This window comes from Primulina eburnea, chromosome 9 (genome assembly GCF_022965805.1).
Source record: "Primulina eburnea isolate SZY01 chromosome 9, ASM2296580v1, whole genome shotgun sequence".
Taxonomy (NCBI): domain Eukaryota; kingdom Viridiplantae; phylum Streptophyta; class Magnoliopsida; order Lamiales; family Gesneriaceae; genus Primulina; species Primulina eburnea.
The window spans coordinates 29929897-30071492 of record NC_133109.1 but is presented as its reverse complement, the minus strand read 5'-3'; the positions used below and the strand labels follow the sequence as shown (position 1 = coordinate 30071492).

Here is a 141596-nt window from a genome sequence, read left to right as displayed (position 1 = left end):
GAGCATATGCGCTCTAAAAAACAGTCTGTAACTTGTTTTACAACTTATAAGCTCTCGTAATTTGTTTGGTAAAAAAATTGCAAACAACTTATGAATTTTAAAAATAAGTTTTTCGACGAATTATAAACTGTTTTAAAATAATAACCATCTTTTTTCAAAAAAAAATCTTATTTTAATATTTCAGTTATCCAAATATCCTTATATATCATATTAAAAGTCCACTTTATCCTCAACAATTAAATCCACACTTTATCACTTTGCCTTTTATTGAATTTAAAATAAAGTTATGTTCTATTTTTCATTAGAATATAAAAAATAAAAATTTTAAGGTTTATTGAATCCAATTTTTTAATCAATATTTTATTTATACATATTAAAAATAATTTTAAATATTTTTTCCAAAGAACATCAATTTTTATAAATATAAATATAAAATAGATTTATTTTTTAAAATATTAATTATATATATATATCTTATAAAATATAGGGGAAGTTATTTAAAAATCCCCAATCATAATATTTCTTTGCATTCACTCCCTACCCACAAAATTGTGGTACTATTTCATACAAAATGTGGTACACTTCATGTGGAAATGTGGTACACTTCATGTGGAAATGTGGTACTAAAAAAGTACCTAGGGACTGAAAACAAAGAAAAAAGGCGGCTGGGGACTGAAGCCAAATTTCCCGTAAAATATAAGAGATTATAATCTTTGCCCGTGCATATAATTTTCATAATATTATCGACTGAATCTGAATGATGCAAGTTAGAATTAATTAGGTAAGATAATTTCGTTTTCCAAATAATCGTCAAACCCTAAGTCTGCCCAAGCTCGATTGAATCTCTGAAAATCCTTTATTCCTCATCTTCTCCCGCAAATTGGATACAACCAACGAGCTGAAATTACGTTGATGGAGAATATGGCGAATTCCCCCAAGTTTCCGATGCAAGAACCGCCCGCCGCTGAAAACATCCCTCTCCAGGCGGAAAGCGATCCGTCCAACCCCGGTGTTCATGGATTCCCGATGGATGTCAACAACACTACAGTGCCTGTTTCCGCTGGAGATGGGCCAACCGATCGTCAGCCACCCATTTCTTGTTTAGAAGATTTGAAGGGCAATGTGTTTTCGGAAGCAATGGATCAATACAGTTGCCAGTTCTTGCATCAGAAACTCCAAAAAAGGAAACCGGAAGACGTTCAAATGATCTTTTCCGAGGTGAAAGATTGCATATGTAAGTTGATGGTCCATCGGTTGGGTAGCTCTCTGATTCAAAAGCTTTTCGAAGTCTGCCACGAACAACAGATGAACCAGTTGGTTTCTTCGGTCACTGCTAATGTCAGTTTACTCATGTCAGTCTGTCTCAATCCTCAAGGGTGTGTTTAATACTCGAGTTCTGGATTTTTCGTATTTCTGCGACAAAACCCTTCAAGTTGATAAATCGATTTCGCGTTTCTTTGCAGATCTGAGTCCATGAAGAAATTTCTCGACTGTCTCGTGACACGGAAGCAAATATCGCATATGATGGCCGTCTTCAGTTACTTCACGGTTCCGCTCGTAAACAACCAGTTTGGTTGTATCGTTATTGGTCATTGCTTCCGTATCTTCCCTGCAGAAGAAACTGAAGTATTTATTATTGAATTTCATCCTAGATTTTTTGAATTTTAACATGTCTATGACAATACTTGTGTATTTCGCAGCCAATACTCAGGTGATAGCTGATGGTAGTTCGGAAATCATTGTCAACGAAAGTGGGTCTTGCCTTATTCAAGACCTCGTATCAATAGGCCCTATGCGAGAGAGCGCACGGCGAAATCTGGCAAAAATAATGTCAGATGTATATAGTATGTCTAAGAAACACTTCGGGTACGTAGACATAGATGCACACACGTTTCCTTTTCATATCCCAGTTACAAATTTGCATATAAAATCCAACATTTTACTGGTTTCAGGCATCGGCTAGTGGAGCATGTAATAGGATTTGAGAGGCCAGGTCTGGTACAAGATATACTATTTCCACTGACAGGGGCTTTGCGTATCCTGTCAAAGGACAAATATGCCAGCAATGTAGTAAAGAAATTGATGGAGGCATGCGAACGGAAATTCGCCCCTCAAATAATCGATGAAATAATCAGTAGTCCTGACTTATTGAGTATCGTAGCAGATCCTTCTGGCAACTCTGTTCTCCAAACCGCTAAGAAATGCTCTAAGGTGCCAATAATGATGCTCATCTTTATTTCTTTATTTACAGTCTAGCTAGCTCCAAAAAAACAAACTTTAAAGTTAATACAACTTTATCCAATCTTGCAGGGAACCGTTCGCAAGACTTTGAATGATCTGATTTGCCAACACTCGGAACTGCTAAATAAGGAATGAAATAGAAATCACGTCATCGAGAAATTTGGTTCCCTTTCTACTCGGAAACTCCATCCCCGCTTTGCACATGACCTCTTTGTTTGTTTATTTTTGTGTTTTTAGGGCGTGGTTTGAAGATTGAATGAATAACTTACTGGTTACTTAGGTTTGTCTTCTGTCTTTGTTCCATCCCATCTCAAGATAGATTATCTCTCTCAATTATTTGATTATTTTTCCAGAGTTTAGATGTAATCTAATGAAAATTTTCAGAGTTTAGAAATAATCTAATGGAACTTTTGCTCCAAGATACATGAAATCAAGTGTGTACCAAATTTCTCCATAAATGAAGTGTGTGTTGAGTTGGCTATAGGCTTGTTAACGAAGTATATTCTCAATTATATGTCGGCTGTTGATTAGCACAGAGGTTTTGGCAGTCTTTGAGTTTTTAATAGTTAGTGTGATATTCTCAATTATACGTCGGCTGTTGGTGCAAATGGTATTTTGGTTGATTTTCCAAATGGATTTTCTTAGTTATGTTGGCCTCTTACCGTATCAAGAAAGCAGCCAATTTTATCAACAAGACACTTCTATTATCATGAAACTTGCAATCAATTCAAGTATTCTTTTGACACCGCTCGTGTGGTCTGCGCGGTGTGTCACTGACATAGGAAAAAAAGAAAATTTTAAAGCCTTGCTGCTTAATGTTACCAGAAATAGAAGGGAAAAAACCATTGTAGCTACACCCCATATTTATAGTTGTTGTCAACATGGCAAAACCGCCATCTGTATTTTTGGACCATCGGATGTGGGAAATGGGATGTAGTGAACTGAGACATGCTGGTAGTGTTGCCTAGAACTATAGTGGAGCAGTATCACTGGAGATTTTCTTCTTCATCAGGTGCAGAGTTATGTTTGAGGCAAAATTCCACTTCTCACAAGAAGATAAAGAACTTAGTGAGTGGAGGAGTTAATATGTGTTGACTGTTTTGTGTCATTCCACTCCTTCAAAAACTTCTGTTTGTTCACTTCTGACCACCATTCTGCTTCATGTCCTCATAGAAAGGGGTGTAAAAGTGACGCGGAAGTACACCTTTTCTTTTTGCCATTTCAGGGTTCGCTAACTGTGATAGTTCTGCACTTAGCTGATATGTTCCTGCACTCACAAAATTTTCAAAAGCTAAGAATGGAGTCGATTTTCTGTATTTGATTCTTCACAATTTCCATTTGGTTTCTCTCTTTGCAGCTACAAGCTACAAAACTTGAATTTGGACCAACATATGCATCTTAACAATTCATATCAGTATCACAATCATATCACTCTGAGTTTTTGTTCTATTGTCATGAAACTGCTAGTAGACGAGAAGGAAGAGGAGTCGATGGAGATGGCTATGGATATTGCCACAGGAACTTCATTTGTTGCTCACATTAATGTAACTATCTGCCATTGTTGAATTCGGGAGACTCAATACCTCCAAAAATAGATCCATTATTATGAAATAATGCAATATAATATAATTTTTTACAGGTTTTAACTACCTAATGATGAAAATGGATCCATTATATGATCCAAAAAAAAAGGATCCAGTACTGTCCATGCTAGTTCTTATGATGGCACTTGGTTTGATCTATACACGCTTGCAACTTCAAGAAATTTTAGTTAAAACAGTAGTAGGAAGTTCTTGTTATTGGACTTTTTATTATTATCGACAAGTCAAAACAAAATGCAAGTGAGACCGGAGCTTAGCTCCACTGGTCTCATCCGAGAACTTCCGTGTCATCGGCTCGAGTTCAAGCCCTCCCACCTCCTAGATCAGGAATATCAAAAAAAAAAAAAAAAAAAAATTGAATGCAACATGTGGTCCGAGGGTTCAATTTTTTAAATTCGATTCAGACCTATAAATTCTCGTTACGTGTTGGTTTTCAATTCCCTTATTTTGAAAAAAAAAAGGTTACTGATATATAAAACTTCATGTATATAAGATCAACGTAGCAACCATATCAGCTTTGACAAAAACTTGTATGAGACGGTCTCACATGTCGTATTTTGTGAGACAGATATCTTATTTGGGTCATCCATGAAAAAATATTATTTTTTATGCTAAGAGTATTATTTTTATTGTGAATATCGGTAGGGTTGACCCGTCTCACAGATAAAGATTCCTGAGACCGTCTCACAAAAGACCTACTCATCAGTTTTTACATCCACGTGTTGTGTGTATACGTTGTGTGCTTGTTCAAAGTTTTTTAAAATTTAAGTTATTTTAGAATTTAATCAAAACTTTTGTAATTAGTTTGATTCTTATTATAAAATAGGGAAATATTATAGCTACGAAAAGTTACATTAGTTTATTTTGTTCGAGAAAATAGAAAAATCCTCCAACAAAAAATAAAAGATGCCATTGCCTATTGCAGTCTTGTCACAAGGAGAGGGCCAGGCCCAGGCCAAGGCCCAGATTTTTTTCTCAAGCCCATTTTTAGAACTTAAAGGATCCATGTGATATTTTAGCATTCAAAAAACTTTTACCGCCTAAAAATAGAATATAATATAAAAAAGATCTCCCGCGCCTCCACAATCCCCAATTCAGTTCTATCAACTAGGGCTCCGAAATTCCTTTCCTTATGGACTCTTCTACTGATCAGGTTCTAGCACCAGTGGAAATCCAACGCTCAGAAGAGGAAGAGGACCCGTTCCTCAAATTCATCGATTATACCAAATCGACTCTGTTGCCTTGCAATCAAAACTCAGCTGAATTGGAAGAAGAGCCGACGGATGTGCCAGGGTGGAGCTGGATTGTGAAGCGAATCCTCAAAACTTGTGTCGCATATCCCACCGGTGTCACCCCTGCGATTCTCCTGACGGAGGTTTATCAGGTATTGGTCATCTACAATTTCGTCGTTTCCGAGCAACAAATACCAACCAACTGCTGATGCTTGTGTTTCTCGAAGATAACTTGTTTTACAATTTCAAACGCATAGAGACTTACACTCTCTATAGTCTATACATTGGGCATGAATGCATGTACACAGGCTTGGAATGAGAAGAGTAGAGGTGGAGCTCCTAGAAAACAGTCTGGACGTATGATCAAGTTGAGGAGGAAGCATAAGAGGGCGAAGCTCCCGAACACCGTGACAATTGATTCAGTATACGAGAAAAAGTTCTTATCCTTGAACAGCATAATTGAAGCTGTTATACTTGAAGCCTTTATTCTTCCCGGTAGGAAAAGTCTTTCTCTGCAGTTTCGGTTTGTGTTTAGTATAAGCCAGAAAAATGTATCATCTCCACCTTTATTTCTGTTTAGATGGCATTGAAAGATCTAGACTTATTGAATATTGATGTTTTAACTCGCTGGGTAATTTAATCCCATTTTGGGAGATCTTGGTTGCTTCAGTTTGATTAACTCAAAATTGAATATTACATTTTTACAGGGACAAGTATCATCATGCTTACCTTGGGGGATATTTGGAGCTCCAACACCATAGATCTATATCTTCACAGCAGGTTTCATCACAATTCCTATTTATGAAATCATAGTTTTTGTTGAATCAGCTGTTATTTATCCCATCTCAGTGCCTTTAACTCATTTACAGGAACTTCCGTTATAAACTGATATGTAGACTGGTTTACATATGATATTGGATGATTTTCTAGCACACCAGTTTTACATATGGCAAATCATATTTACTTTTATCAATATTCATCCATCCAACTCTAAAACACACAGGTTTAAAAACATTGCTGATTCCAAAAATGGGATTCTGAAGGAAGGCCGTGAAATTATCTTAACTGGATGTCGTCTTCGGGCTGCTTTGGGGTTTACACGCCTTTTGCCAACTGAATATCTTGTTGTGTTGTTAGATGAGGTATCTCTGGCTCTCAATGTTTTGCACATCATGAGACAAAAGTTCTGACATTTCATGTTTTAGTCATAGAGCAATGATGAAACCAGTACCTACTTGGCTACTTTTAATTGCAATTCAATGATGATTTTCCTAATTCAATTACATGATTCCTGTTATGGGACTATCTTTTATCTTCTGATGCAGGATGAAGATGATGATGCAATGCTTATTGGAGCACAGTTTTGTTCTGACTCTTTTTCTTCAATTTCTCTCGACGCAGTGAAGGAGGGAGTAAATTATTCATTATATACAAGGTATTATACCATTTCTCTCACGTGTTTCTGTTGAACCAAATCGAATCTGTTCTGGTTGGCTCTTCCAGTTTCGATAATAATTGGTTCTGTCAGGTCTTTCCCCGGGTTATAAAGAGAGCCTTTGGAACTATTTCGCTGCACCATTTTGTCTTCCTTCAAGAAGTTTTATAGAATATATGAGCTCCGAATCTTTTTTTATAAAGTACTATTTAACATGATCAATATTGGTTCTTAACATTAAGTAAGAGGAGATTGAACAAGCTCGATTTTGCAACTTTTGCAGTTCTGTGGTATATTTTCCATGGTATGTCACCGTCTTCTTGGTTTTGAACAGAATTGAACATATAGGATCACTGGAAACTCAGGGGAGATCTGATAATTTGCAAAGGAAACAAATAACTCTTGTAGACAATGATGGCATGAGATTAAAATTCTTACTCTGGGGAGAGCAGACTGCAGTTGCCGATTTACTCAGGTATAATTGGTCCTTCATTTTTTATTTTCTTTATATTTTTAATACGCTTATTTTTGTTGAACATACATCTAATTGCATTACTGCTATGCAGTGTGGGAAGTATGCTTGCCATTGACAAACCATTTATTGCAAACCCTATCGATGGTTCTCTTGATCCATGCAATGAAATTTGTCTGGAATATGGCAGTGCAACCCAGCTGTATTTGGTGCCTGTTATTCAGCATAAAGGACAGGTAATTAATGCTTAATTAATCAATGATTTTAGTTATGGCTCTTTTGGAGTGTTATGACAAATCCACTCCATTTTTTCAGGTATGTCTTCCATTGACACAGAGCCATTATCAAGGATCAGGATTGTTAAGCGCATCAAATCTGACTCAGGGACCTATTGTTTCTCAAGTGACATTACCTTGTGATTCTCAAGGGTCAATCGACTTTAGAAATTATCCCTTTCGAGTAAGTTCGACTCTCTCCGAACAATCAAGTACATGATACACAGCCTTTTGCTCTATAAAATAAAAATTCAAATCAATTATTCTTCTCTTTCTAGAACTTGATAATCTGATGTAAAGATCTGTCGCTTGGTTAATTGGCTTGATCAATTCATTTATAGCATGATGAAAGGTTTGACTGTTGACTTCCCATATATCCGAATGACTCTATGGCTTATAAATTTGTCAATGTTACCATACATGCAATCCCATAAATTCATTGTTCTTTTCTGGGTATAATGGATCAAGATTTCTTGTAATCTAAACTTTCAATTATTAGGATGTCTAAACTTCTTATCTGTGTCCTATATGTTCAAAGTTTTTCAGTCATATGTTGTAGATCTAGGTGACAAGATGACTGGCATAAGCCTCTATGGCATTGTGAGAGACATAAATAAAAATTCAGAGTCCAGGTTTTCTTTGAAGATTGAAGATGCAACTGGAGCAATATGGATAAAGCTACATTTCATTAGATATTGGTATGTAAAATTGTTTGCAATTTGCATGTGCATTATATGTGTGATGTTACCACTTACCCTTATAATCTATTATAGCAGATCAATAATATTGAATGATTACTACATATGTTTAACGTTCTGCTATATGGTATATAGTCTTATCTGAAACATGAAGTCCATGCATATGAATACATCCATAAAGTATTTTGCAGAATTGCAAGATTTTTCTCTTAAAGTGACACAAATGCTGCTCCGGTTTTAAAAACAAGATTAATATCCTTTAGGAGCAATATAATTCTTGTGCTTCTGAACATTAGGAGGAACAAGGAACACTAAAATTAGCCATTAACATAGTTACAGATTTTGTTCAGCGTTTAGTGGTAGCATGGTGTTTGGAAAGAAATGCAATTCGAGACGGATGATGAGATTTGTGGTGTAGTTGATATAAGGAAGGAATTAGTACTTTAAACTTTAAACTGCGTGCATCTACCATAAGATGTTTGATTGTACCCTCGCTGGAGTTGCCAACAGAGATTAATGACCTTTCGCCATAATTGTCCTTAGGTCATTGGGGAGATTAGGGGTTGGTCATGCAGTCTACATATCTGGTTTAAGCTCTTCAATGACTCGTCGGAAAAGGTAACTGTGTGGTTACTACATTTTGAGTCATGAAAGTACTGGTAATATTTAAATATTTTTTCATTTTCTATATTTCGTTGTTTTTTCTTTTGGTTTATTCCATGTCAAAAGTTTCTATTCATCAAAATTTGTGCCATGACTATTTTTTTATCAGGCTTGAGTTGGTATGGCATGAGAATGACACTGAAGCCTCAGCCATCAATACAAGTTGCTTGCTAGCTTTTCTTAATTCATCTTGTCTCCACAAATTATCGCGTCTTTCTGATTTATCTCTCCACATGAGTGGTGCACAGGTTTGTGACCTTCATTTGTATTTAACAGTAATCAGTCTCAGTGTACATTGAAAGCTTGCTGTTTTATTCTTCACTAGGAAAATTTTGTTTCAACCACAGCAGTTACTTTTGGTTACAGATGGTTTCTTATGACAACATTTTTCTCAGGAAGCATAAGGCTGATAAACAAGTTTGCTCAATAAAGTTTGGTTTTGGTGGCGCTAGATTAGGTTTCTTGGTTATTTTTGGAAGACTTAAACTATGCCGGTGATACTTTGTTTAGGTCTTATCCACTTGTTTTAAAGCATAACATTGATTTGGTCCCTGGTCTTGGCGTGTAAGTTGATCTCAGATCATTTTTTTTCCCAATTACCATTCAGGTATGTCGAGTATGGATAGATCAAATTGAACATTGTCACATAAACACAAGATTTATGCACGTCCCTTGCGGTCATCTTGTTGATTTAGCATCGAGTGGAGATCTTGAATGCAAATTCTGCTGCAATATTCGCAATGCTGAAGTACAACGAACCTTCCATTTAAAAATTACTCTTGCAGATGATACCACAAGGTTATTTGCTTGGTGTATTGGTAGGACTGCTGCTGAGTTGCTGCAGATAACTCCAGATGAGTTCTATGAACTTCCTGATGTAAGATCAAATAAATGTCACACATTTTCACCCTTCTTATAAATTAAATAACAGATACAATTGTATACTATTAGGTATATTGGAGGACAAGAAAAACATCTTATCATGTTTTTTAATGCAATTATATGAATTTCAAGTACTTTATTTTAGTATCATGGAAAACCAAAGAGTATTGTTGACATTCGATTTAAACTAGCTTTCTTTTCAATTTCTTTTGAGGCTATATAATCGAAGAAGGGTTTTTTCAGTGTTTATTTTGTTATTTTGCTTTGATGCTGAATCAAGGAACGTGCATAGCATGTTATGGGTATGCCATTTGGCAAAACATCCCAGATGAGTGCTCTTACTAAGAAATCTTTTGTTTTCCCCGGTGTTGCTATCCTTCAGGAAGAACAAATTATGTATCCGTCTGCACTCGGGAAGGAAAAGTTTATTGTAACAATCTTGAATTGTGGAAGGCAGCAGGGCCACGGTGGATTGGCTGAGCTAGACTCTGACATGGTGGATTGGGAAGTCACTTCTGCAATGAAATGTGAATGAAAGATGCTTGTCTTACGAGGTAGTCCTGTTGTTAAGTTTTAAATCCAGGTATGTAATGGACAGAGAAAGCGTAGTCGGTCTAAAAAAATGCTTAAATTATTCGAAATTTAATGTTCTCATTTCCATTGGTCATGAATAATGCAATGGCATCCTGTTATCTTATAACTCAGAGTTGAAGGGCATTTCTTGATTCCACGAGGGGGTTGTGGTTTCACCGAAATTTTGATGCTAATGATTATAATTAAGCGATAGCAAATGCTTTCTAATAGAAAATAATACTGTCCTTTTATGCTTGGATTTCATGGAAACAAACTTGTAAGTCAATCTGTGTCAAGGATTGAATAGATCGTCTCAACATTTGAAATGTTTTAAATTATTTTGGTCAATTTTTTTGGTTATATTGAATTAGTGGAATAGTTGTCATTGCTCTCTTTTATAACATCAAGCAATTAGACGAGTTCATTTTGAGCGAAAATGTCTGAACTATTTCTCAAACAAAAACTGATTCTGTATATAATTGTGATTTGTGCAAGCAAAGTGTGTTCAATCATGAAGACATGAAACTTTAATACGTAATACAAACTCACCTTTGTACATTTGCCAGTCCTATTTTATTTGGTTGAAACAAACATTCATGTCAAGAAAATATGTACGAGACATGCTACTATTTAGTAATTATACTTGGTGCAAAGAACAAAGGTTTGTTTGTTCACTCGTGTAAACGACACTAGGAAGTAACAAAGACAAGAAACTTCAACTTATATTACAAACTCGATTTGGTGTACTTGTTAGTCTTATTGTATTTTGTCAATCAACCAAAAAAATAAAGATAGTTACAAATTACACAGTATGGACAACAAGTGGGTTTGTTCAGCTGAGTAAATAGTAGAGATTGTAGAGCAGAAAAAGACATCAAACTTTAACATATATTACAAATTATTGCATTTTCTAGTTAAATTGTATTTCATCGAACGAGCTTTCATCATTTAAAAAAAAAGAAAAAGAAATCTTCAATATGTTGTGCATATAGCCCATGTTAAAGGGTGTGTAATTGTAGATAAATCAATATCTTAAATAGAGTTGATTAGTGATTTCCATTCATTTAGTCAACGTGATGCAAGACCCCCAAAACAAGGCAAAAATTTGTATGAGACGGTCTCACGGGTTGTATTCTGTGAGACGGATATCTTATTTAGGTCATCCATGAAAAAATATTGCTTTTTATGCTAAGAATATTACTTTTTATTGTGAATATCTGCAGTATTGACCCGTCTCACAGATAAAAATTCGTGTGATCGTCTCACAAGAGATCTACTCTCAAAACAAAGAGAACAAATTCCTTTCACTCTCCACCAATCAATCTTCCATTTTTTTTATTTATTTTCGAATGTTAAACAAACTCTAAGAAATAAATTCCACTATAAAGTATTTTATATTGATTATTATTTTTTTGTCATTACATGTTATAATACCTTAAGATTGATTTTTGGCCTGTCACTTTTCCGATTTCGGTTTACCATTTAAAAAAGGCATGGGGAGGTCTAATCTTTTAATGCATGCAAGTCTTTCTTTACTCGATGGTTAGGTATCAACAGGATTCCACCGAGTAGTTATTCTATCAACGACTCCCATTCACTTCAATTTTGCTACAGAAGAGAAAAGAGTTTGGGAAAACTCTCTTTTCAACGCATTTGCAATTTCAAGATCTTGTTTTTGCTAAGAACCCGCGATGGGTTCTTCGTCAATCGCTTCAGCATTTGCTTCTTGCTGTTCAGAGGACACCTTCTCGAGGAGGCTCGACGTTTTTTGATTGGATTCTGGAGTAATACCTTGTTTTTTTTGATCGATTGGTGGGGTTCTCTTTCAATTGAGCGTAATCAAGCGGGCAGTGGATGATGGAAGTTTGTTGATCGAATTTTTAGTCTGGGTTTTTCTTCCTTTTCGTTTTCTTTTTGTTTTTTGGTTCTTGGACCCGAGAAATTTCGGTAGCGATGGAGGAGTCGCAAGAACAGAGGTACGTATGCAAGATATGCGGCAAAAGTTGCGTCAGTGGGAAGTCACTTGGAGGTCACATGAGGGTTCATTTAGCCCAGATTTCAGCATCAAAGAAAGCAGCAGAATCAAAAGTAGCAATTGGAATGGATTCTGAATCCGCGTTTGATCAAAATGGTGGTTTTCAACTAGAAAAACCCTCCAATGATCATTCAAACAGTTCCTTTCTGAGCGTAGAAGACGTCAAGAATTGCCGCAGTAACACAGATCATGGAGAGAGTTATCTAAGTAATAGCTATGAATTAAGAGATAATCCTAAGAAATCTTCGGAAATTTCCAATCCGAAATGCGGCATTTCAAGAAAGGCAGCCTGTAAAGTGTGTCACAAACGGTTTCCATCACTGAGAGCTCTGTCAGGTCACATGAGATTCCATTCAACGAAGCGTAAAGGCCTGCATCAGTGCAAGACATGTGGGAAAGCATTTGATTCGATCAGAGCCATGTTTGGTCACATGAAGAGCCACTCCAAGAAATCATCAAGGGCTCGCGGCGAATCATCTGATAATTCATTAGACTTGAGGAGTTTATGCACTGTTCGTAAAAAACGGTCAAGGGTCAGGTATAAGATTGAAGCAAATCCAGAGGTGTCCAGTTTAAATGCATCGTCTTCTGCAGTTTCCGAGTTTGAGGAGGAGCAGGATGCAGCTGTCTGCTTATTGATGCTGTCCATAGGTGTCACTGAGTCTTCTTATCATGATTCTGTATATTTTGGAGCAGGATCATTCAAGAAAAGTAGGGAAATTAATGGAACTGATGAAAGTTTAGTTTGTGATGGTGGTAAGATTTCAAATAGTCTTACAACTGAGAAACTCGATTGTTGCTCTTCCGGTTGTGAAGCTACATTTTCTAAAAATGAGTCAGAATTTGATGGTCTTGGATCTATCAAAACACCTAAAATGCTAGAGGGTTCTTCTGTGCCCATCAAATTTGCAGAATCGGAAAAGGATCTGATAATGGAAGCCCGGGTTCAAGAAACTGATTCAGCATCCTTGAAATCCATGTCTTGCAAGAAAGCAAAACTTTCTGTACATGAAATGGAAAATAATTCATCTCAGAATGGCGCTAGTAATCTCGAAATCTCAAAGGATTCTGAGAAGAAGCATGAGAACAGGCAAAAAATGCTTGACAAGAACTTTAAATCTCACCAAGCCGTTGGAAGCCACAGAGCAAGGCATAGACTGTGCAGTAACATCTCCTCAGTGGAGGCAAATGCTAGCCAATTATCTACAAATGAAGATTGTATCAAGCTAGATGATCAGGTTGAATATAATGGCATTCGATCAGATGAAGGAACTAAGGATTACCAGTGTTCGACTTGCTTCAAGTTCTTTGGTTCGGGTCAAGCTTTGGGTGGCCATAAAAGGGCTCATTATGCTGCATTTGCTGAAAGCAAAACAAAAGAGAGTACCGCAGGAAATCAACAATTTGGAATTGTTGACAATTTCATTGATCTTAACGTTCCTTTAACTTCTGATGAAGGCACAAATGGCCATGTTGGGCTCAATCTATGGCGGGTCGAGAGGGGTCATGAGCACGAAGCGCTAGTGCTCACTAACTGAGAAGATAGCTCAATCGTTTCTCTGTGAAGGACTTCGTACAAGTTGGTTGGCTAAATTTCGATACAGATTTTATACCTGGAGATATTTTCTACAGATTTGTTGCTTTGTGCATTGATGTCCTTGTTTTCTTAGTTTCTTTTAGTCTGGTCTAGACCTTGTATAGAACTGATGTAGCGAACAATGTTGCATTTTGAATCACCAGCTCTGACTAAATTTTTGAAAACAATTTACTTGCAAAAATTTACTGAAAGTGAGTAAGCTTAAGATTCAAGAATCATCACCATGCAGCTTCAAGGACTGTTGAAACTTAAAAAGTGGCAATATTTTCTACTTGGACGAATTTTATGGAGCTATAATATCTTTATACTCACCTATTTTTCTTAGAAATGTTAATTTTATAAAACGTGTATTTCCAATCCTATCTGAGATGGAGGATGCATTGGTGAATTTCTTACAATCTATTAATCCCGAAAGATCAAAAAAAGATTGTACACGTACGCACGCATGAATGCTAATACAAAATTACAATTCCGAGTGGTGCGGTTTAGTCATTCCCTTGCTTAATAGTCGTTGGATCATGTGCATATTTTATGAGTAATCTTTGTTTGACAATATTATTCGGGAGATTCATCCTGGTTAGTACGTAAAAAGCAAGCTTTACATGGCAGCCAATTTCACTTCCATTTATCTCTATACTTTTTCAACTATATATGGTGGACCCTGTCATTGGTGACAAGAAGTAAAGCACTTGGTACAATTTTACACCACAAAAGAACTAAACAGATGTCTGTATGTCTGTAAACTCTCCATATGAGTATGAGACTTTCTGACGCAAACTCGAAAATAAATTGAGAGACGTGTACGAATACATAGAGATCTGATGGAGAGGACAAGAACGTCGAACCCCAGAGTATACAATCACAATATTTCAATGAAGAATATGCTCTACACGATAATCAATTATGGAACACCGAAAAAGAATATTAACTTTCGTCATCTCAAACCTTATCAACTCGTCTATGTCTCTGGCTATATATTTCTTGATATGTTACTTTATCAAATTTCAAAGGGGTCAAACAAATCCCTATATATTTCTTGATATGTTACTTTATCAAATTTCAAAGGGTATTTAGTAATTTTTTTTTATGACGTGATAATCTACGGTAGCTATCATTCGATGCATAATAGGTAAACTATCAGACAAACGTAATAGTTGACAAACTATATTAATAAGGTAAACCACATTGACAAACCATGTGACAAATTCGTTCGAGAATGTGCTGGTTAAAAAAACGACCTCTTTACAATTAACCAAATGCTCACCAATTCGGACACCCATATTCTGCAATTTTAGTACAACTTTATGTTGTTTTAGCATTTTGTGTGCTTAGAATTTCTAGCGTTTTCCATTAGTTTGATCAAAATCCTTTTTTTTTAAATTTTATTTTAAATGTATTCGAAATTTATCTCCAATTATTATAGTCAATCAATTAAAAAAAAAACAAGACGTTTCAATGCAAACAAAATCCTCACAGTTTAAGCCTATGCTACACTCTATATTTTATCTGCCACCGTGTATGTTTTCTTAGGCAAAAGTTTGTGTGAGACAGTAATCGTATTTGTGAGATAGATCTTTTATTTGGATCACCCATGAAAAAATATTACTTTTTATGCTAAGATTATTATTTTTTATTGTGAATATGAGTAGGATTGACCCGTCTCACGGATTATGACCCGTGAGACGGTCTCACATGAGACTCACTCGTTTTCTTAAGAGAAACTATTATGTATTCTATGCATGATTTCAGTATTAATTTAGAATAAAGATTTTACATCAATTTTATTATGTCCTTGAATAATAAATAATTTATTCACTGTCTAAATTTTGTGCATTTTATTTGGAAATCTAGAAATTTTGTAAATTTGAAATTGCACCTCTTCTATTTTTAGAATTTCTGTAATGAGTTTTAATATTTTAATAAAATCATTTTCTTGATTCCATCAATTATATCCTTTCGCACGTATACATTTTGTTGTAAACTTTGGACCTTTTGTGATAATGAATGATAAAATATTTACATTAAAAAAAACTTCATTTTAGAAAATAAATTTAAAATAGAAGAGAAATTATTTTTAATTCTTGAAATTTTAAATATTCTAACAAATATGATAGAATTAGGTCATATATTTGATAAAAAAAGAAAAAGAAAAAGATATAGTTGATTATTAAATTAATTTTTTTAAATTTGTAATAAATAATAAATAAATAAATCTAGTTAGATAACGAAAAATATACAAATTAAAATTTCCCCGAATTCCTTCATTCAGCTCTAACGGGGGTTTCTGTAACTACCGCTACTCCACCGTCCCTCCGCTTCTCCGCCGCCTCCCTCTCTACGAATGGGCTCCGCTATCCCTAATTCAGACCCATCATCTTCCCATTTATACAACACCGCCACCATTTACGCCGCTTATTACACTCAAAACCCTAATTTCAATCAACACCAAACCAGCTTTTATCCCCAGCTGCAGCCTCCTGGCGTTGAAACGACCCCGTATGTTTCGCAGCCGCATGTGACTGCGGCTGCCGCGTACGCACCGGCGCAGCAAACACTCTCCCATGATCCCAATGTTGCTGCTGATACTGCCGCCGCGTCTTATTATGAAGACCAAAATGTTATTTTGCAGAATTGGATTGCTTCTCTTAAGCAGATTTCGGTTCCTTATGCTTCTGTACGTAGATTTTTGCGTTGATTGATTTATTTAGTTATGTTATCTTGGAAAAAATTAACTTTGGGACTTCTTGATTTACTGAATTGAGTAATATATTTGTTTCTGAGTACCAGTGTATCACTGAGTTGAGGCATCAGGCAAGAGTAGGTTTAAGTATATATCTGCTTTAAATTTAGTTAGATGTTCTTTGATGAGCGTAACTTAGTTGAGCTAAGATGAGAATTTAGAGCCCAATGTACTTTTAGTTTACCTGAATTCAACTTAAGACGCTCATTGACAATTGACGAAATTACCGTAATTATGAAATGCTAAGTCATTGGTCCCTGATGTCTCTGCCATACTGGTGAAATATTCCAGTTGCATGGTTGAATGAATCTTGATATGTTTGGTTTGTTTGCAACTCTAGAAGAATTGCAACTCTAATGTTCACGCACTCAGAGTTTTTCATGCTGAGTAAAATTTGTGTTCCGAGGTTGATGTAAGAAATCATTTTTTTTATATTCTATTAAATATGGAATAACTAATGCCTTTTGTGTTTTTAGGGTGTAACTGCACCTAATCTGGTTACTCAATCTAAAAAAAGCAGTGCTTGGATAAAATACCCCAAGAAGACAAAGATTGTGCAATCTGCATGGTGTGAAGTTTGCAAGATCGATTGTAACAGTAGGGGTGTTCTTGATCAACATAAATTGGGGAAAAAACACCAGAAAAATCTTGAAACGTTGAAGGCAGCTACTAAAACTGTCCATGTTAAGAATGCTGCTTCAGCGTCTTTGCTTTCTCCTACAGTCGCCCCACCGAAAAAACTAGTATTTGGACCAGAAGAGAACCCAAACAATCCAAATGATGCCAAGGGGGAAAATCCCCAGAAGAAAGCATCTGAGAAAACAGAGGATTTGGAGACAAAGAAAAGAAAAGTTTTGGAAGGAGGCGCAGCAGCTAATGCTGTGCGCACTTGCATCATTTGTGACGTGGTGTGCAATAGCGAGACGGTTTTCAACTATCATCTTGCTGGTAAAAAACATGTGTCCATGATTAAGAAGTATGCATCCATGACAGGAGTTATTTTGGCAGGCTGAAAATAGAGAAAGTTAATGTTGATATGGAGTGGATTGTACTTTTTTTTTTCGTTTCCTTACTTTTAGTAACTGTTAAAAGTTTATCTTGCCAAACCAAAAAAAAAAAAGAAGGAATTGTTTATGTTTATTTAGCAATCTGCATTCCGGGGATATGAATGCTATTCGGTTTTCATAACCAGTACTAATGGAACGTAGTAAAATCCTTGAAATGACATGATATCTTTGGCAGACTGGTGATGCAAAGTTAACCGAGAACAAGGGTAACTTAGAACCTATTCCAGTCCTAGTATTAGTATGTAAGATGCCACCAATTCTTGAACAATAGAACATGTATTGCTGTGATGGTATGCGGTTCATCCCTTCATTCTATGGTGCTCGCCACCAGTAATATTATTTTACCCCATGACGAGTTCTTACCAATGTCTCGGTGCCTGAAACAGCACAGCTAGGATGGAAGTACTTCTACCCTGTTGGTCATTCGTTCGTTGCTCTTTATTTGGTTAATGTTCTACTAGAACTTTGTTTCAGTTCCACCCACATTTTTCTTTCCTTATGCTCTAATCTAGTTGATAGGTGTTGACATAGTTATCGAGCGGATAAAGTTAGGAAAAACATAGGTGTACGACTCTTGTAGATGGTTTCTTTTGCTTGTTTTTGGAGGCTTGTAACCTCATTTTAACTGTGGGCGGATCCTGTGATTCTGGTAAGTGGGCGACCGACTTAGTATACTGAGGAGCACAACTTATAAATGCTGTATTATATTTTACTCGTGAAATATTTAGGTTTTTATTTGTGAAAGACCGATTGTCTTACTTGCCTTTTACTTGATTGGTGGTCAATAACTCTTGTATTGATTTTGGAAAGGTTTTTGGGAAAGAATTTTTCTTGTTCAACTTGGCTTCAAGAAACCCCCATTAAAATGTAAAGATTTGATCGGATACGTCATGCTTAAAGTTGAAATCCCTATTAATAAATAATTCGCCTGCGTAGCCCAAATAAGCTTGGCATTTACTTTTCCTTGGATTATTCTTTTCTTGATAACATAATCAAATAACAGCCTCCTACCTAATCGGCTAATCTTAAATTTTAATCAGTTTGCACATATTCCTTCTTATTTCTGTTTCTAATTAATACTCTGTGCTCTATACAATTCATTGATCTGGTGAGATGATATTACTCAGTTAAGTTATAATTATTTGATTATGTAGGATAGTGGACCTACGATTTCGGTTAGAAATAACTCTAGCAAGCGAACTAGATCAAGTTATAAAAATTGAAGGTTGAGTTTAAATATTGATCTCACATAGATTAATATTTAGTTAAAAGATTTTTTATCTCTTAATTTAAGCTAGACAAAATAAATAAAGTGATAGATATATGACTTACTAATCTAAATTATTAAATAAAACGATTGCAATATAAACGACGAACTTAAAGATCAAGGAGGGATTCAGCTTCAAATAAAGAATTAAGACACACAATGATACTAAATTCTACTATGTTGACATATGTTAAAATTCGATTAATTATTTAATTCTTGACAATTACGGTGAAATCTCCAATTTATTTATAAATGATTATTCGAGTTAATAAAGCTATTTAAATCTAACTGTCTAATTATTCTTAATTGAATTTAATTAGATTAATAACCCATACCTGATTGGTCATTAATTGATCGGCAAAAATCACTTCATTCTCTTGGCGGATCTAAGAAACTAGTTGCACTAGAAGCTAAATAAATTCATCTATAAAACACATATAGTTGGTATGAATTTCCAAAAACTTATTACTTATCTCTGTTGAATTCTTGACAATGTTCTCTAACTAGCCCATGATTCATCTAAATGTGCGCGTTCTTCTTATTATTCAAATGATTGATTCAAAAAATTGTGGTAGAATTATGGAGGATGTTGGTTACTCCAACCGTGCTGTGAATGATTACAATACTAGTGATAGTCAAATTTGTCATATCATTTAACAATTGCATGTCACTGTTATAATCTCTATTAAATAAGTGACTACAAGTTGTCAAAGCTCCATAATTTATCCAACTCCTTGTTGCATCATCCTAACCAATATAAAAAATTCGAATAAGAGTGCAAGTTGACAAATCATGGTACATATTTGCTTGCCAAATCATTGAATCTCTCCGAGCAACGTAGAATGGTTCCGAGTTTTGCTCGGCAAAATTTGTGAATACTCGTCGATGACACATCTCGAAATATCTCACAAGAAAATAAAAATAAAACAAATAAACTAGACAAATATATACATTTTTTAAATATCTCACAAAAAAATAAAAATAAAATAAATAAACTAGACAAATATATACATTTTTTTTAAAAAAAATGTATCATCTCAATCAAACAATTTATTCTAATATTAAATAAACTAAATGAGTCCCTCACAACGACGTCAAAAACTTGAGTGATAATTTCGATTAGAAATAAATATAGAAAAACAGACTAGGTCAAGTTATAAAAAATGGATGATGAGTCTAATTTTCGATCTCACAATGATTAATATTTAATCACTAGATTTTTTATCATTTAACTTAAGTTAGAAAAAATATATAAAAGGAAGATATTTGACTTATTAATATAAACTATTGAATAACGCAATAAAAAACAATGGATTCAAAGATCATGGACATATTCAACTTCAAATAAAGAACTAAAACATACAACGATATCAAATTCTATTATGTTGACACACATTAAAATTTAATTAATTATTTAAATCTTGACATTCACGGTGAAATCCTCAATTTATTTATTAAACAATTCATTGAGTTAGAAAACCAATTTAAATCTAACCGTCCAATTATTCTTAATTAGATTTAAATGCATTACATCTTTATGAAATTTCAGTTTTCACCTAAACCGAACACTGAAATCGAATATGATTTATAGTGAGTTTAACAATATGTTGATGATGATTTTGTTTCTATATTTAACCAATAATATTCCGATTTGTGATTAATCAACAAATATGTAAATAGTTGATTATGTTATTAACAATAAGAGTAGGTCTTATGTGAGACCGTTTAACGGATCTCAATCTGTGAGACGGGTCAACCCTACCCATATTCACCATAAAAAGTAATACTATTAGCATTAAAAACAATACTTTTTCATGGATTACCCAAATAAAGATCCGGTCTCACAAAATATGACCCGTGAGACCGTCTCACATAGGTTTTTGCTTAACAATAAATATTAAACCAACATCAATAAATAATTAAAATCAAGAAAAATGATATATTGAAAATAAAATCAAATATCAAATAAATCATTGTTTGGTTCTATCGTGATTTTAGTTTTAAGAAATTTATTCTATAAAGTCAAAACAAAGCAAGAAAACAATGTTTGAATTTATAAGAATAAAATCTAAGACTGAATAAAAAAATCTCAACGTGATTGGAGCGATTCCTCATTTGAAGTTGTCTTTGTCCTCCATCTCAAACTCTAAATTTCTTTTTCTTCCATCACAAAAGTTATGCCAAAAATAAAATAAAATGAGATTAAAAAGGGAAATTGATTATTATAAGCCATTTCAAAGTCATTATAAATTGCGTAAACCCATCGTAAATTTAGCAATTCCACGCCTTTAAACCGTAACCCCAACCCCTCTTGCTACTGATCTTTTCTTGGCCTTGCAACGATCCGGAAAAGATCACAAAGAAAACACCAAATGGGTAAGTTTTTGTTCTGGGAAATGTCTACGTTTCTTGAATGCGAATGAAATAAGTTTCCTCATTGTACTGCTTCTTGATGTGTCGGCCAATTTATGGTGCTGTACTGCTGCTTGACTCTTTGTCGTTACAGATGAAAACGGAGAAAATGTCATGGAAGGCGTGGCTTCAATGGCCCTTTTGCCTAATGGGTCTATTTCAGGCCATTTTATCCAGCTTCCCCAGTCCATCTGCTATGGATTACACGGCACTGGTACTCTCTTATTCTTAAGCAGTTATTCAAAGGTGAACCATTTAGTCATGGCTCTATGTTTGCTCTGTTTTAGATATTGAATGCGTTGCCTTGATTATCTTGATTTTTTCCGCCCGGTTGTAGAAAGTTAACAAGGTTCCAGTTGATGAATTTATGGAGAGTAGCTTACTTTACTCTGAAATTCAGTTTTTTCCATTCGAGTGCTATGTTAATCCATTTTTCATTGTCAACTTTCTGCCAACTTGCTTCTCGAGCATCATCAACATTTAGACGTGGCGCTTTATTTGGAAAAGCTGTCATATACATGGAAATTTCCCTGTCATGTAAACAGTGCATTTTCACTAGCGTATACTAATGGTTTCTCATTCTCTGTTCTGTATCATATTCTTCATATATACTTGTTTGCTTTTACAATGAGTTTATGTCTTTGTATTTCTCCATCCATGTTTCATGGTAAAAAGATATTGAATGTGAAAGGGAGTGCAGCCGGGGTGAGGATTACCGTTTGGTCAAGCTCACTATTACAGATTACAGTGTAATTATCATTCTTCTCATGTGAAATTGTTTTTTTCTTCAAACTTTGTTGGCTATAGTAGACTCATATATGCTGTTTATTCAATAATTTACAACAATAAAGAACAGGAATGAAAGGGATATACTGGTGGAATGCAGAGGACACGATGCAGCCAAGATTTGTAATGTTGACCATGCTCATGGGTAAGCCATCAAATAATTTGGCTGTCTTTCCGCCGTGCAAAACTCCTTCGTTTTTTCAGGATAAGATGTACTTCCGTTGTAATTAAAATCATATTCAGCATATTGTAAAAAAAAAATCGCATTCAGCACAATGCTACCACCAGATGTGGTTTAGTACCATCCTCCAGTTTATCCTTTTACAATAAGTGAAGTCGTGAGTCATGGTTCCAGTATATGCGTAGAGATTGGACTCATCCATGAATTTGGTAAGGTTCCTTTGCCATGTGTTGATTCTCAGGCATTTCAATTTATAACAGGTGGCAGGAGGATGTTATGGGAATGCTTGAAGAGAAGCATGGGAAATGTAAGGTTTCCATTTTTTTTGAATGTGAAACATTGAAAGCTGATGAAGCAGCCGAGGACCACATCAAGAAGTTCATGCCTAAGTTATCTAAAATGGATGCTGTAGGTAATTTCAAGCTCTTCTATTTGAGCTCATTTTATTCATAATTGTTTATTTTTGTTCTTTATTTCTGGGCAACAAATATTAATTTGGAAAGAAGGGTAAGGTAGCAACTGCTTGTTTTCTCTTCTTTTGACTGTTTAATGGTAATTCCTGGAAAATTCCATGATATCAAATATCAAATCTCTGAGCTTCCTCCGTGGGCCGAGTTTTGAATGATATGGTCCCCATATACTTCCATCATCCAAATCCAAAGTTCTGCATCGTGTTGGCATCTTGTGAATACTTTTTTTTTTGTCTTCATAACCATGGATCGTTGGGTCTATGTACGGCATATTTTAACATCATTTAGAATGTGCAGTAAACATTGGCAAAATGAAAATTGTGGGATTGGACTTTGAAGCAGAAGCGCAGCACGAGCACGCTGAGCAGAATGTATGAATTGTTATGTTTACAACGATCCCATGTCGAGAAGTGTCTTTGTAGTTAGATCAAATCTTAGAGAGTGCGTGTAGTTCCATTGCAATTTTACTTCTCCTTGGTTTTTTTTGTTCATTTGTGAAGGAAATTTCAACAAATGGTGGCAAATCATAAAATTGTTCGTAGTGGTCTCGTGTAGTGCTTTGATGTAGTGATACTATGAAACATAAAAACAAACTATGAGCCAACAGATATCAAAATAGAAATAATTAATCGAGTTTTTCTATAATTTTCTGTTTTGAGAGGTCTTGTTCTAATCCTCTTGTCATGTATTGCCTTGCCAAACCTCTCGTCCCGGTATCGACAGTTTTTTTTCAGTGTTTTTTGAGAAAAGAAGAGAAGACATTGAAACTAAATAAGGTTTCAGTGAAAGAATGTAAAAGGTTTCAAATAGTAAAAGATCCTTCTAACAAAATGCAGTATCATAAAGAAATAGAAACCAACAACTAATTGTAACTATAATGTTTATAACAAATTTCAAACCAAAAACGTTCAGAAACTTTGAAACATGCGGTTGTATCAGAACAAGCAATTGAATACTTCGAGCATGTAATTTGCAACTCAAGGTTGACAACTAAACATGTCCAAACCTTATCTTCCTCCCCTATCAGTCTAATAATTTGGGAAAGAAAAATCAAGCATACCCTGTAAACTTGTAGGCACAAGCACACAATGAAACAAGTACTCCACGCTTTCCAAAACTAAGCTCCATTTAACAAATCTCCTTCATATACTTGAATAGGCCACTCTGATGTTCACAAGTTTATATGATTCTCCTAAATTTACTTGAAACTGTACATGAGATTAATCGCCACTCAAGTTGACAGTGTGCGAAGATGGTTTACCATCTTGGAGAGAGATCACCGTTTCGAAAGCTCCCACCAAGGCTTTAACCTTACTTTTCCTGCTCTCAACAAGTTTGCTGATTGTTTCTTCAATAACGTTGTTGAATAAACCTTGAGCGTCTTTCCTCCCCTGCACATCTCGGTGCTTTAAAACAACCTTTACAGAGGAAATTCCCACATTTGTTGTGTTAATTCTTGCCCGCCTAAATTTGAGTCTTCGAGGAGTGTTATTATCAGACTGAATGTCCGCTACCTTTCCACTCTTGAACTTTAATTTCACAGGAGAGCGATACTTATCATCAGACACAATCATCCTACTCTTTCTTGGAATCTTGTTGGCATTCTGTGTCAGAGAAGGAGCCTTGCCGGTCTTATCAAGTTTATTCTTCTCAAGGACAGATTTATGAGTCCCCCTATCAACATCTTTTATATGAGTGGACAAAGGTGGTGCCTTTGCATTTGATCTCGTCTTGATGACATGCAAGGTTTTCCCAGTAACCTGCTCGTTTATCGATGTCTTGGCATTTGTCCCAAGTATCTTATTTTGATTATTCGGAAAAGGATCCAAGTTTCTAGCTTTTCTTGATGGAGTGGATATTGTCTTGCAAAGAGAATTCTTGGGGAACGAGTTAGTAATGAGAGGTGCTGGTGCTTTCTGCGCAGATGTTTTCATTTCTGTTGCCCTTTTTACTGGTGTGAAATCACTGTTTCTTCTCAGTGTTCCACAAATACGATCCGAAGAATCAGAAGGAGATATCATTTTATCCTTGACTGATTTCAAATGCACGGCAGAATGTTTCTTTGTTAAACAACCTGTTTTTTTCTCAGTTGTTAACATTTCACTATCACTCAAAGAACCATGTTCTATTGTAACTTCTAAATTTCTACTTGGCAACAACGTTTTCCTCTTGATAACTTCAGGGGGATCTGGTGAAGGGGGGGTTTTCTTTCCCGGTGAAATCTTGTGCTTTGTCAAAGGAATCTTGTTGCCAGATGATGCATTTTTCCTCGAGGGAACAGGAATACGATCCAAGGATGGCTTAAGTTTCGGTGAAACAAATTTAATATCAGGAGAAGGCTGCAATCCAGGTGAATTCTTTTTGCCAACACCATTTTGCCCAGTAGGTGACATTTTTGCAATTCGAATTCGTAGGGGGATCCTAGCCTTTTCTTCAAATTCATGTTTTCTTCCATGTTTACACAAGTCATGGCAAGAACCAGTGGAAGCTCTGAGATAATGGGGAACCTTTTTCCTATTCGCAGATTCCAACTTTTCAGTAGAGTTACTTCTAGAATCATCCCTCTTATGGCATATCCCTGTGGAAGCTGTGTCATTGGGGGAATCAGTAGAGTCACCTTCATTCAGCGAATCCGAGTACTCTGCAGAGTTTTTACCTATATTCAGGGAATCCATTTCATTTTTCTCAGGAATTAGTAGCAGAGAATCAGTTCTTTCCTCAGCCATGGCAGAAAATTGGATACCTCAAAACTCCTGCAAACAAAAGATGCTTACTATGATCAATCTTGATGTCATTGGATACACTCAGCATGCAATACTAGTTCGAAGCATTCAGATATATCGTAAATGTTGTGCAGATTTCAGCTTCCCTCTAAAAATCCTTGAGATTAAGGGCAACCCATGTGACTTGCTGGATTTTTTATTATGGAAACTTAGTGAAATTCGATTCATTTTCATTCGAGGGTAACCATTTCTGCTCGACCCAGAGGAATCGATCGCCAGTCATCTACAAGTTAGGCTCCTCTGGGGCTGGAAAAAACGATGTTCTTTAATCCAAAAAACCAACAAAATCATGCCCTGAATGAAATGGTTATGATATACTTTCCTACCCAAAATAACACAAAAACGTCAGACCTTTCTTAAAATATAATCAACAGATTGATCAAATGCATTGAAAAGGAAAAAGGAAAACCCAAATTCACGGAAAACCAACCTAAAAATCCATGTAAAAGCTTGCATAAAGTGATGACCATCAGTCACCCACAAGATCATAATCTTAGGGAAACTAGAAAAAAAACCCAATTCAGAAAAAGGAAAAGCGCATGATCCACAATTTATACACAATAAAAGAACACAATTTTTTTTAAAAAAAATAGTTGTTCCTGAAACCAGAAAATATTCACTTTTATGCCCTTTTTCCTGTAAGAACAAACAGATAAAGAATATATCGAGGAATTTCAGGAAACACGATGAATTCAACTGAGAAAGAATCCCACCTCTTTACCTGTCTATTTTGCGCTCACAAAGATCGTATTTGCACAAATAACGCAGAAGATATATCACAGAGCCCCACTTTCGTTTCACGCAAATTTCTTCAACAATTTTTTGCCATCTGTTTTATGTGTATATTGAGGGGAAAAAAAGAGAGAGAATGCAAGATTGCAAATTGGTTAAATCGTTGATTCGAGTGCAATGACTATTTTATTCTTCCGCAACTATCCAACGATCTCACACATGTATGTATATCCGTAAGGCAAAAACCTTGTGAATATGAGTAGTGTTAACTCGTCTCACAGATTAGGATCCGTGAGATGATCTCACATGAGACCTACTCATCCGTAAAACATATCGATTCAGTTCGTATTTAAAATAAAAAATAATATTTTTTATAAGTCATATAAATAGGATTTTTGTATCGTAAAATTGACATGTGAGACAATTTGATAGGAGGTTTTTGTGTTTATTTTTTTATTTTGTTTCTATTTATATTATATATAATGCAATTAATATATATAAACTGGAACGCATATATATATACATATATATATATATATACATATATATTTATTTATTTTTTGTGATAACATATTGTTTACTTTCTCTCTTTTGCTGATCAATATTAACTAATTTAATTGCATTGATTGATTTTTTAAAAATTAGATTAATTGACGTATCATAGCATTTACCAATATAATTTTGACATAGTTAATGTTTTAGTTGAATTCATGATTAAAATTTATTTACTTGCATTTTAAAAATGAACTAGAAGTTTGAGTCGTAAATATATCCCCAATTATTCTGAAAAAAAAATCCAAATTTATGTAAATTATGATTTTTTTAAATTTATATAAATGTATAAAATAGTAAATTAAATATTTATCTGGCTCCTTAAATTACTAGATTATATCGAGAGCAGGTTTCTTGTGAGATAGTCTCACGAATCTTTATATGTGAGACGAGTCAACCCTATCGATATTCACCATAAAAAATAATGCTCTTAGCATAAAAAATAATATTTTTTCATGGTTGATCCAAATAAGATATCTGTGCTCACAAAATACGACTCATGAGACCGTCTCACACAAGTTTTTGTCTTATTTCAGAATGAGAAATTATCCAATTAAAAGTTATTTTTAATTTTAAAAAAGTGATATTTGGATGCGGAAATTGTTAGTACGGAAAAAATTCAGAACCAGACAAATTGAAATTATAATTGTATTCAAACTGATAATTAATTTCCAAAAATTATACTCGATATATGCATGGTTGCATTAAAACAATTGGGTCAAATCATAAATAAGTTATAGTTTGGGGGTGTTTTGGAATTTCTTAATATTTATATTTTAAGTAGGTAAACCGTCAGGCTCTACTCTACTGCATTAAATGGTTTTATTAATTTAAGCCCCTAAAATTAGGTATTGCCAAACTTTTATTTCTCAAATTCGTTTTCGTCATTATTATTCATATCATATAATATAACAATTCACACTAAATAAATTATATTTCATTGGATATTACCTAAATTTAGTAATTATTAATTCTTTAATTATATTATTACAAGAAACACTCGTCGTGTTTTCGGATGTAATTGTTGTAACAAAACATATTCAAATTAAAGTGGGTCTCATGTGAGACCGTCTCACGGATCCTAATCTATGAGACGAGTCAAACCTACCGATATTCACAATAAAAAGTAATACTCTTAGCATAAAAGTAATATTTTTTCATTGATGACCCAAATAAAAGATCCGTCTCACAAAATACAACCCGTGAGACCGTTTCACACAAATTTTTGCCTTCACATTATAGACATTTTTTATGAGTTTTTAGTATTCGCATCTCTGTATTTCATGTATTTGATGTTTATCTGTTTATCAGAAGATGAATGTAATATTAATGGAATCATCTCACATTTTTTTCAAGAAATAAATTTGTTAAACTAGCAAATGTAATAATATGTTTAATTCTAAATACATTAAATTTGTGTTTGAATTATGATAGATTATAACACTTATTTAATTCAAATTGATTTTGAGTTCATCCTATAATGGTGTAATTTGAAAGACATTCTACTTTGTCTTATTATTGTGTGAATTTAAGATTTGATCAATTGTTTCATAGTAAACAATAAAAATATAATCAAAATTCATGGATTTCAAATACATCTCGTCAAACACGATATGAGATTATGAATGTTTTTGTTCCAAGAAAAAAATGTATTTAAACTAGAGTTATTACAAGGAATTGGGTCTCTACTTAAAATTATTGCCTGACCAAATGCTATAGTACAAGTTCATTAAATGCACATTTTATTCGCATTTAATTCCCTATCAACTTTTAGATATATTATAATTTATATGAGATGAATCTTGTCCATTTTCACTCAAATTTAGAATTTTCGAATCTTGGTGGTGTTTAATAAATTGATTGAGTAAAAATCTAATTAAGAGATAGACTGAAACTAATTTTATATAAAGTTTTAAGCAGGCCATCTGTTCCACACCATTAATGGTTACGTAATCTAAAAAATTAATAAAATAAATAATATATAATTTAAATAATATGTTATAATTGTAAGTATATCAAGGTGATCCATGTATTTGTTTCATTTTTAAGAAAAATGTGAAAAAACTATAATTGGCCTTTGAATAATGGCTTCGTTAAACGTTTTAAAATCGAATAAGTCTTGTGAAACTGTCTCACGAATCTTTATCTGTAAGATAACTCAACCATAGTGATATTCACAATAAAAAGTAATATTCTTAGCATAAAAAGTAATATTTTTTCATGGATAACCCAAATAAGAGATCTGTATCACAAAATACGATCGTGAGACCGTCTCACACAAATTTTTGTCTTTAAAATCAAATCGTATTATGCTCTCTCGTTTAAAAAATGATTAAAATTTTAAGACACATGACTAAAATTAATTTTAACACACATAACCAAAATTGTAAAGAAAAAAACATATGAATTACAATGGTCCCTCGACCCTCAATATCCCCAAAATAAAAATAAAAAAACAAAATTGTTCGTCTTTTTTTTATATATACATTAAAATTTGAATTTACCAAAAGTTTTGATTGCCATAATTTGGTACAATAAATATAGGTATACCTATCTATATATACAATAACCAAATAGAGGTTGGTGTAGCCAACCGCGAACCAGCTAGGCTAGAAATAGTGTAGCATAGTACCATCTCAACCATGTTAGATTCTTTTTTTTTTTTTAAAAAAATAGACATTCATAATATCAAATCGACAAATCCCGAGTTACAATACTAGAAAGCCAAGATGGAATATTTTCATCTTGCCACAGTAAATTAGAAGAACAATTGAATGTTCTACGAGCAAGAAAGTGTGCCACGGAATTGGCTGAACGATGCATATGCTTGATCGACACAAATTGATTCCCTACGAACATGGAATTAACTTCAAGAGCCAACGCACCACAAGGACCCGTGTCCAAATATGGGTTGTGAACTACACGAACCGCCTCCATGGAGTCAGAATAAATACAAACAGAAGACACGCCCACCATGTTAGATTCAATTCAACTCAATTTTTGGCAAAATTTTACATATTTCTTATATTATCAGTCAACCAAGCACACAACCATTATGTATGTAGCAAAAAGACATGATCATGGCCAAAAAAAAAATGATGGATAACATGTAACTTATCCTTCTTCAAGATCTCGAATATAAGACGAATTTTTCAACTCGATATTTAATTATAATAATCTTCGTCCCCAACTAAAAATAAAAAACAAAACAAAACAAAAGATCCACAATTTCTACCATTCTAGACTTTCTTCACATTAACCTACTCATCGATCTTTTTGTCTTGCTCCACCTATTGTGTCCACGCACGAAATAAACAAAAAATTTGTCATCATGCCTATATCATGAGCAAATAAAAAACGACAAAAATAATAGCAGTGTTTTTTTTTATATATTTACACATGGCTTGTCCAAGTCGGTCTCTAATATAACAAGAGATGAGAAGAGGATGGTTGTGACAAATTACAATTTTAGTTTTATAATTTATATATTTTTTTTTCATTTTCGTTCATGATAAAAATGAATTTAAAGTTTTAGTTCTGTAATTTGCATTTTTTTTTATTTTTAGTCATGTTAACGGTGTTTTGCATTTTTAGTCATGTACTTTGCATGTTTTTTCTTCATTTTTAGTCTTGTTAACGATAAATTTACATTTTTAATCACATGTTTTTTTTTCTCTTTCGTCATTTTTTTACCAATGAATGAAACACGATGTGTATATAATTCTCAAATATCTATCTCCAGTAAAATAATTTAAAACATCATGGATTCATATAATTCATACTCTCAGTTGATTCAATATACCGACTAAGCACACACGTTGTGCGTGTAATATAATACATGAATATTATGTATTGTACATAATTTGTTTTCAAAGTTATTGATCTAATTTTAATATTCTACAAATTAATTATAACATGATATTTAGTAAAAGCATTTTTTATAATTATAAAATATTAAAAATTTCAAGCACACTCTATTACACTTAGGGTGTGTTTGGTTGAGTGGATTAAATAAGGATAGATTAATAGTTAAATATTTATCGTTAAAATTTTAAGATGTTTTAATTGAAGATTATGGATTTGAGGAAGTATTTTCGGGAGAGTTTGAAATTTCTTTACATTGAGATGAATTTGAAATCCATCGAAATAACTCAAAAAAATAATTATTTGTGATTTGAAATACATTACCAAGTGGATTTTCCCAAACAAACTAATGTATTTTATGAATTTTAATTCTATAACTTCAAATTTATCAATCCAAATACAACATAAAATTAATTAAATACATGGTTTCTCTCGTATGTTACGCAACATACCTTAATTGATTGATTAACGTATGTTACTTTTTTTTAAAAAAAAAACACTTTACATAAATTCAATAACAAATAAAAATCACAAACAATCATGTTCGTTGGATTGGATAACACATATGATCTTGATTTTGATTATAACAAAACTTGTTTTATAACATATTTACTTCAAGTGTGAAGTTGTTAGCTCAAGTTAAAAGTTGAAACTATAAATCAACCAAGTTGAAAATCTGGCAAGCTGCAGTATTTTGATAATATCTCACAGCTCGGTGATGAAAATGACAAGCCGCTAAAATAACTGAGTATAAATCTCAATTATACACAAGTCATTTTTCACAATAACTCAATTGGTTCGGATATTATTTAGGCGAAATATTAGTCCCAAGATCGAGCCGCCGGAAACTAAAACAACAATAACCTCAGTCTGATCAGTTCTGGTATATTGGTCATATCTCTCAGCTCGATTATTCAAATGGAACGCAAGACGCTAATAAACCATGATAAAATTAATATTTATGTACTCAATGAAGAATAAGTTCCAGATTGTCAAAAGTATATTATCTGCCAAGAATATCTCTCTCTTACGAATTTGGAATTGACTAATTATTGATTCGATGAAAAACTAAGATAGAAATCAATGAATCAAAAGTTATATTCAAAAAAAACAGAACGACTTGACTTAATCAGCCTTACTTCGTTCACTTCAAGTCAGACCAAACAGATCGGACCAGATCATAGCAAGATGATCTGATGGCAGAGCAGATCAGACCGTCGACAACCCATTTTCGCAAAATGGACAGAAATATGAATTTGACCGTTGCAATGTCAGAATATATTTACAGTTTTTCAAACGGTCATATTCTTGTATCTAACGTCTATATCATTCTTGGAAGCCATAAATACAACATATTGAAGATCAATTACAAGTTTAGAAGGGGATTCAAAGCATAGATAACCTACATGAAGAAATTAGCTAGAATGAGAACAAGCCCAAATGTGGTAATACATTTGATATATATATATAAATATATACACACACACACACACACACACTGTAAAATTCCTCACACATATATATATGAGAGATGAGCTTCAAAGTTTAGAAGAGTTAGTCTTCTCACAAAGACATTAAATATTGTATTTGCAGCATTGACATAAAATATGCTAAATATTATGACGATTATAAGGTTACTGCATATAATCGAGTATGCTAGGAGTTTCAATTAGACAATAGATAAGTCCTAAGTTGAAACAGATTTGTATAAATCAAAGTTTTCTAGTGAATCCTTCATAGGTGGAAGAATGAGTGACATATGTGTTAATAATCTGTGAATATCCATAAACAAATTCGTGTTTATTTATTATTGTATTTAATTATTGTTATTGTATTTAAGATGCATTGTTGAATCATTTTATGTGTTCTTAAAATACCAACATATTGGATACAAAGTGTTTAATAAAGTACTTCAACCATAACATTTTTACACATTAAACTTGCATATCTTTTAAATATTTTGAAAATATTTAATCAGTTTCTACGAAAATTATTTTGAGTGTATTCCACTTGGTTTAAAAATCAAATTCGGTTTAATTAATTGGTGTTCAATATTTCAAAAATCGAATAATTGTAACCCAATACTTTTGCTTTAATCAATCTTATTAGTGTGGTAGCAACCTCTGTAAAACATTATTATGGATTTTTCTTGTAAAGGCCCTATAACTCCTCGCTTGAAAATTTGCGGAAAATTAAAAATTTTCTTTTTAAAAGAACTTAATTGGCCTTTCTCATAGATCAACTGATGAATCGAGTTCAATGTTTAAAATAAAAGCAGCGGAAGAAAATAATTGTTCTCCAACAACAACAATTTAAAAATGTTCGATGACTGATAAAAATTTAGTTTGCGGAATAAAATAAACACTGCAACACTGAGGTCCTCGGGTGCCACTACTGCCGACCCAAGCTGGCTCACTGGTCCCCGCCCTCGGCCCTGACCTCATCAGTACCTACAACAATCAAGTCTAGTGAGCCTAAAGACTCAGCATGCATATATCGCAGGTAACGAGTAAAATCTGAGTAAAAATATGCATGGGGTAAAATATCATGCCATGTGACATGCTGAAAATAATCTGTACTGAGCAATTATAATACGTGCATGCTGAACTGATAATCACAGTGAAAATAATTGCTCCTTGGAGCCTGCACTGAAGTAATTGATAAAACTTTTCCGTTGAGATTATGTTTTACGCCTGTGGCCACTGCACTAAGCTGAACTGATCGGTAACTGACTACCGGGGAGCCTGGAACTGAGCTGGCGGTCACTGAAGACCCGATGGTACCAACCTGAACTGAGCGGTCACTGAAGACCCGATGGTACCAACCTGAACTGAGCGGTCACTGGCGACCGTATAAATAATAATAATGCTCCCACATAGTGAATGAACCACAAGCCATATCGCATAAATCTCAAAAATAATCATTTTTCTGTTTTCATGCACGTAAAATAATTAACTGACGATAATGAAAATATCCTGAAATTTTACCAACTGGAATGGATCGTCCCCAGGCTCGCTGCAACCTAAAAATGCCATGAAAATATGCAATGGATTTTTCTTAGGCAAATTTATGCAATTAAATTTCTAAAATGCGACAACTACGTCTAACGACCTCGTATTTAATCATGACTTTAAACCAACCCGAACCAACACTGAACCAACGTGACGTCATGATTAAAATACGTTTAAAATTATGAATTTATGCTCCTAAAATTATGAGGGTCGAAATCTAGGTGAAATGGAGGCCAAAACATGAAACGCTCTTTCGAGAGTCAATTTGGCACATCGCACCGTAAATTCTCGAACGACCTCAAAAATGATCCGAATCACGAACGGTCGAAAACATGACCTTCCTAACTCAATGGGGCACTGTCCAGTCCAAGGCCATAGGCTAAAAGCCAACCAAGAACTCAAACAAGCCTCCTAATCGACACAGCAAGTTGCTGTAATTTCCAGCAGCTGTGCAAGTGTAGTGTCTTGCTTTGATCGATGTCTTGCGTCGTTCCAGTGGCCATTTGGTTGACCATGGCACGATCTAGACATGTAGGCGCATGGTATGAACCGTGGCTATGGGCCATAGGCCAACCAAGATTCACACCAAGCAACCCAAAACCGAAATGCATGTGCTGTACAATGAAGGGCCGAGAAGGGGAGTGTGGGCTGTTCTCGTTTCGTGGGTTATCTTGCGTCGTTCCAGTGGCCATTAATTTACCGTGGCACGACCTAGACATCTTGGGGTGTGGTATGGACCGTGGCTAAGGGCACAAGGCCGAACCAGATCCACACCAAGCCACAAAAACGAAATGCAAACCTGCTGTCAAAATGAAGGGGCCAAGAAAGGGGAGGGGCTGCTGTCATGTTTTTATTTAAAACCGAGGAGCCATGGACCAAGCCACCAAAAGGGTGACTTAATCACGTCCTAGACATACTAGGGAAGTGATCTAACCATGGCTATAGGCCCCTGGGGCAGCCAAGATCAGATCTCTTCCCATGACAGCAAAACTGAAATTTTCGAAGAGCAAAAATGGCAGCAAGGGGGAGCTGCTGTTATCTCGATTTCTAGGCATCATGGGGGCTGAAAGACTGGACCAAAGTGGTCTTAATACATCCTACTACATGCCTAGATGCAGCCTTGGAAGCCTGGAGTCGAACCATTCCCTGAAACTCACAAACCAACAGAAAACGTGAAGGGCACAAGAACAAAATCTGCACAGAATTTTTAATGATGTTGCTGTCAAATAAAAATCGGTTTCATGCTGTAAAATCGTGACTATGAGATGCTATAAAAATACTATAGGACTTGATTGAGGTTTGGAAAAGAACATAGACATGCCTTGGATTTTTCGTTTGAAAGAAAACGAAAAGAAGAACGATGCGGCGCGGAGGAGTGGAACGCTTCTTCTCTACCTTTCTTGCACTCGATTTCCTTTCCTATTTCTTGCTATGCTTCTCACGATTTTTCTCTCTGGAAGGCTACTGATTTCGAGACTAAGGGAGAGGGGGAAATGGTTAGGGGAGTGAGGGAACGGTTGCAAATATAGTGGACACAATGCAAGACTTGGTCTTCAACTTTCAAAATTTGAATTTTTGTTGTTTGATAACAAATCTTCTTGGGTGGTTCTAGAGTATGTTGACCGATTCTCCATGCAAACTTAGACTAGGATAAGCTTTCTAATTAATTAAATGGTATTAAACAAATGGGAGGGATTATCCTAATAATTAATTACCAAGAAAGGGTCAAAGGGTGATGTGTTGGCAATTAATTGTTGCATCTCCAAGGGTGGCCGATTCTTGCAATTAAAAATGAAGGGGAATGTTAAATACTTAGTAAATCACTAACATTTAAAAGCCTCACTAATCTTTTAATTAATTTAGTGAACTAATTCCTTAATTAAGAACTTAAATGAACTAATTTTTCTACTCACCTCATATAATTAAAATAGATCCTCAAACCTCCTTTTTAACTTAAATTAACTTACTTGCTAGCTAAAATAAATTCTGGAAATATTTTCTGAAATCTTAAATTTATCTCTAAACTCCAACTCCGGTCCGGCCTCACTGAAATAACTGCAATGCTGAAAATCAACTACTGAACTGAATAAATAAATAATTAACTTCAAATAAATGCATAAAAAAAATAATCATGCAATGAAGTTAATTAAATTTAAAAATATTTAAAAATCTAGAATTATGCATGGCTTATACGTCTACTGATTTTACGGGTTCTACAATCCTTCCCCCCTTAAAAGAAATTTCGTCCTCGAAATTAGAACTCACCGAATAACTCGGGGTAACGCTCTCTCATCTCCGGCTCAGACTCCCACGTAGCTTCCTCCTCTGAATGGTTGAGCCATTTGACTTTGACTCGCTTAACCAGATTGTTCCGAAGCTTCTTCTCCTGTCTGTCTAGGATCTGCACGGGTCTCTCCTCATAAGATAAGTTCGGAGCAAGCTGCAACGGCTCAAAATTCAGCACATGCGAAGGGTTCGCCATGTACTTTCTCAGCATGGAGACGTGAAAGACATTGTGTACTCCGGCCAGATTCGGCGGAAGAGACACACGATACGCTAGCGTCCCAACTCTGTCGAGGATCTCAAACGGTCCAATAAATCTCGGACTGAGCTTCCCTTTCTTTCCGAACCTCATGACACCCTTCATAGGTGCCACTTTCACGAAGACATGGTCGCCCACTGCAAACTGTAAGTCCCTCCTCCGCTGATCGGCATAACTCTTCTGCCGGCTCTGAGCAGTCCTCATCCTATCACGGATCTTGGCTACTACCTCTGCTGCCTGCTGAACAATCTCTGGACCCAACTCTGCTCTCTCTCCTACCTCATCCCAATGAACAGGAGATCGACACTTGCGTCCATACAGCGCTTCATACGGAGCCATACCAATAGAAGACTGGAAGCTGTTGTTATAAGTGAACTCAACCAATGGTAAGTTCGTCTCCCAACTCCCTGAGAAATCGATGACGCAAGTGCGAAGAAGATCCTCCAAAATCTGAATAACTCGCTGCGACTGTCCATCTGTCTGCGGATGGAAAGCTGTGCTAAACAGCAGCTTCGTACCCAAAGTCGAATGCAAACTCTTCCAAAATGAGGAAGTGAATCTGGGATCTCTGTCGGATATGATCGAAACTGGAATACCATGAAGTCGGACTATCTCCCGGTTATACAACTCTGCATACTGAACCATGGTGAAAGTCGTCTTAATAGGCAAGAAGTGCGCTGATTTGGTAAGACGATCTACAATCACCCAAATGGCATTCGATCCTCTGGCTGACCTCGGCAATCCGGTCACAAAGTCCATGGTAATGTTCTCCCACTTCCACTCGGGAATAGGAATAGGCTTGAGCAAACCTGCTGGTCTCTGATGCTCGGCTTTCACTAACTGGCAAGTCAGGCACTCGGATACAAAACGCCTGATGTCCTTCTTCATCCCTGGCCACCAATACAATAGCTGCAGATCTTTGTACATCTTCGTACTCCCAGGGTGAATGGAGTACGGGGACATATGGGCCTCTGATAAGATGTCTGCTCGGATAGAATCACTGTTAGGAACCCATATCCTATCTCGGTATCTCACAATACCGTCGCTGACTGTGTACAAGACACTGCCCTTGGCTTCATCTCTCTTCTTCCACTGTGCCAACTGCTCATCTACGGCCTGACCACTGCGAATACGATCCAAAAGGGAAGACTGAATGGTCAAGGTAGATAGACGAGGAACTCTACCTCGAGGATAAGTCTCCAGATCAAACCTCTGCATCTCAATCTGAAGAGGTTTCTGTATCGTCAAATGAGCCATCACTGCGACTTTTCTGCTCAAAGCATCCGCAACTACATTAGCTTTACCCGGGTGGTAGCTAATGTCACAATCATAGTCTTTCACAAGCTCCAACCAACGCCTCTGACGCATGTTCAGTTCCTTCTGTGTAAAGAAATACTTGAGGCTCTTGTGGTCGGTAAAGATCTGGCATTTCTCTCCATACAGATAGTGCCTCCAAATCTTCAAAGCAAAAACTACGGCTGCTAACTCCAGATCATGGGTGGGGTAGTTCTTCTCGTGGATTTTTAGCTGTCGAGAAGCATATGCTATCACTCTCCCATGCTGCATCAATACTGCGCCAAGACCGAGCTTCGAAGCATCGGTATAAAGAACGAACTCGCCGGGTCCTGACGGTGTGGCCAAAACTGGTGCTGAAATAAGAGCTTGCTTCAAAGTATCGAAGCTCTTCTGGCACTCATCGCTCCACACAAACTTCACATTCTTCTTTGTCAGTGCTGTGAGTGGAACGGCAATGGATGAGAATCCCTGAATGAACTTCCTGTAATATCCTGCCAGCCCAAGAAAACTGCGGATCTCGGATGCATTCTGAGGCACAACCCAATCTCTGACTTCTGCAACTTTTGCGGGGTCTACCTCGATGCCACTGCTGGAGACGATGTGGCCTAGGAACGCCACTTTTTCTAACCAGAATTCGCATTTACTGAACTTCGCGAATAGTTTGTGCTTCTGCAATGTCTGCTCTATGAACACTATCACAAACTGGTCGAGGTATGGCTGAAATACGCGATTCATGAGATCCATGAAGATCGCTGGCGCATTCGTCAGACCGAACGGCATCACAAGGAACTCGTAGTGACCATAACGAGTCCTGAAAGCTGTCTTCGAGACATCAGCATCTCTCACTCTCAACTGATGATAACCAGAACGCAGATCAATCTTGGAGAAAATCGAAGCTCCCTGCAACTGGTCAAACAGATCCTCAATCCTCGGTAGTGGGTACTTGTTCTTAACTGTAACCCTGTTCAACTCCCGATAGTCAATGCAAAGCCTCATCGAGCCATCCTTCTTCTTAACAAACAAGACCGGCGCGCCCCATGGTGAAAAGCTCGGGCGAATGAACTCCTTGTCGAGAAGTTCCTGAATCTGCTTCTTAAGCTCTGCCAACTCTGTCGGTGCTAAACGGTACGGCGCTTTGGAGATCGGAGCCGTACCTGGCATAAGCTCGATGGAAAACTCCACCTCTCTCTCGGGTGGCAAACCAGAGACGTCTTCGGGAAAAACGTCTAAGAAATCTCTGACAATCGGAACATCAGAGGCTGACTGGCTGGGTTCTCGGGGACAGCTAAAAAGGTCGCTAGAAATGCTCGACACCTCTATGCATGAGTTTCCTAGCCTGAACATATGGAATAATGCGCGGTAACGAAAAGTACCTGTCCGGCTCAAATAAGAACTGCTCCATTCCAGGCGGTCGGACAAGAACAGATCTCCGCTGGAAGTCTATCAACACTCTGTTCTTCAGTAGCCAATCCATCCCTAGGATGATGTCGAATTCCGGCATCGGTAGCAAAATCAGATCCGCATATACAAGCTTACCGTCCAGCTCAAGGTCTATATCTCGGATAACATTGGTGGCTGCCATCTCCTCGCCTGACGGCAACACTACTGAAAAGGCTATGTCTAGCCCAATGGTCTTGATCTTCAGAAAGTTTGCAAAGACCTCCGATATAAACGAGTGAGTGGCCCCTGAATCTATCAAGGCCTTGGTAGCTTTGCCGGCTATGAAAATTCTCCCTGAAAGTTCGGAATACTAAGCAGAACCCAACGATCACAAGAGCTAAGCTTATAGACATGCAAAAGTCAAAGTTCTTCTAACTAAGTCCCGAAAATATCACTAAGTAGAGCATGCAATCCTATCGTGGTTCTATGTTCAAATCTTACTCCCGATAGTCAAAACACGGAATTTCAATGATAGCTTAAAGCTTAAAGGTACCTGTCAATAACATGGTCTCAGGGTTGGTTTCCGCGGCATGGAGAGCGAAAACTCGGCCCTGAGTAGGCAGATTCCTCTGCGGGCAATGTGGCAACATGTGGTCTGGACTGCCACACTTAAAACACTTTCCTGAGCCAGCCATACATGCTCCAGGATGGCGGCGAGAGCACCTCGGACAGACTGGGTACTCCTGAGTCCTTGGGGCTGGGCGTCCCCGCTGCTGTTGCTGCTGCTGCAGGTGGTGACCTCTGTTTCTAGGCGGCCCATGGAATGGCCTCTTATATTGCTGCTGATGCTGATGAGGAGGAGGGCGGTGTGGTGCCTGGACTGGGCGCTTGCCCTGTCGGTCCCTCTCAATATCCCGCTGATCCTGTTCTGCGGCTAAGGCCTTGGAGACGGCAATCTCATAAGTGGCAGGGTCAGATACCCTAACATCCCGGCGCAAGATCGGCCGTAGTCCCACCAGAAAATGCATCAACTTTGCTCTGGCATCATTTGCTATCAGGGGCACAAAGTGACAGCCCCTCTCGAACTTACGGATAAACTCCGTAACTGACATATCCCCTTGCCTCAGACTCATGAACTCTGTGGTCAGTCTGGTGCGAACCTCCTCACCAAAATACTTGGAGTAGAAAACCTCCGTGAATCGGGTCCAAGAAAGTGTAGCCAAAGTCAAGGCTACTGACGCTCATTCCCACCATAAGCGGGCGTCTCCAGTAAATAAATAGGTCGCACATCGAACTCGGTCGGCGTCTCCCAGCTCCATGAAATCAAAGATAACCTCGAGGGACTTGATCCATCCCTCGGCAACCATGGGGTCAGATGTCCCGGAGAATTCCTTTGGGCGCATCTTCATAAATCGCTCATAGACGGCCTCGGGCCCTGTCGGCCTAGTCACCACAGCATTGTTCCCCGCAAACTGTGCGAAGAACTGAGTCATCCCAGCTAACATCTGGGCATTCATGTCCGGTGGGGGCGGTGGAGGAGGTGGAGGAGGAGGAGGAGGTGTCTGCCTCTCTTGTCTCTGATCATCGTCCTCGCGACGGTGCTCGCCACCACCTCTCGGGCGTCCAACTTGGCGTCTAGGGGGCATACTGTTCCATACATAACCCGTACGTAACTAACATGCATAATTCCATAATTTATTATAACTGAATACTGAAATACTGAATGTCTGGAAGCATGCTGACAAAATAAATTCATGCTTTAAATAATTGCTGAACAAAATGCTGAACTGTAAAACTTACAGACCGAAGACGTGGCTTCGTGAGCTTCTCGCGGTCAGTAGTAGTGTACCCTATACAGAACCACCGCTCTGATACCAACTGTAAAGGCCCTATAACTCCTCGCTTGAAAATTTGCGGAAAATTAAAAATTTTCTTTTTAAAAGAACTTAATTGGCCTTTCTCATAGATCAACTGATGAATCGAGTTCAATGTTTAAAATAAAAGCAGCGGAAGAAAATAATTGTTCTCCAACAACAACAATTTAAAAATGTTCGATGACTGATAAAAATTTAGTTTGCGGAATAAAATAAACACTGCAACACTGAGGTCCTCGGGTGCCACTACTGCCGACCCAAGCTGGCTCACTGGTCCCCGCCCTCGGCCCTGACCTCATCAGTACCTACAACAATCAAGTCTAGTGAGCCTAAAGACTCAGCATGCATATATCGCAGGTAACGAGTAAAATCTGAGTAAAAATATGCATGGGGTAAAATATCATGCCATGTGACATGCTGAAAATAATCTGTACTGAGCAATTATAATACGTGCATGCTGAACTGATAATCACAGTGAAAATAATTGCTCCTTGGAGCCTGCACTGAAGTAATTGATAAAACTTTTCCGTTGAGATTATGTTTTACGCCTGTGGCCACTGCACTAAGCTGAACTGATCGGTAACTGACTACCGGGGAGCCTGGAACTGAGCTGGCGGTCACTGAAGACCCGATGGTACCAACCTGAACTGAGCGGTCACTGAAGACCCGATGGTACCAACCTGAACTGAGCGGTCACTGGCGACCGTATAAATAATAATAATGCTCCCACATAGTGAATGAACCACAAGCCATATCGCATAAATCTCAAAAATAATCATTTTTCTGTTTTCATGCACGTAAAATAATTAACTGACGATAATGAAAATATCCTGAAATTTTACCAACTGGAATGGATCGTCCCCAGGCTCGCTGCAACCTAAAAATGCCATGAAAATATGCAATGGATTTTTCTTAGGCAAATTTATGCAATTAAATTTCTAAAATGCGACAACTACGTCTAACGACCTCGTATTTAATCATGACTTTAAACCAACCCGAACCAACACTGAACCAACGTGACGTCATGATTAAAATACGTTTAAAATTATGAATTTATGCTCCTAAAATTATGAGGGTCGAAATCTAGGTGAAATGGAGGCCAAAACATGAAACGCTCTTTCGAGAGTCAATTTGGCACATCGCACCGTAAATTCTCGAACGACCTCAAAAATGATCCGAATCACGAACGGTTGAAAACATGACCTTCCTAACTCAATGGGGCACTGTCCAGTCCAAGGCCATAGGCTAAAAGCCAACCAAGAACTCAAACAAGCCTCCTAATCGACACAGCAAGTTGCTGTAATTTCCAGCAGCTGTGCAAGTGTAGTGTCTTGCTTTGATCGATGTCTTGCGTCGTTCCAGTGGCCATTTGGTTGACCATGGCACGATCTAGACATGTAGGCGCATGGTATGAACCGTGGCTATGGGCCATAGGCCAACCAAGATTCACACCAAGCAACCCAAAACCGAAATGCATGTGCTGTACAATGAAGGGCCGAGAAGGGGAGTGTGGGCTGTTCTCGTTTCGTGGGTTATCTTGCGTCGTTCCAGTGGCCATTAATTTACCGTGGCACGACCTAGACATCTTGGGGTGTGGTATGGACCGTGGCTAAGGGCACAAGGCCGAACCAGATCCACACCAAGCCACAAAAACGAAATGCAAACCTGCTGTCAAAATGAAGGGGCCAAGAAAGGGGAGGGGCTGCTGTCATGTTTTTATTTAAAACCGAGGAGCCATGGACCAAGCCACCAAAAGGGTGACTTAATCACGTCCTAGACATACTAGGGAAGTGATCTAACCATGGCTATAGGCCCCTGGGGCAGCCAAGATCAGATCTCTTCCCATGACAGCAAAACTGAAATTTTCGAAGAGCAAAAATGGCAGCAAGAGGGAGCTGCTGTTATCTCGATTTCTAGGCATCATGGGGGCTGAAAGACTGGACCAAAGTGGTCTTAATACATCCTACTACATGCCTAGATGCAGCCTTGGAAGCCTGGAGTCGAACCATTCCCTGAAACTCACAAACCAACAGAAAACGTGAAGGGCACAAGAACAAAATCTGCACAGAATTTTTAATGATGTTGCTGTCAAATAAAAATCGGTTTCATGCTGTAAAATCGTGACTATGAGATGCTATAAAAATACTATAGGACTTGATTGAGGTTTGGAAAAGAACATAGACATGCCTTGGATTTTTCGTTTGAAAGAAAACGAAAAGAAGAACGATGCGGCGCGGAGGAGTGGAACGCTTCTTCTCTACCTTTCTTGCACTCGATTTCCTTTCCTATTTCTTGCTATGCTTCTCACGATTTTTCTCTCTGGAAGGCTACTGATTTCGAGACTAAGGGAGAGGGGGAAATGGTTAGGGGAGTGAGGGAACGGTTGCAAATATAGTGGACACAATGCAAGACTTGGTCTCCAACTTTCAAAATTTGAATTTTTGTTGTTTGATAACAAATCTTCTTGGGTGGTTCTAGAGTATGTTGACCGATTCTCCATGCAAACTTAGACTAGGATAAGCTTTCTAATTAATTAAATGGTATTAAACAAATGGGAGGGATTATCCTAATAATTAATTACCAAGAAAGGGTCAAAGGGTGATGTGTTAGCAATTAATTGTTGCATCTCCAAGGGTGGCCGATTCTTGCAATTAAAAATGAAGGGGAATGTTAAATACTTAGTAAATCACTAACATTTAAAAGCCTCACTAATCTTTTAATTAATTTAGTGAACTAATTCCTTAATTAAGAACTTAAATGAACTAATTTTTCTACTCACCTCATATAATTAAAATAAATCCTCAAACCTCCTTTTTAACTTAAATTAACTTACTTGCTAGCTAAAATAAATTCTGGAAATATTTTCTGAAATCTTAAATTTATCTCTAAACTCCAACTCCGGTCCGGCCTCACTGAAATAACTGCAATGCTGAAAATCAACTACTGAACTGAATAAATAAATAATTAACTTCAAATAAATGCATAAAAAAAATAATCATGCAATGAAGTTAATTAAATTTAAAAATATTTAAAAATCTAGAATTATGCATGGCTTATACGTCTACTGATTTTACGGGTTCTACATTTCTTTAATAAATTTTTAAAGAAATTAAAATTCAAACTCATATTTCACTTTTCCTATCCTAAAATCTTGATGAAGCTCAAAATATAAGGCTTTTAGTTTTGCTTAAAAAGCCTGATCAAGTGATCAACATTCAACTGAGATCTATTCCTCGATCCTTTGGCCCAAAATGCTCAAAATGAGTCATTGACATGATAAATCTCATACCAATACTAATATAGGTTCAATATAGTATTACAACATAACCACTAAATACTTGAAATCAAATTTGCAGAAAATGAGATGCACTTGCATGTAGAATCCATGCTTATATAAAATTTCGAAAACCCTAGGTACACGGACCTCGATCGTGTCTTAGTCGTACGGGACCCATGCGGCTTACGGCCTTTAACATACAACATACACGGTCAAGCCGACGACTAGTACCGTCAGGCTCCCCCTTTGTATCGCGCACACGGATGCCATGCCATGTCCATGGTGCCTCCTTGTTTTTTTTTTCTGAAAAACCGGTGAAATATAAAAAAAGAAAAAAATGAGAAAATCTTAGAACTTTTCAACATATTTACTAATTACTATTTAGGGTTTTGGGTGTTAGAAGTTTTTATTTCTTGATTGAATTTATTCACCATGGTCGCTTTATTCCTTTTCCCCTTTAGCTTAACAATTTTAAAGTGTGTGTATATATGCTGTTATTTCTACTATGGTACCTTTAAGGGATTAAAATGCAATAGTAAGTGGAAGAGTATAATGAGTCAAATAATAAATTATGAGTCATTTACCATTAAAAAATTTAATAATCACACATTAAAAAATTTATAAGTTCTTAAAAAATCTAACAAATGAACTAAATTATTTAAAAAAAAACATGGCAAAAACTTGTGTGAGATGGTCTCATGGGTCGTATTTTGTGAGATTTCTCTTATTTGGGTCATTCATGAAAAAATATTACTTTTAAGCTAAGAGTATTACTTTTTATTGTGAATATTGGTAGGGTTGACACGTCTCACATATAAGATTCGTGAGACCGTCTCATAAGAGACCTACTCAAAAAACATATTACAATTATCAGTCAATTTTCTTAAACTATTTTAACAACACAAACACATCTTTTCACAGCTTTCTAAGAAAAGAAAATTATTTTTCCCAACATTGTGGTTCGGAAACCATGAACATCATCTACAAGGATTAATTTGAATTTCAAGAAGGAATGGATACGACCTTTATGCGACATTGTTCGATAACTTCAATTTAATAGCTACTATAAGAGAATCGTAGTTTAATATATTATTTTGTCTAGGATTTAAAAATCAAATTATTTATTTAAAGAAAGGCACCAAGATATAAAATTTACAATAATTGTTTTAGAGCAATTAACAAATCAAAGATGCACTAGTTGTTGTACGTCACAATGTCGTGTATTAGGTCACTCGATCTCATAGATTTATTTATATAATACAGACCAACCTGATTCATAATTGAAATGAAAAACAATATCTCTAACATAAAAAATAATATTTTTTCATGAATTGCATCGACCGATCTATATCAAATAATTTTTTTCGTGAATACCTTGTTATCCAAAGTTTCAATTAAACACAATAAGATAATATCAAGTAGTATCAATAATTAACTTCCTGCAATTTTTTTATGTGCACATAAACTTCCAATACACACGAAATAAATATATATTTACTAATTTTTTATCCAAAAAGATTGGCAGCCCGTGATGCAGAACGGGACGAGATATTTGCATTGTTTTTTTTAAAAAAAAAGTTATTTATTTATATATTATTATTATACTTTTTTAAGACACCAGCATCAAGTAGGCCACGCTGTCTTGGGATTGAAAAAACAACCTTATTTAAGCTTAAAATAACTAACATTTCACATAGTTTGTGTGTTTTAATATCATTATAAAACTTCAAAATGCTGGAAAAAAAAAAATAGGTTGTTCGAGTCTGAATAACAAAATAATCGGTGTGTTGATACGATAAGCTGATCATTTCGCGTAAAAAGTATCGTTACAAAAATGACGCCACCACATGTAGCTCTGTTTCCCGGTTCTGGGACGGGACTTTTGATCCCATTCCTCCGTCTAGCCGCCACCATTGGGGCTCGTGGCTGCACGGTCACCGTAATCACCCTCCATCCCACAGTCTCCGCCTCTGAATCGGAACGAATCTCAACTTTCTTTGCCTTGCATCCACACATCAAACGCCTCGAGTTTCAGCCGCTTCCTTTCAAGAAATCCGACTTCTCCAACAAAGATCCTTTCTTTATGCAGGTTGAAGCCATCAGCAACTCAGTTCATCTTCTGGATCCGTTCCTCGCGGCTTTATCACCACCACTCTCTGCCATAATATCCGATTTGTCAGTTGTGAGCAGCATCTGTCGCTTTGCTTCGAATAAATCCATCTCCACTTATGTTTTGGTCACTACTTCTGCAAGATTTTTCTCTCTAGTGGTTCTCCTTCCCAATCTGGCGCTTCACAAGAGTGTTGGAATTCAAGAAAACGGTCATCTTGAGCTCCCCGGTTTAGGACCAGTACCCCTCTCGAGTATTCCGCCTCCACTGTATGACTCAAACCACTTCCTCTCAGCCCTTATAGATTCAAATATTCCGTGTCTCCGTAGTGTGAAAGGCATATTCGTGAACTCGTTTGCTGAGCTGGAATCAGAAACGATCGAGGCCTTAAACAGTGGAAGACTCATAGCTGATTTAGCACCAGTTCTAGCACTTGGCCCTTTCCAATCTTTCGAGGTCGAAAAGACACCTAATCTTCCATGGCTCGACGAACAAGCTCCCGAATCAGTACTCTTCGTTAGCTTTGGGAGCAGGACAGCGCTGCCCAGAAATCAAATACTAGAACTACGCAATGGACTAGAAAAGAGCGGATACAAATTCTTGTGGGTGCTAAAAACGAACAAAGTGGACAAAGATGACAAGGAAGAAGTACAACAAGTATTGGGTGAATCTTTTCTTGAAAGAACTAAGAAAAGAGGAATGGTGATTAAGGGATGGGTGAAACAAGATCAGATTCTAGCACATCCGGCCATTGGAGGATTCATCAGCCACTGTGGGTGGAATTCTGTAACAGAAGCTGCAAGATTGGGTGTGCCTATATTAGCTTGGCCGCAAAATGGGGATCAAAAGCTTAACGCGGAGGTGGTCGAAAAGGCGGGCATTGGATTGTGGGCGGATTGGGGTTGGCTTGGGGAGGTATTGGTGTCCGGAGATGACATAGCAAAGAAGATCAGTGAGATGATGGTGGACACGAAATTTCGTGTCAGAGCTAAGGAAGTGAAAGAAAAAGTTCGGCAGGCAAGTGAAATCGGTGGGGATTTGGATGTGTTGCTTCGAGGCCTAATGGACGAATTCAACGTTGGGTAATCGATTTTTTCTTGTTCAAAACGTAGCGAAATTTTTTTAAATTTTTAATTTGACATTCAAATATTATCTTGGGTATTGGTATGATTTAAAAATAACGAACATTCATAGGTTGTTTGTAAATATAACTTTAGTAAATAAATCACTTAGCATCAACTATTCCGGTATTAGCAGATATAGTACTTATTGTATTTCCCTACGAACGTTCTTCAAAATCTCATTTCTTCAATCCTCCTGTCAAGTTCACGACTGGATCGATTGTTCCTCTTCTAAATTACACTTAAAAATTAAAAGATGTTTTTCGTCAGAGAGCAAAAACAAGATGCGGTTCAAACCCTAATATCTTGAGGATGACCGAAAATATGAGAGAATTTGGAATGCAATTTTCGAAAATTGCAAGAGGAATAATGGAGGCTAAGGTTGTGACTTCCTTACCTTAAAATATGAGCCTTGACCTAGTTTCCATAATTGTGGATTAAGATTTCTTAATTAAATTTAATGGCCTTTGTAAATTAATTGAACTACTCCAATTAATTTAATTAATTATATTAAAGTTCATTAAAAATTTAATTATTTAGTATATTGGACTTGTACTTCTACAAGCCCACTAAACATAATTCCTACTACATTTAATTAAATCTTTAATAAACTTAACCTTTGAGTTTAATCATTTAAATTTTCAATTTTTATAAATTCAACTCATTGAATTTATTCTCTCAACGAGAACAAATGATCTAGTGCTTATGTGACCCTCAATGGTTCAGATATACAGCTAGTCGTGGGGTCACAACTCTTTGTTATTCATGACATTTTTCTTTATTCAGACTTACCCTAAATGTCCTATTTTATACACCAACATTTGATCATGAGAATGTCAAAAATTATTTTCTAATTAAACCCATCGATAGCATCGCCCCATGATTCTGCTAGGTATCACGGATAGCGCCTGCAAGAACGAATCGATTATGATTAACGTATAGTACGGTCTCTTCATTTCATATATCCCGATCGAATATGAAACCATCGATTCATCGACTATTGATTAATGGATGGTTGCATATTAAATTCGATAGCTATGTGATACAGTTAGGAATGTAAATGAGCCGAGCCGAGCCGAACAGTATCAGGCTCGGGCTCGGCTCGTTAAACTATTTGCTCGGCTCGAGCTCGGGCTCGGCTCGAGCTCGTTACGAGCCTTTGGTTTGAAGCTCGGGCTCGGCTCGTTCGGAAGTTATGAAGCTCTGGCTCGAGCTCGGCTCGTTAATGGCTCGTTTATCTTGTTTAATGAGCCCGGTTCGAGTTCGCCTCGTTAAACAAGCTCGTTAAGGCCAGTATCTACGATGCGAGAACAGAGGCACTCGCGCATATGCGCTGAAGTGTGCGCGCATATGCGCGAAAAAACCGTCGCTATTAGCAACAGATTGTTTGAAAAACCGTCGCTGATTAAATCAGCGACGGTTTGTCAGCGACAAACCGTCGCTAAATGTTCAGTATAGTTTAGTTTCCTTTGTTAATCTGCGCGGTTCATCTTATTACTTCAGCATGAACTTATTTTTTTTTTTTTTTTACTTCGTCAACATTGATATGCCGAAGTAAAATATAATAAAAAAATATAGTGAAGCCCGTGTTTTTAAACATCCGAAGTAAAATATATTATTTTACTTCACTTGTGTTATTACTGAAGTTATTGGTAATGTATTACTTCGTAATTTATTATTGCCGAAGTAAAGCCTGCCAAAGTAAAATCCGATTTTCTACTAGTGTTATAACATTGTAATTTCTGTAAGATACACTTTAGAATTTTGAATAAATGAATATTATATATATATAAATATAATGAATTACGTGGGCCTTGATAATTTTGGACCATATCATATTATAATATGATACTATATAATGTATCACGTACGTGACCTTGTATTTTTGGACCTCACAATGCTAAGGTTTTTTCTATGCGGCGACATTAGATATCTAGTCGGTTGCCTTTGATGTCTGATATTCATTTTATTATATTAAAATATTTTAATTTTTTATATATATATTTACTTTAAAGTATAATTGTTTTCAAACCATAATATTTTTAAATAATAAGATTATATACGTATAATCATATGTAGAATTAATTAGGAATAAAAGTGCATACGCTAGATTCATTGCCGTAACAACAATAACTGATTGAAACTTTTGAACTTTTGTCTCTACATACGCTAGAATTCATTTCTACGGAGTGAGAGTGCATACGCTAGAATTAATTTATATCATTGCATTAACAGATATTTATATCATTGCATTAACAATCCAACAAATATGAGTTCCTTAAGTAGACTAAATTTATTGTCGTAGCAACAATATTCAAACACACCTGAGAGGCTGAAACTTTTGAACTTTTGTCTCTAATTGTTTTGCCCACTGTATTTGGAGATGAAACCAAACCAGAATCAGAGCTAGGGTTCGCGACCTATACGATCTCCAAACTCTCGATTCACGCCTCAATCAAAGTCGACCCAGACGGTACAAGGATTTTCAGCCCTCGGCGCCGGCGGAAGAACGGAGAATCGTCGGAAATCGTACGCGGTTTAGAGGTGGACGGGAAAGGGGTCTCGCTACCTATACACGCTCAAATATACCGATATCTGCTTCGATAATGGTCGACCGGACCTGGGCTACGACCGGACACCCTCGGCGACGACAGGCGGAGGTCGGGAGGCGCGGATTCGGAGGGAATAGGTGAGGTTACAGGAATAGCCGAATATGGTTTGGAATTTGGAATAGATGAGGATTAGGTTACGGGAATATGTCATTATTGCCATTACATTCACATTTTTAATATAATTTTTAATTTATTATTATTTATCATACATAATTATTTTAATATTATAACTCATTAATTATCTCAAATTCGAGCTCACGATCTACCTAAACGAGCCGAGCTCGAGCCCGAGCTCGTGAACCACTTAAACGAGCCGAGCTCGAGCTTGAGCTCACGAGCCAGCTAAACGAGCCGAGCTCAATTTTGAGCTCACGAACCTATTATCGAACATGTTCACGAGCTAACGAGCCGAACATCATTAATCTCAAGCTCGGCTCAACAAAATTGTCGAGCCCAAAATAAGGCTCGGGCTTGGCTCGATCAACTTAACGAACGAGCCCGAACGAGCTTTTTAACGAGCCGAGATCCGAAAAGCTCGCGAACAGTTCGGTTCATTTACATCCCTAGATACAGTCATGAAATATTCATAGTGTCATCGTATGTACAATTAGAGAAGTCTTTCCCTAATGTACATCTCACACTCTGGCCATAGATTTCATGAATTATTATTTTGTTAGATCACATAGGATATCTACACCTGTAGGTAAGCGGAGAATTTCCGACTACAATACACTGGCTCCTACACACTTCGCAATTGCACACAATCTCGCCACCTTGTGACCCTCGCTGATTCAGTAAACGAGTCAAAACGCAATCCTAGCATATAGAACCTCAGTGTTGTCCCGGGGTCGTAAAGACTAATAATATACAATCACAACCACATACTTTTCCTCTTGATGAATGATAACCACTTGGAAAGTTTGAGGGAGAGTTGTTATGTACAATCATCATATGATTACACATCTGCATGACTGGACATCTATATGTCTTTACCATGAAACAAAATATACAATATCACATATGTTAGTCTCAAGTTCAAAGACACCTTTATCCTTATTTTTAGACATTTGAATCGACTAGGAACGAATTTAGAATATACAGTATTTAGAAATGAGTTTCAAGATTGAATTACGATTCATTTGTATTAAATCATAATCAAGGACTTTATCTATGCTGACTGCATTGGTATACAGATAAAGTAAAATGAAATCATGAATGTAAATTTATATTAAAATAAAGATTGTTAATTACAACCGAGTCGATAAATTTATTAGCTAACCGTTGGCTTACATGTCCTCTACTCTAAACTTAAACCACAAGAGAAATGAGGTTTAACAGGGCTCTCCTTGTTTAAAGTAACTGGCCATGGATGAAATTGTCGAATCTCATGATTATTCGTGTCTTGTCGAGTTTGCTAGGATCCGAGACCGGATTCCTTAAGTTTATGAATAATACATACTCATCATGAACCGGTTAAAACATAACATCAACAATAGAATCATGTCATCTCAGCGTATTGATCATAAGAAAACAAGAAGTGGATCATATATATCATCTCATACAACACTTTGACCAACAAGAACCAAAATGTAACTCACTTGTCACATAACATCCTAAAAGATAACATAATAGACATAACATAACCACATATCCATCAACATTCACCACTACAGAGCTACATGTGGGGATGCATGTGAGTCGCCTCTTTTTTCTCCATGGTAAACGTGATGTATGATAAAGATTTTGATATGAATTTTGTTATTCCCTTATTCGTATATTCTGGGATCATATATGCATATAGTTATTATTTATTGTTATGGAAGCTTTTTTCATTACCATCAAAGTCGATTTAATAGTTAAATACATGAGCGTACTGAATAATTTGGTAATTAGATAATGATCCAGACGAAAGAGATATATGCTTATAGAATATATGGAAGAAAATGTCAAGGAAGAAGATGATTCGGGATGCTAGGATTTGAAGATATGATTATTTTTGTAAACTTTAATGGATGAGATTGAATTCCAAACAAAAATTTGTATGGGAAATATGGATGGATTCTTTCAATGAATTTTAACAACTCGACTAAACTGACAAATTATTGCATGCGTTTTCAGCTAGCGTGGAAATTCTATCATTACATTTTTATTTTATTCATTTTCACCATAATCCTTCTATAAAATTGGATACGATAATATTTAAATCACATCAACATTTTTCGTTGTCATATAAGTGATTTCGGTGATCAACGTTCCAATAAAAATGTATAAAATTTAAGTTATTACGATTACAAAATTTTTTTTAAAACAAAAAATAGAGTGGATGATTTCGTTCTAATATAGCTGATAGCATGGATAGGGGTGGGAAAAAATATCGAAATACCGTACCCAAAAAAATACCTAACTTATCGAAAAAATTAGTATACCGAAAATTTCGATACGGTATCATACCATACCGAAATTTTTAGTATCGATATCGGTACAGAAATTTTTTTTTCGGTATTTAGCGAAATACCGAAAATATTTTATTATTATTATTATTATTTTAAAATTTAAGTTCGTTATACCGAAAAAATGTCGGTATACCAAAAATGTTTTCGGTATATCGACATTTTTTCGGTATACTGACAAAATTTTCGGTGTCGATATGGTATCGAAATGAACTTTTTCATATAGAAAATACCGAATTTTCGTTATCGATTTATCTATACCGATATTTACGGTACGGTATACCGTATCGTGCCTACCTCTGACAAATATTTACTCTTTTTTAAAAAACGAAAAAAGAAAAGAAGATATTTTGGTTTCATGGGGAAGAGGGAAACGAGGGCGATCAATTACGGGCAACTTGTGTATCAGTACCCATTTTTTATAAACTTTGGTTTTGGTACCCAAATTCCTAAAATACCCTTCCTATCCCTTTTTAAATAATTGAGTTTTCTTTTAAAATAACGGCCCATCATGCTTCCGTAAAATAAATTAAATCTTATACCTCTTTGACCGGAGTGCCACCGGGTTATATCCACCGTATTTTACAGACTGCTCCTCACAGTCTAACCACGCGATCGCAACCTATGGTTACTGACGTAGATTCCTTCAGCAGCACTTGGCACAACCTTAATTCGTTTCCTACCTTAAGGTGTACAGTATAAGATGAAATTTTGAAAATAATACATGAGAGGGGCTAGAGCAAAAGATCTCTTTTATTCAAACACAAACATTTATATATTACATAGTAACCTCCTGTAGAGGAGGAGAAACTTGTTTAGCTACTTATCGTAGCTGAACTCTTCACACACATAAAACTTGAAAGAAAATATTACAACCTTGTATGAAAGAAATGGAGAAAATATTTGATGATCTTCACTTCCTTCTTCCTGCCTTATTTATAGAAGGCTTTTTCGGATTTGAAACTCGGATTTCAAATCTTCATTAGCCTTTACAGCTTGCTTGGGGACCATGTAGTGGTTGAAGGGTCCCTGTCTAGATTATTAATCTGGACATCAACTTCTCATCCTCTTTTATCTCTTTCAGGTACCATTGACGATGAGTTTCCAGGATATCGGCAGTAATTTCGTCTTTTTTATACTCTTTAAAATGATTTACTAACCATTTAAGAGCTTCTGCCTCTTTCCTCTTGTATGTTAACCTTCTTTTCAAAACTTTCAAATATACTCGATACATTTTTAAGTTTTGATTTTCGTATGTTAACTGGTTTTCATTCTGTCCTTATTTATGGATGAATTTTTTCGGGACCAGTTAATTTTTTATTCATTGGATTCCTTTTAGATTGGTATCCAATGCTTGCTGAGTCATCCACCATTTGTTATTGGTGGTCCATTTGTCTTTTACCACTAATTAGTGGTTGTCTTGATTCTATCACTCACATGATAGTGGTCCTGCTTTTGTAATGGAGGGTCACATGTCCCTTTTAAGTTTGTCGAGGAATCTTCGGTTTTTTGTATCCTCGAGGAAAATGTGCATGTGGTCCTTCTCTACTTGTCCTTGCTTCGGTAAAATGTTTCCGATCAGATCTCGGTTTGAAACCTTTACCGAACTCTGGTTCTTTCTGAATTTGGCATTCAGGACAGATGTTCTCCGACCATCTTCCTATGTGTGCCATATTGCAGAACTTTCGGCGAGTCTCTTTGCTTGCCGGTAGCTTGCTGTTCCACAAAAGATTTCTTTTCTTCTCAAATAGATCTTCTGCAAAACTTGTTGTTTTTCCTGTCATGGTATTTAACAGGAATGATCCGTTCACTGAATGATTGTAGAATTTGAACGGAAACTTAACTTTGTCCATCTCAGTGAGACAGACCCAAATACCCCAAGCTCTTCTGGTAGAAATATCATCTTCGTTAATTGAAGACACCAGGGGTGTTTCTTCTGTCGGAGGGTCCTTGATGAATTTCTGGACGTTTAAATCTGGCCTCCTTAGCTTGATGAAATGAAAGGCTTCATGTGTGCCTTTCCCTGCTGGTTCTGGTGCTGCACTGAAAAAATACAACTCCAGAATATCTCCTCTGGACAAATAATCATTATTCGCCCAAGTTTCGTGAACAGCTTCCTGGATCCATTTTGGTAAACATGAAATCTCCGGAAAGCTGGGTGACGTAGTATAAACTGAGGCAAGAGCCCCAAATTCATACCAAGCTTTAACCTCCTTGGGATATGAATTAGGTTTCATCCATACCCTTGGATATTTTCCTGAAACATCAACCCTATTTGTAGCTGGGTTAATGCCAATACGTGTTTTTAATTTCTCCCATTTCTGCTGATAATCCTGAATTGGAGAAATTACACCTTCATTAGTACCAACCTTAGCTTTGCCTTTGTCAATACGAGGCCTAAGGTTGATCTCTCCCTCTTCAATCCCCGAGGTGAAGGGTTGACTTGAGGACTCAAGATAAGGATCAGGAGTCTCAATTTTTGTTTCAGCCGACTCATCTCGTGATGATCCCGACTTAACACTTGTGCAAGGGGTATTTGAATCCCCTGCTACAGGTATAGAGCCCTGTACTCGAAAACTCTCCATTTGAGAAACCAGTGGTCTCTCAATGCCCTGGAGGATAGGCCTTTGCATTACAGACCATAACTGAGTATATGCCTGTAAACATCCTGTAATTCGATCAGAGACAATTCTCTTATCAGCTTGTTGTAGCCTTCCCGCAACTTCTGCGTTAACAGCTAACTTGTTGAACTCGGTTTGAAGCATTTCAAGGTGTTCCCTTAAATGCCTCTGCATCTTGATAATAGCATCAATGTCAATGCTGTCCATCTCTTGTTAAAAAATCTGCAAGAATATTTTCATGAGATTTTATTATCATAATATCAAAAATATAATTTTGACACAAAGCTTGCCATCGTAATAATCTAGCCTTCTCAGGTTTAGACTCAATTTTATTCCTTAAAAAGGCTTTAACTTGAGTGTTATCAACTTTCAAAGTGAATTTCTTTGCAAGTAAAAATAACGGCCATTTTTCAAAAGCCCTCTTTACTGCATAAAATTCTTTTTCGTTGATATGCCATCTTATGGCTTCTGCATCTGAGAATAACCCACTACAATATCTGCATGGTTGTTCTCCATCTGGTGTGAGCTTTGTTAATACTGCAGCCCACCAATGATCACTGGCATCGGTATACAATACCAGATTATCCTCGTCTTGAGGAATAGCCATCTTTGGAAGGTTTTTGCAAACCTTCTTTAAATGGATAAGTCCTTTTGTGTGTTCGTCTGTCCATATAAATCTAGCATCTTTTTTCAACAATGGACTGAACACTTTCCTGTGTTTTGCTAGGTTTTTTATAAACATCCCAGCAAAATTAACAACTCCTAAGAAACTTTGAAGTTGCTTCTTGTCTTTGAGACTTTCTGGAAAATTCTGCACTTTTTTGACTATGTGTTCTTGCAGAATTATTCCTGACTCATCGATTTCTATTCCGAGGAATTCAATCTTTCTTGTAGCAATGACTGCTTTCTTTTCAGATAAAACCAGTCCTTCTTTCTTGCAAACTTTAGAGAAAATCTCCAAATGTTTAACATGTTCATTCATATCTTTGGATGCTATTAAAACATCGTCGATGTAAACAAACATAAACTTGAAATAATCTTTGAAAAGATTATCCATCTTTCTTTGAAATATTTGGGGTGAGTTAGCCAATCCCATTGGTAATACTTCCCAAATATAATGTCCTTGAGGTGTGGAGAAAGCTGTGAATTTCTTGCTTTCTTCCTGCATCCGTATTTGATAGAATCCAGACTTGCAATCAAATTTAGAGAATATCTTGGCATTGCGAATGCAACTAATCAAGTGTTCTCTACTAGGTATAAAATACCCATCAAACTCCAGAATCTTATTAATTTCTTGATAATTAATAACCAATCTGGGTTTTCCTCGTTTAATCTCACCATGATTTCTTACCAGAAAACCTGGACTGCTATATGGTGACATACCTGCTTTGATTAATCCAAGGTCCAAATGTTCCTTGATTATAATCTGCATATCCCTCTGATCAATGATGTTCATTGGGATGGGTTTACAACGGACAAATTCATACTCTTTGCCCTCCTTAATCTTAAGGCAAGCTCTGAGTTGATTTCTGTCCCACCATGCCAAGGGATCTTCATTGTAATTTTCTTTGATCCTTTTCTTGACATCTTCCAGTGATACCTTAGATTCAAACTCTACTTCATTTGTATGTAGAGTTATCTTAAGGCATTCTATATCTTCTGGTTGGAGTTCTTTATCTGCTCTTAACTGGAGCATTGTTTCTCCAAACCGTCTTGAATCCTTCATTTTTGGGTTCAGAAGTTTTCCTGAATCACCACGCTTGCTGCGAAACGGGATTGGCAATTTTCTGTAAAATGCCTCCCTAAGTCTCTGGACTATGATTTTGTGAGCACATGGTGTTGTGAACACTAATCTTCTAGTTTCATTTTCTTGTGTATAGGACTTGAACATTTGTAGGAAATTATTTCCTAACAATATGTCAGCTCCTGTATCATGAAAATAAATTGGTGGTGTCTTTACTTTGTACCAAGGTATTTGTCCAGCACCGCCAATCATGATTTCAGTCATCTTAATTCCTTTACATAAGATTAAGATTCTTCTGGAAAAATCTCTTCCAGCAATCTTGGGTAACTCTTCTTCCAAATTATTTGGAAAAACTCCTCGTTTTGCTGTACATATTCCAGCACCTGAATCAATATATGCAGCAAAGTATTCTGCCTTATATTGTTCATACAACATTCCTACTGGAATGTATATGGAGAATGGACTTGTGGTCATTGGATTTTCCACATTCTATCATCTGCCATAAACTCCATTCCATACTCTAGACGTTTCCAAGGTTTATGTTCCTCGAGAAACTCTAGTCCAAGAATCAGTCGATCTGATTCTTTTCCTGAAATTCCTTGAATATGAACCTCCAATTCTCCGATATTAATCAGTCCTTGGTAAGTTCCTATCATCGGTTGTTCCAAATAGTATATTGAATTACAAGGAAATTGATTCCTTTGCTTTGTAATGTCAAATACTATTTCTACTTCCTTCCACCCTTCTGGGCATCTAAGTTTTCCTATTGTAGAAAAACTTTTCAGCTCCTGTTGGGTTTCTATGACAGGCCTTTTATCCCATCTGTAACTTGTAATTCTATCTCCTTGAAAAGATAGTCTTCTTGATTCCAATCTAAGACTTTGATTCCTCTGTAGAATCGGTTTGTCTTGGATCTGGATATCTGTTTCCTGTATTAAAGGAAACTCAACCCTTTCTGGATAAATTGCCTGAGCAACCTTTCCGAATATTTCAGGGATTTCAATAAACTCGTTTCTAATAAACAATTCAGAATGATGTGTATTAGATAGAGCATATGAAATTTGATAGGTAATAGAATATGGCCTATTACCTTCTTTCATCAGCCTTTTTTCCTTGAAGTTCTGATGTAGTGTCAAGGCTCGGCTGAAATCTCGATCTGCCAGGTTGTAGGCTATCCTTGGATAGATTACCCCTACAATTTTTCCTGCACAGAGGTTTCCTGAGATTGTTCCCAGTACTGAATCTTGTAGATTCCCCATTCTTTTATCGCAAATAGCAATATCGATAGGTGAATCTATTCCTTCTTTGAAAGTAGCTTTTATCATAATTTGGATTGCTCCGATATGAATCCAGGACATAGTCCTTGCTACTTCTATCTTGAGTTTTTGTAATTCCTCCTTAATTTCTTCGGAAGGAATTAACTGCATCTCCATTCTATTTCCTGTAAGTTCCATCGGGATTGCCATTTCCCTTCTAGAAACTTTATAGATTAGGTGATGCTTTCTGTTTCTTAGGCCAAGACTTCCTAAGAACTTTTCTACCTGCGTTCGATCCTTTCATTTACACCTTTGTTTGACATGCGGATCTGTACCTAGACCTGGAAGGCAGAGAGAGAAGGTACTGCGGCTTACTACCATTAGGAAAAATCTCCAAGAAAAGCCCGCCTTGCTCTGTCCACTTTCGAACGCTTCAAACCTGGGCTGGGCGTAGAAGGACTCATCCCTGGAAAGGAAAGAAGGAATTATACATAGGGTACTGGCTAGAGGGGGGACGGGGTTGTAGTTGTATAGCGGTATCTGAAAAAATATCTTGAGGACGCCCATGGGGAATTTTGGCGTCCACCATTCTGAAGAAGTCATTTTTCGGACGGCAAAGGGGACTGGGGATTCGCGATGCCCCTGCGCTATCTCTCAATGGACGAAGATTGCAGAGAAACCTTGGTATCTCTGTAGACTTGGATTTTCTCTCATGATTCTTTGAACCATGTTATGAGATATTGTTGTCTGGCTAAAAAACCCAGACAGATCTTCATGTGTTTCGTGTCGAAACACCTCGTCTACAGTCAGATTCCGATTCTGTTCCATCATATTCTTCCTGACTTAAGACTTCTTCTTCTTCATATATACTCTCATCTGAGGCAATGTCCTCAAATCGGTATACTTGAATGAGATCTTGGTAATAAACTGCATCTTCTATATCCGGAGTAGGATCGAAGCGTTTAATACCTCTTTTCTCATTTTCTGGACAGTTGGTCGAGATATGACCTCTTGCTCCACATGTCCAGCAATTACAATCCTTGAAACTTTCATTGGCTCGCGTATGAGCTCTTCTGAAAGTTTTCTTTGTAGGTGTTCTTCCTGTGCTTCGAGATGAACTCGATGCCTGGGACGATATCCTTCTTCTTGATGGTCCGCTTCTCTGTCCAGATTTATAAGATCTGGCTTTCTGTCTGGACCAAACAGATCTTGGTTTCCAAGAACTTTTTCCACTTCGTGCATAGGGATGAGTCCTAAAACTTCTCCTTTTATGCTTCTGTGGTTTACTTCCAATAATAGTTGGAAGATCATTTTCCTTACAACACAAAGGAGTTCTTTTGTTGATACCCCTTAGGCGTTTGTAATTCTTTTGTAACGCTGCCATATGACACCATTCTGCCAATTTTCCTTTAAGGAAAGAGGCTCTTCTTGCCAATGTATCTGGATTACCAGGTACGTATTCCCTTATGAGCATTTCTCTCCAAGGACTTGGCATTTTTGCGAAGAAAAGCTGCATAGCTATATCTTCTTCGACTCCTGAATTCCATCTATATTTGGTGAATAACATAATGTATTCATCTACCAAACATATATCATGTAATTCAAGACTATACAGAGCTTGAGTATATTTTTTCTTCTTCTCCGTATCTTGACTATTGAAATAGTCTACCCCTATAAAGTGTGCTTTGAATAGGGTAGCCATCTTTCCAGCGATCTCACTAAGAGATTCTCCAACTAGGACTGACTCTTTCATGTCTGCTGAAGTCATGTCCCAAGCAATTTTTACTGATCCCATAAGACTCATTTCCAAAAGTTTAATGAATCCTTCTTTGTTGAGATCAAGTGTTCCTGCTGCAATCCTCATAGCAGATGTCCAATCGTCTATGAGTTCTTCTCTGTTTTTGAAGTCCAATATATCAAGGTTAAGCATAACCCCGTAAGGATGTATAGGATCTAAAACAGTTTTTCCATAGGGTGTTTGGTGCAAAGGAATTTGAGTTTTCCTTGCCCTTGTTCCCGCTGGGTGTGATCCTCCACCAGTATGGAAATCATTCTGAGAGTTTCTCATATTTTCATTATGAGATCCCATACTTTCCCTTGGTGGTTCCTGAGAAGATGACCAGGTTATTGCAGGTAGTGTTTCACCTACTGCTGTATTCATCTTTAGATCTACTACTTTGAGATTTGCGAAAGATTCCGCGAGCTCTTGTAGATCCTCCAGACCAATCCTTTCTAACGTTGTCATCAGATCAATTTCTTTTCTGAGACAGACTTAATTAGATTGATCATCTTTTCTTCTTCAGTTAAGGGTTTTGGTACCACTCTGGCCTTCCCTTGTTGATGTAACAAAGGTTCGGTACCAAAGGATGGTGGTAACCAACCTCCTGAAGTTCTTCTACTAGAACTTGGTTGTTGTTCTAGTTTCTGTATTCTTGTTTGAATATCCTTTAAGATCTCAAGAATTTCTTCTTGTTTCTCTAGGACCTTTTCAACCCTTTGGGGTACATAATATAGCACATTGCCATAATTTTGTACCGTTTTCTGTATTTCTCTAAGATCCAGAGAGAGCTTAGAGGAGTCTGGTACTATCTCCAGAAATTTATTATTCTGAATCATAAATCTTTACCTGAGGGTGCTGTTGCTTCCCTTCGTAGATCTTCTGTCTATAAAGATCCATTGATCTCTGAAGAATTTCTTCTGAGTAGATTTTGAAGTATGTTTTTACGGTTCTTTAAACCTTGTAAACTCATACCTTTTGTTCTGAGTTCAGTGAAGCAGGTACTTCGATGTAATTCTTGTTCTAATTGAATTATTTCCAGGGAAATAAGTCCAATTTCGAACTGGATGGTAGTCCCTGGCATATTTAACAGATCATTGAAGATCTGGTCTTTTCGGCCTGTAAGAGTCTACCTTTTGTGTATGCAAGGTTTTGCAAACACTGCTGTCTTTCATCAGGAGATAAATTTCCTGATTCAATGAGTTGTTTCAGATGCTTTATAGAACATCTGAATAGCTCTATTCGGAAACTAATGTTTCTGGAATAGAGATTGAAATGATTTCGGGGATACCTAAATCCTTTCATTTCTTGATATATGACATATACCGTCATATGTCTGATGTTTCCATCAGATCTATACCATAACTTGGTGGTCACCATTGGAACATACCTTTGTTCTCCTGTTTCTGATATCTAACAATAGTTAGATATACTTGTGTATTTTCCAAAATATTGGAATAGTTCTTGTAAATTATTCTTCTCGAACTAAAGTTCGGATTCATAATTTTCGGAATTCTCCTCTTCATACATTTAGTTGCTAGTAATAAAATTTTTGTGTTTGAAATAAATTAACCTTAGCTCTGATACCATTTTCGAAAGCGCGGGGATCAATTAAACTTAAATAGGGCAAATTTGGCAATTTAGAAGAAAATTTCTCTTTCTATGTACTAAAACCCAACTCCATTTTCAAAATGTACTGAATCTCAATTAACCCATCAATTACTTACCAACCATCAGGTTGTTGGGAGTCTTCACAGTTCTGATACAAGTGAAAGGTTGCAAGAATTCAACAACCACCAAAATATTCAAAAATGGCACCACCGCATGTAGCTCTGTTTCCCTGTTCTGGGATCGGCCATTTGATCCCATTCCTCCGTCTGGCAGCCACCGTTGCCGCACATGGCTGCATGGTCACTGTAATCACCCTCCACCCCACCGTCTCCGCCGCGGAATCAGACCAAATCTCCAATTTCTTCACCTTGCATCCACACATCAAACGCCTCGAGTTTCAGCCGCGTCCTTTCGAGAAATCCAACTTCTTGAACGAGGATCCTTTCTTTATGCAGGTCGAAGCCATCAGCAATTCAGTTCACATTTTGGATCCTATCCTTTCGACTTTATCACCACCCCTCTCTGCCATAATATCCGATTTTTCAGTTGCGGGCAGCATCTGTCGCTTTGCCTCGAATAAATCCATCTCTACTTATGTTTTGGTCACTACTTCTGCAAGATTTTTCTCTCTAATGGTTCTCCTTCCCAATCTGGCGCTTCACAAGAGTGTTGAAATTCAAGAAAACGGTCATCTTGAGCTCCCCGGTTTAGGAGCAGTACCCGTCTCGAGTATTCCGCCTCCAATGCTCGACTCAAACCAATTTTTCTCAGCCGTTATAAGTTCAAATATTCCTTGTCTCAGTAATGTGAAAGGCATATTGATGAACACGTTTACCGGGCTCGAATCAGAATCGATTGAGGCGTTAAACAGTGGAAGGATAGTACCTGATTTAGCACCAGTTCTCGCACTTGGTCCTTTCGAGTCTTTCGAGGTCGAAAAGGCACCTAACCTTCCATGGCTCGACGAACAAGCTCCCGAATCAGTACTCTTCGTTAGCTTTGGGAGCAGGATGGCGCTGTCCAGAAATCAAATACTGGAACTACGCAATGGACTAGAAAAGAGCGGATACAAATTCTTGTGGGTGCTAAAAACGAACAAAGTGGACAAAGATGACAAGGAAGAAGTACAACAAGTATTGGGTGAATCTTTTCTTGAAAGAACTAAGAAAAGAGGAATGGTGATTAAGGGATGGGTGAAACAAGATCAGATTCTAGCACATCCGGCCATTGGAGGATTCATCAGCCACTGTGGGTGGAACTCTGTAACAGAAGCTTCAAGATTAGGTGTGCCTATATTAGCCTGGCCACAGCATGGAGACCAAAAGTTTAATGCAGCGGTGGTGGAATCGGCAGGCTTAGGATTGTGGGTTGAGGATTGGGGTTGGGGAGGGGAGAAATTGGTGGCCGGAGATGATATAGCTGCTAAGATCTCCGAGCTGATGCTGGGGAAAGACTTGAGAGCTCGAGTTAAGGAAGTGAAAAAAATAGCTCGGCAGGCTCAAGAAATTGGTGGGACTTCCGAAGGGTTCCTTCGACTCCTAGTCGAAGAATTGAAGCTCCAAGAAAAATGAGTTTTATATTTGCGCTGGTTTTCAAGTTGTGTACCATGTTATAATTTTTGAAGCAATTGAAATTTTTAGTAATAGCCGAGTTTTTCCATTTGGATCAAAACATGAATCTTACGAATCCAAGAAAATTGAACACATTTGATGGTAAAACAATCCACCACCCGAATCACTGGTGTTTGTTAATCTTTGGAACAAAGAAGCAATCTCAAGTCTCAATAGATCAAACAAATAAACTGGGAAAATGGAACAGCCATGTTGGCGCACGACCATGATCATTAATATATCCAAGAATTTCCCGTGAAGAACCAAGAAACAATCCTATTTCTGGTAGGAGGTAAAGAAATCTTGAAGCCCATCCAAGTAGTTGATTTGTATGTCACAAAATGTATTTTTTAAGGGTATGCATATAAATTCATAAAAAAAAATTGATGATATTTAACTTGTTCGTTAATTTTTTTTCCGAAATTCCAAGCGTTTATTTATTAAATAAAGTTATTTTATAACATTTATATAAATTTGTATATTTAAATTTAATATAAATTTGTATAATTTAATTTAGAATGACACAAGGTTCTATGGTGTAGTGGTTAGCACTCTGGACTTTGAATCCAGCGACCTGGGTTCGACTCCCGGTAGGACCTCTATTTTATATTTTACCGTTTTCCTCTGTTGCTCTTTTAACTCACTCCCAAAGCCCAACATACCATACCTACCCGGTCTATCCGTTTTGTGGTTATAACATGGTATTTGTGGGAATTTGGAATTAAAATTATTGTTTTTATCATATATAATTTTAAATACAGTCTTACGTATCAATTTTATATAACATTAACTTCGTACGACTTAATAATTATAATTCTTTAGTCTAGGTTTTAAATTTATAGAAGCATCAGTTTCCGCAATTTATTATATTTTTTGATAAAGTTATTTGAGCATCAATTAAAAATATTTTTATCTTTAAAAGTTTTTATAGATCATTTCTCCATCTTAAAAAATGAATTGTTTTTTACACTTCGAGCCAAATTTGGTTGAATTTTACCACTTTACTCTCGGTGTACTTTTATTTTGCAGTCTTTAAAAAAGATCTCATAAAATACAAAAATGTGGGTGTAATGCCCGAGATTTAATTACTGTAATCAGACGTTGATTAATTGACAGAATTGAGGTTATAGGAACTCAAATGACGAAGCCGGGCGTTGGTTTATTTTAAGTCAAGATGTTGAACCGAACATCTCAAGATGTTAAGCCGAGCATCTCGCACCCGAGCGGTAGAAAAGAACCGCCCGAACGCCAATTTTACGTTTTGGGGCAGAATGTTTGGCGCCCGAGCGGTAGAATATTAACGCCCGAGCGCCGAGAGATGTTCAACCGAGGATCTTGACAGAACTTTCCGCGCCCGAGCGGAAATTGATGACCGCCCGAGCGCGAGTCATGCAGAACGAAAGGGAGCCACTTGGCCATACATGCAACGCGTGTATATTTGTGTGTGTGTGTGTGTGTGTCTATATAGCCATACAGCCACTTGGCCATATATATGTTAATCAGCAGAAATCGAGAATTGAGGGGAAGTTTTACTTCTTGATTTTAGAATTCGATTTACGAGAAATCCGTCCGTCTGACTTTGAATCCGAGTACGGTATCGTGTTCCTAGCGACGACGGCTACAACTGGACGTAAGTTTTGCTACGTTTTGACATGTTTTGAAATTATGCTATTGTCAGAATTGAATATGAGTCATATATGATGTTCTTGACATAGTAGACATCGTATAATTGAAGTCAGATTAAAGAACAGACTGTTTATGTAATTGTTATGATTTTTGAAATCGATTTGACTGAGAATTCATATCAGATATGTATTGTTATTGAGATTATGACCGGTATCGACTTTGATTATGAGTTCTGGTATTATATCTGTGATGTTTGGACTGACGGGGTTATCGAGACTGTATTGTTATACCGTCGAAACATCAGTTAATTGATATTGATCAGATTCAATAGTGATTTCGATTATATCGTGATATCGTCGATATGGATTAGATTGTATATCAATTGACATTGATCAGATTATATGTTTTGATTTGAGTATTGATCAGAACAGGTTCTGAATTGAGTTGTTTATTGATATTATATCTGTTCGGTATTGTTATTACCAGATTGAGAATGGACCGAGATAGAGTCGGGACTTCTTCTTCTTCTGAGCGAGAAGATAAATGTATAAATTAATGTTGAGTTGGGATTGCACAACTCAAGTGAGGTTTGACTCGAGTTTCCCTAAATCACATACTTTACTTTATTGCATTGATATTTGCATTGAGTTGATTGATGTACTTGTTCTCTTGAATTATAGAAACAGGTATGAGATGAATAATCTTGTGACAGAAGTGCCTGATAGTGGTGGTATCGCCACGGGCACATTGCACGATGTCTCAAGATAGGATATTAGCGATAGAGCTACAGTCCATGACGTTAGGTCAGGACACCGGATGTTTGGTTATATCGAGTAAATAGAATTGGAATTTCTTCTATTACGGAATTCGATATAGGAACACCATATTTGGTTATATCGTAATTCGATATAGGAACACCATAATTGGTTATATCGTAATTCGATATAGGAACACCATATTTGGTTATATCGAGTAAATAGAATCACTGTTCCTTCTATTATGGAATTCGATATAGGATCACCACATTTGGAAACCGGGATCCCTAGGCTAGGACCGAGTCTAGTCTAAAACGTAGAGTCACGAGTCTGAGTGACAATTATATTGATGTATATTTATTGATGTTGATTGTGTTCCTGAATATGGTTCATGTTCCTTGATGTTCCTGATATTGGTACATGCTTAGAATAGGAGTTATTCTTGATATTGATTTATGTTCCTGATTAGGGTACATGTTTAGAATATGATTTATTCTTGTTATTGATTCATGTCATGATTGTGATATATGATATGATTTTCTGTTATATGCTTTTATATTGTTTATATGATTGCATGTATACATGATTTATATTGGGATATTTATATCTCACCGGAGTTATCCGGCTGTTGTCCTGTTTGTATGTGTGCATGGCAACAAGTGGGATCGGATCAGGGTCAAGAAGAGAACGAGGCTGGACTAGATAGCGTGGAGATCTGGGCTCAGAAGCAACTTAGGATTCAGCACTGACATGTAGTTGAACCTAGTTGAATTCTTGTAGATAACATAAGATTGTATGTTTATGTTTAATATGTAATTTGAATTTAATTACATTACGTTTCCGCTTTGCATTTAAAAAAAAAAAAATTAGACCCTTTTTATTATAAATGATAAAATATTCCTAAAGACGATTAAGGAATGAATTAGCGTCCGGGTCCCTACAGTGAGGATTAATAAGAAACGCGCGATGACTATACATACAGATTATGATCGTGATCATTAATAGATCGAGTAAATTTATAAAATTTTGTTATAACTTTTAATCATTATTTGAATAACGATAAAAAAAAATTATATTAAATATTTACATTTGTAGAGATAATATGTGAAGTTTTAAAATTTCAATATCTAAATGGATACAGTATTTTCATAAAAATTAATTTAAACATTTATATAGTATAGATTTTGTCCTTATATTCTGGATAAAATATATCCATGATAAAAACTATATGAGTATTTACATAAATACTACTAATAAATTAGATATTTTAAATAATAATTTTTTAGTATCAAATTAGATATTTTTTTATTGTCAAATCAAATACCTGAATAAAAATTTAACATTTTTCCAAACACTAAAAATAAGATATTAAAATCCATCCGAATCCAATTTCAATATTTATTCAGTCAAACATAGTGCAAGGGTCCGATCGAGTTGGAGTTAATAAACTTTTTTTCTTTTTTTCTCTTCTTTTTTTGAATTTATATAGACTTTGTTTCTAGGGTTTGCATTATCACCTAACTTTATTAATTTAATTGCATGATTATTTCTTTTAGATGCAATAATTAATTATATGCTTCTTGAAATATATGGCATTGTCATCTACCTTGATTTTCTTGTAGGAATGATTTGGCAACAATTGGTCTTAGCCAGTACGGTAACACAAAAGTCAAAATTAACCAAATAAAGTTAGGTGGCTATATACAAAGATATATGAGTTGTATTTACACCTAACTTTTTATTAAGTACACTTAATTAATAATATTTATGATGATAAAACCATCACACCTGTTTTTTCATCGCATTAAATAACTTTCGAACTGATATAATAGCTTACAAACCACATTTCGGTTGATATCAACAACCTACGATCACACAATTCGGATAAATCTTATCAGACAAACCACATGCGACAATCTCATCAGAAATAGTATTGATAAAGATAATTAAATATCTAAATATTGATTAAACGTTTTTTACTTTATCAATTTGGAACTTTTATTAAAGGGCCATTTTATTTTTATTCTTTATTGTATGACTTGATAATAGTAATTTATTATTTTATGTTGTTACTTTTTTTAGTAAATGCTCTAATTTCTAAAGTAAATTATCTAAGACTTTAATCATTTGAAAAGTTATGGTTAAATATGTTGATATCCGAATATAGAAATTAAACAAAGAAAAATTTGTTAAACCAGTTGTTAGTGAAGCATGGATACAAACTTGACGAGGATGTTTGTAATTTTAAAAATTACTGTATTTATTTGTGTTTTATGCTAAGAGTATTATTTTTTATTGTAAATATCGGTAAGGTTGATCCGTCTCACAAATAAAGATTTGTGAGACCATCTCACAAAAACCTACTATTTGGAATTAATGGTTTTTGTTTTATGAGGGGTGGCATAATCAATTAAATAGCCACCAAACTAGATATCTAAGTGTATAATAATTTAACTGTATGATTCTTTATTTTAGATGTAAAATTTAATTAATTATAATTATATTGTCCCAGAAACGTAACTAGTTATCTTGCTTGGTTTTCTGGAAGGAATAATTTGGCCAACAATTTGTATTGGCCTCTTATGATTTGTTTGATTCTAGAAGAATGCTCTCAGCCACCTAGCTTTATTTGTTAATTTTGACTTTGTGCTATTTTTATTATTTATAATTAATGTATTTACTCCAAACTCTTTATTAAAAACAATTTTTATTATTTTATTTTTTTGCGACGATCGGCTACTTTTCCGTACAAATCACTAGCATACAAATGACTCTTCTGTGTGTATTTGACTATGTTGAATAGATGAGTATGAGTATCATATCGAATATATAGGGATACAACGATACGACAAATCTTAAAATATAAGACACGATGCAGTTATGATACGACAATTATTAAAATATATAAATATATAAACTAAATTTTTTTGCCAAAATGTGTCTATGGCGTGTCTGCGCCGTGCCCGACTGATCAACCTTAAAAATGTCAAGGACAACGTTTTAGCCCTATCCAACATGCATACTATCCAATGCTTCATAAAAAAATTAAGTGTTTGTGTTACATAGGTATTTGATAAACCTTCTACCCTTAGCAAAACTTAAAAGCAAAATATTAAAGCAAAAACTTGTGTGAGACGGTCTCACGGGTCGTATTTGTGAGACGGATCTCTTATTTGGGTCATACATGAAAAAGTACTACTTTTATGCTAGGAATATTACATTTTATTGTGTTGGTAGGGTTGACCCGTCTCACATGATATTCACTCTAGTATTAAAGAAACATAAAAGGAAAAGTAAATACTCTATTTTTTTTAAGATAAGATCTAGGATTTTGAAATTTTCATAAAGCACAAATTCATCGCCCATCTATCTCAAGGAAGGGGAAAGGATGAACAAATTCAGTGCAAAGAACGCGAAAGCTATGTCTGTTTTCGAAAACGACGATGGATCTGAAACAAGTCGGGAGGACAACGGGGAAAGCTTGGTAAAAATCATGTCATTTTCACTACAAACTCTAAGACAGATTTTGTTGCACAATCTGTTACATTAAAAGCCTGTAAAAACTCATTAGAATCAGATATCTTGATAAAGAGAGTTCCTTCCAAAGGTTTTTGAGTTGCAAGAACAAAATATACCAGCAGAGAGGATTCATAATTAGCCAAGAAAATTCTATTTACTCAAAATTTTACATCGACAGGAGGGATTCCTCTATTCTAGCTCACCAAATGCAAGCCCTGCCTCGTTTTACATATTATATAGATAACATCTAAAAAAACTGTACATACAAAAACCTTCCGACTGCCAAGAAAAGTGGTAAAAAAACTAACAAACTTTTCTACGGCCCATGAGTTCATTAACTTCCTCCCAATTCACAACATTACCAGTACCACTCAGCTCAATAACACTTGGGCTACAAGCAGCCACGGTCCAATAACCAGCCCTGATCTCCTCCCTCAACTCCTCACTGTCCCAAGCACAATACCCATCAAAGAACCTAAAATCTCCAACTTCACCCAAATCCCTTTTCGTTTCAATGGCACAATCCAAACTTTCCATTGTCCCGTAATGCAATCCCTTCATTACTTCATCCAAAACCCCAGTTTGCTTCTGTTTGCCACTGACCAAGAACAGCCCTTCGAATAATGGGCCCCCAAAGTGAAGACGCCCGTCAGAAACCGGGATGGACAAATTCGAGGACCATGGTTTCATCTCCTTAATGGACATGAATGATGGCCGGTTGAGTATGAGACCCGTCAGGCCTGTTGGGCCGGAGGACTAGCACCAAGATGACAGTTCTTTTGTATATGTGGTTTGAGTCGAGCTTCTCTGTGGCAATCAGCAAGCAGCCTTTCTCGGGCTCGGATATGGGATGCGCCCATTTTCTCTCAACCCGGTCGGGTTGATCCATCGTAGTGAATGGATCCACCAGTGGAGAAGGACTTGTCGGAGCTGTTAGGGTCCGTTCGCTGGCGACTAATCTTGCTCTAAACGAACGCCAGTCGGATTTGAGAAGTGACCCTTCTTCAGCTTGTATCGATGCTGATTTCAGATTTGACTGGGAACCTGAATCAAGAAAAAAATTGGGTAAACTTCTCTGGATTTTGGGGTATAATTTGCTGTAAATCTAAGTATATCATCTAGAAAAACGGGATAAGACGACCCTTTGGCATAACAAGTTCAAAAACACACCCCACACACACAATTTTCAGTAAATATTTGCACCTGCCCCTTCGATGAAGAACCCTTTAACGTAAAAAAAAAAAAAAACAGCTTGCAAATGGTTTCGATTCAATAGAAAGGTGATGGATCTGGGAGAAAATTCAATAAAAAGGAAAGTACAAATCAAGAACAGGTCGGAAGCCCAATAACTTACATGATACGGAGAGTGGAACTCTGAGTCTCTTGGAATGAATCTTGTTTGTTTTAGGGCTTGTAAACGTAGGAATCGCTACCTTGATTGGGTGAAGAGCTTCCATTGATTTTTGGGGGAGAACCAGATTTCGAGTTGGTGCCGATTAAGAGTTGTGAAGTGGAGGATAAGAATACAAATGTTATGTAGAGATAGGGGAATCCGAGCTAATTTATAATGGGGTGAAACTTTCTTGGGCCCCACCAAAATGATATGTCCGTATAAAACAAATCCGAATATTATGTCATATGAATAGAAACATCCAAAAATAGAATTATGAAATAATAATACAAATATATAGACATGGGTTAGTTTGCAATTTTAATTTAATAATATGTATACATATATAAGCCGGAGTTATTGAGGTTGCACTTTTAAAACATATAATTTTGTTCGATTCGAGTCCGGATCTTGATTGCACGAGTCGGGATCTTTTCATGTGTATATCTTGTTCAGATTTAGTTTTGTGCGTCGACCAGATCTTGACACAGTATAAAAAATGGATACATGTCCATCGACGATATATAAATATTGTTAAAAAAGATGTTTAAACTTTAACGAGTCATCGAAGAATTTAATATGCAAAAGATTATGGTGCTCATTTGTACAAGTATTCTTTTGAACTTTTAAAAATTAAATAACTATTTTTCTTCTTAGGTGCCGGATCAACTTGGAATTAATGGCTTTTGTTTAGGGATCACATGTTATCCTCGAGACCCTTATTTTATTCAATTATTATATGATTATGAATGTTTGGTTTAAGGGCATCCGCATCCGTCGGAATTAATCCATGTTAATAACTCTCCATCTCATCAAAAATGATGGGGTCCACGAGCCACATATTCATTACATTAACACTTCCCCATTATTAACACACACCCACATTCATTTAATTTCAATTTTCATTATTTATGGGTCCCACTGTCCACTTACTCATTTTTTTTATTTTTAATATTTCAATATCTTTCTAATATTTTTAAAATTTTACAACAAATATTACTAAAAATAAATAGTTTTATTATTTTAAAAATAATTTAATTCCAATATTCATTAAAATATTATTAAGAAATGAAAAAAAAGTTGGACAGATTTATTTAAAATATTATTCAATACAATCTCTTTAAAAAACCGTCGCACATAGCGACGGGTGTTAAAAAACCGTCGCAAATAGCGACCTTTTTTTAAAAAAAACAAACGCTTTTCACTTTGCGACGGTTTACGAAAAACCGTCGCAAAGTTGCGATGGTTTACGGAAAACCGTCGCAAATTTCAAAATAACGCCGTTCATTCTGATGAATTTCTTGGCTGCCATGTCAGCCAAGATTATTAATTCTTGCGCACACATTGGTGGGCGAAAATTAATGGGTGTTAATAACACTCATTAACCAACCAATGTGGGTGCCCTAATAATAGGCAAAAATTTATATGAGATGGTCTAACAGGTTATATTTGCGAGACATATCTCTTATTTGGGTCATCCATGAAATTTTTTTACTTTTTATGGTAACAGTATTACTTTTTTTTTAATATAGGTAGGGTTGACCCGTCTCACAGATTAACATCCGTGATACGGTCTCACATGAGAGCCATTCTTAATAATAACTAGTTTGGTTTCTGGAACAAGTGAATAATTTTCTACCCAAATATGATTTTGTACGATTTTTTTTCTTTTTTAAAAAAAAAAAATCAAGACCAAACATTCTAGAATCAAACACATTCTAGATTTTGTTTGATTCTAGAATGTTTGTTTTGGCATACTTTTCAGCCACTCGTGCTTCCTCTGGCTTTGTGTTTTTTTCCTTTTGGAGGCCCCTCCCTTTGTAAATAAATTTAATTTTTGTTTCTTTTTTTAGGGACACATACACCTACCTAAATATTGACTAATTCGTTTGTGTATAAGCTGCTTATGTCGAGGATAAAGAGGAGAGGCAGGTTTGTGTAAGGATAGTGATCGAGCATTTATCGTTTTACTAAAATATATAATTTGTGATAACGATAGATTTCAAATTTTTTAAACTATAAAGCAACGCAATCATCATATTTCGATCATTCATCCAGAATGAGCAATTATTACAACTTACGACCAAAATTTGATATAGTTAAAAGTTATGATTGTGTGAGATTGAATTTCTTTACCAAATGATGTCTGCTTGAAAAGAAACGGAAAAATTATGTTTGTACTTTAACGAGACATCAAAGAATTTAACATATAAAAGATTATGGTGCTCATTTGTTCAAGTATTTTTTTTGACCTTAAAAGATTAATTACTATTTTTTTCCCTAGTTATTCAATAATCATATGATGATTCTAGAATGCCTGGTTTAATAATTAGAGGTCTCATGTGAGACAGTCTCACTGATCTTAATCTGTGAGATGGTCAACCCTACCCATATTCACAATAAAAAATAATACTCTTAGCATAAAAAGTGATACTTTTTCATCTCACAAATACGAGATCTAAATAAGATATCCATCTCACAAATACGACTCGTGAGATCATCTCACACAAATTTTTGCTAATAATTAGTTTGGTTTGCTGGAAGTTTGTGTAATATTCTTAGCCACACACGATTTTGTTTGATTCTAGAATGTTTGGTTTGGGATGCTTTTTAGCCACTCGCGCTTCAGTTGTCTTTTTGTGTTTTTTTTTTACCCCCAAGCCCCTTGTTTTCTAAATACATTTAATTTTACTTTTTTTTAGGAAGCCTACACCAAGCTAAATAATGGTTGGCTACGTGCACGATCAGATCAAATATCTTGATTAGGAGATATTCGATGATCCATAATTAAAAGTTTGCTCAACTTATAAATTATTGAGTAGGTCTTTTATGAGCCGGTTTCACGAATCTTTATATGTAAGACTGGTCAACCCTATCGATATTCAAAATAAAAAGTAATATTTTTCATGTATGACTCAAATAAGATATCAGTCTCACAAAATACGATCATTGAGACCGTCACACATAAGTTCTGCCTAAGTTATTTGAGAGCTTATAATTTTTATTGAAATTTTTTTGTTTGTGAGCTTATAAATTTTTATAAAAAATTCGGTAAGTTTTTTTTTTGAAGCATAAAAACATTCATTCGTCTATAGTTAGAAGCAGCATAGTACAGACTCAAAATATCATCAATATATAATGGTATTTTCAACCGAACAAAAAGACTAGCATAAAAATGATTATTCTTAGCTAACACATGAGCACTCTCATTTCTTTGTATACGAACAAGATGAACCGAGAATTTTGGATTTACAAATAATATTTCTCGACATTGCCCGATAATGCTCGGATCCAAACTTGGTCAAATTCGTATTTATTGTCTTCACAACTTGGAAGACTAACTGTGTGATGACAGTTGTGAAATATGTGTTGTGTATCTATGAAAGGGCCACAAGAAGGCCTGTACTTTCTCTTTCTTTGACACATCGTAGTCCTTTCATCAAATATTTTCTGGCCATAATGAATTTTTCCTCCTCGTCACGCACCACCATGCTTATACCCGCAACCTTTATGTCTTTAAAAAAGGTTGCATAAATGGTGTATTTTACAGCATCTTAAAGATTAATAAAACAGACAAAAACTTGTGTGAGACAGTCTCACGGGTCGTATTTGTGAGACGGATCTCTTATTTGGGTCATCCATGAAAAAATATTATTTTTTATGCTAAGAGTATTACTTTTTATTGTGAATATGGATAGGATTGACCCGTCTCACAGAATAAGATCCGTGAAATATATAAATAAACCTAAACGGGCCAAGTATGAGGCGAATTATATTAAACCTGTTATCCGACCCATACATATCTGAGTAAAAAAATTGAATATTCATTATTTGACTGCAATTTAAATATTTTATATCGTATGACAACTTAAACATTATATTTTGATTATTTTAGCTAGCAAAAATAACTATTACACTCAACGATTTCGAACTTAATTAAAACAAATCAACTTCGAGTCGAGTGTAGTATCTTTACCCATTGTCATCCCAAAGATTAACCCAACGACATAATCTAAGATTCAACCAGAAGAAAGGAAGTGGCAAAATTTTCTTCAAAACGAGTTTTGACACTGAAATCCACCAACCAGTATCACACGTGGCAACATGTGATTGGATTCCGGGTCCTTCGAAATGTGAACGGGATATCTAAGGAAGAACAAGTGTGTGATAATCCATTTGATGCGACCGTTGATACAATTCAAATCCGTCTTAAACTTTTCTTCTTCCTTTCCCTATACAAATTAGCCATCAAGATTTTTATTTATTTAGTTTAATATTTATTCTTACTTTAAAAAATGCATAAAATAAGAAAATATCATACGTATCATTACATCATGTATATCGTGTTCGAAAGAACAATTGTTCATAAATGTATATCGGTCGAAATACGGTGTATTGGTTTTTGTATCATGTAAACATTTTGAGTTACATCGCTATTATCCAATATGATTTGTTAGATCCATTCACTGGTTACTGAACCAAAATCGTGTACTCGACTCATATAATTATCTAAAATGGATTAATTTTCGGGTGTAGAGTCTTGATTTTTTTTGAGGTTGAGATTTTATACAATTAAATTGCTTAACTTTTAATATTCAAAATAAAAATAACTAATGATAGGACGAATTTTGAGTTTTTTTAATAAAAAAATTCAAAATTAATTTGTATGGTGCCACTAATATGGCAGATATTGCAAATTAATTGCAGCGAGCTGCAACGTCCTCTCTTCCTGAAAACAAACATTGTTACTTTGCAGCAGCGGCTCTCAACTTTAACACTTTTTCTCGAAAACTAAACCAATACATATTTAAATAAATATTTTTTTAATAAAAATAATAAAAAGAGTACACATTTTTTTGAAAGAAAAATTACCTAAAATTGGTTGATCGGTTCATCATTTTAAGGTGATCCCCATCTTTCAAATTATTCAAAATCTAATTTATGGTATATGATCTCGACTCTCAAATCTCATTTTTCAAAATAAGAGATTTGTCAAGTTCATAAAAAATAGGCTGACAGCGTAGCTGCTAGCGTCCGCTGTCAAGAAGAGAAGACGTTGAAAGATCAATTGTAGCATCCACCATTAGTGGTGGAGTTTTGCGGTATTTTTATAGAACTCCATCACGTACATTAATTTTTGTATATTTTATATTTATATTTTAAAAATCCAGGTGAATGTTCCATGAACCGTTGATTTGTATTTTGCATTTAAAAAATAAAATAAAATCGGAGCACATAATTAGTTGAAATTTTCAAATGATAGAGATTGAGGCAACATGTAACATCAGTTGTTACGTCTACGAGGATGTCTGCATCATTTGGGTTGACCTCTATAATTCAAAAAATCAATAATTTATCTGAATAATAATAATCTTACGATTTAAAATTCAACGATTCCAGAAAGTTTATTAGGAGATATTTGTCTAATTTATTTTTAAATATTTTATGAATTCTTATATCATATGAGTTGTATAGTCAACTTCTAAACTATTATATGATGCTTTTACAAAAATATGTATTCTCTATTTTTAATGATGATGAAACTCGGAGTTGATAACTTTTGTTGGGTGCAATAATTGTTCCTTGTTAAGTAGAGCGATCGAACTGTGGTGCTTGAACTACCGTTCGCTTTAAAAGATCTGAATTGCACCATTACGACTAGCTATAGCTTTTGGTAAAGCGGCAAGCACTCGGTCCTACAATTGGTATCAGAGTCAAGGTCAGTGGGTTCGATTTCCATTGATCGCAAGGAGTGCTATTATTGATAGAGAGATTGTTGAGTGCAATAATTGTCTCTGCTTGATAGAGCGATCGAACCTGTAGTGCTTGAGCTGCTGTGCAGTTTAAAAGATTTGAGTTGTACCATTACTACTAGCTATAGCTTTTGGTAAAGCGATAAGCACTCAGGTCCTACAACTTTTTTACGAATTAGGTAAATACTTGTACTAATGTAAGTATCTGTAAATCATGTTATTCAAATAAACGGTATTGGACATACTCTTGTCTAATAGGCTCGCCCGAAAAATGTTAGACGGGACAATCACAATCAATTACTTTTCATACTCTTGCGTGTGTTGCATTCGAATTCTTGTAGAATTGTAATTTAAAAAGTTGGATTAAGATAAACTTTAGCAAAAAACAAACGTGTATTGTCTAGCTAAACAAACCTTCAACAACATGGAAATACATAACGGATAAGGACAATGTATTAAATTTAATGATAACAATAATTGATGCATTAAATACAATGACAATATTTCAATTTTCTAATGACAAATTGGCAATACTACATCTATCTCTTTAAATAAATAAATAAATTTTCAAATTACAATAGTATCCACACCCACAAAAAAATTTACACACATATATTTTATATAGTTACTAAAACAATTTACACACATCTATATAAAAGATCAATCAACCTGATCCATATTTGAAAATATATTAATAATGTTGACATAAAAATTAATATTTTTTTATATATCGGATCAGATAGGAATTAAAATTGACTCGTGAAATGATTTCATATACGAGTTTTTGCGATATATTTATTATTGAGTAGGTTACTTGTGAGACGGTTTCACGAATCTTTATCTGTGAAACGGGTCAACCATACCGATATTCACAATAAAAAACAATACTTTTAGCATAAAAAATTAATATTTTTTCACGGATGACTCAAATAAGAGATTCGTCTCACAAAATACGACCTTTGAGACTCGTCTCACATAATTTTTTCGTTTATTATTGTATAATTATAAATGTTATGATCCACATGATAATTATCTTTGGTCTCTCGTGGTGCCGTACAAAATGTAATTTGGATTTAAAAAATGACACTAATACTAAAAAACTAACGAATCCTCTTGGAATTGAAACACCGTCACTCTCGTACACCAACTCCGGCTCCTCTTGATTGATGAATCTCAACTACCATTCAAACAACGCCACTTCATGAATCATGGGTCCGCAACCGTAAAATAGATCTTTTTTTTCTTACGCGGGATCTTATTTACTGTATTCTCTGTCGCCGCTTGTTATTACTAACTCCGCCGCTTCCGCCGCCGCCCCGCACGGCAGCGAAGTCGGTCTGCTGTAGTGGGTTATTTTTTAACTTTGGGATATGGAAGCGAAGCTTTTGAGATCGCCCTTTTTGTCTGTGTCGAGTCCTAGTAGTGATTACTGGGTTTTACGACAAAGGGTCATTTTCCCCCAAAAAACACTGGTTAAAGATCGTGGCTTTCGATTACCCAGGTCAAGATTAACGACACGTGTCGTATTTCAAGCTTCTGCTACCACGCCTGGGTAATGATTCTTGGTTCTTCTTGGATTGGATTTCAAGATTTTAGGTGTTCTCGATCCTATTTTTCAGTCCGCAATTTCACGTGTTTTGATTTACTCATGGGCTCGTATATGTTTTCTTCGTACTTGGGTAGTTTTTGCTTGTCAATGAAGTAGATGAGTTGTGGTCGGAGTTAATTTTAGGAATATCAAGTCATGTTCCCGTAATTGGGTGTTCAATATTGATTTGCCTTTCGGAGAACTGGATTTGCTTTCTTGATTAATAGGAGCTGACCTAAGATTCTGGGGTGAGTATTTGATGGGAAACCAGGGCGATTAAACGGAATTGAACAATGAAATTTAATTATTTTTTTTATCAATTTTCCATGTTGGTTCTATTCTTTTTAAATTTGTTCTAAACCTCTTACATGTAAGTACATGTTTTTTGAAGAATCGATGTTTGCATTGATGGCATGTTCGTATACAAACTTGTGACAACTTGGCGGTCATTAATTTGTAATGTCCTCTTGTGGAATGTGTTTTTACTATCTTTATGGATGGATTCCCGTGGAGATCAGTCATTTTTCGGTAATTTGTTTCCCTGTTACTAATCAAAGTAGATGTTGGTTTGCTAGTGCTAGTATTACATGCGCTCTCTACAAGAATAAGATGAGATCGTGTGGGACCTTACTCGGGAGAATAACCATCTGATTTTAGAAAGATGATTGATTCAATTGGATCTCGCTCTCAAGTTTTCTTTGTATTCTTTCAGATTGACACCGAAAAATAGGGTAGATGAAACTCAGAGCTACACTCTAGACGGTATCAGAAATTCATTGATTCAGCAAGAGGATAGTATTATATATAGCCTAGTGGGAAGGGCTCAATTTTGTTACAATGCAGTGACGTATGATCCCGAGTCTTTAGCCATTGATGGGTTCAACGGCTCTTTGGTTGAGTTCATGGTCAAAGAAACCGAAAAGCTTCATGCAAAGGTTGCCGAGTCTTGCCAACTGTTTTGACATTTAAAAGATACGTGATTTCTAATTTAGTTCCACTTAGGTTGGAAGATACAAGTGCCCAGATGAGCATCCTTTCTTTCCACATGATTTACCTGAGCCAATCTTGCCCCCTCTAGAATATCCCAAGGTAAAACATAAATACCTTTTAATCTTGTACATATGCTCACATGTATGAGGATTAATCTTTTGGTTTTCTCTAAATTTTATTAGACGGTTTTAAACTAAACAAGGGATGGTTTCTTAAATTCATATAGGTTCTGCATCCAGCATCAAAGTACAATCAATATCAATGTTCAAGTATGGAACATGTACTTTAAAAATCTTCTTCCAAGGTTAGTCAAAGAAGGTGATGATGGTAACTATGGACCAGCCGCGACTCGCGACACAATTTGCTTGCAGGTATGCATTAGTTGGTATGAGAAGATTTTATTGCTAGAGAGAAACTTATTTATTCAGGCCTCAGTATTGTGAATGTAATTATGTGTTCACTCTGAATAAACCAGCAATACGATCTCCTTACAATTCGTTAATCATGGATTGAGGTTGCTTCATTGACATCGAGAACATGGAATCATATCCGACTTTTATTACAAACATATTTGCGGTTCATTTTAAATTTTCAATTGGGGGTGTGATGAATACTATACCATTCAAACTTAGTCGGTAACCAGGCAATATTTGACATAAATTCAGCTCAGATATGGAAAGAATAATGGTGCTGATCTCAATTTGCAGGCCCTCTCTAAGAGAATTCATTATGGTAAATTCGTAGCAGAAGCAAAGTTTCGTGCTTCCCCGGATGTCTATGAATCGGCCATCAAGACACAAGTAAATCTACAGACTTGTGTCATTAACAAATAACAATCTGCATGAGCTAACACAGTTTCAAGAATGTGACTTTTGAGCTGCTCTATATTTGTTTGGTTGTGTTGCAGGATCGAGCCCTACTGATGGATTTGCTAACATACACTTCCGTTGAAGAGGCGATCAAGAGAAGGGTTGAAGTAAAAACCCGAACATATGGGCAAGAGATGAACGTGGATAATGAATACGAAGAAATCGCAGAACCTGCATACAAAATAAATCCGGCCCTGGTTGGTGATCTGTATTGGGACTGGATCATGCCATTGACAAAGGAAGTCCAGGTTGAATATTTATTGAGAAGACTTCACTGAACTCAATAGATTCATTTGTTTTTCAAGAAAGATAACATTTTCGGGGTGTCCATGTTTTGTTTAAGAATACACGCAAGTCAATGTAATAATGTGAGAATAATAAGGTTAGACTCTTCTAAATATCTCATGAAAATAAATTTTACAGTTTTGTACCAATCCTATTGAATGAATTTTTGTCACATATTCACTATGGCAAAAACTTGTGTGAGACGGTCTCACGGGTCGTATTTGTGAGACAAATATCTTATTTGGGTCATCCATGAAAAAATATTACTTTTTATGCTAAGAGTATTATTTTTTATTGTGAATATGGGTAGGATTGACCCGTCTCACAGATTAAGATCCGCGAGACGGTTTCACATGAGACGGTCTCACATGAGACGGTCTCACATGAGACTGACTCATTCTCGATTTAGGATTCGTATACTGTATTTGGTAGCTTAGATTTTATCTGAGGTTTTTTTTTATTAATTTCAAAATGTGTTAAATTTTTTAATTATATAGAAATGATTATGTTTTAGAAAACTCTATCGTATTCTATGAATTAATATAAAAATAAATTTCATTGCAAATATTTATTTATAAAAACAAGGCATGATATTCATTATTTTTTTAAAAAAAATTGAATAATATCTATTATATTGAGTAATCAAATAATATTGACTGTATAATACGAATGCAACTTTTAGAATTTAATTACGGAAAGGGAGCCTTCACAGCTCCACAATTCTTCATTTTTTTTTTGCTGCAATTCGAGAACGCAATGACAAATTTTTTGGATGCAATGAGAAAAATTAGAGATAAAATATGAAATAATTTACATTTCAAGAAAAAGTTAATAACAATATTATTGTTATTAAATTTTTCTAGTTATATTTATAAATTTAGAGAGACGAGATCGTAAATTTTTCTATAATAATAAAACTATTATCTTAGAAATATTAATTTATCGAGTGCCAGTTTATAGATTTTTACATTATATATATTGGATTAAAGAAAATAATTGAAATCTTGCAAGATATTTTGAGCTTCAAAACCTTGATTTAAGCCACTACCGACCGCCTTAAACTTGCCACTCTAGTTAAATTTTCTTGAATTTGGAGTCATTTTACTAATTATATATCAATCTCACAATGTTTAAAAGACAGTATCCATTTTCCTATTTGTAGAAATTGTTTAGTTTTAGTTATTCGAGATAGATATATTCGGTTGGAGTCGTCTTTTGTGAGACAATCTCACGAATCTTTATGTATGAGACGGATCAACCCTACCGATATTCACAATAAAAAGTAATATTCTTAGCATAAAAGTAATATTTTTTCATGAATGACATAAATAAGATATCTGTATCACAAAATATTATCTGTAAGACCGTCTTACACAAGTTTTTGTCATCCAGTTGATAAATTCTGTGTGTTCGGTTTGAGATTTAAAAATTGAAAAAGTATTAAATTCAACTGCAATTTGGTTTCGATCTCCACGGAATACTTACATCCCGATAATCTGTCTACCATAATTGTACTAATTATAATTCATGATAATCGAACTAATGATTTTGACTCTTGTAACAATTATAGGATCACTCAATCAATATATATTATAATCGTGCTTTCTGTTGAACCAACAGAAACTTGGAACTCAACTGTCTCAAAATCAAGAAACAAACGTCAAAGAACCATTCATCGTACACACGAAATGCAAATCAATTTCTTCCCTTTGTGCCCGTATATCTCGCAACTGAAACATTCAGATGTGACAAAGAATAATGACAAGAAAATCTCCCGCTCTCCCTTCCTCTCTCTCGCGTCACCCCTCCGCAAAAAGGTTCCGTTGTTGAAGAATTTTCTCAGTTGTTTTTTTCCTGAGCAAATTCTTTATCCAACGCAACCGCATTGATGCGGTTATAGGGGTGAGTCATTTCCATTCAACCCCTACAGAATTTGGCCCATTTCGATCGGTTTGGATATTAGCACTGGCGGGTACGTTCTTTTAATGGGTTTTAGTGGGTCATGGGTTGCATTAGCTCCAAGAATATAAAGGCCGATTCTCCTGAATTTGATGATTCCGCCTCTGTCATCGCCATAGTTGGAGCTGCTTTCCCTAGCCATAGGCCGAGACGGTTGAGTTCTTCTGGACCTTTACATGTCAAACCAGGATTTGGCCCTTTGGAAAAGATAAAGGAGGAGCCCGAGGAGGAGGAGGAAGAAGAGGAGGAGGATGAGGATGAGGACGAGGAGGTGGAGGTGGATAAAGTGGCGGAGGAGGAGGAATCTGGGAGAAAAAGACACGGTTTTCTGGATTCCTCTGGAAATTTGAAGGCATTAAAGAAAGGGTCCTCTGAGAAGAAAGTTGTTTTTAGCATTAAATTCGGAAGGTTGATAGAAGGCGAGCACGTGGCTGCTGGATGGCCGGCGTGGCTCTCGGCTGTGGCTGGTGAAGCCATTGACGGATGGCTTCCTTTGCAATCAAACAAATTCGAAAGATTCGAAAAGGTAATGTAATATATAGCTTAGGCGACATATTTGTATTCATGAAACTTCGACATAATTGATATAATTCCATCTTTGCCTATATAGATTGGACAAGGTACCTACAGCAGTGTTTATCGGGCTCGTGATGTGGAGACTGGTAAGCTCTTTGCACTTAAGAAAGTACGGTTCGACAATTTTCAGCCCGAGAGTGTGAGATTCATGGCTCGAGAAATTACGATTCTACGCAAGCTTGATCATCCAAATATCATAAAGCTTGAGGGCGTCATCACTTCCCGGTTATCCTGTAGTATATATCTTGTTTTCGAATATATGGAACACGACCTTTCTGGGTTGTTGTCATGCCCTGATATAAAATTCTCTGATTCACAGGTTAGTTTGTAACATTTTAGCACTTGATTGTTATATTCTTAAGCAACGTACTTGAACTGTGATTTTGTGCAATCATGAATCATTTTGGTGACATTAAGATTATGAAGAAACTCAGTTCTGTCTTCTGATTGGAGTTTTTGTAATGAGAGTAGATTAAGTGCTACATGAAACAACTGTTGAGTGGATTGGAGCATTGCCATTCTCGAGGAGTGATGCATCGTGATATTAAAGTATCCAATATCTTGGTAAATAATGAAGGGATTCTGAAGATTGCTGATTTTGGCCTGGCAAATTTTCTGAGATCGAAAAACAAGCAACCCTTGACCAGTCGGGTGGTGACTCTATGGTATCGCCCACCTGAACTGCTTTTGGGCGCAACGAGTTACGGGGAATCAGTTGATCTGTGGAGCGTAGGCTGTGTTTTTGCTGAGCTTTTTCTTGGAAGGCCTCTCTTTAAGGGCAGGAACGAGGTTTGAATGTTCTCAATATGGAGTTCGATTTGTAACAAATTCAAGGAAGTGCTTAATTTTTTGCTTCTGCAGGTTGAGCAATTGCATAAGATCTTCAAACTTTGTGGTTCTCCACCGGATGAGTACTGGAAAACATCAAGACTTCCTCTAGCGACGATGTTTAAACCCCAGCATCCTTACGAATGTACACTTCGAGAAAGATGTAAAGAATTTCCAAAGAGTGCAGTTAGGCTTATAGAGACATTTCTTTCCATTGAACCTTACAAGCGTGGAACTGCTACCTCTTCTCTTGATTCTGTGGTAAGATTTCTAATAAAACAATTGAATATGCCAACTTTATCACACAAAGCTCTTTATTTATGGCTTTGTTACTTTTTTGTCAGTATTTCAATACAAAACCTTATGCATGTGATCCATCAAGCCTGCCTAAGTTCCCACCAAACAAGGAGATTGATGCGAAACTTCGTGAAGAAGCACGAAGGTAAAATACCTGTTTCATTTTCTGCACTAAAATATCTAGATTTGATTTGAGTACAATATACGGGTGCACACAAGATTAGTTTAACCATAGTTTGGACAGTACTAATAGCACAAAAATGATAAACTGAGTACTATGACATTCTGCATAAGCCTTTTATCGTGACCGTTTTCTTCAAATATCAAACTAAAGTTTGCGAACTTTCAGGAAGAAGACGGGCACCACTGCACGAGTCTCAGCTGGTTCAAGAAATTCAAGGAATATCCGCAAAACTCTGCAAGAACCAAGCGACTTCTGCAGAGTTGTTCCGACAGAGGTTCTCTCTCCTTCTGAGCATGGTTTTTTTGCACTTTTAGATGGCCATTTGTACTAACTTTTCTTCTCCTTTCAAAGGAGGTCGAGACCAACATGCATGGTGCTCGTGGAAACCACGGTGGCAGCACAAATATGCATCGTAGAAGAGGTGGAATCGATCCTAGGATGTCAATGAACCTATCCTATGATACAAAATCAGAGGCCTTGTCTGAAGCTTCTCAGATGACACATGAATCTCAAGGATCCAGCATCCGTTCTGTACCTGTTCAAGTGACAGGATCCAACGGTTTTGCATGGGGCAAAAGGCAAAAGCAGCAGGATGTATTTAAAAGGTTACATAGCCACCATACCAGTTCAAGAAGTCAAAAGTTCAATGCATTAGAGCCATCCAGTGTACTTTGCACGCAAGATTATTTGGAATCAGATATGCTAGATACCAATGAATTTTCAGGAAACGTTCACAGTGATGCAGCAGGCAAGCGTCCCTTGAATAGGGAAAGAGTGCAAATTCATCATCATCGCGATTCTTTGGACAAATCTGATAGCTGTGATCCACAGGAATTATCACTGGTAAGGAAATGGGATATATAAATACTGGTAGATAGGCTTTCCCTGTGTTCTTTGTGTCAATCTCTTTCATGCAGACTTTTGTGGTGGAAGGTCCATGGGTAGGTGGGGATCCACCAGAGGGGAGCGGGCGGGGGCAATCAACCCCCGACACATGAAAAAAATATTCAAACTGTAGATGTATTTTTTTAAAGGAAATCCTGTTTTTTGGCCTCATCAAAAGATATGAAATTGCCTCCCTCGACTAGGGACTGTGTTGAATTTCTGACAAGCCGAATCCAATTCTCCTTGATCTCAACAGGACTATAATCATATCAAGAAGAAGAAAGGCAGGATTGGATATTCAGGGTCTTTGATCCATCAGTCTCAAGAAATAGATTCGATACAGCATAGCCAGACTCTTCATAGATCCCGGTTTTACAAAGGTGAGAAAGTTATACACCATCATGGCAGATCCATGTTCAACTCCTACATGCATTGCATCTAGTTAAACTGAGAACCCAATTTTACTTTCTCAATGAAATCTTCGTTCTGCTGTCTTTTCTACAGATTTGTGATTCAAGGTTCCAATAATATATGGATAAAGGCCTGCATGAAACTTTCATGTGATAGAACTTCTCGGGGGGTTCCAACAAAGGTGCTAGCTTCTCCAGCTTTTTTTCGCTCAAATATTGAGTGTTGCACCAATTTTTGCTTGTATATCAAATCAACTGCGCGAAAATTCTTAGCTCGATCCATGGCCTGACATAAAGAAAATGAAGTACAAATACAAGGTGATCATTTGTGATAAACATCCAATATATTTGTAAAGTTTTATGACTTTTACTCATTGTAGCAGAAGAATACTAGACCAACTTTCTTCATTTCTATACCCTTTTTTTTCTCTCAATACCTTTGTTTATGAATGCTATGAGATTCGGATGTTGTCTTTGGCATTTTGTAGTTGTTTAATATGGTAGAGTCGGTAACGTTTTTTTGGTAAAAAAGCTATGATTTAAGACACTGTAACTTATGTTTCCCGTTCTTATATTTGTTGAGGTATTACTTGAAAACTTTCGACAGTGCTTTTTGTTGTTGTTGTTGAATGTTTCTATTAAGCAGTTGATCTCTCCGAACATCTATAAACATATCTTGTGTATTTAATTATTTAACTATTTTTTTAAACTGATTTGATCAGTTCGAGCTGATATCAGTTCAGTTCTCACCATAACTAAATATAACAAGAACTGATCCACTTATTTCAGTTAATCAATTGATACAAGCTAAAAGCTTTAAATTGAGCAGCTTTCTTAACGAAGAATTACTTCGAATATTTTATAACTTAATTTAAGATCAAACTCAATTTAATTCATATGTGTTTACATTCTTAGAACACGAACTATTGCAGCTCATCGAGAATATTTTGAGTAAATGAACAGTCTAGACAGCATGTCGTCTAGGACTTTATTTAAAAATTGACCAGTAAAGATTTTAACTTACTGGTTAAAGAAGTGTTGCAATAACTCAAGTGGTCCTGAATATTCTCAGTAAGGGGAAAAACTTGTGTAGAAAAGTAAATAGCAAATTTTAAAAATAATCTTTATAGTGATTTGAACTTAAATTTTCTACTTCACTATTCGTGGTTATAAAAGAATTTATCGTGGTTACAACGGAGAATTTATCGTGGTTACAACGGGACGAGACGTCAAGTTTGAGACCTAATAATAACAAACATCTTTCTCAAGCTAAAAAACCAGAGAGAAAAAATTGTGTAAGACGGTCTCACGGGTCGTATTTTGTGAGACATATATCTTATTTGGGTCATCCATGAAAAAATACTACTTTTTATGTTAAGCGTATTACTTTTTATTGTGAATATCGGTAGGTTTGACTAGTCTCATAAATAAAAATTCGCAAAAACATCTCATAAAATACCTACTCAAAATAAAAAATGAGAACTGAAAAAACAGAAATAACATTTTGTTAGTCACAACGAACAACAATCATATAAGCATTTATTGTGGTCATAAAAAAAACATTTATTGTGCAGTTAACATAACGTCAACTTAGTTCAGGTGGCCGTTGGATCCGAATTCTCAAGCAAAATTAGATCTTCAAAATACTTTTTAAAATCTTGATTTTATCAAAAATTTTAGTCCACGGTGATGGTGCAATTTTAATATTTTAAACCGCAGAAAAACTAAAATATTATGTTTCGATCTTTCTAATAACGTGACAATTATTAATCTCAACAAATCTTCTATTGGACATGTTTCAGTCATTTTTGCAGTAGTGGTAGAAACTAGAAATTGATAAAGTTCAAAGATTCGATTAGAGTGATCTAATCTAATCTAATTTTATAACCTATATAAAATAATAGCATTTTAGAACTCTTATTTTTTTTAAAATGGCTATAAAACCTCCTAAAAGGGTAAATATGTTTGACTTTTTATAACATAAAGATGAACTGTGTTTGAGTTTTGAAAAATAAAGAATATATTAAAATATCAATAATTTTAGGAGGTTTTATGTATTTTCAACTTTTCAAAAGGGGTTGATGCAATTAGCACATAAAATCACTCATGAATTGATCCAAAATCTGTACATAAGATTTTGTTACAATTTGTTTTATATATAGTTATCTGCTGATAAACTCTTTTCTGGTTCAATCAAAAAATAAATTATTGCTCCCCTTAATGTTAAGAACACTTTAAATCAAGAAATTAAAGAGTCTGGCTAATTAATTTAAGAGTAGGTCTCTTGTCTGACAGTCTCACACATATTTATCTGTGAGACGACTCAATCCTACCGATATTCACAATAAAAAATAACACATTTAGCTTAAAAAATAATAATTTTTCATTGATGACCTAAAAATACGACCTGTGAGACATCTCACACAAATTTTTATTCTCACAAGTTTCTACTTAATCTAAAAATTGATTGTTCGAAAAATTTGCTCACTTTTAACAAAAATACTTCAAACATCATGAAGATTTTGCAATTAACTAATCAAATAAAAAATATATATACTTAGTACAATTATAAATATTTTTATATTTCTGTTATCTTCATTTCATTCAGATGAAATTTATGATCACTAAAATAATAAATGACATTCTTCTTCATTGTATGCTGGAATAATAAAACTTGGAGAAATCGATGAAAAAATTAACATACCGAATTGTTGGAGACATAATTATTACAAGATGTTAATTATCAGAGGGTAAATTTTAGAAGTTAAAAATGTGATTGAATCAACAACAAAACAAGATTCTTTTTATTTTGATAACTGGTTGTGGGATAGCTTGGACTTGGATCCAGAAGAGGAGGAAGACAATGATAGCCTGGAAATTTTCTCTAGCCGCTTCGAAAGGCCGGATAACATGGCTAAATGTAGTCTCAGTCATCATCATCAAGACGTACAATCGTGGGTATTTGGCCATGATTAACAAAGTCGATCTTGTTCAACCTCACACAGCAAAGGACTTTTTCGGGTAATTCCTCTGGTTTTTGGGCCTGTTTTTTTCAAGAAAATGGCTTCAGTAGTGATTTCAGGAAGAAGAAAGAAATAGGAATGAGTGCTGGCTCAACGTAATGAACCTGAATAGTCAATCCCAGATCGAGTATTCCATTCTTTAATCGCTCACGAAATGCATCAAGTCCCTTTCTTGCTATGTAGCTGAAGCGATGGATATCCAGATCGACTTCAAAGTAGTTGGGACCCTGCGCGATATAGGAAGCTAAATATTGGTAATCACCATGTTACAAGTGTTGATGATTATCTTGCCTTTATTGGAAGACTTTTGTCACCTGATAAAACTCGTGTTGAGGACGAGAAAGAACAGGTTTCTCATTGTAAGCATTCAGAAGTTTTCTCTCTGTCGAATTCGATACAAGGTCTTCTGCATTAGCCACCCCAACCATGATTTTCAGCCTCTCTCTGAAGGGAACAATTGATTCTTTAGCGAAACCTTTAACCTTTTCCATTTCATCATCCACCAATCTCTGCAGCATAAAAACATCGGTTTCAGTAGAATATTCTAAATATCCAGACCCTTGGAATTTTACAGCATTGTACAAGTGATTAAACCGATATAGTACCTTGATATTGTCCAGAAACTGGGAAGATACGTCTGTCTCAAAACTTCCTGAAAGTTTAAAATACAGGACAAGGCTCAAGCCCTCTCCATCACCATCGCCAAGAAACATGGATGCTGGATAAGCGGGCAGCTGCGTGATGAAATTTATATCAGATTAAATTGGCCTCAACCAAAAACGTGGAATTAAGGTGAAATCGGACATCAAATCACCTGAATGTTAACAATTAGAAGTGGTGGAATTTTCCCATCTGCTTTTACAGAGGGTAACTCAAGATGCTGCGCAATGTGGTTAATTTTCCTTGGGGACGTAAACAAATCAACGCCAATGGGAAGGTAAGGAGAAACATTTGGTGCAGGAGACTTCTTTTTATCTCTGCAATGCTTTAAATTGTCAATAAATTGATGAAAATCGCTTGAAATTTTTTAGCGGACAACAGATGGAGGAGAGAAACATACTTGAAATAGTTGTCTCCACGGAGTTTAAAAGTCGAAGGTTCAATTTCAGACCATGTTCCAGAAGTTGGCTTCTCTTCAGTGCAACACGGAATCAAAAGTCCCGCTCTAGGACGATAAAGGTACTTTGTTGCTACACCTGGATAGATCAAAGTTATTTTCAGGTCGAGTAAGATTGACCTATTCAATGTTTGATTATGTGTAGAACCTATCATTTTGTAGCTGCACCAAATACTATGGTTAGTGGTAACTATACAATTCAAATATTTCAAACTATATAGTAAATCAAATATCACAAACAATAGGGATGCTTGAAGTTTATCTGGGATAATGTTTTATCATGGTACCATAAATAAAAAGTACTCACGACATTCATTTTTTTCTTCTCCATCAACAGATTTCCTCTTGAAGGAAAGCCTGATGACTGTTGTGGATTTCTTTCTTTGATATTGTGGTCCTGAACTTGAGGCAAGGTTGATCTTGTCATTAAAACTTACAGATGGAAGCAGCCGAGGAAATACGGATTTCAACAAATCCTGGGGAGTTTTCTCATCACAATAAATTTTATCATCTTTTAACCCATTAAAACTCACAAAAGCCCGGTCTAAGTTTTTCTTCTTCTTGCTACCAGATTCTTCACTCTTCACAAAACCTGAAAGTTCTTTTCCTTGTGTATTTACGAAAGTTAGTCCCTTCAAGTCCTTGACTCCATCATTGCTTAAGAGCTTCTCGGTTATACATTTATCTACTTTCAGATATTTGTCATGGTATTCTTTGAAATTGCACTTGCTATCCAAAAAGCACGATGAAGTTTCGTACTGAATAACTGGTACATTTGGAATGTAGGGGAAGAAATCTGCGGAACAAAAGAATTGACAGGAATACATAAAAACAGACCAGCAAAAGATCTTGGACATGAATGCAAAAACCATTGGTTACCCAAAAGAAAACACATCAATCTTTTTACCTCCATGTACACTGCTAAAGTCATCATCCGAGTCAGACTCTAATATGCTAAGTGTGTCAAACCATACGTCTTCCTGGCTAACTCCTATAAAAGTACATATATATATCATTTTCAAGAAATTAATCTGTCTTTAGTCATTATAACTTGACAGTTCTTGTTGCTCAAGATATTACTAGCTGTTGCTCAAGATATTACTAGCTGACATAAATAAAATGCAAGAAATATTAAAGAAAACTGATTTTCTTCAGTTAGACTCTTGACGTCTTTGTCAAAATTAACATTTCAATAATCAAGAACTCACCATTAGCATCGATTTGACTATGGTGCCACTGCAACTGCAACTGAGTGAGATGAAACGTGGAATTGGACACCTCAGATCTTCTGCAGGTGGTAGTTGTGTGAACAAACTCACTCAGAGCAAAATCTGCCACCCGAGCTCCAGCATCACTAGCCCTTTTCTTGTTTACATCCAGAACAGAATTCACATGATGTTTTTTGGAACGACCACGATGTTTCTTCCTTACTTTGGAGATCTTCGATGGTTTACAAGTCGTAGCTGGTATAGATACGCAAGCACCCATTATGATAACTCAGTTCTAAATCTGTGCAAAACCAAATATGGACTTTAATGATTTATTATGTAACATAATATAGTAGAGCTCCAAGTGCTTGAAATGAAATATAGTAAGTACCAAAAATGGCACTTTTCATCTTCCAAGAAAGACTCAGTTTCGACAGTCAAATCATTTCCTAAATTCTCATTTCTATGTTTGGTCTACTCTAGAATGAGAGACTCTCCATGTAGCATCAACCATTAGATACAGGTAAGCAAGTGCTAGTTACCCATGAGACCAATACATCTAACAATTTATGCTACATAACGAAGTGTTTCTCTCGATTTAGCACGAATTAGATTTGAATTTCTACTATCATCTCAAGGACACAACTATCCATAATTTGCAAAATGAGATACATAAAGGTGGAAATGTCTAATAGTACAGCTGCAGATAGAGTGATAATTCTTGTTTCTTGTGTTAATTGTTCCAACTTCGACAGCTAAGAAATGAATTATTTATACATCTCTACACTTAGGATTACAGTGATCATACCTTAACACGACTCAACCTTTTTTTACCAATATTTGTACTCATGGGTCCCCTTTCTTATGGTCAACACAATCTTTTAAACTCAAAATTGATCAATTGTACACACCACTTCCCCCATAGGACCTGTACAAGAGACGAGAGGAAAAAAGAAAGAAAAAGATCAGTTGGTTGCAAGAAGAGGTGGTAATTACTTACGAAATCCACATCACATCAAAAGTAAACAAATGTTATTATGTTAGGGGAAACCATGGAGGACAAGGTTAAACATCCCTACACGATATCTGAAAAGTTAACCGAAATGCCTGAAACAACACATTTTCTAGAACCATAAGTTAACTTGATCTTTATCACACAAGTTGTATTCTATTGTAATTTATAAGCCTATTCTAATCTTGAAACGTGGAATCAATTTTACATAATTGGATGTGATGGGGCTTGAATTCAAGACCTCTCCCTGACCTTAACACATATAATTGTGTCTCCAACAAACGCAACTTTTATATTTGGCTTTTTCAGTGTGTTCTAAAGTTCTAAAAAAGAAAAAGGAGTGGGTGAAAATGGCCATGGAAAGCCACTTTCTAAGATCAAATAAAAATGAAAAAGATAACAGGGTAATACAGACAAAGACAACTTCCCAAATGGACTAGGTGGAGCCCGGGCTAGCGGCAAGCAATTACAGTCGACACCTCGATTAATAAATTTCACAAGTAATTTTTCCAACAATGTGAGTTTTTCCCATCCCCAATACCATAAGTCAGCCCTCCCGGTTAGATTTCCTCATTTTAATCTTGATATGGATCCTTATTATATGATCTATTTCCTCATGCTAATATCTTGATATGGATCCTTATCATATGATCAATACAAGACAAATCACAAAAAGGTCCGAGAAAAAAATATATGGGCTATGGGTGGCCCTCTGTATATAATGCAGTACACAATGATACCATAACTAATAGTCACCATCAAGAACCTCAAAAATAGGAAAACACCGAATTATTCAAGAAACTGGAAATGTGAAAACAAATCCACAGCTCACACAGGACAAGAAGCGGAATACATAAATTGCTAAAAAAATGTCATCTCAGGAAATATAATAAACCCAATTAAAAAGCTGTAAATCACCAAGAAACCATTTTTAAAAATTAAGAAACAAGAAAATCTATAAAAATATCATCAAGAAAAGCATACGCATTTTCTTGAAAACCCATTAATCATAAAGACAACATCAATCCATTCATCAGCATCCATACGTAAACACGATCATACATACGCGTATAAACGGACGCATTTCAAGGAAACGCGTACACACGTAATACATACATACGCGTCAACAGCCGTATTTCTGTACGTACATTCAAACAGGAAACTGCGGAAAAAAGGTTTCCTGGGGGTGCCCCTCTCCCGGAAGGATACACAAAGATGAAGAGCAATTTGCAGAGCTACGAGAAAGAAATGACCGTCGGATCCAAACAGCAATTCTAATCCTTTTTTTGCCTTTTTCTCCAATAACGAGTGTTTCTTTTTATAGATTTCCGCGTTCTTGCAAAATGTAGAGAGAAACAAAGCAAGAAAATTAGGAGCTTTCGTTTGCTTGTTTTTATATTGTTATTATCATTTATGATAACTGAATATTTGACGTTGACTATAATGTAATTTGAACATTGGCCATCCCATACAAAGTCAAGAGTGAGAGCAACTGTGTAAATGAATTGAGTCGGATAACGAGTTTTTTGAGATAATTTGAAAAAAATATTTTATTTGTATTTGAGTTTATCAAATTCAAATTGAACTCGAACTTTGTTCGAGTCGAACTCGAGCTCGAATTATTTTGTTCGACAGATAATTTGCGAGTTTTACTATTTATTAATATAATATAACTATGTATTAAATAAATTTCGAACTTTTCGATTATTTATTTTCCAATAGTTCGCGAACATATTTGAATATTATAAACTGAACTCGAATTTGAGCTTTAATTCAAACCAAATTCAAGCTGATTTTTTTAAAATTTCCGAACTTCGTATCGAGTTCGAACTCAAATAGAACTAATTCGAAGCCTTTAAATTTTTATCATATTTGACTCAATTTAGTTCGTTTACATCTAAATAATAATAACATGGCAAAAACTTGTGTGAGACGGTCTCACGGGTCATATTTGTGAGACGGATCTTTTATTTGGGTCACCCATGAAAAAATATTACTTTTATGCTAAGAGTATTACTTTTTATTGTGAATATGAGTAAGGTTGACCCGTCTCACAGATTATGATCCGTGAGACGGTCTCACATGAGACTCACTCTACAATAGTGGGTCTCATGTGAGACCGTCTCACGGATCTTAATCTGTAAGACGGATCAACCCTACCCATATTCATAATAAAAAATAATACTCTTAGCATAAAAAGTAATACTTTTTCGTGGATGACCCAAATAAGAGATCCGTATCACAAATAAATAAGACCCGTAAAACCGTCTCACACACGTTTTTACCAGCTTACAATTTGTGTGTTCTAGTCAAAACCCCTTGAATTAAATGTACATTGACTTTTCCAATTTGTTTCGTTCGAAAAGCCTTAAAAAAAATTCCCAAGAAAAGTCTTAATTTATCATCATCATCATTATTATTATATTATTATTCGTTGAAAATGAGAATCCAAAACAGGTGGAATTTCTATGACTTTTTTCAGGGGAGAAGAGATCATGTTGATCTGCAATAGCTCTTATTTAAACATAAAGAATAGATTTTTTGTGATACGGTCTCACGGATTTTTATCTTTGAGACGAGTCAATCCTACCGATATTCACAATAAAAATTAATACTCTTAGCATAAAAAGTAATACTTTTTCATAAATGACCCAAATAAGAGATCTGTCTTACAAACCGTCTCACACAAGTTTTTGCCAAACATAAAAGCTCATGTGAGATGAGTTCATTGGTCAATTTTGTGAGACGAATATTCTATTTAGGTCACCCATTAAAAAATATAACTTTTATGTCAAAATGTTACTTTTTATCATGAATACGAGTAATGTTGACTTGTCTAACGAGACATATTCTTTGATCGTCATTAAATATTATTTCATCTCTTAAATATAATTTTGATAGGATAAGTTTTTATAAAAAAATATTAATAGATTAAATTAAATATTTCTATCAAATTTTACATCTGATTTCTTATTTGGTTATTCCTAATGTTTATAAAAACACAAGGAATCTAATTAATTATAAAAATAATATTTGGAGTTTAAATTTTAATATAATAACTAGATATTTTTGCAAAAAACAAAAAATATTGTAATAAATGTAAATGCATCGTGTATCATGGCTTGTTGTTAAGTTCCTTAACAATGACTCATCCATGTCCAATCCACAGCCCCGCCTTCAATAATATATGAAAGCATATAAGATAGTGGCAATTTATTAAAATTGGTGGGGATATAGGGATCTTGAATGGGTGTTCAAAATAATATCTTTTTAAGGGTCGGGATATATAAGATTAGTTTTCCATTCAGACGGTTTCACACATCTATATTCGTAAGATGGGTCGATCCGATCTATACTTAGAGTAAAAAACAATATCTTTGACATAAAATTAATTATTTATCATGATTCGGATAAAATTAGATATTTGTATCATAAAATTTAGCCGATGAACAGTAGTTTTGTAAATATACAATAATAAATATTTTAAATAAACACTTTAAGTAAATTTAATAATGTATAGTAAAAAAATCTTGTAAATCTTGGATTTGTGATCCGATATAACCAAGAGTCACCGATAAATAATAATGAATAATGGCTCGTGGGGTTGTTGTATATATACTCTTTTATTACAATGATTGCGTGTGGGTTGATGGGGATTGTAGTTATTAGGGCATCTGCATTGGTACCGGTTATAATACTCACCACCTCATCAAAAATCGTGGGGTCCACATGCCACATATACATTACATTAACACATCTATTCTCTCACATTCATTTTAACATCCACACTCATTATTTGTAGGTCCCGCTGTCCACTCATTCATCTTATTCTTATTTTACATTAAATAAATTCAATCTCAAATTTTTTAAGAAATTTAAATTATTATTATTTTATATTAATAATAATTTGTTTTTATATATATAACAACATTTAGCGACGGATTATAAAAATCCGTCGCAATTAGCGACCGTTTTGAAGCAAATAGCGACGGTTGTTTCAAAACCGTCGCTAAAGGACCAATTTATTTGCGTGCTCGTATATAATTCAGAACACGTAGGGCCCGCGTGTCAGTAAATCGGCGACGTTTTGTTTAAAGCCGTCGCTAATAGCGACGGTGTTCTAAAAAACCGTCGCTAAATGTGCAATTTTTAAAAAAAAAAATAAACTGACACATGGGCGTTCATATGTATGAACGCCCAACCCTCTCTCTCCTGTGAGTGGGCGTTATAACGCCCACTCACATTGGAGAGGGCCAATGCAGATGCTCTTACTATTGTTATTTTATTTTTAGTGGATAACGTGTGTGGAACCGTATTTGTGTTCGATGAGAATTGAAGCGAAAATTTAAAAATTGATTATCTTATTGCTATAAATAATGCTAAAATTCAATTAGCAAATAATAAATACAATAAATATACCATAAAAATATATTATATAAAAAACAAGTAAATAAATATTTAAAATAATTACATAAATAACAATTGTCTAGCTATTCTAGAAGAAAAAATATATATCAAATTTGTATAATCTAGGTTTTTGATCATTTTTTTGTCAATTAACAATATAACTAGCTCATTTAATCTATTTTGTGACCTTTTTGCTGTTTCAAGTTGAAATTCACTGCATTTTAACACTATCAAGCTCCAAAACACTCAAATGTATACGTGCATTATGATTTATTTGATGATACCTTTCGGGTTGGGTCGATTTGGAGTGTATATACAAGTTTTTCGGGTTTTTTGTAGGCTGACGTACGTGGAAATGCATATTGATTTGTCTATGTTTTTTTTTTAAAGTTAAAGATTCATAACTTCAAGTCGGTAAATCCCGAGTTACAATACAAGAAAGTTAAGATGAAATATTTTCATCTAGCCAAAGTAAATTAGAAGAGCCATTGAATGCTCTATGAACAAGAAAGTGTGCCACGATATTAGACGAACGATGCATATGCTTGATCGACACAAAATGTTTCACTAAGAACATAAAATTAACTTCAAGAGCCAAGTGTCTATGTTACATGCAAGTGACAGATGATTATTTTATTAGATATCAAATGTTTATTTTTAAAATTTTATAAATACATAAAAGATAATTACACAATAGGATAATACAAAAATAGCAAAAAATATGTCAAGAAACAACAAATAATTATTTTTCATCACTCTCCACTGAATATATAGTAGATATTCCTCAAAACACAAGTGAAATTTCAAGTTAAGGGCTTGTTTGGTACAATGGATTGGTTTGTGTTGTGGTTGGTTTAACCGATTTATCCTGTATTTGGTTAGAATTTTAATAATTCTACTCGATCCATTTTGCAAAAGACTAAGTCATATTAATTTAAGGAAAATAAACATATCTCACCTCCTTGTACTAACTAGCATTTTTTTTAATACAAAAACTTGTGTGAGACGGTCTCACAGGTCGTATTTGTGAGACGGATCTCTTTTTTGGGTCACCCATGAAAAAATATTATTTTTTTTATACTAAAAGTATTACTTTTTGTTGTGAATATGGGTAAGGTTGATCCGTCATACAGATTATGATCCGTGAGACGATCTCACATGAGACCCACTCTTTTTTAATCACACCCTTGTTTCCAATTCTATTTTTCCCTGCACAAAAAAAGTAATTTTAATATAGTACAAGGGTATTTTTTTTCCTTCCAAAAGTCAAAATATTCTTAATTTATCTCAGAATAAAAAAAAAATTCATGCCTATGCCAAGTTAAATAGAGGTAGCTGGACCATGGGCCTTGGTCTTTCAGAATTGCATTGTACTGATTAAATCTTTGGTATTTGGGCCACCTGATAGAGCTCTTAATTCAAGGCCCAAATGTTTTGCTTATAACATTCGGCCCAAATATATTTTCTCAGCCCGATATCTTGTTATTAGACTGGCCTGGCTAAAATACGCCGCCTTGCTTCTTCGTTCAACTTTGTTCGCGGAGACATCAAAATTCTGCTCGTCCAGCTTTGCGCCGCCGGCGGTGTTAATATCGTAATACGAGGTAGGTTTTCGGCATGATTGATTGAATTTTCTTGTCTAATTGTTGTTTTGACTTGTTTGAGATACCTTCTGGATTTGGATTCTGAACCGTACTGGCTTCTGATCGGGAATTGAGTTGTTATAGTTGAAAATGTGACGATTTTTCTGAATTTTTGTTAGATTAACACGATTCTGGATTTTTGGGGTGGGGGCGTGTGTGTTTTTACAAATTTACTGATATATTCTGATTAGCCTACCTCTTCATTTGTTCGCTTTCACTATGATATTGGCTTTGAATTTGTTTAACATGTGTGCCTCGTATGTTTTTTCAGTGTAATTTGTGTTTCTTGGCTGGATAAAACCATGTTTTTGTATTGACTTCGTATGATTGACATCAATTGGTGAATGGAAGTAGAAAACCTGTTATTTCTGGCTATTGGTATTGAGTTACTGTCTTACTGATGTGCTTGCTTCAGCCTTCATGGGACAGGTCTCTTCTATGAGCACTCGAGGGGACACGGCTCTTAGTCATTTCATGGAAAAAGAATTATGTTCGACCGCCATCGTTTTTTAGCTACTCCCGAGTTAATACATATGGTAAAGTAGGATCTGGAAAGTTTGATCATGGGTATTGATTGTAGTTCTCGAATCTTTGCACAAGTGTAGTTCACAAGTTGAACGAGATCGAAATGACTCTTCTTTCCATTTTTCTTCGGAAATGGGGCTTTGGTTGTTTTATTTTACGAGATGTTATGGGGACCAATGTTTCTACCTGGGATCATGAATTTTTTGGTTTATTGTCAGGACATACTTTCTTTTTCTGGTTTGCAGGGACATCATTAATCTATTCAATGATTTTTTATGTTATGTTTTTGTTAAGATGAGAAGGTAACAAAATTGTTAATTTTGCTTCTCTTTTGTGTTATCCTGAAGGTGTGTTGCACAACCCTGTGGCGTTTCACTAACAGCTAGTTGATAATATGGCTTCTAGACGAAATGTCAACTATAGTCGTCTTGCTGTTGACGAAGATGATTACGACAATGATGGAAACAGAAGTCAAAATGATCCTAGATTCAACTACACTCCAAAAGCCTTCGATAAAATTCCTTGGAAGTCCATCATCCTCGCACTTTTCCTGCTCCTCCTTGGATGTCTGCTTCTCTTGCTCTCACTCTTCATCTTGACCGGTCACATGGAAGGGGAATCGTCTCAAGCATATGGCCTTTTAGGACTTGGATTTCTTACCTTCCTTCCAGGTATCTTAAGATTCTCAATTTCATCGTTTAATACCTATGTGCTGTCTAAAGTTTGGTTAGACTATCTCATAAAATAAATGTAGTCTCTCTTACATGAGTGCATGACCATCCTCTATCAATATCTGAACTACCTTTTGATGAACTTAACTTCCATGGCGTATCAACTATCAAGTACTCCTTAGAATCATCATCTTTCTAAATTTAGATTCATGTATTCTTCATCCTTACCTCCTTGTTTGATTTTGTGATTGCCCGGCTTTTATTTAACCTCTCACTACACAATTGCAGGATTCTATGAGACGAGAATAGCATACTATTCATGGAGAGGTGCCCAAGGCTATCGCTTTTCGTCAATTCCTGATTATTGAGCCTTCTGCCTGCCTCTTCATCCCATATTGGCATCTTGTTTATGTTCTCTTTTGTTTACCATGTGTGGCTTTTATATTTTCTTGTGAAAAAGAAAACCTTGTAGTGTCTTAAATTTGTCGATGATGTAGGTTGTAATGTTTCTTTGTAGTTCAATTCTATTACCCTTTATATCCAGTTGGTTGAGAGGTTTATTCACATATATGATTTCATTTGCAATCATGGCAATGCATCAACATAGATCGGAACCTCACTTTAAAATAAATAAATAAAGGAATCCTGAAGCCGTATTTAAAAATAATCAACCAAATAAATAAATTCAACTTTAAAATATGACAAAAATTTGTGTGAGATGGTCTCACGGGTATTATTTGTGAGACGGATCTCTTATTTGGGTCACCCATGAAAAAGTATCATTTTTTATGCTAAGAGTATTACTTTTTATTGTGAATATGGGTAGGGTTGATCCGTCTCACAGATTATGATCCGTGAGATGGTCTCACATGAGACTCACTCTTAAAATATTCTCACCACGTTTTAGAAAAAAACATTAGTTTGTGAATTAGCAAGTGGGTAGGTGGTTTTCCATTTTTTTTTTTTTTGATTTGGACACTCTAATATATTTTTAACATACAAAAAATTATATCTATGTAAAACATGTATATCTAGTATTATAAAATTCATAAATGAAGTAGTTAATATACCTTGTCTAGAACTCACGGGTAAAAGAAATACTCGATGACATATAGTCGACGAATGAAGTTGGTTAATTAATAATTCACAGACGAAAAATGACAGAAAAGAAAGCATTTTCTATGTGTAACGATTTATGAAAAAATTTATGTCAAAATTTGCAGTTCTACCATCTGCAAAAGACTTTTGCTAAATTTTTAAAAACAATTTTGATACCATCAAGTACATTAAAAACAATTTCTATCTTTTGGGTTATATAAATAATGTGACTCAAATATTAACTAAATTTGTCATTCCTTCTTTGGTATGACCATTTTTCACTAAAAAATGCACACCAACTACAAAAATTTAAATATAATTGGGTCATTGTCCAAACAATAAATACAAATTAAAACACAATAATTTTATATTTTTTTCATATAACTGTAAATTAACTATAGTCCCAAAAAATATCAATAAAAAACAAATTTTACCACAAACAAAAATATTAATTATATCTATATATGTTATCACAATCGTAATAAATATATTGGCGTGTTGGTGAAACGTTTTATAAATATCACTATAATTTCTGATTTTCATCATTTTCACTCTCCCAAATTTCTATATATTCCTCCCATACAAATTATTGAATATACTTATCATATAAATTTAAATGAGTTTCATTCACCAAAAATAATATATCAACATAATTATATTTTATAAAAAAATTCTAAATATATTTGAAATTATATTTTATATTAAAATTTAATATGTATAGCTTGCTAAAATATACTAATATTAATATTAATGGTCGAGAAAAAAATATATTAAAGAAAATAATAAGAACTACGGCGCTGAGCTTTCTCTCAACGTCAGCAAATAAATTCTCCTTTCTCCCCGCATTGGAGGAATCCATCAACTACAAACTGAATCAAATTTCTTGAAATTTGTGAGTTAAAATTTCTGTTTTACCTTTATTATTTGAATTCCCTTTAGCTATGCAGTGGGTTTCTGTTAGTCCGTCCGTACTTCAACTGGGTCCCGTTGTTTTTCGTGTCAGTGCGTGTCCCTTGCTTATATTTTCTGAATCCTTTTTCTGGCCGGCTTTGAATTTATCGAATTTTCGTTTACTATGCTTGTTAGTGGGTATGAAGTTTAAAATTTGTGGTTTTTCGTTTTTCCCATGAATTTTTTAGATCTGGGACGGGGAATTGTTGCAAGTTAAAGTAGGTGTACGTTTGTTTTTTGATGGGAATTGTAGTTTCATTATCAAGATTCGAGCCTTTAGGGGTGAAATGTTGTATTTGAGGTTTTTTAAGAATAAGATTGGGATATTCCGATGAACTCAATTTTTGTGATGTTTACTTTGTGAATTTGGCATCGATAGCTTGTTTTAGCTATAAATTAGCATAGTCGCTGCGTTTTACTTGTTACAGTGCGTGTTCCTTGCTTATATTTTGTGAACCCTTTTATTGGGCAGCCTCGGAACTTAACGACTACATATTTACTGTGCTTGTTGATGGTTATAAAGTTTAAATTTCGTTGTTTTGTAGTTTTCCCACGAATTTTTTAGATCTGGGATGGGAAAATTGTTGCAAGTTAAAGTATGAGTGGAATACTAGTTTAGTTATCAAGATTTCAGCCTATGGGGGTGAAGTGAAGTATTTTCGAATAAATTTGGGAGCCTTTGGGGGTGAAGTGATATTTTTGAAATAAAACCGGGATATTGTGATGCACTTTTTTTTGGTTATGTTTACTTGGTGAATTTGGCATCAGCAGCTTGATTTCGCTATAAATTATTTTTAAATTAGTATGCTTACATTGTGTTTTAAATTGTTTAGAGGTGTTTAACTGAATCATTTAGGATAAAAGTTTGAATCTTGATGCATGTTGGAGGATTTCTAGGCCATTTGTTTTAAAAAAATTAACCTCTTGGTGGCATGTGCTGGTTTTTGAATGAGATTAAGTTTTTAGATATTTAATTGTTATTTAAGGTTTTGATTTTACTCGTTAAAACATGTTTTTTCTTCCCAATGCACATATGGATCATGTAGCGTGTTTTACAATTTTACCGAACACATTTCAATTGGAGGGTAAAATAGACTGCCAAATAACCGTGTTTCTGCTGATTTATATCTCACATCTTTCATATGTTCAGGAATATGGATGGATCAACCCAAGATGGTAGTAGCGTGGATTCCTTTTTGCAGAACTACAAACTTGGGAAAACTCTTGGGATAGGCTCTTTTGGTAAAGTAAAAATTGCTGAGCATACTTTGACAAGGCACAGAGTTGCTGTCAAAATCCTCAACCGTAAGAAAATAAAGAACATGGATATGGAAGAAAAAGGTTGGTCTAATCATTTAAGCAGAGTATATTTTCTTTACCTTCTGCTAATGGCTTGGCGAAGTCTATGGCCAACATTGCATCTCCTGAAAGTTAGCTTGGTCCTTTCGAATTTACGTTTTCAAGATAGATTAGTTTGCTTGCTATAATATTTTGCAGATCTGAACCAAAATTCTGATTTTTTCATTTTGTCAAAACATATTATAATGTGGAGAACTTGAGCCATATAATCTCATTTCCGAGTGAATTTGGAGAACTTGAGTCATAGAATCTACTGTTAAAGTGCTTTGTGTTATGCTCATCTTTTTCATGAATGATGATAAAGGTTTTTGGTTGGTTGTGCATAATCTTAATATTGGATAGATGGCTTACGCTTTAGTGTTGAACTTCCTAGTATTGGAAGATATTTTTTCCCCTCATAAATATGTTCTCGACTATTTGGAGATGCCTTAAAACCACAGTTTTACTAACAAATTAATAAATAAATCAATAGAGGTTGAGGTTCTCTCAAAATTCTATACCGACATAATTATGTATGAAAAGATTTAATTAAGTGGCACCATAGAAACTTGGTTGTCCCTACTGTGTAAATAATTTTAACAAGCTGTAGTTATATACTTAGACTCTTCTTGGTTTGAAATGCTATAATGCCTGAATGTTCTAATTTTTGCTGTACCAAGCTCGGTGGTTGACCTTACCAACTTTCTTTAATGTCAATTTGTTTTCTGCAGTTAGAAGAGAGATTAAAATTTTAAGGCTGTTCATGCATCCCCACATTATACGCCTATATGAGGTCGTGGAAACACATTCAGACATATATGTTGTGATGGAGTATGTCAAGTCTGGGGAATTGTTTGATTATATTGTGGAGAAAGGCAGACTGAATGAGGAGGAAGCTCGCACCTTCTTTCAGCAGGTAGGATGCCTCTTTTGTGTAGAAATTCTGAATTTCTTTTGCTTAAGGTGTAATTCAGTTTCTGAATTACACTATTGTCCATGTTTTTATCTGGTATTTAGAAACTTTGTACTAATGATCGCAGATAATCTCTGGAGTTGAGTATTGCCATAGAAATATGGTTGTTCATAGAGATCTTAAGCCAGAGAACTTGCTTTTGGATTCTAAACGCAATGTGAAGATAGCTGATTTTGGTTTGAGTAATATTATGCGTGATGGCCATTTTCTGAAGACAAGCTGTGGTAGCCCCAACTATGCCGCTCCAGAGGTACTAGATAAAAAGTATCAGCGGTGATCAAGAATTATAAATTTCCTTTTTGTACACTTGACAAATCTTAATTGAGGTCATTTTTAGAGGAGAATGGAAATTGAGTGGTTATGATATTTGTTCACAGGTTATATCTGGGAAGTTATATGCGGGGCCAGAGGTGGATGTTTGGAGTTGTGGTGTTATCCTATATGCACTTCTCTGTGGCACCCTTCCTTTTGATGATGAAAACATTCCTAACCTTTTCAAAAAATAAAGGTACATTGATACTGACTTTTTATGTCAACTTTTTTCAAGATTATTGTGTTATATTGGATCCGTCCATGTTTGGTTGAAATTCTTGTTCGATTCCTGCAAGATGAGGTGATAAAGTTGACCAAGATATTGATTATCACAGTTATTGCAACTATTTCTTTATCTAAAACAGTTCAAGCCTTCACAGGTGTGAATATGCTAGTTGGAGCTGATTTCTACATGACACAAACACAGGTTGCCATCAGGCCCCAAGCTTAGAAAATGCTCGGGATCTTGATTTTTTAACTCTTTATTTTAGGAATCACAGTTTGTTACCAGTTAGCATAGAATGTAAAACATGGTTTCTTTTCTTCAGAAGTTTCCTCGGAAGTAAACTTTGTTACACAATTTTCCTCGATCAGTGAAATGATTTATGTGATAGAAGGCATTAGTCCTTGACTCCAACTGTTAAATCATCATTCTCCTTGATGGTTTGGTATCTAATAGTGCACAAACTATCTCTAGCTGTCTAATATCTATGATAGTGAAGTGATGTGTAAGTGTTGATATTATGTTAGAAAGTCACTCTCACATTCTTTGAATTGTTTGTAGGGTGGAATATATACCCTTCCCAGCCATTTATCTGCTGGTGCAAGAGATTTGATTCCAAGAATGCTTATAGTTGACCCTATGAAGCGAATGACTATACCTGATATTCGTGCACACCCTTGGTTCCAAGCTCATCTGCCACGTTATTTGGCTGTGCCACCACCGGATACGGCACAACAAGCTAAAAAGGTTATGGAATTTCCAGTGGTTATGTTTTTCTTTTGCACATTGAAGTTTCTGCTTCATCTGATTTATAGTCTTGTCCATTTAATTAACTTGCTTAACATAAAGAAATGTAACTTGCTGTATTTCCAGTATCCATTCAACTTCTGCATTATGCTGCATGTGTGTCTCATTGTTCTCTGGTGCAAGGGGTTCATTCTCCCTTCTTTAATAGTTAATTTTCTTGTTACTTTTTCGAATCCACAGGATTGTTTTGTAAGTTTAGTGCCATGCATTGAAATTCTAGCTTGTAAAAACCTCTTTCTGTTAATTCAAGGATTTTTATCACTTGCAGATTGATGAAGAGATTCTTCAGGAAGTAATCAAGATGGGATTTGACCGGAATGCCCTCGTTGATTCTCTTCGAAACAGGGTTCAAAATGAGGTTAATTTCATGATGTTATCACCTTACCTATTGAGGTTGAAAATTTCTGATTTCTTACCATATTTTAGGGTACCGTAACATACTATTTGCTTCTAGACAACCGGTGTCGAGCTTTCAGTGGTTACCTTGGAGCTGAGTTCCAAGAATCCTTGGTATGCCTTTTAATTTTATGCCCGTGTTACGAAGTTGGACCTGCTTCTGATATCTGTTTTTATTTTGCATTTTTTGAAATCAATAATCTTGGTCTTAGATACGTCATCAAACTCTCATATTTCAGTTTGCCTGACTATTTATGTATAATCACACCTGATATCTGTAGGAATTCGGGAATGATCGGATGAATCCAAGTGACACAGTACCATCTCCTGCAGGGCAACGGCTATCCGGAATCGACTATCAGCAACTTGGAGGAAGACAGTTTCCTGCTGACAAGAGATGGGCGCTTGGACTCCAGGTTAGTTGGCATCTTCTATATTTCATTGTCTTTTGGGGGATATTCATGAAGCTTTCTTGCCTGAAAGAAAACGAGTTAATGTCATAATATCAGGTAATTGTCCGAGTTCATACTCTTTTTCTTTATTATCCGGAGAAGAATCTTTGGGTCGCCACATTCCCCTCATATCGTGCATTTGATGTTATTTTTATACTTCTTGATACTTATGTCGAGCTTTGGATTTTTCTTACAGTCTAGAGCCCATCCTCGTGAGATTATGACAGAAGTTCTCAAAGCTCTGCAAGAATTGAATGTTTACTGGAAAAAGGTTGGACCTTACAACATGAAGTGCAGGTGGATTCCAAGCAGACCTGGTTGCCACGAAGGAATGATCAACAATTCCATGCTCGATAATAATTATTTTGGCGATTATTCTGCTATTATGGATAATGATGGCGCTGTTAGGTCGGCCAATGTCGTCAAGTTTGAAGTTCAGGTGATGGTTTTTCACTTTTTTTACATGATTTATATTAGAATCATAATGCTAAAGTAGCTTTAATGAAACCTACCAATGCATAAAATCTTTAGATTCGAATTATTTGCATGCATCTATAAACAAGTAGAACTCAAACCACGAGTCCATGACATGAAAGTTGAAACTGGCGTTTTTACCTGTCGACTCCATGCAAAAGATCGTCGTCTAACTTCTCAAAATCTATTTTACAGCTTTACAAAACTCAGGAAGAGAAGTACTTGCTGGACCTGCAGAGAGTTCAGGGGCAGCAGTTTCTGTTTCTTGATCTTTGTGCCGCGTTCCTGGCTCAGCTTCGCGTCCTTTAAAGTTAGATCACAAGCTCCATCAAACTCTAGCATGGAAGGAGAAGTTGATGCTGTATATATAGTTACTACTACCAGCAAAGTCCCGAAGTTGTCGCCTAAAAGATGAACTTCGTCCCAAGCCTGTAATTTTTTATCCACTCTCTAGGAGTTGGCTTCTGCAACGACACATTCTCCATTCTTAATCGTAACTTCTCTTATTTTATATATCCATGGTAGAGACTAAAGAGGTACGAGAATTCCAACCCTTTTCTTTTGATGTTTTAACACAAGTCTACTAAATGAAACACATTATTTATCTAAGCACTGTAATGTCTGGTGGCAATACCTTGTTCGCTAACACAAAAGTAAGCGATTCCAGATGTAAGAAATATGTTGTGGATAATCTGCCATTGAATTGATTCCTCCATATTTTTTCATTCTCCTCATCAAAAACTTTCCTTCACCTTTGGTTCTTGGGATTAGTGGTGCAAGACGAGTCGAGTTAGCTCGTGACCTGTTTACGCAAGCTCGATTATTAGTCCTTTTTTGGTGTTTCTATTTAATTTGTTCTCAATTTTAATCCAGATCAACTACAAGTTATTTGTTTGGATAGAACAAACTCAACCTCAACATTCATTAGTAAAAAAAGAAAAAGAAAAAAAGAAGCCCGAAAAATCTTAAAATCTCGACTCATTTTCTAGCATACTGCGTTGATAGGATTTTATTCAGAAAAATCTAAGCAGATTATGAGAAATAAAATAAAATAGGGATTCAATTTTTTTCCAGTGATGGGAAGTACAAAATCCAGCATTCGGTGTCTTGGGAAGCAGCAGAAGCACAAAATTCAGAGAGTTAATAAGCTTGATCACAAGACTTTACAGTTACATGACTCCGTATGTTTCGAAATTACCTCGGGCGGCATACCTCAATTACAGGGATCTTGATATTGGAGCCAACAATGATAATGGACCAGAAGTTGTTCACAAGCCAGAATTTGGGGTCTCAAGTATTTCCAGAACAGCTTCGACTGGTTGGTTCGAGCGAAAACCGTCGTTGACCCTGAGAATTTCTTCAAGAACGAACAAAGCATTCATTTACTTGTCTGACAGTGGAAAGATTAGATTGTGGGAAATAAGAAATATTCATGTAACAATAAATGAAGTATCTAGAAAATAATTATTTTGATCTTTGAGCAATCTATAATTGTCAGTTCCCATTCATATAGACTTCTTCAATCAGTTCATCTCTCAAGTTCAATCAGTAAAAAAGAGTTGGAAATATATATAATCTGCGTATGATTATACACCAATGAAAGTGTGCCGAAGCAAGAAAGTCATCAGGTCCCTTTGATTTTCCAACTTTGTTCTAATCATATATTGGAGGACTACTTACGTGCATCTTTAAACAAGTATACAGCTTGAACCATGGCACGCAACTGGTGTTTTTTCCTGTCAACTATCCATCGTTTACAGATTGACAAAACTCGGGAAGACAAATGCTTGCTTGGCCGCACTCTGTTTCTTGAGCAGTTACGCGTCCTCTAGAGGTAGATCGCGAGCTCCATCAAACTATGGCATGGAGGGAGAAGTTGATGTTGTATATGGTTATTAGTTACCACCGGCCAAGTCCCGAAGTTTTGTATGATATGCTCAAGATTTAGTCTTTGTCTCGAGTTGTACACTAATTGGTTAAAGAAGAAACACTCACCCTTTAGCTCTGGTTTTCCACAAAGAAGCCGCTTAAAAATCGTGTCTCTGGCTTCCCAAACAACATTTCAGCAAAAAATGGAGCACATACTGATCTCCATATGCTAATTGACAATGCAAATTTTGGGTCGAATGAGTCGCGTAATTCAGAAGTATTATATCATCTCGTAACAACATATATAATCCGTCCAAAATATTGTACTTCATATATTGTCCATTAATACAAATCTAGCCAATCCAAAATCACATATATTGAGGTCAGAACTTGAAATTGCAAACCCAAAGTATGCCATTTTGGACGGATTGAAATTGCATTCTACGGCAAATGAATTACAAGAATATATATTTTGGTGGATTATTTTGTTAAGTGATGGTGAAAACTTCCCAATTATGTGGCTCATTTTTCTCAAAACATGCTTCAACAATTAACATGTACGCAGAGTACTGATTGCTCAAGTGTTGATTGAGCAGGACATACACATGTACTAGAAAAATACAGACGGACGAATCATCAAAACCATGTCATATCCTCATACGCAGTCTCCATGTCTGATCCAGATTCTGACATCATGTTCTTGAAATTTATGCATGAGATAGTTTTTGTCGTGATGGAAATTAAATACATCAAGATAATCAATAAGATTTCGTTGAAACAAAGAAAACACAGACATATTGACATCTTCAAGAAATTGGAATCGAAATCAAATAACCTGCATGCATATTGATTGATCAGTCAGTGATCTCTTCAAATATTTAATTTCAAGAATTTCAAAGAAGAGGAGAAAATCGTCTTCCCTTCAAATAGTGTCTCTGCTGGAACCAAGAAAAACCCAGAAATTTTAGAATTCGGGGAAAAGAACATTAAGAAGGTACACCACTTTAATTCAAGAAACCAAATATCTAAATAAAATAACTTTGGCGGAAATTACACGATTCCGGCTACGTTTAATTCTCTTTTCTTTGGCGGAATAGATCAGTTCATGACGGCAAATTCATCCCGAGTTGGTTAAGAAAACCACAAACAACTGTACTGCTTATTTGACGTACGAGAAACATGTTTTAACCAATCTTTCTGAATTTAACAAAGAAAAATATTGCAAAGAAAATCGATATGATTTTGATGAAACGAATTAAAGAAACGCAAACATGTGGACGATTTCAAGAATTTAATGAGAATTGAAATAAAATATCTGCATGCAACAAATCTTCAAGATTCTTCCCAAATAGTTCATAGACATGTACGTAACGTAGGAAAACCAAGTATTTAATTTCAAGAACTGAGACGGACTTGGAGAGAAAAATAATATCTTACGGTTTGTTCCATAAAATCTCATAAATCTTCACGAAAAACCCAGAAATTTTAGAAATTCAGGAAAAGAGTATGAAGAAGAAACCAGAGAACTCACATGCATGGATGTCTCCAAAAAAATCTTCGAGTTTCTCCCAGCATATTCGACATTTTCAAGGGAAAGAATTGCATGAAATCAAGAAGAGTACGAAGGGGATTAAGGAAAAAGAAAGAAAACTCCCAACAAATAAACGCATCTTGGTCTCTGGTTTTTCTCGGAGAAACTATATTGTCTCTCTCGAAAACCATCCACTTGTTGGTTTCTTTAAAATAATAAGTCAAAAACGTAAATTAATGTAAATTTTCAAGAAATTTATATAATTAAGTATTTACTACTGGTTCGTTGTCATATATATATAATTTTTTTTGTGTTTGATAATTTTTATGTAATATTAATTTATTAGTATATGAAACTTATATATTAGTAATTAGATAAGATTTACTAAAATAGTTTGAACTTTGAGATAAATTATAGATAAGTTGGAGAAAAAATCGGAAAACAAAATTTTTCAAAAATTACTAATTATAAACTCACACTATAAAAGTTAGCTAACAAATATTGTAAAAATAATATAAAATATTTTGGTATCATATTGACATAAGCTAGTTTGTATGAGGTGTTCATGTTTAATAATATACTAGTAAATTTATACGCACGTTTTGTGGGTATTGACATAAGTATCGCACTGACAATATATCCATTAATACTTATATGTGGCGGGGGAGGGGGGTTTTATATATACTAGCTACTCTGCACACGCGGTGCGTGTGTGTACAATTTTTTTGTATAATTATTTATGGACTAAAATGAAATTTGACAAATTATCGAGGTACTAAAGTGCTATTTGAATAATTGTAATAAAAAAAATAAAAACAAAAATATTTTTTGAAATTAAAAAAAAAAACAAAAATGTAATTTTGATATCAAATAGGGGCAAAATAGGGAAACCAAAAAACAGACCAAAGACACCAAAAACAGTTATTCTAATATGCTTAAACTTAATAAATAGTAAAAGATATATATATATATATATATATAGATGAGTATTCGGTTCATTTGGTTAGCGATCGAACCGAATTAACCATAATCGAACCGAACCGAAATATTTAGCTATAACCGAACCGACCGAATTAATTTTCATAATCGATGAAAACCGAACCGAATTAAAATCGGTTAATTCGGTCGGTAGTTTAAAAAAAATGTGATTTAACTTTAATTCTATATGTAATTTTTTTAACACTACACTTTACACAAATACATAAAAACATAAAAATAACACATATCACAAATATATAATTTTATTTGTACACAATCAATACATATTATACCGATTTTAAAATTAAAATATTTATATAAATCGATAAATAAATTTTTTTATTAAATAACAATATTTATTATATCGTTTAATTCGGTTAACCGATTTCAAAATTTTGAAAACCGTAACCGATATAACCGAATTTTTTTAATTTGAAAACCGAATTTCCGAAATAACCGAACCGAATTTCCGAATTAGCTCGGTTCGGTCGGTTAATTCGGTTTAACCGAAATCATGCTCACCCCTATATATATATATATATATATATATATAGAGTGATACCTAAGGTTTGTATATTGTTAAAAGAGAAGCACTCGTAGTGAAAAATAACCAATAATCGTGCTATCGTGTGGGAACCCGAAAGTGGCCCTCACTTTCGATGTAACGATTAGTAATTGCTATCAACACGCAAGATTCTATAATTCTTTGCAACCTAAGAATATCAATTCAGATATTGACTATTTCTGAAAGTTGTTGGACACTTTATTCTCGCATCTAAAACACAATGAAATTTAAATTTTTTTGTTTTGACGTTCAAAAAATTCCTCAGATGTTATATAATTTAAACCTTTCATATGATGTTTTAGAATAGTTTATCATTTGCGTATGTAACACCGACTTCAACTATTCTGAATTTTAACCGGAAATATCTCTTTTTGTAAATCTCTATGAACAGATTTTTATGCTTCTTCAATCGTCTAATCATGCCCATTATCAAAAATTGATTTCATCTTATAGGTAACACTAGAGATCTAACAACTTATTTTATATAAGAGTCAATAAAATTCAAGATACAAATTACTTCGCTTGGCACCTAATTTAACAAAAAGAACTTCCTTATAATTATTTTTGGTCATTTCAGAGCACCACCATGTCAAGGCGAAAACTGTGGGTTCGACGCTTGGTTACTATTTAGAATCCGTTATTATTTTAATGTTTAAATATTCTTTGTTATTTAATAATTACATGACATGTTAACACACAAAAACTTTTATCCGCGATATCACGAATCAATTTTATGAGACAAATCCCCTATCTGGGTCACTTGTGGAAAAATTATTACTTTTTTATGTCCAAAAATATTATTTATTATTGTAAATATGAACATGGTTGATCAGTCTAATAGCTAAAGATACACCTAATAATATTATAAATATATTTTATTTAATGTTTGTATTTTGATTTTTTTTTTTCTGTCTTAAAAACTACTACTTGCCTTAATTTAAACATTAAATTTTGGTTTTTAAAATAAAAAGTTACTTTATATGATATATTTATTACACACCCAATATATGTTCCTGATGCAGTATTTTATAGGTGCTAAGTTAAATCAGCTAGCAGATACAGAATAATAAATTAAAGAATCCAAATTGAAAAGTAGTGGACGAAATGTGAGACCAGTTAGGTCAAAAAAAATGATACCGGACCGCCTTAAGAAGATGCGTTCATATTCAACTAATTTTTTATATATATATATATATATATATATATAGTGGGTCTCACGGGAGACCGTCTTACGGATCATAATCTGAGAGACGGATGAACCCTAAATTGATTATAAATCATATAATAAAAAAATAGATAAATTTACAAAATCTAGAAAAACCTAAAGCCAAAGTGAAAATCTAACGAAATATCATCATTGATAAGTGCTTGAACGCATTGTATATTTTCAAAGGTACTCAAATTAAAATTTGAATTTTAATAAGAATCTGAAAAGACTTAAAATTAATTTTAAATCTGACAGGTAAATACATTAATACTGATAAATATTTTCTTTTATAGCATATTATTTTTAGCTTAAAATTGCTAGTTTTAACACACAACTCCGTTTTATTTATACTGATAAATATTTTCTTTTTATACATATTATTTTTGATAAAAAAAAATCAATAATTTTAATAAACAAATATATATATATATATATAATTTTGTATATATATATATATATATTGTCATCGAAGTAATTGATATAGTAGTTGCTTTGGGTACCACAATTTTTGCCATTATTTAGTACCAGAATGATAAAATAAATTACATTAATTGTCCACGGCTTCATTAATTCAATGTAAGTATATGATTGGCTATCAGCTGTACTCAATTTATATCAGTTGATGGCAAATAATAATAAACACCAAAAACTTTTATAGTATGCACAGAAATTTTGATCCGTCTCACCAATTAATTTTGTGAAACGAAATTCTGACCCAACTCAAATCTTTAAAAAGTAATATTTTTATATAAAATATTACTTTTCATGATAAGAGTGAATCGGGTTGACATCTCACAAAAGACAACACAATAATATATTAGTTGGAACAATTTTCAAACCCCAGTTATTTATCTCAATCATAGGTAAAACTCAGAATATGAATTAATATAGAAATTCAGGTAAATTATTGTGTTGTCTTTTTTTTTTAATCCACCTATATTTAAATATTATATATACATACATTGAATATTGTGAAAAATAATAAAAAAAATAAAAAAAAACTTTTTAAAATTAGAAACACTTTGTGTTTACATTACATTGAACGCCCTTTAAGTTGCATTTATTTTACAATTTCAAGGTGTTAAATATAAGAGAAATTCAAATCCGATGGGGTGTATGTAATGTTAGTAAATACTGGATTTTTTCGGTTTTCATAAGCTTTAATATATAATATTTAAATATAGTTGATTCTTTTAATATGAAAAATTTTAGGAGGGGTATATGTAATAATGTACGCCATAAAATTTTAAAATGATCACATAGACAGCATGCATGATAATTATTTTATAATTAAAAACTATTTAATTTGTATATATATTATTTTGTATGGATTTTAATGTTTAATTGTGTTGGAGTACTAATTATTTTCAGCCTTCCGGGAGACGATTTCGAGGATCGACCATTTTGGGTTTGTTGAAAGAAAGGAGTAGGTCTCATGTGAGACCGTCTCACGGATCTCAATCTGTGAGACGGGTCAACCCTACTCATATTCACCATAAAAAGTAGTACTCTTAGCATAAAAAGCAATATTATTTCATAGATTACCCATATAAAGATCCGTCTCACAAAATTTGACCCGTGAGACCGTCTCACACAAGTTTTTGCCTAAAGAGATGATCGACCATTTTGGGATGAGAGGTTAAGTTGTTAGAACTTATTTATTAAATTAATATGCGTTTTTAGATATAGTTTAAAATTTTAATAATACTTTAAAGCTAAACTTTTAACATTTATATTACGAAAAATAAAATAGAACAAACCCTTCTCCTCTACCACTTTACGTAAAAAACTTTCAAAAGAAAAAAAGAGTTTAGGGTTCGGATCCTACAATCCCTAGGAGCATTGGTGGAGCCACATATATGGCTACCTGGGCTGTTAAAATTTTTTATATATTAATTTTGGATTGATTTGATGTTAACTTGTGTGGCTCAATTTTAAAAAAATAAAAGATTTCAGATTTTAAAATCGTAGCCTAAGTAGATTAATAATTCTGAATCAGCCATTGCCCAAGATGTCGAATTTTCCAAGTTTTTGACGAATCTGTTCATGCTCGTGGTAACACTCTATGGCTTGGATCATCTTCGCATCATCTACGAAATGTTTGAGGCAAGTCAATTACATTTCCTTGACGTATCAATAAAATCAATATATTTTGTAAGTTTGAAGAATATTAACCCAGACATATGGTGATCGATGAGAGTTTATGGGACAATGGGGATGATGTACATGTTACGTTTCGAGACCGGGGTTAGTCGACACCAGAGTTGTTTTACAACTACATGATCGAAAACAACAAGTCTCGTAGTATAAAACAAACCAAGAACCGGTTTATAACTAATAAGCAACCATAAAATTGTCTTTATAACGAAAATTCTTGAAAGCGATAAAAACTATGCAGAAGAGTTTACAACGGAAAAACAAATAAATGCTAAAACAAACATGGATCTAAATTAAATTCGTCCACCACCAGCCCCAAAATTGGTCACGTTCTTCTTCTATCTGCTTTGCAGGCTTATCTGGGAGAGAACGTAAGATATGAGTGATATTGTCGTCATTCAACAAGTGAGGGTGTCGTTCAATCACATATATAAACAATATACATGAATTTCGAAAAAGACATACCATGCATAACATGATTCATATAATCAATATAAGCATATCTTAGATTAGACATTGAGATTCCTCTACTTTTCATAGTTTACTGATATCAATCCTTAATTTTTACTCATTTAAGGGGACGAAGTCGTATAACGGTTACAATCCCACGTTTTCGGGCCATAAACATATCTCATATTAGGATTCTCACAGTTCCAACACATAAAAATACGATACGTATCAAGAAGGAGGTGGAAAAACAATTGCACTCGGTCGAATTTTCGAAAAAAACAAAAATTCATAACCGAAAATCATAATTTTAAAAAATGCTCACTTACGTCATATCTGGATGAAAAAAACGTGGAGGGGTTCCGTGCACTGGGCTTTTTGAATCCTTTCCTGGATCTAGACTGCAGCAGCGCTTCGACACTCGATAGAATTTGGGAGAGCAAAAATCTCGAAAATTCTTAGAGAGAAATAGGGAGAAATTTCGAAATCTGGAGTGAATTTTCATGTGTGATTTTCAATGATTTCAATGCTTCCTTGAAGCTTTGATATTCACTTTACATCATGAAAGTAATGAAATCCTGATCAAAATATTTATCTGTCCTAGCTCTCTTACCATATCTAGGTTCAACCTTATGGTTAACCTCTTGTTCTTTTCCAATTGTCTCATGTGATCTTTGGCTGAATTTAGTTTTTCATAGATTTGCATCAAAACACATGTTAACAGAAGGAAGTGTTTCTTGATTCCATTATCGTATTCTTGTGAATATCATGTATTTGAGATTTATGTACAAGAAAACGTTAATCGCTATTGTTTTGTGCATATCTAATGAAAATGCAATCAATAGTTTTTTGTCTTATCTTTATTTTCTTCAGAGTGAGTACTGCTACCTTGGCAAAACACCCCCACACATGCAAGTATATGACAAAAACTTGTGTGAGACGGTCTCACGGGTCGTATATGTGAGACATATCTCTTATTTGGATCACCCATGAAAAATTATTACTTTTTATGCTAAGAGTATTACTTTTTATTGTGAATATGGATAGGGTTGACCCGTCTCACAGATTATGATCCGTGAGACGGTGTCACATGAGACCTACTCCAAGTATATTGGTAGGAATGAGTTTTTCTTTTCCATAACTCGTATGAAATTTTATCTTGCTTTTTTTGGGGTAATTTATTTAAAAGGTAATTTTTTGTTAGAATAGCTTCCCCCTACATATTATGTGGTAAACCATAGCTTAATAACAATGTATTCATCATTTTTTTTTTTAAAATGTGATTCATTATCTTTGCAATGCCATTTTGCTAAGTAGAATAATGTGTGGTTCTTTCGTGTTTGATACCACGTTGAACACAAAACTCAACAAATAGTGATTCATATTTATCTCCACGATCACTTCTTAGTACATTACTTTTCTTGTTAAGTTTTTTTCAACTTCACTTTTGAACTGAACAAAATTTTCAATTGTTTTATCTTTACTTTTAAGAAGATATACATAACAAAATTTTGTGTTATTGTCAACAAAAGTAATAAAATATTTATTTTCACCATTTGTTTGCACTTTTTTTAAATAACATGTATAATTGTGAATTAGATCAAAAGCTTCAATATTTCTTTCAATTGTTTGAAAAGATGATCATGTTAGTTTTTTCTCAACACAAATTTCGCATTTGTGTTGTTTATCAATTTGGAACGCATGGATGTTTTTCATGTTAATTAGTCTACGAATAGTATCATAATTAAATTATCTAAGTCTACCATGTCACAAACAAGAAGAGTCAAGCAAGTAAATAAAAGTATTAACTTTATTAATCACATGATTAATAGCCATTACATTGAGTTTGAACATACCATTACTTCTATAGCATTTACCAACAAACATTCCACTTTTAGACAAAACAACCTTATCTGACTCAACGACAATTCGAAAATCAAGCTTGTTAAGAAGTGACCGGACACCAAGTTCTTATAGATGTCTGACACATACAATACATTGTTCAAGTTCAGCTCTTTTCCAAATGTCATCTTTAGAATAACTTTTCCTTGACCCTTGATGTAAGAAGTAACCGGATTTCTCATGAATATATTTCTTCATTCTTGTATTCCTCAAGATTTGCAAACATTTCTTTGTCAATGCAAACTTGGCGAGTGTCACCAGTGTTGATCAACCACTCCTTTGGGTTTGAACCCACAAGATGTTCTCTACCATATTCCCTCCCAGTTTCTCTTTGGCTTCTTACACCCTAAGGTCTTGTGACCCATGCCATCACAATTATAACATTTTTCAGAGAACTTCTTCTTTGCAATGACTCATTTGGGTCCCAGGTCCACATTTTTGTTGGAAGGAGAAAAGTTTCTTTTTTTCGAACTTTGACCATGCTCGACAACATTTTTCTTGACATCAACTGGAAAAAACAATCTTCTTTCAGAACTCGTTTTTTTCCATGATGCGAATTCAAATAATAAGCTCTTCAACATTGATCTCCTACGCTTGCATTTCAAATAGTTTTTGAAATTTTCCCAAGCTGGTGGTTGCTTCTCAACAATAGCATTCACTTGGAAATATTCGCTCAAAGTCATTCCCTCAACATGAATCTCATGAATAATCACTTGAAGTTGGTTGATAACAATAATATAATCCACCATTCAGAAATCTGTCTACAAAAGCTTCTTGGCCCCGACATCCTTGGACACTTCAAGCCTTTTTCAGTGTCAATCGGGTCCTTGATTTGCACCCATCTGCACAGGTGTGCGCTTAGAGAGAGCTTCTTCACAAATCATTCTTACACATTCACAAAGTGTAACTAAATATAAACTCACACATGTTACTATTATTTTACTATGTGAGACACTTTTCTTCCACATTTATCATCTCCTTGTCAAGACCATAAATTTCTTATTCAATTTCTATTTAAAATAGAAAAAGCCCAATAGTCATCCAAAGTCAAAAGTCCAAGTTTTGAGGATTTCAAAACATTGTGATGAGACGTTTGAGGCATTCCGGTTAGCTTTTTTTGGAGGATTTTATTAGCAGCATGTTGCTGCATTTATTTTGGGAAGATTCGTGTTTTTAAATTAGAAATTTCGGGGTTGTTTTGTTTTGTAACTCTGGTCAAACTTTTTTTAAAAAAATAGCTTCATGTAGTATATTTGTTCATTACATGGGGAGGTTATTTTTTAAAAAAAAAAAAATTGACCAGGTCTAGTTTCTCAAATATCCCGAAATTTCGGCCATAAAAAAGTCGGTTTTTGCATATTTTCAAGAAAATTTTAGAAAGTTTAAAATTAACTCAAATATAATATTTAAGAATCAGTTATAAAAAAAAACATAACCTAATTTTTTTAACAAAAAGAAATATTACTAAAAAACACAAAAAAATATAATAAAATTTAATTAATATATTTTAAAATCTAGGCATAATAAATCTTGATGCCATGACATAGTTTTTAACATACCTCAAATAATCGTATTTATTTTAATTAATTTTGTATAATAAACTTTTATTTTTCCCCAAGTTTAGTGTATTTTAAAGTTTTTAAATTTAATTAATTGTCTAAACAAACTTACTAAAAATTATAAAAATTTTAAATTTATAATTTATATAATAAAAAAACCTATAAAAATAAATAAATAAAAATATTACACGCATGTAATGCGTTGATAAAAAATTTATTGTACATTTATATTGATAACCTAATAGGTTCATATATCATCGTAAAGAATATGTGGCGAGTGGTCCCAATTGAGTCCGATTCCATTTACGAAAAGGCCAATGCACAATTAATTCGATCCATATACTACAAATAAGTGATTGTTGCAAAAAATAACCAAATGGGTTCTTGGAAATAAAATCATGTTTCGACAGCGATCCTTGTGTTATTAATTTTGAACAGGTCTCTTATAAGACGATCTCATGAATTTTTATCTATGAGACGGGTCAACCATACTGATATTCACAATAAAAAATAATACTTTTAATATAAAAAAGTAATATTTCTTCATGAATGACTCAAATAAGAGATTCGTCTCACAAAATACGACCCGTGAGACCGCCTCACACAAGCTTTTTTCATTACTTTTACGCCATGCAACCAACTTTTTTACAGTTCACCGTGCACGTGCTCCATGTTTGGGCACTTCTTCTTTTTCTAAAAAAAATAATTCCTTTTTTTAATTAATTTGTGGAATATGAGTTGCTTTTGTAATTTTTGTGGAATATATTAAAATATATAGAATAAAATAGAGGTAATATGATAATTATCAAAATTGATAGGACAATTTCTTTAAGTTTAGAGAAAGTTTTTGTGAAGTGATCCGTGATACGGGTCGATCTGATCTATAATTAAAATGAGAATTAATATTTTTGACATAAAAAATAATTTTTTTTCTTGAATGAAATTGTGTAAGAGATATCATTAAATTGACTTGTGAGACAGTTTTATAAACCTACGGACGGATGCTGTAATATTTTTTCAGCGTCCGCTATTAATAGTAGAGTTTTGCCTTAATTTTGCATAACTGTCATCTACGTTAATTTTTTTTTAATTTTTTTTAATAAAAAACCCATATAAAAGTGCATGTATATTTTTTATTTTTATTTTTTAAAAAATTGGATGTGTAAGCAGTGGCTTTTATATTATATTCCCATGATAATAATGATCAAAGCCGCTTTATTTTCGACTAAAGTCAAATTTGGGGGACTGAATGATACAATCAGTCCAAATATCTTACATAATTGTACATTATTCTTTGGTAAAAACTTGTGTGAGACGGTTTTATGAGTCGTATTTGTGAGACAGATCTCTTATTTGGACCACCCATGAAAAAATATTACTTTTTATACTAAGAATATTACTTTTTATTATGAATATGAGTAGGGTTGACTCATCAGATTATGATCCGTGAGACGGTCTCACATTAGACTCAATCATATTTTTTTTTAAAAAAAATTTTTACACGTAAAATATATTCTTCTTTATTTTATTTTTTTTAAAAGACAAGAAAAATATATTCAAATGATCAAGTTGGAGATTGACAGATTCTAAGCCTGGATAAATTACCTATTTAATCCACTTTTTTTTTTCAAGCAGTATATCAAATTTTTGGTTTCGAATATTAGATTTAGTGAGTTCCTCGTATTTTAATTGAAATTCACCAAATATGGTGGAGATCTATTTTATTTTTGTGGAACAAATAAAGAGTGAAATACGATAAAGAAACACTCCGAAAATATATGATGGAAATAGCCAAATCCACCACTTATTTTGACTATTGATATAGCTTTTCTATGACTAAACTGGCAACAACTTTCTTTTTTCTATCATGCCTAACTATTGGGTTTTGTTTATTTTAAGTGTATTGTAAAATTATTGAAAAATTAAATTTTAGGATATAAGGGGGAAAAACATATTTTATTGTTAATTTTTTTTTAAAAAAATAACTTTTATTGTTAATGCTAATGGTCGGTGACTGAGATGATATTACAGATTTATATATGTGAGTCGGATCAATCCGATTCATATTTGAAGTACAAAACAATATTTTTGACATAAAAATAATACATTTTTATGGGTCGAGTCGGATAAGAGATTTGTTTCATTAAATTGATATGTGAAACAGTTTTATAGATTTGGATCATCTATTGTGTTGAAAATACATAATTTGTTGTTGTGCATTTTTTTATAGGAGATGATCACGTGATCATCTTGTGTATCATATGAGATAAATTTAAAAAATTGTCAGATTAAACGAGATCATCTCGTGTAAAAAGTACACATCATTTGGTGCTGTGTTTTCAACAAAGTAGATGATCTAAATCCCAGTTTTATATGAATTTTTGTAAATATGATGGTAAATCTTATTAACGAACTTATGCCGGTGATATCGGGAGTGAGATATTACAAATTTTATATCTAATTCAAATATAAATAAATAAATAAATCCCTAACAATAAAAACAGAAAGTTGAAAATAATAATAGTACTGGTAATATTGGTTAAAAAGTATAAAAATTTATAAAAATGTATTTTGCGAATACATAAAATTAAAACGAGGTAATAATGTTTGTTTCTATTTAAATAAAAGGAAACCAGCCAACCACTAGCAAATCATCCTTCTCCAACACCTTCCAAGGAAATCAAGAAACATTCACTTCATCTGCGCGGAAAAAAGATGAAGTTTGGCCAGGAATTAGCTTCCCAAATGGTGCAAGAATGGCAGGAAGCATACATAGACTACAAACATCTCAAGAAACTGCTGAAAGACGTCCTAAAATCCCGACAGCAAGACGCGCTAACATCCTCGGCAAGGCAAGGTGGTTTGTTCAGGAGGACATTAACGTTGTACAGATCTTTCAGCGGGTTAACGGGTCGCGAGGACTGCGTGACAAAGAGTGAAGATGAAGTGATATTCGTGAACCAGGTGCAGCCAGGAAGCTCGGAGGATGATGGTTTTTTTTATCAGACGATTTTCTTGAAGTCCTCAGAAGATGGCGGTGAAAAAGAAAGCCATTTCTTTAAGAATCTCGATGAAGAATTCAATAAGGTGTTGAGATTTTACAAGGAAAAAGTTAAGGAAGTGACACTGAGGGCGGAGGAGTTGAGCAAACAGATGGATACACTTGTTGCTTTAAGGATTAAAGTGCAGAAACCTTTGATGAAACCAAGTGGGAATCATCAAGAAGTTGAGTCGTCAGATCTGGTACATGAAGGTAAAGACAATGTGGAAATTTATTTGTCATTTTTCGTGTTTTTTAAGGTGGGAAATCAAATGTGATTGTGTGAGTAAAAATGGGTTCAGAATGGAAATGGTACTTTAGTATTTTTGTGTCTGTGTGTGATCTGGCAGGATAGAGCAAGTTTTCGAACATTTGCTTTCTTGAGGAAATAGCGCTCCAGAAAACAAATGGCTGAATATGTTGGAAGTTTTTGGTCATTTTTCGTGTTTTTTAGGAAGGAAATTATAAATGGTTGTGTGAGAAAAAATGGATTCAGAATAAAAACGATGCTTTGGTAGTGTCGGGAGTTTTGTAAGAGCTTATCTCTGTAAGAGCTTATTATAATTGCTTCCCACTTCTAAGTATGATTTCCAAACATTTAACTGAATAGAAGTTTAAAAGCAAGTTAAATAAGTTGTTGCAAACACTACTTTAGTTTTAGTATATGATAGATTGAATTTGGTATTGAAGAAGCTGTATAAGAATTGGTTGAGGTTTTTATTCCACCAATCGAATTCAAAAACTTCGAGCCCGAATTCATTTTTTAAAAAAATTTCTTGTTCTTTCAAAACCAGATTTCTTGTTTTTTCCATATCCTATTTGATTCTTACTTATTTTGAATTATAAACCGTAAAATGCATCCTTGTACTCATCGGTTCAAGGTTTACAATATGTTTTTTGGACGATGCGGTATGAGGGTCGGATCACCCTCTGTTATTAGTCTTTTTTGTTTAGTACAACTGTACAAGTCTGCACCGAGCGTTTCAAGACATTTCATAGGGAATTGGATTGAATGAATAAGAAAATTTTAGTAAAATGTTAATCCTGTGTCTTCCACTATTGAAGATGCACCAATGGATGTAATCCAAGAAGCTGGGACGAGCCCCGTAGGGGCTTCGGAAGATCCAACCAATGTTGCATTTTTATCGTCTCTGGCTCATGTAAAGATCAATATTGAACCAGACTGTCCTGTTACGACAGTAAGAAGTGTTATCAAGAGTGCAACAAAATCAGACCTTACATTCTGCATGGAAGAGGTGAGACGAGCGAAGGACAAATTGCGACGGGCCTTCATCCAATTCCATCAACAGCTTGAACTCCTAAAAAGATACCGGTTATGCATCTTGCTTGAAAAATTTATTGGAAAACTTGATATAGGCAGTTGTTGAACTAACGTGTTTCATTAAAATGCTGGCAGCTTCTCAAATATATTGGCGTTATCCAAGATTATGAAGAAATATGACAAGGTGAGGTGATTCAAAATCAATCAGGAAAATGTTTTCTATCATTGCATTTAACTCACTTGAGGTCTCAATTCGAGTTATTTACCTGCAGATCACTTCTAGAAATGCATCAAAATCCTATTTACAGATGGTTGGTGCCTCATATCTTGGCAGCTCTGATGAGGTTTGTATCCGAGACGTTCTTTCTAGTCAAGAAACCACAACTTTGGCCTTATTTTCTCATATGTACCGCAGGTTAACAAACTCGTTGATAGAGTAGAGGCCACGTTCATTAAGCACTTTTCAAATGAAAATAGGAGAAAAGGGATGAAACTTTTAAAGCCTACGAATAAAATAGAGAGGCACAGAACAACTTTTTTTCTCGGTAAGCTTACGTGGATGGAGGGGAGGCTATACATTCTGAAGAAAGAAAAGAGAATGAACAAGAAAACGTCATCATTCTTTCTGATAGTATAGTGAAGTTTTTTGAAAATTAAGGCGAATTTATTGTGAACTTATTTTCACCTTCTAGGTATGTTAACTGGCTGCTCACTGGCACTAGTTGCAAACCTTATTGTCTCCATAAAGGCGAGGGGGCTTGTAAAACACGAGGGAAGGGATCAGTATATGAACAATATATTTCCACTTTACAGGTGATTCATACATAAAATGACTCTCTGAATTCGCAAAGATGTCTCTTTTGATCTCCTAGATAATGGAATTGATAAATGATAAATCAAGACTACGAAATACTAAATTGATGACTTCATCCTTGTAGCTTGTTCGGATTCATTCTCCTACACATGTTCATGTATGGGATAAACACGTACCTCTGGCGGCAATTCCGGGTGAACTACCCATTCATATTTGGATTTAAATCTGGTACAGAATTGGGATTCAGAAAAATCTTCCTCCTCGCTTCCGCACTTTCAGTACTCACTTTGGTGGCTGTACTTTCAAATCTGGACATGGAAATGGATCCAAGAACGCAACATTTTCAAACATTAACCGAACTGGTTCCAGCAGGCCTAGTCGTGGTGAGTTAATAGCTACTCTTTCTCCCTTCATAATGTATTAACGTATTACTGTAGCCTCTCATAAATATCTAGACAAGATTCTTATAAAAGAATCATCTTTCCATAAATATTGATCCTATGATACTAACAACCAGGTCTTGCTTCTTATAACCTTCTGTCCTTTCAACATTATATATCGCTCAACTCGCTTCTTTCTCATTCGGTGCGCATGGCGATGTGTATTCGCTCCCTTTCATAAGGTACACAGGTTCTTGAATTGAACATTTATGAACAGATTATTTTTACCTCGTAACTGTATCATTTTTCTTGTGGCTTCCTTTGTAGGTCATGTTTGCTGATTTTTTCTTGGCCGACCAGCTGACAAGCCAGGTCAGTATTTCATCCCCAGTACAAGAGAATAACTTTATCACCGACAAATTCTCAGTCGAATAGCATGCTGTTAATTTGGACTGTGTTATCTGAATCATTTAGGCGGTAATATTATTTCGTGCATTTCAGGTTCAGGCTATCAGAAGTTTGCAGTTTTATGTCTGCTACTATGGATGGGGTGACTACAAAAGGAGATCAAATCAGTGCTTTGAAAGCAAATTATATGGAATTTTTTACATTGTTGTAGGAATTATTCCATTTTGGTCACGAGTTCTACAGGTAAGGCAATGCTTCTATTGGCACAGTCTCGTCTTTCCCAAAATATTTTTACAACTTTTGGTTGCAAAATTGAAATCAGTGCCTACGCCGCATGTTTGAGGAAAAGGATCTCATGCAAGGACTCAACAGCCTGAAATATTTCTCAACAGTAGTCGCACTTGTCATTAGGACAATATATGATTTGAGGAGAGGAACGCTTTGGAAAATCATGGCTGCGTCAAGTTCTGGAGTCACAACGATTTTTAGTACATACTGGGACATTGTCATGGATTGGGGACTTTTAAAAAAGAATTCAAGAAATCCATGGCTGAGAGACAAGCTTTTGGTACCGAACAAGGCTGTTTACTTTGTGGCCATAGTGAGTGTTTTCAATGGTTTCTTTTGTGCCAGCAGAATCTGCAATATTTATGATTTTTCATGAAATATGTTTACCAGAAACCAACTGTAATTATATTTGTCCGATTGACTTGGAATTGTAGGTGCTGAATATTCTCCTGAGACTTGTATGGATGCAGTTAGTTCTTGATTTTAATGAAGCGCCGTTCATCCATAGGAGAGCGATGATTGCACTTGTCGGCTGCCTGGAGATACTTCGTCGTGGCATTTGGAACTTTTTCAGGTATGATAATGAACCCATCAGCATCCTGCATTATAGAATGAAATGTAGTTTCCCATCTTTCTGCTTGCCCCCCTCTTTTTAACAGTTTTTGGCTGTAGAACCACTACTATGAAGAAAATTGGAAAAAAATAGTGACACCATGTCCATAGGCAAGTTAAACTTAAGAACTTGAAAACTACATCACGGATATGCAACAGTGTGTCTAGTTCAATTCTGAAAAACACCTGATCCGCGGCAGAAACCAAGAAATGGAGCCTATATCTGTTGATTTACTGCTCTAGAACAGAGAAAATCAGCTGTTCAAGTGCTTTTGAAAATCAAGACTTCTATATTTTGATGGCGATGGCACTAACTTTGAATTGGCAGGTTGGAGAACGAGCACTTCAACAACGTTGAAAAATATCAAGCTTACAAGTCAACTCCTTTGCCATTTTACTATGAAGATGAAAAGTCGTTATGACAGATTATTCGACATCAATGGATATAAATTACGCACATATGATAGAGCAGGAAAGGCACAAACCTGAACGCTGCGTTACTTGCAACAACTGGTTCGAACACACAGACTGATGAAGCTTTTGTGCATCTGCTGCAGCTGCACATAATTTTATACAGCGAATCAAGTATACTTGCAGTTGTCCTAAATTAAATTATGTAAACTTTTTGAAGCTTCACTATGTTATAGGTGCTTGGGGGGTCTTGGAGCCCTGAAATCTTAATCATATAAAGTTCTTACGTTTTCATGAAGGGCGGCTCATGTACAACAGGATCAGTTGAAGTCACACAAAACAACTCCATCGTTCTTTCGCCATACTTTTAAACAACCCGAAGTCCCAAACATCATGCAATGCAATACAATTTCAAGAAACAAATTTAGCACAAGTATATAAATCCTCAAAATTATTTAGCTTTTACAGAAAATTCAAAATCATACGTTATCTCCTATCTCAAGAAATGTCTCTTATAGAATAGTAAAGAGAAAGACATAACTTTGAGAAAGAAAAAAAATCAATTATAATAAATAAGCTTCCAAAAATAAAACATTAATCAAGCATTTGATGAAGCCTGTTTTATTATTTTATATTTATAAAATCGGTGTGGTTTATTATGGTTTAGAAATTTTTTTATCCAAAGTTAAACTAAAACAAAATTTTCGTTTCAATTTAAAACCGATTCATGTGTGAATGATCAAAAACTAATATGAACTATAAATTTGGTCTGTTCCCTTGATTTGATTTAGTTGTTGCTTACCCCTAACTTTAGGTCAATTCGCGCATTAAATTTTCATTAAAAATGAATCTCTGCGTTTTTTCAAGAAAATGATTCAACTGCATGTAAGTCTTGACTTGCAAATTATTTTTCAGCAATAGGAGATAATTTGACATGCAACAAATATATAATGGCTTCAATAATAATTCTTTTTTATATCATGTAATTTAGGACAATTTCAAGTATGTATGTTTGATTTGCTGCATGGAGATTTATGTGCAGCTAGCATTCACTTGATCTAATGGTTGGTTGCAAGTACAGCAGCACTAAGTTTAGGCCTTTCTTATTCACATGTCCCTGTTATGTGGTATAAACTGTATAATCTGTCACACAAAATTTTCGTCTTCATGGTGAAACGGCAAAGGCGATAACTTGAAGGCTCGATATTTTTCGACGTTGTTGAAATGCTCTTTCTCCAACCTGCCAATTTAAAAGTTACTGTCATTGCCATTGAAGGAAAATAAAAAAGAAGCCTTAGTTTTTAAAGCAATGAGTTAGCTGCTCAGGCATTTTCATAATTGAACTGCTCCGTGGCCATGATGTGATGCAAGCGAAATTTTTTCGTTGAAGCGGGAGGGTTGTGGATGTATCATTGAACCTGAAAAAGTTCCAAATGCCACGACGAAGTATCTCCAGGCATGCGACAAGTGCAATCATGGACCTCCTGTGAAGGAATGGCGCTTCGTTGAAATCAAGAACTAACTGCATCCATACAAGTCTCAGAAGAATATTCACTATCTGCAATTCAAGTAATTTCAGAAATTCTAACTATTAGTGTTTTGTGTAAACATGATCCATGAAATTCACAACTGCTACATATTATGCTCAGATAAAAAATAAACCATTGGCAGTACTCACGATGGCCACAAAGTAGACAGCCCTGTTTGATATCAAAAGTTTGTCTCTCAGCCATGAATTTCTTGCTGTTTTTTGTAAAAGTCCCCAATCCATGACAATGTCCCAGTATGTGTTAAAAACCGTGGTGACTCCCGAACTTGACGCTGCCATGATTTTCCAAAATGTTCCTCTCCTGAAACCATATATTGTCCTGATGACAAGTGCCACTACTGTTGATAAATATTTTAGGCTATTGATTCCATGCTTGAGATCCTTCTCCTCGAACAAGCGGCGTAGGCACTAAATTTGATTAAACAACCAAGAATTGTAACATTATTTTTGAACAGATGAGACTGATCAAAAAATCATGTCCATTTAAGCAAAGACTGACCTGCAGAACTCGTGACCAAAATGGAATAATGGCTACAACAATGTAAAGAATTTCATATACTTTGCTTTCAAGGCACCGGTTTGATCTCCTTTTGAAGTCACCCCATCCATAGTAGCAGATGTAAAATTGCAAACTTCTGAAAGCCTGAACCTGAAACGCATGAAAATAAATTACATCGTCGATTATTGGCTGAACACAGACAAAATCATAGCCACTAGCAAATTAGCTATACATTATGATGGAAATGAAATATGAACCTGGCTTGTTAGTTGGTCTGCCAAGAAGATATCTGAGAAGGTAACCTACAAAGGCAGCCATAAGAGAAATGATGATGATTGTTTCTTATACTATATTTTATTCCATTGCTGAATCTGTATACCTTATAAATAGGAGCGAATAGACAATGCCATGCGCATCGGATGAGAAAGAATCGACTTGAGCGGTATATAATGTTGAATGGACAGAAAGTTATTAAAAGTAAGACCTGGATATTAATTTCCAAGTATTAAGATTTATCGACAGATTACACGTTTATAAGAATCTGAGTAGAAATTTTTGTGGGGAAATGGTGATATGCTAATACTTTACGAAGGGGAAAATAACAGCTTTTAACATACCATGACTAGGCCTGCTGGAACAAGTTCCGTTAATGTTTGAAAACGTTGAGTTCTTGGATCCATTTCCATGTCCAAATTTGAAAGCACAGCTACCAAAGTGAGTACTGAAAAAGCGGAAGCAAGGAGAAAGATTTCTCTGAATCCCAATTCTGTACCTGATCTAAATCCGAAAATGAAGGTGTAGTTCACTCGGAATTGCCTCCAGAGGTATGTGTTCACCCCATACATGAGCATGTGTAGGAAAATGAATCCAAACAAGCTACATGGATAAAGTCATGGATTGAGTTTTTCATTAGCTCAAGTTATCCATTCAATTATCTATTAGAACTAAAAAATTTAGTACCTGTAAAGAGGAAATATATTGTTCATATACTGCTCTCCTCCATCGTGTCGAATAAGTCCCCTAGCATGTATTGCGACAATAATACCGACAACCAGTGCTACTGAGCAGCCAGTTAATATACCTACGAGATGACGAGTAGTTCGCTAAACTAAGTTCTCCTAAATTTTCCAAAAGAGTTTGAAATAAAACATAGAGACTGTTAGCATTTTTTCAAGAACTATGGTCATTTCCTTCCCCGCCAGCTTACCTAGAAGATATGATGTCCTGTGCCTCTCCATTTTATTTCTAGGCTTTAAAAGTTTCACCCCTTTTCTTCTATTTCCATTCGAGAAGTGCTTAACGAATGTAGCCTCTACTCTTTCGATGAGCTTGTTAACCTGCAGGAAAGAAAGGAAAGTAAGGCCAAAATTGTGTCTTTTATTTTGCCAATAAGGGTAGCTTGGGCACATACCTCATCAGAGCTTCCGAGATAGGATTTATCAATCATATGTAAATAAGAACTTGAAGCTTTTCTTGAGGTGATCTGCAGTAAACCACTCCACTGATGAGACCCCGAGTGCCACTTGAGAAACTAGTTACTGTGAACTGTCGTACCTTGTCAAACTTCTTCATAATCTTGGAGAATGCCGACATATTCGAGGAACTGTCGCATTGTAATGAAATATGTTAGCTCAACACCTGTCTACAGCAATTTTTGCAATACTTTTTCAAGGTGAAAGATGCATCACCGATATCTTTTCAGGAGTCGGAGCTGTTGGTAGTATTCGACGAAAGCCCGTCTCAGTTTTTCCTCCGCTCGTCTTAGGTCCTCAATTCTGTATGTAATGTCCGACTTTTTCATACTTTTGATCACCTTTTTTAATGTCGTAAGGGGACCATTTGTTTCAATATTGATCTTTACATGATCCAAAGATGATAAAGACGCTGGCCACAAAGGACTGTCCTGGCCTCTATCATCACACTTTGGTGTCTCTTCAGAAGCATTTTCCGAGCTCCTCCCCAGTTCTTGGACTATATTTATGGCTGGACCTTCTACAGGTAAGAAACATAATCAATTTTAATCTGAACCCACTTACAATTTTGTACCATGAAAATCCATATTGCGTTTACCTTCAGGTTCCGGATCCGATGACTCGACTTCTTGATGATTCACATTTTGTTCCATCAAAGGTTTATACACTTCAATCCTTAAAGAAACAAGTTTATCCATCTGCTTGCTTAACTCCTCTGCCTGCAGTATCACTTTTTTGACCTTTTCCTTATAAAATCTCAGTACTTTATTGTATTCATCATCAAGAATCTTAAAGAAATGACTCTCCTCTTCCCCACCATCTTCTGATGACTTCAAGAAAATTGTCTGATAAAACCAATCATTCTCCGAACTTCCAGGCTGCACTTGGTTCACTAATATCACTTCATCTTCGCTCTTTATCGCGCAGTTGTCTCGACCCATTAACCCGCTGAATGATCTATACAAGGTCGAGTTCCTCTTCGAGAAACCACATCTGCTTACCGAAGATGGTAGTGCATTTTTCTCTCGGGATTTCAAGATGTTTTTCAGCAGTTTCTTGAGATGTTTGTAGTCCATGTATGCTTCTCGCCATTCTTGCACCATTTGGGAAGCTAATTCCTTGCCAAATTTCATCCTCTCTTGGCATCGAAAGCGAGCCTCTAATCTTCTATAGAAATGTGTTGGGAAATGCACTTTGGATTGCTGTTTTTTTTCTGATGAATGGAGATTAGGAGCACATATTTTTCAAGCATGGAATTTGGATATCTCAAACTCGACGATTTCAATATTAATATTTTTGATAGGTCTTCATGTAACATACAAGTTATTGTTGAGTTGTATTTTACTATTTGTTTGCATGTGCTTGTGTTGATGTGTTCCTTGCATCCATTGAACGAATCCCAAGAGCTATTATTTTTAGTAGTTGGTCAACTCATGTGTTTTGATTGGATCAAGATCCTCTGGAGAACCATTCTGCTGAGGTTGCTATGCACTGTCAAATATTTTTTTTTATTTTTTTAAAAATTAGTATTTTTATATTTTAATTATTTTAAAATCAAAATTATATTTTTTATATTATAATATTTGATTAATAATTCAATTTAAAGTTACAATTTTATTTTTGGTTACAAATATATATTGTGGTGGTAAAATGACGTCTCTCTTATTATTTTTTTTAATAATTTGTTCAACTCCTTTTTTTTAAATGTTAATAAAATTTATTTTTTTGTGACAAATATGCGATTTCGAACGAACAAGAAAAAATGACGGTACATTCAGTTAAAAAAAAACTATTTTCTCTTTTTTTATCTCGTTAATTTTTATTTTAGAAGTTCAAATTTATTAATCACATATTTGTAAAAAAAAAAAAATTAACGTCTAAATACAAGAAATATATTTATATTTTTTAGGGATATAAGAAATAATCCAATTTAAAAATGTACAAAAATTTTAAAAAGTTAAACATATCGAACAATTAAAAATAATACCAAAAAATTGACATGATATAAAAAGAAAATTATCTTGTATAATTTTTCTTGTTCAAACGCTTAGTCTTTTTTAATTTTTTAAACATTTTTTTGAAAATTGAATTATTTCTTAAATCTCTAAGAGAGGAAAAATATTTTTTGTATTTAAAACATTAAAAAAGAATGAGAAAAATTAACAATGCAAAAAAGGTGAAAATAATTTTTCAAAATAATTAGAATATGAAAACACCAACAAAATTATTATTTTTGTTACAAATATGTGATTAATAAAATTTTAATTTCTAAATAAAAAATTAACAAGATAAAAAGAAGAAAATAGTTTTTTTTATAAAGAAACTTATAATATTAAAAAAATTGAATGTATCGTTGTTTTTTCTTGTTCGTTCGGAATCACATATTTGTAATAAAAAAATTAAATTTTTACTAAATTTTTTAAAAAAGAATTGAAAAAACTATAAAAGAAAATTAATAAGAGAGACGTCATTTTACCACCCACAATATATATTTGTAACCAAAAATAAAATTATAACTTTAAGTTGGATCATTAATCACATATTTTAATATAAAAACATAATATTAATTTGAATTAATTAAAATATAAAAATATCAATTTTTTTAAAAATAATTTTTATTTTTAATAATGCATAACACTCTCTGCTGTGAGGAACGGCCTTTGTCATATTGCGAGTTAATGTTACACTTCAACGGGAATTGTAATTTAAATTCGCAATTCTGAACATTTATTGGGTTTTTTGATTTTTTTTATGTTCTTATTATTATTATTATATTTTTTTTACAAAATCTATAACACTCCAAAATTTTGAGGCGTTTGATCAAAATGTAATTAAAATAATTGAATAGAAATAATAACAATACATTAAGTAAATAAAATGAAATTTATTACCCTCCACATAAAATTTTAAATAAACTTATGATGAATATTAAAAATACATAAAAGACGCTTCTAAAATAATATCAATTAATTAATTAATTAATTAATTATATATATATATATATATATATATATAAAGTGAAGAATTTAAGAAAAATTTTAATAGAATAAAGAGTATTCAATAAAAATATAAAGTAAAACTATTTAGATTAATAAAATCAAAATAAATAAATTAATTAAAGATTAGATTTTCTAATATATATATATATATATATATATATATATATATATATATATATATATAATATTCGAGAGAAAAATGACTCAAGAAAATTATTATAAATAATCTAATTAATCTAATTAATTATAAATTATATTATATCATAAAGTGATTTTAGAAAATTATTATAAATAACCTAATAATTAATCTAAATAATTAAATAAATTTATATTATATTAAACACCTAAAAATATATGAAAAATTATAAATAAAATACTACTTATACATATCATTTCATATTGAATTACTGACTGATGTTTTATTTTGATTTGTTAACTACCATAAGCTCAATTTATTCTCTCATCAAGTTCCCAAAAGACTTCACCTCTATTTTCTTTCTGGTTATTGTAAATTTCAGCAATAGGGTTTCCCCACTCCATATAAGATGGAAATTGGGAAAAATAGAAATGTTGAGTTGGCAAGACTGTGACTCTTTCGTAGAATTCATATTTTTGTTATCTTTTTAATATTAAAGGATTGTATATGCTTCTGCAACCGTAATTTGAATATAATGATTTTATTGCAAGTCAGGGCCTACAAAACCTCCTTGTGAAATATAAAAAATTTACTTTTTTCTTTTGAAAAAATTAAATAGGCATTTATATCTTAACTTTTTATAAAATTTGAAAAAACACCATCTGCACCGGCTGAAAATCTTATTAGTTGAAGTATTTTTGATGGTATCTAATAGTCCGTGATCAAAATGACTAGCAAACAAAATAGATAAAAATAAAGCTCAATTTGCTACAAGTCATATTTCAGGCCGACTAGACTAGTTCGAATGTTCTCTATGCTATTTGTACGCAACAAAATTGAGCTGGATGACACATACACAACAACCAACAACATACGATTAGTATAGCTAACATCCGAACTAGTCTAGCCAACCTGAAATATGACTTTTAACAATTTGAGTTTTATTTACTGGTCATTTTGATAACAAGTCTATGAGATATTCTCAAAATATTTCAACTCGCCGGATTTCCAACCGGGTCAACACATTCTCGTAAATATTATTTCTTCATCAAATACAGTCGGAAAATCTAATAAAATAATACAACTTAAATTTAAATAACGTCATTGTGTTGTTACACACAAAGAGCGTAAGGGCCATAACATTATCCTTTTTTGGATATGTAATCACGTTTTGAGTAGTCCATAACATCTTACTCACAAAACTCCTCACTCTTGGTAATAGAATATGTATCTCTCCAAGTCTCGAACTCAATACTTCGTCCGGGCCATAAGTACTTGAATTAAAAAATTGGTATCAAGTTTCTTTGATCCAAATATTTATGGCCTGACCGAATTTTTGAATTTTTTTGTCGCATTAATTTGCATAAACTTGAACTATTATCAAGTACACGGTTGCGTTTAGTTGGGATTAACGAGGTTTGATGAGATTGTCTAAATTATAAATCTTGCAATTATTAAAATATTTGAGTACGATGTTAAAATAATATTGAATAAATAATAATATATATGATTTGATTGATTAAATTTGAGATAAGGCGATAAATTATATTTTTATATTTTCAATAGTTAATCAATATAAATATATATAATAAAGATATAAGTGGTAATATTTTAATTTAAATTCAATGATTTAATTTATGTGAAATAAATAAATAATGATTTGATTAATGTGAGATAATTAGATAAATAATAAATATATAAAATTAAAACTAAACATTTGATTTGATATGATCATTAATCATTTCAACCAACAAAATGCAACCTTAAAAGTCTTATATATTTTAAAATAGTAAAATTTATTTCCGTACACGAACAATTGATAAATTGGTTAATTGATATATGAACTATTTTAATGGCTTTTTTGGTACATAAACTATTTAAAAATAGCAAACTAGTACATGATCAAGATTTAAAAAAATCATTTTTACCATTAAATTAAATTGTTTTTAAGTCCAATTACCATCAATAAATTCAATCAAGTACATAGTTTTATTTTCAAGATTATTTAGTTTATTATTTTTGAAATATTTATATTTAAATAAAAATTATATTATGATAAAGAATTATCAACTCAGATATACAACTAATAAATAAATATTCACTAGAATTTGAATGTATTGTCTTCAGACGACCACAACAAAAATAATCACGATTTTAGTTTTTTAAAATTTTGGTATTGATCTATTGGAATTTTAGAAAATGTTCAACATGAAAGTTATAGATCGTAAACGAGTGAGATTTTTCGTGTGATGTCGTATCGGTACTTTGTCCACCATGCGCCCTCGAATAACCACAAAATTTAATTTAAAATGCAAGTAAAAAAGCCACGAAACTTACCAGAAATGTTCAAATCAAGTGCAGAAACTTTCGACATTTGAGTTTTGTAAATCGAGAGTGTGATTTTTCATATGTTGTCATGTAGGTAGTTCGGCCGCCACGCGCCACCGATTTTTTCCCAAAAGATTTGTCTTTTCATGATCTATGACTTTCATATTGAATACTTTCTTAATTACAATGTATCAATATCAAATTTTGAAAAACTAAATTGATGATTATTTTTCATTCGATCGTTCGAAAAAAATTCATTCGAACTCTTGCAACAGATATTTATTTATAAAATTTTTATCAATATGACAAAAAAAACTTAGTTATATATTTGGGTCGATAATTATTTTTAAAATATAATTTTTAAATAAATTTTAAAAATTAAATAATAAAATAATTTGAATAATTTTAAAAATAAAAGTGTGTTTCTAATTGAATCTATAATGATAAATGAACTTAAAATTAATTTATGTTAAGAGTAAAATTAAATTTTTAGTTTGATGAAGTACCAATTTGTCAATTTATTAATAATTCATGTACCAATTATGTGATTTACGTTCATGTACAAATTTACCAATTTATCAATATTTTGTGTACGGGAATATATTTCACTCTATTTTAAATATCGAAAAGACTTATTGATATTGAAATTGTCAAGCTTGTCCACTAGACTAGAAATATTATATTTATTTATATATTTACATGAAAAAATATTGAAATTGTCATGCTTGAGTTTTTCCAATTCATGCTCTGATAAATGCTCATTTATTAATAAGGACTGATGAGATCCGGGTAAAATGGATGAGCTGAGTCGTGTGCTCCAACAGATCAAATCAATAATGTTGTTCAGGAAAATGAGCAAAGTAGATGAATCTGTGAGCTATTACTTCCACTGTGACCTGCAGACAAGGAGATGAACTCGTGAATGGGCGCCGGAGGGGTGTCCGGCGTGGCCACTCTGATGCTTAAGTCAGCAGGTTGAAGATGAACACAAGCAATATATGTGAGGATATATGTAAGTGCTTGAAATTTCAAGGATTCAGAATCCTTTAAATGAGATACATACCTACTATTTATAGGAAGGAAAATCAAGGATTACCTCGACTTGCGTGTACACCTACCACTCATAGCCTTTGACGTTGACTTCATGTCAAGCCACCCTACCTTCTGATTGCTTTTGATGTTGACTTCCTGTCAAGCCACCCTACATTTGATAGCTTCTCTGACACGCCAAATCCCTGTAGTTCTGACAGATAAGATAGCACTCGAGTGCGGCACTGTTATCGAGGTAGCCCGGGTGATAAGCTTCTCGGGAAATGGCTCGAGAACCCGGGCATCTGGTTGCTCGGGGAGAATATGTCTCGGGCATTCACCTTCCCGGCTTTTGAAGAATCCATCCTGCAGATTAACCCAGATTTGGGCTATCCATTTAGCATCCATGACCCGGGCTATCTAAGGGTATCATCACTCCCTCCTTAAATAGTCGGGCTAGAGTCATACTTGCTGTCCCGATTAGTCTTGTGTGCCCGGTCATGGATTTCAATAGAAAAATTATCAATTCCAAACTATAAAAGCATCAGAGGCTTCAAATATCCCAGTGATGGGATGAGGTGCCGGGACCTTAAGTCTCCCGGGCTAGAGATATAATGACGGTGCCTCATGTCTCCCGGACTTACTCGATGACTAGGGTACGTAGTCCTGGGTCTAATGAACAGTCAAGGTACGGAGTCCTGGGCCGGGGAACATGTTCCAGGACTTAGGAATGGTCGAGTTGCGGAGCCCCAAGCCAGATTACGGATCCCTGGGTCTAGATAATGGTCGAGGTGCGGAGCCTCGAGCCAAGGTACAGATCCCTGGACTTAGCAGTAAGCCGAGGTAAGGGTCCCCGGGCCAGGGTACGGAGCCCTGGACTTAATGAGCAACTAGGGTACGGAGCCCTGGGTCTTGGAGTGGTCGAGATGCGGAGCCCCGAGCCAGGGTACGGAGCCCTGGACTTAGCAGATGACCGAGGTACGGGTCCTCGGGCCAGGGTACGAGTCCCTGGATTTGATAAATAACCGAGGTACGGAACCTCGGGCCAGGGTACGATTCGCTGGACTTAATAGATTACCGAGGTACGGAGCCTCGGGCCAGGGTACGGGTCCCTGGACTTTACAGAATATGGCCGAGGTACGGAGCCCCGGGCTAGGGTACGGGTCCTTGGACTTTACAGAATATGGCCGAGGTACGGGTCCCTGGGCCAGGGGACCCCTGGACTTAATAGATGACCGAGGTACGGAGCCCAGGGCCAGGGTACGAGTCCCTGGACTTTATAGAGTATGGCCGAGGTACGGGTCCCCGGGCCAGGGTACGGAGCCCTGGACTTAATGAGCAACCAGGGTACAGATCCCTGGGTCTTGGAGTGGTCGAGGTGCGGAGCCTCGAGCCAGGATACGGAGCCCTGGACTTAATGAGCAATCATGGTATGGAGCCCTGGGTCTTGGAGTGGTCGAGGTGCGGAGCCCCGAGCCAGGGTACGGATCCCTGGACTTAGTAGATGGCCGAGGTACGGGTCTCCGAGCCAGGTTACGGAGCCCTGAACTTAATGAGCAACCAAGGTACAGAGCCCTGGGTTTTGGAGTGGTCGAGGTGAGGAGCCCAGAGCCAGGGTACGGAGTCCTGGGCATAGATAATAGTCAGGGCCTCATCTCTCCCGGATTTTAGATAATGTGTCGGGGCCTCATGTCTCCCGGACTTAATATATGGTGTCGGGGCCTCATACCTCCCGGGCTTTAGATAATGTGCCGGGGTCTCATGTCTCTCGGACTTAAAAGAATGTACCGGGGCTTCGTACCTCCCGTAGATAATGTGTCGGGGCCTCATGTCTCCCGAACTTAATATATGGTGACGGGGCCTCATATCTCCTGGACTTAGAAGAATGTGTCGGGGCCTCATACCTCCCGAGCTTTAGATAATGTGACGGGGCCTCATGTCTCCCAGACTTAAAAGAATGTGTCGGGGCCTCGTACCTCCCGAACTTTAGATAATGTGTCGTGGCCTCATGTCTCCCGGACTTAATATATGGTGTCGGGGCCTCATATCTCCCTGACTTAGAAGAATGTGCCTGGGCCTCATATATCCCGGGCTTTAGATAATGTGTCGGGGCCTCATGTCTCCCGGGATTTAAATAATTTTGCTTCTCCTACTATATTAGTTTTATTAAAACCAAATCACTAACCTGGAAATACTGAATCCGAATTCATTTTCGATAGAGTGAAACTTCTCTGGTTGAGTTAAATTAGGTGACTAATATAGCTGTATACTACTGAGTGCATAACAAATGATCTTCAACGTCAATCCGGGATAGCTGCTGAGCTTTGAGCCCATATAAAATCAACATATAAGATTTGAGTGAGATGGTCGGACTTACTTTTTAATGGAAACCATATCCGTCTTGAGCTCAAGTTTCCCACAAATGGCGCCAATGATGCGATCCGGGTGAAATGGATGAGTCGGGTCGGGTGCTCCAGCATATTAAATCAATAATGTTATTCAGGAAAATGAGCAAAGTAGATGAATCTGTGAGCTATAGCTTCCACTGTGACCTGCAGACAAGGAGATGAACTCGTGAATGGGCGCCGGAGGGGTGTCCGGCGTGGCCACTCCGATGCTTAAGTCAGCAGGTTGAAGATGAACACAAGCAATATATGTGAGGATATATGTAAGTGCTTGAAAGTTCAAGGATTCAGAATCCTGTAAATGAGATACATACATGCTATTTATATAAAGGAAAATCAAGGATTACCTCGATTTACGTGTACACCTACCAATCATAGCTTTTGATGTTGACTTCATGTCAAGCCACCCTACATCTGATAGCTTTTGATGTTGACTTCCTGTCAAGCCACCCTACATCTGATAGCTTCTCTGACACGCCAAACCCATGTAGTTCTGACAGATAAGATATCACTCGAGTGCGGGACTGTTATCGAGATAGCTCGTATGATAACTTCTCGGGAGATGGCTCGAGAGCCCGGGCATCTGGTTGCTCGGGGAGAATATGTCCCGGGCATTCACCTGCCCGATTTTTGAAGAATCCATCCTGCAGATTAACCCAGATTTGGGCTATCTATTTAACATCCATGACCCGGGCTATCCAAGGGTATCAAGGACTATATCAACTTAATGTTTGGTTTTATTTTAAATGATTTGGGAAACTTTTCGAAAAACTGATACAGGAGATAAAAGCAAATCAAGCAATATCAAAAAGACCACTTCGAAGGCGCATAAAAAAGATGGAATTTGGCAAGGACTTAGCTTCTCAAATGGTTCAAGAATGCCAACAAGCATATATAGATCACAAACATCTTTAAAAAACTACTGAAAAACATCTTAAAATTCCGACGCAAAATTTGGCAAGCCGAGGTGGTTTCTTGAAGAGAAGAGGACATTATGCTTGGATAGATCGTTTAGCGGGTTAATGGGTCGAGACAGCTCAAACAAGAGTGAAGATGAAGTGATATTAATTAATTAATTTTTTTTAATTACTACTATGATTCATATTTAAATATCAAAAAAAATAGTCATATGATATGTGAGACAATCAAACCAATTGTTTAACAGTTACGTCGTAAATTTATATATTTTGAGAACTAATTTTCGAATTAAATTCAAGAAAAGAATTGGCAAAAACTTGTGTGAGACAATCTCATGAGTCGTATTTTGTGATACAGATCTCTTATTTGGGTCATTAATGAAAAAATATTACTTTTTATGCTAATAGTGTTACTTTTTATTGTGAATATCAGTAGGGTTGACCCGTCTCAGAGATAAAGATTCGTAAGACCATCTCACAAGAGATCTACTCAAAAGATTTTGGTTCTGGTTTTGGTTTACTATTTTTGAAAATTATGGTCTAGTTTATTTTTAGACCTTTAATATTTAAATCTTAAACATTCTCAATAGCTTTTTCAAATATTACCAAATTTTATTTATTAAATTTATAAATTTGTCTGATATATAATTTTTTTAAAAACTACTGCTAAAATCTCTAAATTTTTATTATAGCTAAACTCTACTCATTCTTCTACGAGATTTATATTTTATGATATTATTAATATATTAACATTTATAATGGTTGATATAAATAATTTATTAAACTCTTTGCTTTCAACTCTTAGTTAAAAACCATAAAATATGTTAGTATTAAACTTCGTATTAGTATCATGTTATTCTATTATCGCATATATAATTATCTTTTCATATATCTTCTTATGATATTATAATATATTACTTAATTAGAAACTGTACTAAAATTATAATTACAAAATTGTTTTAAAATCATAAAATAACATGTAGAGAGAAAATTAAAAGGACAAAACATTTAAATGTAATACAAAGATGAGTTATTTAATAAAATTAATATAATAGTTATATTTTATTCTTGAAGTAATATAAATTACTGTACTTAATGTATATTGATACCCCTGTAAGAGCCCGGGTCATGGATGACCCGGAATATCAAATGGATTCCCAAATCCGAGTGAGTCTGCAGATGGATTCTTTTGGAGCCGGGCAGGTGAAGGCCCATGCTCTACTCTCCGGGCAGTCATAGGCCCGGGCTCTTGTAATCTCCCGGGAACTTTCTACCCGGGCCACCTCGATATGAGCACCGCACTCGAGTATACTAGCAGAATAGGGTGTGGGTGACTGCCCTATCTCTGACACCAGGCCGATGGGTTGACAAAATCAGGTAGACGGGATGTGACTAGTATATGAATTGACGTATCAGGATATAGGGTACAGTCAGCCGCCCTACTATGATTAGTAGGTAGCACGGAGAACGAGGTCATCATTACTTTTTCTACTATAAATATTAGGTTCTCTCTTTACATTTACATTCATTCATTCATTCACACCAATATCACAGCCATCACTTGGCTACATTGGTTTTATTGCTTGAGTACTCTGCTGACTTAAGCATCGGAGTGGTCACGCCGGACACCCCTCCGACGCCCATTCACGAGTTCCTCTCCTTGTCTGCAGGTCATAGTGGAAGCTATAGCTCACAAGTTCATCTACTTTGCTCATTTTCCTGAACAACATTATAAATTATTGATTCGATCCGGTGGAGCACCCGACCCAGCTCACCCATTTCACTAGGATCGCATCATTGGCGCCGTTTGTGGGAAAGTGAGTTCAAGACGTAGATATGGTTTCCATTCAGAACTTAAGTCCGACCTCACGCTCGGCACTCAGTAAGCCCAACTCTGCTTGGCAAACATACAAGTCCGACCAGCTCGGCAATCAGATTTTATGTGGATTTTATATGGGCTCAAAGTTCAGCAGCTATCCCGGATTGAGGTGGAAGACCATTTGTTGTGCACTCAGCAGCATACAGCTATATTAGTCAACTAATATAGTTCAACCAGAGAAGTTTCACTCTACCGAAAATGAATTCAGATTCAGTATTTCCAGGTTAGTGATTTGGTTTTTAATAAAACTAATACAGCAGGAGAAACAAAATCTATTAAGTCCGGGAGGCATGAGGCCCCGGCACATTCTGTTAAGCCCGGGAGGTATGAGGCCTCGGCACATTCTATTAAGTCCAGGGATCCGTACCCTGGCTCGGGGCTCCGTACCCCGACCATTTATGAAGGCCAGGGCTCCAAACCCTGGTTATCTATTAAGGCCAGGGATCCGTACCCTGGCTCGGGGCTCCGTACCTCGACCATTTATGAAGGCCAGGGCTCCGCACCTTGGTTATTTATAAGCCCAGGGTTCTCAAACCTGGCTCGGGGCTCCGTACCTCGACCATTTATGAAGGCCAGGGCTCCGCACCCTGGTTATCTATTAAGTCCAGGGATCCGTACCCTGGCTCGGGGCTCCGTACCTCGACCATTTATGAAGGCTAGGACTCCGCACCCTGGTTATCTATTAAGGTCAGGGATCCGTACCCTGGCTCGGGGCTCCGTACCTCGACCATTTATGAAGGTCAGGGCTCCGCACCCTGGTTATCTATTAAGTCTAGGGATCCATACCCTGGCTCGGGGCTCCGTACCTCGACCATTTATGAAGGCCAGGGCTCCGCACCCTGGTTATCTATTAAGTCCAGGGATCCGTACCCTGGCTCGGGGCTCCGTACCTCGACCATTTATGAAGGCCAGGGCTCCGCACCCTGGTTATCTATTAAGTCCAGGGATCCGTACCCTGGCTCGGGGCTCTGCACCTCGATCATTCACAAGTCCCGGGACATGCTCCCCGGCCCAAGGCTCCGCGCCTTGGTTATTTATAAGCCCAGGGTTTTCAAACCTGGCTCGGGGCTCCACACCTCGACCATTCCCAAGTCCCGGGACATGCTTCCCGGCCCAAGGCTCCGCGCCTTGGTTATTTATAAGCCTAGGGTTCTCAAACCTGGCTCGGGGCTCCGCACCTCGACCATTCCCAAGTCCCGGGACATGCTCCCCGGCCCAAGGCTCCGCGCCTTGGTTATTTATAATCCCAGGGTTTTCAAACCTGGCTTGGGGCTCCGCACCTCGACCATTCCTAAGTTCGGAAGACACGAGACTCCGACATCTTATCTCAAGTCCATGAGATACGAGACTCCGGCATTTCATCTCATTTCTAAGAGACATGAAGCCCCCGATGCTTTTATAGAACAAGATTGATTATCTCTTTGGGAATCCAAGCATGACTGATCGGGACAGCGAGTATGACTCTAGCCCGACTATTTAAGGGATGTGTGATGATACACCTGTAAGAGCCCGGGTCATGGATGACCCGGAATATCAAAT

The 141596-nt window shown here is 35.2% G+C and overlaps 12 protein-coding genes, 1 non-coding gene and 3 pseudogenes across 29 annotated transcripts; 13 read left to right on the top strand and 3 right to left on the bottom strand.

Moving 5' to 3' along the window:
* The first annotated feature begins 745 nt into the window (after positions 1-745).
* LOC140841566 (putative pumilio homolog 7, chloroplastic) lies at positions 746-3895 on the top strand. 5 transcript variants are annotated; one of them, XR_012120225.1, is made up of 6 exons: positions 746-1376; positions 1464-1866; positions 1953-2211; positions 2311-2521; positions 3712-3785; positions 3881-3895. XR_012120225.1 is itself a non-coding variant. In XM_073209088.1 (4 exons), exons 2-4 carry the CDS (start codon positions 1670-1672, stop codon positions 2374-2376), a joined length of 522 nt encoding a protein of 173 aa, XP_073065189.1. In that variant the 5' UTR covers positions 748-1376; positions 1464-1669; the 3' UTR covers positions 2377-2671. The 5 variants fall into 5 exon arrangements, 1 of the variants encoding a protein (XP_073065189.1); XR_012120224.1 differs by having other exon boundaries at positions 3599-3785; XR_012120223.1 differs by lacking the exon at positions 3881-3895 and having other exon boundaries at positions 747-1376; positions 3599-3846.
* Positions 3896-4894: 999 nt separating this feature from the next.
* Positions 4895-10294, top strand: LOC140841562 (uncharacterized). 3 transcript variants are annotated; one of them, XM_073209083.1, is made up of 13 exons: positions 4895-5226; positions 5383-5569; positions 5782-5854; positions 6078-6216; positions 6400-6509; positions 6844-6984; positions 7076-7217; positions 7297-7440; positions 7803-7954; positions 8498-8572; positions 8727-8865; positions 9403-9494; positions 9882-10294. In XM_073209083.1, the coding sequence occupies exons 1-12, from the start codon at positions 4975-4977 to the stop codon at positions 9463-9465; spliced, it is 1617 nt and encodes a 538-aa protein (XP_073065184.1). In that variant the 5' UTR covers positions 4895-4974; the 3' UTR covers positions 9466-9494; positions 9882-10294. The 3 variants fall into 3 exon arrangements, with proteins under 3 accessions (XP_073065184.1, XP_073065182.1, XP_073065183.1); XM_073209081.1 differs by having other exon boundaries at positions 4896-5226; positions 9225-9494; positions 9882-10293; XM_073209082.1 differs by having other exon boundaries at positions 5091-5226; positions 5351-5569; positions 9225-9494; positions 9882-10293.
* Positions 10295-12025: 1731 nt separating this feature from the next.
* On the top strand, positions 12026-13645 carry LOC140840878 (uncharacterized). The gene has a single exon (XM_073208035.1). The coding sequence runs from the start codon at positions 12026-12028 to the stop codon at positions 13643-13645; it is 1620 nt and encodes a 539-aa protein (XP_073064136.1).
* Positions 13646-15952: 2307 nt separating this feature from the next.
* Positions 15953-17584, top strand: LOC140841564 (uncharacterized). The gene is made up of 2 exons (XM_073209084.1): positions 15953-16378; positions 16921-17584. The coding sequence occupies exons 1-2, from the start codon at positions 16046-16048 to the stop codon at positions 17455-17457; spliced, it is 870 nt and encodes a 289-aa protein (XP_073065185.1). The 5' UTR covers positions 15953-16045; the 3' UTR covers positions 17458-17584.
* Positions 17585-21044: 3460 nt separating this feature from the next.
* LOC140840877 (uncharacterized) lies at positions 21045-25381 on the top strand (the record flags this gene model as incomplete). Its single annotated transcript, XM_073208034.1, has 7 exons — positions 21045-21154; positions 21285-21404; positions 21866-21939; positions 22042-22121; positions 22418-22569; positions 24810-24977; positions 25152-25381. Coding segments are annotated over exons 1-7 (828 nt in total), but the record flags the coding sequence as incomplete, so codon positions are not given.
* Positions 25382-45690: 20309 nt separating this feature from the next.
* Positions 45691-51693, top strand: LOC140841561 (UDP-glycosyltransferase 708G1-like). Of its 2 annotated transcripts, none has more exons than XM_073209079.1 (2): positions 45691-47130; positions 47442-47586. In XM_073209079.1, exons 1-2 carry the CDS (start codon positions 45773-45775, stop codon positions 47569-47571), a joined length of 1488 nt encoding a protein of 495 aa, XP_073065180.1. In that variant the 5' UTR covers positions 45691-45772; the 3' UTR covers positions 47572-47586. The 2 variants fall into 2 exon arrangements, with proteins under 2 accessions (XP_073065180.1, XP_073065181.1); XM_073209080.1 differs by lacking the exon at positions 47442-47586 and adding an exon at positions 51675-51693 and having other exon boundaries at positions 45692-47130.
* Positions 51694-61349: 9656 nt separating this feature from the next.
* Positions 61350-62911, top strand: LOC140841560 (UDP-glycosyltransferase 708G1-like). Its single transcript, XM_073209078.1, has one exon. It carries the CDS (start codon positions 61441-61443, stop codon positions 62809-62811), a length of 1371 nt encoding a protein of 456 aa, XP_073065179.1. The 5' UTR covers positions 61350-61440; the 3' UTR covers positions 62812-62911.
* A 466-nt stretch (positions 62912-63377) lies between these two features.
* Positions 63378-63449, top strand: TRNAQ-UUG (transfer RNA glutamine (anticodon UUG)). Its single transcript has one exon. It is a non-coding gene; the product is annotated as a tRNA-Gln (tRNA).
* A 5429-nt stretch (positions 63450-68878) lies between these two features.
* On the bottom strand, positions 68879-70298 carry LOC140841559 (uncharacterized; annotated as a pseudogene).
* A 6707-nt stretch (positions 70299-77005) lies between these two features.
* On the top strand, positions 77006-79806 carry LOC140841558 (chorismate mutase 1, chloroplastic-like; annotated as a pseudogene).
* Positions 79807-81296: 1490 nt separating this feature from the next.
* Positions 81297-85323, top strand: LOC140841557 (cyclin-dependent kinase C-2 C-like). The gene is made up of 9 exons (XM_073209077.1): positions 81297-82110; positions 82195-82479; positions 82632-82949; positions 83022-83249; positions 83333-83430; positions 83635-83743; positions 83821-84312; positions 84611-84734; positions 84859-85323. The coding sequence occupies exons 1-9, from the start codon at positions 81628-81630 to the stop codon at positions 84864-84866; spliced, it is 2145 nt and encodes a 714-aa protein (XP_073065178.1). The 5' UTR covers positions 81297-81627; the 3' UTR covers positions 84867-85323.
* A 2122-nt stretch (positions 85324-87445) lies between these two features.
* Positions 87446-92600, bottom strand: LOC140841556 (uncharacterized). Of its 7 annotated transcripts, none has more exons than XM_073209072.1 (11): positions 92241-92600; positions 90921-91040; positions 90113-90413; positions 89812-89895; positions 89212-89700; positions 88848-88983; positions 88602-88764; positions 88393-88521; positions 88102-88296; positions 87892-88014; positions 87446-87807 (listed from the first exon to the last, which is right to left on the bottom strand). In XM_073209072.1, exons 3-11 carry the CDS (start codon positions 90390-90392, stop codon positions 87691-87693), a joined length of 1716 nt encoding a protein of 571 aa, XP_073065173.1. In that variant the 5' UTR covers positions 90393-90413; positions 90921-91040; positions 92241-92600; the 3' UTR covers positions 87446-87690. The 7 variants fall into 7 exon arrangements, with proteins under 7 accessions (XP_073065173.1, XP_073065175.1, XP_073065171.1 ...); XM_073209074.1 differs by having other exon boundaries at positions 92245-92600; XM_073209070.1 differs by having other exon boundaries at positions 92273-92600.
* A 4400-nt stretch (positions 92601-97000) lies between these two features.
* LOC140841555 (uncharacterized) lies at positions 97001-98913 on the top strand. Of its 3 annotated transcripts, none has more exons than XM_073209068.1 (4): positions 97001-97135; positions 97590-97710; positions 98047-98370; positions 98659-98913. In XM_073209068.1, exons 3-4 carry the CDS (start codon positions 98094-98096, stop codon positions 98736-98738), a joined length of 357 nt encoding a protein of 118 aa, XP_073065169.1. In that variant the 5' UTR covers positions 97001-97135; positions 97590-97710; positions 98047-98093; the 3' UTR covers positions 98739-98913. The 3 variants fall into 3 exon arrangements, with proteins under 3 accessions (XP_073065169.1, XP_073065166.1, XP_073065168.1); XM_073209067.1 differs by having other exon boundaries at positions 97007-97135; positions 97604-97710; XM_073209065.1 differs by lacking the exon at positions 97590-97710.
* A 1615-nt stretch (positions 98914-100528) lies between these two features.
* On the top strand, positions 100529-106119 carry LOC140841554 (SNF1-related protein kinase catalytic subunit alpha KIN10-like; annotated as a pseudogene).
* A 14114-nt stretch (positions 106120-120233) lies between these two features.
* LOC140841553 (phosphate transporter PHO1 homolog 9-like) lies at positions 120234-125142 on the top strand. The gene is made up of 13 exons (XM_073209064.1): positions 120234-120862; positions 121715-121982; positions 122067-122115; positions 122204-122275; positions 122347-122476; positions 122624-122744; positions 122870-123128; positions 123263-123367; positions 123453-123497; positions 123627-123776; positions 123856-124134; positions 124256-124395; positions 124762-125142. Exons 1-13 carry the CDS (start codon positions 120325-120327, stop codon positions 124853-124855), a joined length of 2250 nt encoding a protein of 749 aa, XP_073065165.1. The 5' UTR covers positions 120234-120324; the 3' UTR covers positions 124856-125142.
* Positions 124759-129635, bottom strand: LOC140841551 (phosphate transporter PHO1 homolog 9-like). Of its 2 annotated transcripts, XM_073209063.1 has the most exons (13): positions 128963-129635; positions 128581-128884; positions 128447-128495; positions 128304-128375; positions 128100-128229; positions 127853-127973; positions 127510-127768; positions 127272-127376; positions 127150-127194; positions 126893-127042; positions 126523-126801; positions 126263-126402; positions 124759-126084 (listed from the first exon to the last, which is right to left on the bottom strand). In XM_073209063.1, the coding sequence occupies exons 1-13, from the start codon at positions 129495-129497 to the stop codon at positions 125991-125993; spliced, it is 2283 nt and encodes a 760-aa protein (XP_073065164.1). In that variant the 5' UTR covers positions 129498-129635; the 3' UTR covers positions 124759-125990. The 2 variants fall into 2 exon arrangements, with proteins under 2 accessions (XP_073065164.1, XP_073065163.1); XM_073209062.1 differs by having other exon boundaries at positions 124759-126402.
* Between the last annotated feature and the right edge of the window lie 11961 nt (positions 129636-141596).

Excerpts from the sequence above, each read along its gene's own strand:
- LOC140841566 (XM_073209088.1), top strand. The coding sequence starts at position 1,670 with ATGTCTATGACAATACTTGTGTATTTCGCAGCCAATACTCAGGTGATA. Across the intron at positions 1,867-1,952 it reads ATGTCTAAGAAACACTTCGG|GCATCGGCTAGTGGAGCATG; the intron begins GTACGTAGACAT and ends TACTGGTTTCAG. Across the intron at positions 2,212-2,310 it reads CCGCTAAGAAATGCTCTAAG|GGAACCGTTCGCAAGACTTT; the intron begins GTGCCAATAATG and ends CCAATCTTGCAG.
- LOC140841562 (XM_073209081.1), top strand. The coding sequence starts at position 4,975 with ATGGACTCTTCTACTGATCAGGTTCTAGCACCAGTGGAAATCCAACGC. Across the intron at positions 7,441-7,802 it reads TTAGAAATTATCCCTTTCGA|TCATATGTTGTAGATCTAGG; the intron begins GTAAGTTCGACT and ends AAAGTTTTTCAG. Across the intron at positions 7,955-8,497 it reads CTACATTTCATTAGATATTG|GTCATTGGGGAGATTAGGGG; the intron begins GTATGTAAAATT and ends AATTGTCCTTAG.
- LOC140840878 (XM_073208035.1), top strand. The coding sequence starts at position 12,026 with ATGGAGGAGTCGCAAGAACAGAGGTACGTATGCAAGATATGCGGCAAA.
- LOC140841564 (XM_073209084.1), top strand. The coding sequence starts at position 16,046 with ATGGGCTCCGCTATCCCTAATTCAGACCCATCATCTTCCCATTTATAC. Across the intron at positions 16,379-16,920 it reads TTTCGGTTCCTTATGCTTCT|GGTGTAACTGCACCTAATCT; the intron begins GTACGTAGATTT and ends TTGTGTTTTTAG.
- LOC140841561 (XM_073209079.1), top strand. The coding sequence starts at position 45,773 with ATGACGCCACCACATGTAGCTCTGTTTCCCGGTTCTGGGACGGGACTT. Across the intron at positions 47,131-47,441 it reads ATGGACGAATTCAACGTTGG|AGCAAAAACAAGATGCGGTT; the intron begins GTAATCGATTTT and ends TTTTCGTCAGAG.
- LOC140841560 (XM_073209078.1), top strand. The coding sequence starts at position 61,441 with ATGGCACCACCGCATGTAGCTCTGTTTCCCTGTTCTGGGATCGGCCAT.
- LOC140841557 (XM_073209077.1), top strand. The coding sequence starts at position 81,628 with ATGGGTTGCATTAGCTCCAAGAATATAAAGGCCGATTCTCCTGAATTT. Across the intron at positions 83,250-83,332 it reads CCTCTTCTCTTGATTCTGTG|TATTTCAATACAAAACCTTA; the intron begins GTAAGATTTCTA and ends CTTTTTTGTCAG. Across the intron at positions 83,744-83,820 it reads GCAGAGTTGTTCCGACAGAG|GAGGTCGAGACCAACATGCA; the intron begins GTTCTCTCTCCT and ends CTCCTTTCAAAG.
- LOC140841556 (XM_073209072.1), bottom strand. The coding sequence starts at position 90,392 with ATGGGTGCTTGCGTATCTATACCAGCTACGACTTGTAAACCATCGAAG. Across the intron at positions 89,701-89,811 it reads CTTTAGCAGTGTACATGGAG|ATTTCTTCCCCTACATTCCA; the intron begins GTAAAAAGATTG and ends TTTGTTCCGCAG. Across the intron at positions 88,765-88,847 it reads CGTGGAGACAACTATTTCAA|AGATAAAAAGAAGTCTCCTG; the intron begins GTATGTTTCTCT and ends AAAGCATTGCAG.
- LOC140841555 (XM_073209065.1), top strand. The coding sequence starts at position 98,094 with ATGGCTTCTAGACGAAATGTCAACTATAGTCGTCTTGCTGTTGACGAA. Across the intron at positions 98,371-98,658 it reads ATTTCTTACCTTCCTTCCAG|GATTCTATGAGACGAGAATA; the intron begins GTATCTTAAGAT and ends ACACAATTGCAG.
- LOC140841553 (XM_073209064.1), top strand. The coding sequence starts at position 120,325 with ATGAAGTTTGGCCAGGAATTAGCTTCCCAAATGGTGCAAGAATGGCAG. Across the intron at positions 124,135-124,255 it reads CTGTTTACTTTGTGGCCATA|GTGCTGAATATTCTCCTGAG; the intron begins GTGAGTGTTTTC and ends TTGGAATTGTAG. Across the intron at positions 124,396-124,761 it reads GGCATTTGGAACTTTTTCAG|GTTGGAGAACGAGCACTTCA; the intron begins GTATGATAATGA and ends TTGAATTGGCAG.
- LOC140841551 (XM_073209062.1), bottom strand. The coding sequence starts at position 129,497 with ATGAAATTTGGCAAGGAATTAGCTTCCCAAATGGTGCAAGAATGGCGA. Across the intron at positions 128,885-128,962 it reads ATCGGATCCGGAACCTGAAG|AAGGTCCAGCCATAAATATA; the intron begins GTAAACGCAATA and ends TCTTACCTGTAG. Across the intron at positions 128,230-128,303 it reads ATCTCGGAAGCTCTGATGAG|GTTAACAAGCTCATCGAAAG; the intron begins GTATGTGCCCAA and ends TCTTTCCTGCAG.